Here is a 144,179-nt window from a genome sequence, read left to right on the forward strand (position 1 = left end):
GTCTGTTGTGATATTTCCTTGTTCATTCCGAATTTTAGTGATTTGGGTTTTCTCTCATCTTCTCTTTGTTAGTGTGGCTAAAGGTTTATCAATTTTGTTTATTTTTTCGAAGAACCAACTATTTATTTTGTCAATTTTTTGTATTGTTTCTTTTGTTTCAATTTCGTTGATTTCAGCTCTGAGTTTAACTATTTCCTGTCTTCTACTACTTTTGGTGTTGGTCTGTTCTTCTTTTTCTAGGGCTTTGAGCTGTAGTGTTAGGGCGTTTATTTTTTGAGTTTCACTTCTTTTATTAAATGCGCTCCATGAAATAAATCTTCCTCTAAGTACTGCTTTCATAGTGTCCCAGAGATTTTGATATGATGTTTCTTTGTTCTCATTTACCTCTAAGAATTTTTTAATTTCCTTCCTAATATCTTTTGTTATCCATTCATCATATAATAGCATATTGTTTAATCTCCAGGTGTTGGAGTAGTTTCTGTTTTTTACTCTTTCATTTATTTCTAAGTTCAATCCATTATGATCTGATAGAATACAAGGTAGTGTCTCTATCTTCTTGTATTTGCTGACATTAGCTTTGTGGCATAATATATGGTCTATTTTAGAGTAGGATCCATGTGCTGCTGAGAAGAAAGTGTATTTGCTCTTGGTTGGATGGTATATTCTATGAATGTCTGCTAAGTCTAAATTATTGATTGTGTTATTGAGATCTATGTTTTCTTTGTTCAATTTTTGTTTGGAAGATCTGTCCAGTGGTGAGAGAGGCGTGTTAAAATCACCTAGTATTATTGTGTTATGGTCTATTTGGTTTCTAAAATTGAGAAGGATTTGTTTAACATACATGGATGAGCCACTGTTTGGGGCATAGATGTTTATGATTGTTATATCTTGCTGATTTATGCTTCCCTTAAGCAGTATGAAATGTCCTTCCTTATCCCTTCTGACTAACATTGGCTTGAAGTTCACATTATCTGAAATGAGGATGGATACTCCAGCTTTTTTGCTGAGTCCATGTGCATGGTATGTTTTTCCCCATCCTTTCACCTTTAGTCTATGGGTATCTCTTTCTATGAGGTGAGTCTCTTGCAGGCAACATATTGTTGGATCTTTCTTTTTAATCCAATCCGCCAGTCTATGTCTTTTGATTGATGAATTCAGGCCATTAACATTCAGGGTTATTATTGAGATATGATTTGTATTCCCGGTCATTTGGTTCATATTTAAAATTTTATTTATTTATTTATTTATTTTTTGACACAACTTGGTTCCTCCTTTATTTGACAATTCCTTTAGGATAATTCCTCCCTTTGCTGATTTGCTTCTTTGTTTTTTATTTCTTCCTCATGAAGTATTTTGCCGAGAATGTTCTGTAATGCTGGCTTTCTTTTTGTAAATTCTTTTAGCTTTTGTTTATCATGGCAAGATTTTATTTCATCGTCAAGTTTGAAGGTAAGCTTTGCTGGGTATAAAATTCTTGGTTGGCATCCACTTTCTTTCAGAGCTTGAAAAATGTTGTTCCAGGCTCTTCTAGCTTTTAGGGTCTGGATTAAAAAATCTGCTGATATCCGTATTGGTTTCTCCCTGAATGTAATTTGGTTCTTTTCTCTCACAGCCTTTAAAATTCTGTCTTTATTTTGTATGTTAGGTATTTTCATAATAATGTGCCTTGGTGTGGGTCTGTTGTAATTTTGTGTATTTGGAGTCCTATAAGCCTCCGAACTTGATTTTCTATTTCATTCTTCAGACTTGGGAAATTTTCTGATATTATTTCATTGAATAGATTGTTCATTCCTTTGGTTTGTTTCTCTAAGCCTTCCTCAATCCCAATAATTCTTTAATTTGGCCTTTTCATGATATCCCATAGTTCTTGCAGATTCTGTTCATGATTTCTTACCATCTTCTCTGTTTGTTCAACTTTGTTTTCGAGGTTAAATATTTTGTCTTCAATATCTGAAGTTCTGTCTTCCAGGTGTTCTATCCTATTGGTTATACTTTCTATGGAGTTCTTAATTTGATTTATTGTTTCCTTCATTTCAAGGATTTCTGTTTGGTTTTTTTTCAATATCTCTAACTCTTTATTGAAATGATCTTTTGCTTCCTGAATTTGTTCTGTTAACTGTCGATTGGTGCGATCATTCAATGCCTGCATTTGCTCTTTCATCTCATCATTCAATGCCTGCATTTGCTCTTTCATCTCATCATTTGCTTCCCTAATCATTTTAATTATGTACATTCTGAACTCCCTTTCTGTCATTTCTTCTGCCATGCTGTCGTTGGATTCTATTGATGTAACATCTAGATTTGTTTGGGGCATTTTCTTCCCTTGTTTTCTCATATTGTTCAGGAATCAGTGGGTCATTAAGATATTGCAGATTTCCTCTATCGACTTATAATGTCCCTGAAGATTGCTAGTATATCCCCTCTTATCCTTCAGTAGCCTGAAGTCTTGGAGGAAGTTGAAAATGCGGAACTCCACGCAGAAGCTGCTTCTCTAGGGTGGTGAACCTCAGGTGGCGTATATTCCCTGCTAGTGGTCAGAGGTGTCTCCACTTGTTGACCAATGGTCATCCAACGGGGAACTAGGCTGCGGGCTGAGGCAAGTCCTGTTTGTGCCTGTGTCTCTGGTTTTACCGTCCCTGTGGGAAAACCTCTCCCGGTAGGGAAGACTCACTCGGTGGGGACGTCTCGCTGGTCAGTTGCCCTCCTAGAGGTTCCCCTCAATCTACAACTACTGCCTGGGCTGGGCTATCTTCCTCTGCAACGTTCCCAGGGGCCCGGACCTACCTCCTGGGCCTGGGAGCCTCACCCTCCGCAGGCGAGTCTCCTTAGGCTGCCTCTCCCATAGAATCTGCCCGCAGCCCTGGAAACTTCGCTCCGCCCCTAGGCGTGTCTCTGTGCGGCTCTTCCAGTAAGAAGCCACCTAGCTCCTGGGACCCTGCTCTGCACCTAATCGCCTGGCTATGCGGCCCCTCCTCTGAGCCGCCACCTGGAGCCCTGTACAATAGCTCCGATACCCAGAGACCCGCCACACACCTCCTCCACCGTACAGCGGCTCAGTTTCCGATGCAGTCACTAGGAGTCCAAGCAACTCACTTCACGTCTCCTCCTCCCGCCAACCTCCCGCAGCCCCAGGCAGTCACTCCAAGCCCAAGCAACCCGCCCTGTTCCTCCTCCTCCTCCTCGGGGTAGCCCCCCGGGTGTTCAGGGGCGGTGGCTCCAAGACCAAGTGACCCACCACGCTCCTCCTCCAGGCAGGCCACCGGTGTTCAGGAGCGGTCGCTTTGAGAGCAATCAACTCACCACTCGCCTCCTCCTCTAGCAACCACCTGTGGCTCTGATGCAGTCACTCCTAGACCAAGCGACCCGCCGCACTTCTCCTCTTCCTCCGGGCAACCTCCCGGTGTTCAGAAGCGATTACTCTGAGTCTAAACAGCTCACCACGCAGCTCCCCCTCAGGCAGCCACCCGGAGCCCCAGTGGTTGCTTCGAGTCCAAGCGCTGTGCTGAGCCGCCTCCTCTATGATGATCCCAGTTGTCTGTGTTTACCGCTCCAGCGGGGGGAGGGGCGTCTCGCCGAGCAACTCCACTTCACAAATTCCCTGCATTCCGGGGCTACTGCCCCATCCAGGACGCCTCCCCAATGGGAGAGACTCACCCGGCGGCTTTGAGTTGGTCCCAAGTCTCTCACTATCTCCTCTTTTGAATCCTGCGTCCTGGAGCAACATGAAATGCAGCCGCCCCCTAGTCCGCCATCTTGAAACTCCGGAAGATTTTGATGATGTAGTAAAGACAGGCTTTTACCTGAGGAATATATATATGTATGTGATATATATACATATCACAGTGAATTTCACCTTTATGTATATTTCCAATGCATTAATTAAAAAAATAAACAGAAAAAAGATCAGTAAATTGAAGAAAGGGAACAGGGAGAGAAAAGAGGGAAGGGAGAGGGAAGTACTGGGGACTGAATTGGAGCAAATTATATTCCATACTTGTATAATTATGTTAAAATGAAGCCTGATGTTATGTGTACATATAATGAACTAATGTAAAAGAAAATATTTTAGGAGCATTTTTGGTTGTGAACCTCTTTTTTTTTTCAAAATAAAATTTTGCTTTTAAAATCAATATGCTACAATAGGCAGAATTAATATTGTCAAAATGGCCATATTACCAAAAGTGCTATACAGATTTAAAGCAATTCCTATTAAAATTCCAATGATGTTATTCATGGAAATGGAAAAGGGAGTTGTGAAATTCATTTGGAAAAATTACAGACCCAGAAGAGCCAAAGCAATCCTTAGAAAGTGAAACAGGAGACACCACAATACCAGACTTTAAATTTTTCTACAGAATAATACTAACAAAAACAGCATGGTATTGACATCAAACAGACATGAAGATCAACAGTAAAGAATAGAAGGCACAGAGACAAACCCACATAAATACAGTTATCTCATAGTACACAAAGGCAACATAAACACGCACCGGAGAAAGATAGCCTCTTCAATAAATGGTAGTAAAATTAAGTTAGACCCCTACCTATCACCCTCAATAAAACTCAGGTCCAAGTGGATCAAGGACCTATTCATTAGACCAGAGACACTGTGCCTAAAACAGGAAAAAGTAGGCCCAAATCTTCACCATGTTGGCTTAGGAACAGAATTCCTCAACAAGACTCCTAAAACACATGACATTAATCAATAGATGTGATGGTATCAAACTAAAAAACTTCTTCACAGCAAAGGAAACAATCAAGAATGTGAAGAGAAAGCCTACAGAATGGAAGAAAATCTTTGCCACCTACACCTCAGATACAGCATTACTCTTCCAAGGCATAAAAAGTACTCAGAAAATGTAACATAAAAAAAAAAAAAAACAACCCAATCAATACGGATCAAAGGAATTGAACAGACACTTTAAAGAAGAAGAAATAAGAATGACTAACAAATATATGAAAAAATGTTCAGCATCTCTAGCAATTAGAGAAATGCAAATTAAAACTACACTGAGATTCCATCTTACTCCAGTCAGAATGGCAATTATCAAGAATACAAGCAACAATAAATATTGGCAAGGATGTAGGGGATAAGGTACACTCATGGTGGGACTGAAAATTGGTGCGACCACCATGGAAAGCAGTATGGTGATTCCTCAGAAAACTTGGAATAGAATCACATTTGACCCAGTTTTTCCACTCTTTGGAATAGACTCAAAGGACTTAAAATCAGCATACTATAGTAATGCAGTCACTTCAATGTTTATAGCAGCTTAATTCATAATACCTAAGCTATGGAACCAACTGGGTGCCCTTCAGCAGATGAATGGATGGTATATATACACAATGGAGTATTACTCAGCCATAAAGAAGAATGAAAATATAGCATTTTCTGGTAAATGGATGGAACTGGAGACTATCATGCTAAGTGAATTAAGCCAATCCCCAAAAAACAAATGCCGACTCTTCTCTTGGATAGGAGGATGCTAACAGATAAGTGAAGAGGGATGTGAGTAGGAAAGACAGTAGAATGAATTGGACAAAACTTTCCTATGTTCATACATGATTACATGACCAGTGTAACTCCATCTCATGTACAACCATAAGAATGGGAAGTTAGGCTCAACATATGTATAATATATAAGAATACACTCCACTGTCATGTATATCTAAAAAGAACAAATAAAAAAATTCTTTCATGACAAAAAAATCAACATGCTAAATGGGAAGCACTAAGTGTATTCAAATATTGCCTATTTTACCTTCTCTCTAGTCTTCCTCCTCTTGGTGTTTCCCAAAAAGCTCCTCAGATCCTTCAGGGCTAGAATTCAATTTGGATCTTCACCCCAGGTACATAGTTAAAAATGCAATTGATCACAACTACATTCCCTTACAAATTTACTGATACAAATCTTTACCAAGTTGAATTTCCTTGTAAACATGTCCCCAAATATGGGTCTCTCAGTAAAATTTTTGACGTAGGAAAGAGAAACTTGAAAGCAATTGAAACATCATTCAATAGTCACAAATGAAAGTGGGCAGGACATATAGACCCCAGTTCTAATGAGATAACAGTGCCAAACAGTGATGAAGAGGACCTGGATTCAATCCCCAGCACCAAATTCATAAAGAACAGAAAAAGAAAGTCAAAAAGGTTTTCTGATGAAATTAAAAAATAGACATCTTTGCAAATTGTAATATTTTAAACTTGGAACACACAGAAACAGTGGAAGATTTTACATCATATGATGGAAGATTAATTTTACTATAATTTCTAAAGATGCTGGTATGATATTTACGTGTGCTAATGGATGAGAAGCACTAGCCTTCAAAGAGCCAGCAGAACAGCATTAAAAGTCAGTTATCTTCTGTCTTGCTTTTGTGTTTTTGTGGCTTCTCAGTGCTTTGCAGATGCCATTTGTCCATTCTACCTGTGTCCATCTGAACTTGACCTAAAATAAGGAACGAAGCCCAGGAATGACATTGTGCAGCATACTGGTGGGTTTCACACTTTTTGAATAATCTTTTCATCGGTGCTACAACTTCACTGCACTTCTCTTGTGGCAGTCACCTGACATTCTTTTTATATTTCCTTTTTCTACCCAGTTATTACATAACCTCTATGACTTACCTTTTGAACACTGAGAATCGTTCATACTCTTCCCTGAGAGAAGGAATATTTGAACCTTTTTAATAGTGGCCATCATATACACCTAACAAACCAAACAGAATACACATCTTATTGTTTCGCAGCCTAGTTGCTATAGGGACATACTATTTAAGGAACAAAGGAGGAATCCCAGCTTGTGTGGTGTCGGCTCCCTTCCTGCAATGGTCTTCTTTGGTGGGAAATAGAAAATAGCTTCGAGAGGAATGGCAGCTTGAGGCTTGAGCAGGGACTTTAACTCAGAGCAGAAATAGTAGCTGCTAAAAAAAAAAAAAAAAAAAAAAAAAAAAAAAAAAAAAAAGGTTTTGTGGTGTTTTTCATCATAGTGTGCATATTTAAAACAATTTTTTTCAGAAATGGAAAAATTCTGGTGTCTTCCCTCCAATTGACAATGATGAGTCCTTAAAAAATGAGCTAGTTTTATATAATTGCTTTGGATTTTCTTTTTTTTCAATGTACAACCTTACTTTAATTTAGTCTGATTCCATTACATTTTTGATATTTTGCATTGGTCCTGAAAATTGAATAAGACTTGTATTTTTTTTTAAGACTTGTATTTCTATGTATAGAACTGCCTGCATAGATCTATTTCAACCTTCATAAAATGGTCAAATTAAGTGTTTGAACTTGCAAAACTGATAATTTTCAAACTTTTGAACTTAGAATGAAATGTAACTTTAATACAAATAGAAAGTCTCACTATGTACAAGAGAAGGCCAAGTTTTCAATTCTCATATTATCAGAAATATCATAAAGAAAGTCAGATTTATAACACACTTCTCTTCCTATGTGCATTTAAAGTAAGTACAATAAAATACCAACACAGCTTTCATGTGTTAAAATGAGAAAGTGCAAGCAAGAGTGACTTTTAAAGTATCTGATAAAACAATCTCTATGAAGCCCAAGATTAGGCTAAAAATTACCAGAAATAGTTCATTGCATCTTTCTAAGTTCTCAACAAAAAAATTTCATCAGTTTAAAAAGCAATGTCAAATTCACTGAAAAACTAAGTTGGGTTCTTTCATTAAATCTGAGAACTCTGCAACGTCAAATATTTGCTGGTTTTGCAAGAGAAAATTGCCAGCTTCACTTTTACTTACTTACTTTCAAACTGTGACAAAACATTTCATATCTATGACTTAAAATTGGAGCAAGGGATACAGTCCCTCAGCACATTTCCCCACCAAGTACAGAGAAATTTGCCATCAGAATATTAGTTTTGTGTAGTAAGAAGGGGAAAATAGATACAGTGTCCCAGTCTGTCAACAGGGACATAAAGGCTCTGAATGGGTCACCATCTTCAATTCTGGATAAATCTTATATTTAAGAATTTTCTAATGCTTTTGAAATGGTGACCTTTTCTGCTATCATCCTAAGAAGTAAGTATAAGCATGCAGGTAAATTCACAGGCACAAAAGATCCATGTTAAAAACAGTGAAGGGAGCTGTGATGCAGCCGTGACAATTTGAATGGCCCTGGCACATTCAAAATAGGATCTTAATTATTCACCCAAATCCTGAAGCAAACTCTTGCTAGTCTTGTTACACTGCTAAACTCTAAATTGGATTTTTTTCCCATGATTTTAGCTATGAAAATAAAATTAAAGCATTTCTCCTTTTTAAATTCACACAGAATAATTCGCTTTATTTACAGAGCATTTTTTTTTCCCCCAGTCTCCAATGGTGCCTAGATAGCATCATTAGGCATCATTAAAAGAAATCTATGCAGAATCCTAAGAATGACAGATGTTGATGCTCCTCAAGAAGAGGCAAGTTTGACTCTCGACAGCTCTCTCTAGGTTTCAGTTACTGAGAAGCTATTCTGTGGCAGCCTCTACATTCCACAAGTTTTAAGACAAGGCCGCTATAACTGCATTCCTATAGACGCCCGTAGTACATAGGTCTTCCATTTGTGTGTGTGTGTGTGTGTGTGTGTGTGTGTGTGTGTGTATTCTGGAATAGAAACTGGTGCTCTAACACACGTGTTCCCAAAATCGAGCTGTTTGAACATGTCAGGATTTTGTTTGTACTGATTTACTACTACTGCATCTTGTGGATCATCCGGTTTTGCGGCTGCCAATAATGCTTGCAATGACAATAATACCGAGCATAGAATCATTGCTTCTGCTCATTGATCTTTCAGGATAGCCAAACAAATAGCCCCTGTGAGGGAACTAATATTAGGATGCCATATTATTAGTGATAAATTGGACCTTACGGGGATTGAATGGATATGTTTCTGGTATTTTTATCTCTAGTTGATATCTTCCTCCTTCAAATGGTGCATCTGAAGGTCCTGCTATTTCCTCTTAATTCCATAAAATTCTCATCTAAAAGATCTACTTTAATTTGATTTTTGCTCCTCCGTCTCCTCTGCCTCAGTGAACTGTGATCACTGCCAGGCCCAGGCCACCGTTCCCTCCGCAGTCTCCTCACTGGGTGATTCAGGCCCCAGCACAGGAACTCTGCCACAGTCACCCAGGCCGCTGCGCTCTCCTCCATGTGGAATCACCTCCACACCTGGCCACAAAAATCTGCTTTGGAATTTTTTTAAGTGTTAGCCAAACTAGATCTTATTTACAATATCAAGATCCATTTAATTTAAACTTCCATATACTTCTTAAAATTTTGGATTGACTCCTGATACTTATAAAGTGATTTTCTAGTTTCAACAGAGTATAGCATTATCTTCTTCTATGTCAATTATATTGTCAGAGTATTTATTGATTGCCGCTACGAATTCTACATACTACCATATTTAAACTGAAGTGATACATGAAAATAAAAGTATCAAAAGCTAGACTTTTCAGGCTACCTTCTTTCTATTGGAGAACTCCTTTAAATGTAAAAGCATAAGATATATATTTCTAACTACTGAATGGAACCCAGTGAGGTGGGTATATATTTTATATCAATAATTTTATCATTTTTAATGCAATGATATGGCCATATATATACCATAGTTTCTTTATCCATTCATCTATTGAAGGGCATCTAGGTTTGTTCCACAATCAAGCTATTGTGTTTCCTCAGACTCACATTACTCCTTTGCAATGATGTATCATATTTATATTGCAATTTTGCATTCTCCAGGGAAAATGATCACATAACTTCAGAGTGAAATATTCCATTTTGAGAGGTAAGGGTCAGAGTGACCACAGGAAGAAATCGTACTGAACTCTAGGAAGCCACCTGAGATGAGAGTGTCCTTTCAGCTATGGCTTGTGCACAGCCTCTCCTTGGTTCTTCTGCTCAAGTAGAAAGGGGTCCACATGTAATATTACCTACAAGCAATTATTTTAAACAAATGCAATTGCTGTTCATTTTATGTTATAATAAACTTTTTCCACTTGTGTACCTACTCCAGTGATAGTGTTTCCAAATAAAATATTTTACTTATTTTTTATCATTTTATTTATTTTTTGTTGAGAATCTCTGAAAAAAATAGGTGCTTTGTAGTTCTATACATTTTAAAGTTGATTTTAATGTGATCTAAAAAATACATATTTGTAAAGAACTGATCATCTTAGTGGATTTTAACCAGGAACAAATTTACAAAACCAACTTATGTTCCATCAGTACAAATCTAGAATATTTGATAAACTTGTAAAGAAAACTTTCATAAAGTTTTCCAAATTCATTCTTAGCTTAAAAGTCCTTGAAAAAATCTAATTTTACAAATAATTCCAAAAGACTAAATGAGAAAATTTTGTCATTTAAATAACAGAATTTAAACTTGAATGAATAGCATGAAAAACATTCAGTGATAATAAAAATTTGGTTATTTCAAAATACAAAGTATCACTAAATGAGATATAAATTTATTTTTGTCTATATTAAATACTTTTTCTTACAAAGTAATGTTTTATTTGAAAAATTTATAAGAACATAAATTTTGATTAAAGTCATAACAATTTGCAAGCTATGTAATGTTTGAAATTGCCACATTATTCATTCCTGGATGCTTTATTGAACACAAATCAACCCCATAAGACTTTCAAAGGTGTTAAAGAACATATAAGGACAAAATACACATGCCAACTATTCTTAAGTAATATACAATGTAAAATAAATAATTATGGCACAATGCACAAAGGTAGACAAGCAAAAATCATTTAAGTTCATAGGAGAAAAAAAAAAACTTTAATTCAGACTTTAATTTTGATTAAATCTTTAAACATCGAGTAGACCATAAAAGATGGATAGATTTTTTTGGCAAATAAATAGAAACAAAAGAAGGTTTGGAAGCATGAATTGTGTGTGAGGATTTATGAATATTTCAAGGATTTAACGTGGAATATTTGAAGTCTAGGATGAGAACTTGAAATTAAACTGCAGAAACCATTAAATACTAGTCTGAGAATTGTGACTATTTTGTTTCAGTAGGTAGTAGATTTAATTGTATTGGAAAAAAGTTTGAATTACAATATTTGCCTCTGCTCAAACAATATACATACACTGTGATATTTAGAATAAGAAGTAGATAAACAAAAATAACTAAAATTTTAAAAAGTGAATTTACTTTCATTTAGATATCTGAGGTCACTTATTTATTTTATCATTTCAGGGCTCTATTCAAATTTTATTTTATCAAAGAGGACTACCTTGACCACTCTATAAATTTAATAGTGTCCAGTTATCTCATACTGCTTAACCAATTATTTGCTTTATTTTTATTCATTTTAGTTACTAATAACATAATATTTCTGCATTGTAAAATTGGGTTCTTTTGTGCATGTTTATTGAGAAATCCACGAGGATAGTATCTTTTTATCATTCTTGTGCAGTCAAGGCTGATGAAGAGTACAGTAAGCAGGAGTTTGATGAATATCTATGCATGTGTGAAATGGGATCATACTGCTCTTACTTTATTTTCTTGTCTATCACATATTTAGATTTTTACAACCATGTTATTCTAGGGGCTGCTAATTCAGCGATGAAGGTTAAAGTCTAAAGTTCTAACTGCTTAGAAATCCATCTATTTTTATCATTATATAATTCTCTAAAGCAGAACTTAAAATAGTTATAAAGTATTCCTTTGAATAAATGCAATGCAATTTATCTACTAAACATCTTCTTTTATATGTTGTGGTGTCTTTAAACTGCAGGCATTTATAAACAACATTGTGATGAATGAATTTGCAGCTAATACTATGTCTTTGTTGTAATCATTTCCTCAGGATATATTCTGAAGTCAACATGAAAAATGTTATTGATCAAATACAGAGATCCTAAGGGCAACCTTGCCAGTTCAAATGAGACTTTAAGATACATTGTGTTTGAAGAAAAGACAGGAAACATTTTAAATCAGCAATTTTTTTCCCTTTTGCTTTTTCTTTCTTGGTCAAAGATGATCACTACCTGAGTTCTACTCTCTATCACTCATAGTCCACTATTATTTATTCATGGGTCCTGCATAGGATTGTTGCTACACACCATTCACATTTTTTATTAATATTCACTGCTCTTTAGAGTCTCATAATCAATCTTTGGGCTTATTTTAGCTCATCACCATATGTGTGGACATAAAAATAATAACACAAACCTTAGGATGAAAGTACATTAATCCTTATTTCTTATGAGAGCCATTCAATATCATTCTTGCAAATTTGTCCACAAGTAGCAAATATCTGAAAATAATAGTGATGTTTTTTCCTGTATATATATTGCATAGTGTATTCTTTTCTTATTGAATTTAAAGTCTATGCCTCATCATTAAGAGCCTTTAGAATTACAATTAGTTATTTGTTACAACTGTCCTAAGGATTAGAATTATTGAGTGTTAACTTGTTTCCAGAGAATCAGCATAATCTACATGATGGGAAAGACTGAAAACAGGAAGGGAAAATACTAGCAATGCATTTGGTAATAGTTTCCTAAGTAGCAAGGTAATTTACTAGTAATTATTTATTCATATTCCTGCATTTCAACCTCTCCAATATGAACTATAAACATAATAGGCTTTGGGACTCCTCCATTTGGGTTTGTGATGTTGAAAGAGGGTCTAGGAAATGTAGCTTTCCATCACAATTCACTTAGTACTAGGGAAATGACAGATGGCTAGATTTTGTTCAGCATAGCGACTGGCACTCATGGTGCTTCCTTACCTACATCCATGCCAGAAGTGACATCACAATATACTCCTAGTGAACACAGACTTAAAATCAGTCACTCTTCATAACTCTTACATGTTTACCAGAATTGATACATGGCCTGAAACAGTATTCACTTTTCCTCTGGTTAAAAGTTGTTTGATGACCTTGAGATACATGAGTGTCAGATTGTTTCATTTTCTTTTATCAACAGATTCTACGCAAGATGAATGATATGTGTTGAGATCTGATCAAGTAATTGAGAGGAAGGAATTTCATACCAGTTAAAATACTATGAAATTATGATAGACTCTTCACGGCTGAGGGAAATCTTTTCATAGCTAGGATAATGTTATGGAGGAAAATGTAACCCTTTGGAATTGACGTGGACCTCTTATGTCATCTAGTCTAATCTTTATTCTCCATATGAAGGATCAGAGATTTAGAGAGTTTCAATGACTCTCTCAGTGGTCTGCAGCTGATGAGTGCAGAGGCAAGATGACCATTGTGGTGCTTCTTCTACTACATCGCATGACTCATGATGGTACCAAGCAATGGTCAACAAGTCTGGCTTGTATTATATTTTAATTGCACTCTCAGGATGTGACAAAAATTTATACTGAAGACCCGGATTCAACCTAATTTCAAAACAAATTGAATATACCTAGAAATATGGGTTCTGTTCTGAACTCCAAAAGTAAATGATGGGAATGTGATAAGTGCTGGGATTTTAACACTGAGTTCTCAGAGAGAAATGGCAGCCTATTCTAAAATCTGCTTCACATCTGAAGTGGCTAAAGTTGAGTTGAGTAGTTATTAGCTTAATTCATGTTTATTTTCAAGGCATTCATTTTCCTCATTTGTTTTTCTTTTCACACAGTCCCTAATTGTAGTGCTAACCCTTTTATAGTTTTGTGCATTTGACACATCTTAGAAAATTTCCTAGAATTCAATAAGTGTTTGTGAAGCTTTATAATGATTTAAAAACTATGTGTCAGTGTGTAATTAACACTAGTCAAATATGTCTTAGTCTAAGGAATTTCAATTTAAGAGGAGAACAGAATGTAAGAAGTGAGGGGAAAAGGGCATTTTTACATTACAACATGTACTTTCCTGCCTCAAAATGTGTCCCCACACTGCAATGAACTATTTCATCTCTAAGTGCTGACACGCTTAGTAGAAAAATAAATTGTAAATATCTAAAATTATTAAAAGACAAAGCATAAGAAAAATCAACCAAAGTATAAAAGATAGGTGACCATTCCATTTTTTTTTCTTTAGAACTGTGTACAAAGTGTAAAATTTTAATCAGGATTGAAAACTAACATAATGTTAAATTCTAAATTCAGAACTTTTAAAATACACACTAGGTCTATTTCCACCATTTCCATTGCTGTCATTGGACTTTTCGCCTTTCTTGACGCAGTAATGTTTTAACTGATTTTGCTTTTTCCAAGGTCATTTCATGCCCTCTTAATCCACTATTTTCTTGGCATTGAAATTTATTTTTGACTGTCACTTAAAACTAAAATTCAGAACTATGGACATCTCACAAGATCCAATACCAAGCAGCCTCTATTTACTTCTTTCATTTGTTTTTTTTTTTTTTTTACTCCCTCAAAACACATATCCTGAATGGAAATCATCTTGTGTAACTGATATTAACTGTTAATTGTGTATCTCTCCTTGCTAGAAATAAACTCCGTAATGCAGCTATCTTGTGTGTCTTATTTTCACCTGTCCTTGGCATCTATAGCAGTGCTTAGCACATATATATATATTTGACACATAAGTATTTAAAGACTATGTAAGGGATATTCATCATTTCCCCATAGTTGGATTTTATACATTTGCTCTGTGAAACAAATCTATATAGAACTGATAAAGCATTTAGTTTTACAAATGGTATTGAAAAAATTGTTTTAATATCTAATGACACCAGGCATGGTGGCATATTCCTATAATCCTAGCAGCTGGGGAGGCTGAGGCAGGAGGATCTCAAGTTCAAAGCCAGTCTTAGTAACTCAGCAAGGTCTTAAGTTACTCAGTGAGACCCTGTCTCTGAAATAAACCATAAGAAAGGGCTACAGATTTGGCTGAGTGGTTAAGTATCCCTGGGTTCAATCCCCAGTACCAAAAAAGAAAAAAAAATATGGATATACATCACATGCTATTAATACTTTTTCAAAATTGTTAATGTTAGATGAGGAAAGTATAAGCATGTAAATAGTGTCAGGTCACTCCTGGTCCCTTTTTTAGTTTCAACATGTACACATTATATATACAAATTATGTTTTGGAATTTGCATTCACAAGGTACTTAGGTGGTAGAGAAAAGACAGGTCACCCAGTTGACTAGGTTGAAAAGGGAAAACCAAATTTAAAATTTTGAAATTTCTCCCATTATTCTAGCAGGAATTTTTCTTTTAGGATTTTTTCTGTTTTATTTTAATTTTCTTTTAGTTATAGATGGACACAATACCTTTCCTTTACTTATTGATTTTCATATGGTGCTGAGGATCTAACTCAGTGCCTCACATGTGTAAGGCAAGCACTCTACTACTGAGCTACAACCCTAGCCCCAAGGATTTTTTCTGGTTTATACTTTTTTTGTTTGTCAGAGATATTATGTGAGTTAGTATGCATGGTTAGGAGCAATTTGATTCAAGTTCTTCAAGAAATGGATAGTCACACCATTAGGTAATCAGAAATCATATAATGCCATGTTTGCACAAACTAAAACATTACTTCTCAAAAGAAAATTATCCTAGCTTTCAATGTTTCTTTTGTATTCCGTATTAAAGATGCATAGTTTTATTTTGGTCTAAGATTACTAAATTGTTAGAACAAGGCCTTCTCCCACACAGACAACATTACATAATAAATTTCCCACTCTTTTACCTACTTTTTCTAAGCACTGACGGAGAGTATTCTTTAGCAGTGGTACAACTGATTGGTACATTAAAACTTCTAATGCTATCGTAGTTCTGCATTATTAATTCAACTAAGTACCATTTTAGGAGCATTATGTATTATTTTAAAATAGAAATAAAATACCTTATTGATAAAAATTTATTAATTGAATCCAAGAAATGGACATACCATTTAGCATGATGCAAATGCTATGAACATGAACATGATCTTTTTTCTTTTTTCAGTGCTGGGGGTTGAACTCAGGGGCACTCAAACACTGAGCCATATCCCCAGTCCTATTTTGTATTTTTATTTAGAGAATGGGATCTCACTGAGTTGCTCAGCACCTCATCATTGCTGAGGCTGACTTCGAACTCAGTCCTCCTGCCTCAGTCTTCCCAGCCCCTGGGATTACAGGCATGCACCATTGCACCCAGCTGATCTTTTTTATTTTTTTAAACTTTTGTTTAATTTATCTATTTTTTTAATGTGGTGCTGAGGATCGAACCCAGGGCCTCACACATTCTAGATATATGCTCTACCACTGAGCTATGACAATGGCCCCAAGAATATGATCTTTTGCAAAGAAAACCCTATTATTGTTTTAAGGTTGAAAACAATTTTTTGAATCTTTATTTCTAGAGAAATCAAGATATTTTAGATTATCCAAATACTTGTCTGGGTGTTTTGGGAAAAGAGAATTTGAGGAGTGCTTTTTGTTTATTTTATTATTTATGTTATTAGTTCAGTCTTAAATTGTCTAAGTAAGAATTTTTTTTAATTTTCTGTCATAGGTCAGTAAATCGTAAAAATGTCTTGGGGTGTTGCTGAGTGCAAGAAACTGTTCAAAAAAGATGGTTATGACATAATCAACTTTATCTCATGATAAATTAGAGGTTGTATTTAAACATGAAGTAAAAAGGTTTTATTGTCCAAATTTAAATTACAGGATGCTATGACAGTAGATAACTGTGGGTACTCATAATGGGGATGCGTTAGATGAACCAGAAAACCTCTAAGAATTTGAAATTTAAGTTGAAGTTGGCATAAAGATAGAAGTCACCTTGCCTACATCTAGGTAAAGATTTCTATGCAAGGAACCAAAAGTTGAGTTCCTGTGATGGGAAAACTTGGTGTAGAATCAAGAAACTAATTGACAGCCAGGGGAGCTAGAACATACTGTGTAGAGTTGAAAGACTTTTGGATGAAATCATGTAGATTAGCAAAACCCTGAAAGATTTATCACAGAGTTTTAATGTGGCATTTATCAATAAGCCAACATTTTTTTAATGTCATGAGGAGACGATTTCAATCTGATCCCATCTGTATTTTATCTTCTAGAAAGTTCATTTTATAAGATGTGCTATCATTTTACTTAAAATAATTATTTTTCATCCAAACTGTCAGGAAATAAGAAATTGTTTTAACATTTCTTTTTCTATTATCTATGGGTTGTATTTATTTATTTTTGTTGTTATGATGTGTTTGTAAAGATAAAAGCTACTTTGATAATTTGGCTACTAACAAAATCAGAAGTTTATTTTTTTCCCCAGATCATACTAATACACAGGAAGTACAGTTTAAATGGGGGTAATTAAGTACATTTTTCTCTACTGAGTAGGATATATTTGCAACACTGAATTTTATTATGAATATTATACGTAGGAAGTACATTGACAATGTTGGTTTTATACAAGGTGGTGCTTAGACAAGTTAAAAATCAAGCTGTCCTTACTTGTGAAGAATTGTTAAGGGAAGTGGTAAGGGATGAGCTTGTCATAGGAGCACGTAATAGGAATATGGACCACGATGAGAGGCTGAAATTCATGTTAATAGTTGAAAACACATGGTAAAACTAGAACTCCACGACATTGAAAATGGACTATCTCAGCACAGTGAGACCTTGTATTAAAGGGGATATTCAATAAGGGATTTCATGTTTACCTGGGATGATATGGAATTCTTTAACTAGAGAGATCATCAAGTTAACGTTCCTTTCAAATCCAGTGGTGTATTATTTTGTGAAGATCGGATTAAAATTACTATTTCTTAAAGAATCACCCAAAATCTTATTAAACGTCATTTCAATATTTACACCTATGAACATAACAAATAATATTAGTTTATAACCAGAAGAATATAACACATTAGGAGGCATGTCAAATATTAGAAGAAAAACTTAATATAAAAATCTTAAAAAAGATAATATAGTAAATGATAAAATTCAAACACATCTTTAAAACATGAAGGATAATACTTTGGTTAAATTTAATCTGTAATTCCTCCCTTCTTCCATTCCTCCTCCTTACCACTCTATCCCTATCCTCTATTCCACTGATCTCTCTTCTGTTTTCATGGAATTTCCTGTCTTTTGTTTCTTCCTTATTTTGTTCTACCTTTTGCATATGAGAGAAACATTTGACACTGAACTTTTTGAGTCTGGCTTATTTCACTTAGCTTGATGTTTTTGAGCTTCAGTTGGTAAATGTTTCCAATTACCAATAAATGCCATGTTTTTCTTCTTTATGGTTGAGTAAAACTCTATTGTATATGCATGCCACTGATTCTTGATCCAGTCATCTGTTGATTGACACCTGGTCTGGTTCTATAAATGATGTCATATTCCTATTTCTTAAATAAAACTCATTTAGATGTGGTAGGTATACTGTGTATTTTATTGTTTCAATACACTGATTGATTTAATTTGCTAATATTTGGTTCAGAGTTTTGCATCCATGCTTATAATCATTCTTAATATCTTTATCAGGTTTTGGTGCTGACATCATGTTACTTCGTAAAACATGGAGTGAAATGTTCCTTCTTTTCTGTGAAATCAGGAAAAAATTTACTTATTTTTTAAAGATCTATCTTTTGAGTTTAGATAGGATGCTTAACAGATACAGTGACCTAAGGGACTTAAAGAATGCACATTGCTGAGTGTTTTGCATACAGTCAGATATACCATATTTGAGCTGTGTGTAGGGGAAGATTTTAGTCCTCTAGGGTATAATCTTGGTATTGTTTCTACGAAAGAGTACAGGAACTTGATGGCAATGTCAGTAGATGTCCACTACAAATGCCTAGAAAAAGATATTTTTTCAAATGTTGGATTAAAAATTGAAGGATTTTTAATTCAAGTAATTAAAAAATACATAAAATTTTCTAGCAATATAAAAATATATATTTTGCTTGCATTTTTAGTGTTTATTTCAGTATGTGATTTCCTTCACTTTCCACTTAATTATATATATATATATATATATATATAGTTATTTTAATTCACATAGCTACTAATGATAAAATTTCCTTTACTATAGGAGATTTGGTATGAATTCTTAGAGTCTAGATTCTTTCCCTATCAATTTTAGTAGTTTCAGAATGTTCAGTAACTGTAACCTACCATTTTGAAATATGTGACAGACAGAATAGTGGCCCTCCAAAGTATATTTACACACCAATACCTGGAACCTGTCAGCATGTTGCTTTACATGCAGAAGCATTTTTGCACACATGATCAAGAGTATAGAGATCGCAACAGGAAAATTACTGTGGGTTATTCATGTGGTTCCAATATAATTGCATACATTCTTAAAACTAGGAAACATTCCTGGTTAGGTAAGTGGGATGAGAAGGGAAATGAAAGCATAGAGATTCAAAATGTGACAGTAATTTGATATATCTGGCCTTGAGTCTGGAGGAAGAAGGCCATGAGTCAATAAATGGAGCATCTCTAGATCCTGGGAAAGGCCCTTAGTCAACAACTAGCAAGAAAATGATTGCCTTGGTCTTACAAACTCAGAAAGCTGACTTTTGTGATTCTGTGATTCCCTTTAATCTATGACTCTTTTCCTGGAACATGTAGTAGCAGACAAAGCCTACAAACATATTAGTTTTAGCCTGGTGGTCTTGTGTTGGACTTCAGGACTTTGGAGCTACTGATTTGTAAGCTGTTATATTTGTTTGTCACATCATTAAGTATGTGCTAGTTTTTAAAATGACAGCAATAGAAAACTAATACAGGGAATTTTAATTTTTTTTTTTTTTTTTTTTTTTTTTTTTTTTTTTTTGTATTCCAGGACTGTGAGAACCTTGTGCATGAATGAAATGAGAATTTGGTACATCAGGTACATTTTTAAAAACTGTTACTATTCATTTATCTTCTAGAGTTTACTGATGATGTATTTGAATGAATGACTTCTTGGTTGTGTATTTAAAGGAGCTGAGGATTCATTCATTTCATAGGCTCTGAAAAAGGGAAATTTTTCCAATTTTTATTATGTAAGGTGTATTTTAAACTCATTCTTGGTGACTAAGTTGATGCTAGACTGTAGCATACATTCAATATCCAACAACAAAGGTGATAGGGTGGTGGGGAAGGTTCTGGGAAAAACATTGCTGCACAAATAATGTGATTTACAAGGAAAAAGAAAGAGAAAAAAAAGTTTCAAATTGAGTACTTTTCATTCTGTAACACTAAAACTGAAAAAGGAAGTTAACGGTTAATCAACATAAATTTAGTGTCTATCATTTGAAATCTGACTAGGCAGTTATTTTAATGACTGTCATTATCACAACATCTCTGTCAATATGAGATCTGTAACAGGCAATACAACTCTCTCTTAAAGTGATGCTTCAAAGAGTGAATACTTATATAGATTTAAACTTGAGATGAAATCCATTTAAATGGTGACTCACAACATTTAATAATCTGTTACTTTTGTATTTAACATGTACTAAAAAAGCACCATTCTTACAAAAGATCATTTTTATTTCTGGCTCTGTATATTTGACTTCTTGTCAGGCTCTCTGATATCCATGCCTCTCTCTGGTGTGTAACTCTTTACAGTTCCTACACTTAGCAAACTAAATGGTTCCTTAGTGGTCAGAAAGAGTTAACACAGCTTCCTATGCATCTAATTTTATCCACGAGAGTGACTTGGGTACTGATGATGAGCTAACTCAATATATATTATGGAGAATCAGTCATCTTGTGAAAGTAGCGGTTAAACACACTTTAATTGAGATTCTTGTTACGAGTGGGAAGTTTTAAAAGTGCTGATGAATTAAGAATTCCATTTAGAGTCAGAGTTAATGTTTGGCTATAGGGCTAATGTCTAGGGTATATTTAAAGCACAAGCGAGTGAATGTAGACATAAGTAGGAATAATTCATGCATCTGATGGATGGTTGAACTAGATGACTTTAAGGTCCTTTTTAACTTTGATAGTGCATGATTCTGTGCATTTTAGAAATCTAGCACTGGAACAAATATATATGAGCAGTTATACTATAAAAGTATAAAGAAGGAAATATAAAAGTAATTGGAGTGTACGTGGGGAAAGATGGACAGTTAAAATAAGAGCCATGCTTTGAATCAATGATTTAAAATAACTTAGAAATATTCAGTCTAATATCTTTGACTAGTGGTTTCAAGATTTAAGATGGGGAGTTGTTTTGCAGGCAATTTTAGTATCTCCTGAGATGATTGCACTATTATTACCTGTTGAGACAATGCATAATGACAAAAGTCATGTTTTTAAATTATTTTCTGTAAGTACTCATGTTCATAATTCATTGTTTATTCAGTCAGCAGACTAAGTGTACCTATGGTTTTGGAGAAATACCCCTGGACTCCCACAGGAGTCCAGTAACACCAATTAGGGACCATTTCTTTAAAGTGTCATTTCTTAAGAATAGAGATTGGTTCCTCAGTTGAAATTTAGTGAGTCTGAAGTTCCTAGGCACCTGAAAAATCATGAATATTGTTAGAAAACACACACCCAACTTAAGAAAGTCACTAATATGGTATTTTCCTACAGCCATTTGCCAGGAATAATATGTAGAATTACATAATAAGTGTTGCAAGATCTTAATTAAAAATCACAAAACCTTAATACTTATTTTCAAGGTTCTTTTACAATTACCAAAAAATAAAACAGGACTGTTAGATAATTCACTTAAAGATAAACTGATTTTAACTGCAGTTTGTCTGATCCTCTTTCTGTTCCTGTTGCTAAATGTTGAAAATGCACATTTGTATATGCATGCATATATATATGTACATTTTTATATGTGTGCATATAAGCATGACCAAAATCTACATGTAAATATGTTGGAAAATTCTGCCTTTTTTTCCAACAGAAAAAAGTTTAAATTTACAAGTTTCCATATCCTTTCAGTGATATGAGACTTTGGACTTTTCTCATTGATGCTATCACTTGGAGTAGCAAATAGTGAAACATTTTCTTCTTTCTAGTGATTCATATAATCCTTGTTCTACTGGAGATTGTTTTACACATCGTAACATATTAAAGTATTACAATGACTTTTAAAATTAGTTTTATCTTTTACATATGAAGATCCACAGACGTAAAAAGGTTAAATGGTACCACATAGTCTTATAGGTAATAAGTAGCAGAATCATAATTTGAGCTTAGTAGTCTAATCTAAAGTCTTTTTTTTTTCATTCATTGCTTTAAACTATTGTATGGAATGCTTGATTAAATACTAAAAATATGCAGAAGGGTATACCTGGAAACCAATGGAAAGACCTGGTTTCCAACAAACCCAATTTAACATCATCAGGCTGTACAATCAACAGCAACAGAAGTATCTAGCATTAAACTAGACTTTTACAATATTGATCAAAGTGAAAATTCTGGGTTGTGTATCAAGATCTCATGAGAATGTATTCTTCAATAATAAATTTGGTGAAATAAAAGATATATACACATATATGTGTATATTTGTGAAGAATAAAATCTATATTGAAGTGTAAGTTTCTATATGTTCATTTGTTCCCTTCCCCTCACCCTGGATAACTTCACATGCACATGTGTCTTTTAGGAACTATTATTTGTATACCTAGAGATTTGAGTAATGGTGCAATGAGTGGAGATAAGGAATTAAGCAACCTGAGAAAAGAGTAAACACCTGGAAGCAGAGGACTGATTAGCAGAAAGTACACAGATGGCCACTGGGGTTGGAAAAAGGGGAATGTGAGGAGAGAACACCAGTCTAACAGAGGCTAGATTTTTGACACCCAGGAGAGGGAGACAAAAAGAAATGAGGCCTGAGCACCCGCTTTGAGAAATAATTTTGAGGCAAAAAAAGAAGATTCACAGGTGTTTATCAATGATTTGGGAGATAAATGTATCTGTGTGTGTGTGTGTGTGTGTGTGTGTATACACAAGTTGACTATCATTTTCTTTTTATGGGCTTATAAACTTTTATGACATTTGACAGTGTTTGAGTTCACCTTAAACCTAAACCTAGAGGTTTTGTTTTATTCAGGTTAAAATATAATGGATATGGCAGGAGAAGATGTGTAAGGCCTTTTACTAATTTGCTCTGCATCAGCATCCACCGATTCCTTGGTGCCTTTGCTTCTCTACTGAGCAGCAGAATTGCCATCACTATCTATCTTGGTATACATGGAGATGAATAAATACTCTTAAATGGCATTCTAACTTTCATAGTATATTGCTCTCTGATTAGATTACCCTTTCATATCCCCATTCAGCATAATAATGCAACTTTGTGCTGATCCTTACACGAGATGCTAACCTGATTTCAGCTACAGAACAGACACTTCTATGTCTCCTTTGATAAGGAAGATGTAATATCTTGTGTATAGAGAACAAATTGACCTTGTGAGTACTATATTTAATTAAGTGAAGACCATAATTAAATGCCAGTTTGCACTAAAAAATGGTCTGCCACCTTCTGAAATTCATCTACGAGCAAGTGAGACAGCCAATGCAGAGGTGTTTATGGGCTGGACATTAGGTCATTGGAAGTGTTCTGCTGGCAATTATTGCCTTTATTATGAAGGGCATTAAGTTTTCTTTATGCTGGATGTGCATATTACCTAATATCATAAAAGTATGCTGAGCATTGAATTAAAAGTTACTTTGGGTTCAAGTGACCTATAACAACTAAATGGTTGATGTTAGAAAGGATTGTTTAATAAAACCAACACACACTACAATTTGGGACATGCACAATTGTCATTAGCAATAAATCCTATTGATGAAAACAGTGAATATTTATAATCTAACTATTTCTCTTAAGAAACATTTGCGAAAGTAGCTAGTTTTGTCCTCTAAGATACTTACTAGCAGAGAATAAAGATGAATAATTTACATCCATTTGTTTAGGAACTCTGCTACTTCTTCCTATAGAGTGTACATCTTTATGGTCAATTTCGAGAATAACTAGTCATCAATTTAAAGGGCATTGTGTTGTTTTTGCTTTGTTTGGTAAATTTGGTCACCAGTCACATACAGTATCTTTCCAGTCACATCAATAAAAGATGTTAGAAGGAAAACAGTTAGTACTTAGTTTCTGGAGTTAGCAACAAATGTCCACCTGTGGCCTATTGGTATGAGAGCTCTGCATCACATTCCTATGTAAACATATAACTATCTTGAACATGAGCAAGAAAGTTCCACTTTGTGTGCCATGTCCACTCAGATGACATCTGCTGTTAACAGAGAAAGAGAAGCAAAGCCAAATGCATAGAAGTATAACTGTGAATCATGGGAATGGCAAAAGGATGTTCAAAATTCTTTGACCTTTTCTACCACTTGATTTTCTAACATTTCTTTTACCCATCACATTGTAGTTGAAATAATGGAAATATCATTTGGCCTATGTTATTAGTCAGATTAAACTAAAACTGTTTCAGTTATCAAATAAGCCCTGAAATAATAGTGGATAATGTCATCTAAGTTTATTTGTCTAAGGGAACTCCTTCAAGTGATGTTTAAATATTTGTCCCACATTTTTGCAATGTAATCATACCTTCAAGTGTCATTGTCATGGTTTGAGTAAGCTGGAGAGTAGTAGAACAAAAGTTTCTCAGTAGCTCAGGCATGAAGTGACACTTGGGATTTTTGCTTATGGCTTTATTCACTGGAACTAACCATACTACCCTTAGTAATTGTAAGACTGGTGATTTTTTTCCTTCTGGATATCCAGGAAGGAGAGGAGAAAACAATAACGATAAGAGTTGTAATTGCTACAACATCAGGAAAGACATCATACTTAATTATGACCAGAACCCAATAAAATTGCATATGATCTTTTGCTTGTTGTTAATGCTTATTGGTCTTTTGAGTCTACAGATGTAAGTTCTGTAGAATTGGGACATCTTGGTTTCTCATTAACTTTTATAGTTATTGGAAATTTAATTCAACAACTCAATCTCTAAAATTGCTTTGTTAGATATAGGAAATATAAATTGAATATTTTAGGCAGAAAATTTACATGACAGATAATTTCAAATTAGTACATGTGTAAGGGGAAAGACAAATATCTATCAACATTAATCACTGACATTTGATGAGCATCCACTGGGTGCTTGTTATTTTGAGAAATGTTGATATTTGGTGATAGGGAATTTAGAAAAGCTTCTAGAAAGAAAAATACATTTGGGGGCCAGTGTTATTAACTTGGGTACATGAAACCTTGTAGAATACAGAAGGGCTTTGGTGGAGTGCATGAAAACCTTAAAACATATGCAAAATTTCATGAGTGCATATATATGTGCATTTTTCTGCATTCTAAATAGAGTCAGTGTTTAAGAAAAATTGTGAGTTTCTCATTAAGAGCTTGCCTTTATTTCACATTCAGGGATATAGGAGCAATACAGAGAGAACAGAATATCAAGTAAGAAATTAAGATGTCTTGCAAATATCTGAAATTTCTAGTCTTTATGCCTAGTGGTCTATTTTTTAAAACTCATAATTGTTTTCAGATTAAAATGTACTCCAGACACATTGACTTGAAGCCTAAGCCTTCATTATTATTATTAATTGGGACCCTACGTTCCAAATCAGGCTCCCCTCAGGGCTTTTTAAAATCCAATAACAGTCAGTGAATGGATTAAAACTATCCACTCCATGTTTCCCCCCTCAGTTACTGACTTATATCCTCAGTGTCAATGTAGCAGTATTAGAGTTGTACATAAATCTAATCCAATAAAGGAAAATATACTCAGATATTTTGGGTTGTTTTAAGAATATAATAATAATAACAAAATATTTTTTATTTTATTCCTTTAATACGAACAGTTCCATTGTTTGATAGTAATTTAGAAACAAATCATATGGAAAAACTAGTAATTCTTCCTTGCAGCACCAAGAAGACAATATTTATAAATTTATAATAGTAAATTAGACTTTTAAAAATTAGTTATATTTGGTAATGTGGATTGAACCTAGGGTAAATTAACTTCTGTGTTTTTTAAGAATGCAGAAACTAAGATCAAAAAGTAGTATAACTAGTACATAGAAATGAGGAAATATAAAGCATTTTTGCTTCCAATTGTTTTGTTTTGTTTTATAAGAACCTTTACTTCAATTCTTATAATTTCACATTGCAGTCTAGGATTATTTTCCTTGACCAATCCCTACAAAGCATGGAAAAACTCAATTTTTAGAGTTTCATTTTCATTTTGTTCCTGAAATGCTACTGTGTTTTCAATCTTTTCCTTTGTATAATAAATATGGTAAAATTGGCTTTTGATTCAAATTTTCTGACATATAAATTCTTGTCAGATGTAAAGAAGCAAAGACAGTTCATTAGGGAATCTGATGAAGGAAAAACTTTTGCAAACAAATAATATTGAATTAAATTTAGAGGAGAAGAAGAGAGCAAACGAAAGTCTGCATATAATTTAATTCATTTTATTTTCATATATGTATATATGTGTGCATGTATATATACATATATACGATTTACGATGTGTAATATATACATAGATATATTACTTTTATGATTTTATTTTGAAAATTCAAAAAACAAGACCCTTATCTAATTTAAAGATAACAAAATTGAGATATATGCCTTCGTCTAGATGGGCAGTCATTAGATTTCACATATATTACCTGTGTCAATAGCCAGAGCATTTTTTTCTTCTGAGAAAACAATGTCTAGTTTTATAATTAGAAAATGAGAACTGATAAAATTATCTTTAAAGTCTGGATTTCCCCCCCATATATCCTAGGATAATTATTAACCTTAACATATATAATAATTCACCTTCAGAATCAAACTGAAGTTCTTCTAACTTACCTCTTTCCATTCCAACAGCCACAATGCTTCACCATTCTCAACTCCACCAAGAAGCTTCCAAGGCTTTTATAAAGAAAAAGCACCACACTTATTTCCATGTTATTTATTAAAAATATATATTATTTAAGACTGTTGGTTGATTCATTTACTTATTAATAGTATTATTTATGAGATTATATAAGATTGAGCATTTATAGTTACACATACACACATACACATACTTACATAGGTGTATAATACATATGTATAATATAAAAATAGTATTTGGGTAAAAGTCTTTAGGTTTTTGAATAAATATTAATATTCCTTTTGTATGGGAAGAAAAGAGTACAAAAATTCATCCTATCTGGGCACAGTGGTACAGGCAAATAATCCTAACGGCTTGAGAGGCTGAGACAAGAGGATTGGGAGTTCAAAGCCAGATTCAGAAAAAGCAAGGTGCCGAGCAATTCAGTGAGACCCTGTCTCTAAATAAAATACAAAATAGGGCTGGGATGTGACTCAGTATTTGAGTGCCCCTGAGTTCAATCCCTAGTTACCCACTCCCCAAATCCATCCTAACTTTTGAACATATTTCCCTTATTCTGTTATAAATTTCTTGCAGAGAAGGAACAGATTTTGTTCCTTATGGAATTCTAGATACAGCTCAGCACATAGTAGTTACTTAGTCATTAATTGTTTTAAATATAATTTGACACAACAAAGACTACAGAAAAATAACAAATCTCCTATTACACAAGCTATGGTTACTGGCCATTCCCACAGGTGAATACTACTCTAAGTAGCATCCTCTATGTCTCATGGATTAAATTATGATTTAAGTTTATGGTCCTTTTAGATATGAGTACCCTTCAGGCATCTCAAGATTAGCATGCTTAATATTGACCTTCTCAATTACGTCCCCAAATGTATGTCAGAATCATTGCTTAATTCACAACTTAAGCAATATTTGGATTCTTCCCATTGTCCCACTTCTCATACCCAAATTCTAATGACTCAGCTTACCAATATCTTCTAAATCCATTTACTTCTTTTCATTGTTCATTCTTCTACCTGGTCTATTAACATTTCTTACCTAGCTTGCTTCTATAGATTATTCAATCTTGAAATATCTGCAATTGCTTTTTCAGCATACAACCTGGGTTCCCACTGTTGATCCCCAGAGTAGGACCAATGGTGATCACAGATGATGTGCTGTTGAACCCTTATTCAAAATTCTGCTGACTGAATAGATGTTTTAAGGGACATTGTTAATTTCCCTCCAGTTATATTCAATGGCCATGGAGCAATATGAGAGTCATTTTCCTGATTGTTAATGACATAGGGATGATCAAGTTTATTCGTTTTCTGTTATGGTGAGCACTATTTGTGACTGAATCTTGCCCAGAAATTAAATGAAAGACTACTGACTTTGTTAAAACACAGATTAAAAGGAAACCTTTTTAAATAGTAATTTTCCTTTAATATGTTTCTCTGAATTCCTTGTCTCCATTTCTAGCACAATCTCTTAAGGTCAAGACAAATACAAAACAAAAATTGAATTTCTGAGATAGCAAAGGATTTTAAAGTACTTGAAGTTACATAAATCTATGAATTAATAAAATGGTTTGAACCAGTAAAGATGACAATTCTGAAAACAAAAGAGCAATAGTACTCAGTTGTTACTGAAATAGAAACAAAAATTAACTCAGTAATAATGACTTAAGATACAGTATTCCACCCTTATCACTATGGTACGAATAAGAGCAAAGAGAAAACAGGGTCAAGGTAATATGGAAATCTTAGAAGAAGCAATAGTCGAATCAAAATGAATATAACAATTTAAAAAATAAATCCTTATGCTGGATATTTCCAATCAGAATGTTTCCATTGATGTCATTCTGAATAATTGAAAAATGAAGTCCTACACATCCATGACAGAAAGAGCCTGATCTGCTATGGATTTGAGATTGCATACTTAGAAATAAAGAGCAAATTGAAGCAGAAACTTCTCAGAGATAAGCAATATGTCAGCATTCTACAGTCTAGTTGAGAAGAAGAAAAAAAAATGAAAAAGAAATACAATGTTATAAAATAGCTTGGATAAGATCCAATTTTGTTGTTGATTTCTTCCAGGGAGAGCAAACTTGATCCTGCTAAATTGTTGCCTCCTTTGCCTTTAGCAGTCTTATCATTTCTAACCATTTGAAACACACACACACACACACACACACACACACACACACACTCACACACACTACAACCTAATGCGACTGCAAAACAAACTGTCAGTCTTTCACTTAAAGATTTTTGCTGATATCATGAGAGTAGGAATTAAGTTTTTGAAAACTAATTTTTAAATTCACATTTCCATAGGTCTTATACATCATGTTTTCTTTTTTTACATAATAAAAATTTTTATTTACTCTTGAATAGTGTCTGAATAAATGATCAAGTGGAAAAAGTAGTCAAAATAATTTTAGAAGATCTATATGAAACAAATAAGGCCAAAGGAAAAGAAAATATCTCAATATATAGCCTGATCTATGATAGAAAACATAATTTTGCTGATATGGACAATTCCTGAAGCTCTAACTGAATTTAACATGTATTTAAAAAGAATTTTTAAAAAAAATTTTAAAAATGTCTATCAATACTGGTTCTGGTAGAGAGTGTTTTCCTGAGATTTTTTTCCATTTTGTATAGTTTTGCAATTTTATTTTATATTGCTATTTAGGATATAATTTTATTACTTTTAATTAGCTGCAAGATCTGTAGATATGAATATCTTTTCTTGACTGATATTAAGAAATACTTTGTTTTGTCATTATTCTTGGATTTTAGTGGGAGATTGCATCATACCCATAGGTGGGTCTAGATATTCAATTTTTTTGTGATATCAGATCAATCAAATCCAACCAGGAAAATGGTTTATTCCTCAATCTACTTAGCTATTTTTAATTTTCAGTAATATTTTGCATATATCGATGTAGATGGCTTGTTTCTCTTTCATTACATTATCTGTAAGGTTTTGGTATTATTAATGCTTTAAATGGCATTGTTTTAACATTTTATTTTCTCACTTTGGTTACAATAACGTATACTGTTAACTTTTATATAAATTTACTTATTGATTATAATAATTTATCTGATTTTTTAAGACTTTCAACATACATGATTGTTTGCTCATGAATAAAGGGGCTTATTTTATTTCCACATTTTGTGGAATACCATTCTACTGCCTCTAGTTTGACCTAGTGTTTGTTAAGAAATCAGTCATTAGTCTTAATGAGGTTCCTCAATAGTTAAGTACTGTTTTTATTTTTCTTGAATTTATTGTTTGTATGAACCCTGCTTGCTTTTTCTACTGCCTACTGAATATACTGATCTTTCAATATCTAGACAGTTTTTGCCATTATTAAGCATTTCTCTGTTTTTCATTTTAAAATTGTATTAAGCATTTCTTTGTTATCAGTATGTCATTCTATAATGTCATCAGTGTAAGGGAAAAAATGCAGCTCAACTTGGGACCCCTGGTGGTAGCCACCGCTGCGTGATCCTGCTGAACTGCCGCTAGCTGGCTTGTCTGAGTTGCGGCTCGCCAATAGCTCCTAAAAAAAATGCTCCGCAGACACGAGGTCTCACGAAAGAAACTTTATGCGTAGGACACGTCCACTCAGGACGAAAAGAAGGGGAAAAAGAGAAAGATGGCGTGTGGCTTCTCCCAGATATTGGAATCTCGCGGACTGGAAGGAACCAATAGTGGAGAATTCTCGCAAGCTGACTGATGAACCAATAGCATGTTAGGACATGACATGGGAAGCAGGAAAATGGCCACAGCATAAACTGGAAATTCCTGTAGGAAGAGGCAGGCAGAGTGCAGATTGAGAGTGGTTGGGAGGCAGGCAAAATGGCTATACCTGGTGGGAGGGGGGGCAGCTTTATACATTACAATCAGGAAATGTTCAATGGTTTCACCATGTTCTACACTAGCCTCATGATCTTTCCTGTGTTTTCTCTTTGTGGTTAGGTTTCATTATTTTACTTTTACTCACCGTTGACTTTTTTTAAACTATTGAATTATCTTCAGCCAATGTAAACTATAAGATGTTATATAGCTAATCTGAATTCTTAAGTTTAATTATATTTTTCAGTTTCAGAATTTACTTGATTTTACAAAGTTTTGATAACTTAGAACATAAAATATTGATACTTATATTTTTTGAAAATTTGCATCTATCTTCTTTCTCTTTTTGACTATATGGTTTGATGATTTTTTTGGTATTTCAGATAAATTATGAAGAATATGGGACATTTCTTATGAAAATGAAATTAAAGAAATACTATAAATTCTGGGTGTTATCGTAATAGAGAGGGAACTCACATTTTCTCGTGTCTAGCGGTTAAAATGGCTACTGTTCACAGAAGTCAAGGGTTGAGCCAATTTATAAGTTGTTTAAATCTTAAGGACAGCTGCTGCTTTTGGTTCACCCATAATCCAAAGCCCAGGACTCCTCTTCAACCAGCTGAAATCTTCTTGTTCCCCACTGCTCCCTCCACCCTAGACACTTGGACAGAGGATAGCTCTGCTTAGTCTCCTGTCCCCTAGAACTCTGAACTCAAAAGGTGCCTCACTAAGAATCTTGAATCAGGCTCACTTTTATGTACCTCTTTCCTGTTTTTTGGATTCTCAAAACCTTCTCTGAAATGGCTACAGTTTATCTGTGTTGTGTACTTTCCCAGGAGGTGAGATGGTCAGCAAGAAGGTAGTTCAGTGCTAGAGAAATATAAAGTGCAGAATTAGGTCTCAAAATTCATGATATAACCGAAAAGTTTTGATTTTAAAAAACTGATTATCTTTGCCCTAAAAAGAAAAAATGATATTTCAACAAGTGGCAAGACAAAAGAGGATATAAAAACATTTCTTATGAAAGAAAAATGCAGAGTATAAAGAAGTTATTAATCACAATGTCAGTTATATAATAGAACAAAATGAGTGGCAGGTCTGTAACTAGTTTAAAATCTACTAGCTAGATGGGTCCCTCTTATTCCATTCTAATCAAGTTTTGTTCATTTTAAATCTACTGAATATCTACTACGTGAAATGATATGCTTCATTAGACAATGTTAGCTTAAAATTTATTCAATATTCATAAGAGCATAGGTATACTTGATTAAGGACAATTTATCAATGCAGTATATAGTTCCATTCATAGGTAGATTCCATTATTATAAAAATATAACAAAGATACCAAAACTTTCAGCAGGCTATTTTCATTAGCTTTATTTCATTCTATGTTTCCTTTGTCTTTTAATATACATGTCTATGTGTATATCTGTGGTTGTGATTATATTTGTATATATATATATATAATATTTATGTATATTTATGTCAATCATAGAAGTATAATATTATATTTATAGTTCATCTTATATAAAATTTCACTTTTACTATATGATCTTTATATGAAGAAGTATATACTTCATTTAACTATGAAGTATAATATTGTCATTATTCCACAATTTCCTAAATCATTCTGCATTTTTTATATGAATTATTTTGGTATTATTCTATTATGGATAATATTTAAAAGAAGCTCTTATTCTGCATAATTTTTATCTCTGATTTTATTTTTTAACAAAATGGATAATTTCCATCATACAAGCTTCCATGAGAAGAATGCTTAATGACTGAAGATCTTGTCCATTTTTATTTGGAATTTTACATGTAAAATATAAATTATTGTTATTAAAATTGAGTGTATTAGTTTTTCTATGATCAGGTGGCACCAGATGTTAGGGTTTATTTAGTGCATTTTAATTCTTATAATGGTTTAATGGCATTTCTTAGATAATTATTACAGTTTAAAAGATATATTGGAAAGTTAGATACTTGTTAGGCTTTCAGAAATATCTCCTGAGATTAGCTACCAAATCAAAGACCACTGAAATCTGTTATGAATACTGGGGATTAGAATGGCCAACATGTGTGTTGGTTTGGTGATCCCTGTGTTAGAAACTTCACTCTTTAGACTGCACAATATTAAGTAAGTCCCCCGCAAAAAATCCAAAAAACAAATAAAAACAAAAACAAAAACAAAAAAACCTTATTCTTAGTTTTATACAATCTCATTTTTCTTGATTACTTTGAATATGTTTCTGTATAAATATATTTTAAATTGACTATAAGGAATATAAAATCTCAGAAACTTTAAGAGAATATATTGGTTATCTAATTAGTAAATTTAAAGTAGTGAAGGATTGCTGAGAAAAACTGTTGAAATACTTTTAATGGCTCCCTTTATATTGCATTAATCACATTTATCCTGTATATAAGAGCAAACTATTCATATTTGGAGTGACATTTTAATTTTTAATATTTCCTTCAATATGTGATTTTAATAGTAATTCAGTCTTTACTTATTATTTTAAGCTTATTTTAATTTTAATAAGTAATAGATTTGTGAGTTTCTAGAAGCTCAAACTATAAAAATTGCATAAAGTAAAAAGCCTCTCTTTCATCCTGATTCTTATCTCTAGTTCTCAGCATCCCTCAATCATTGATTTTTCTGCATAATTTCTAAAGTTTTGTGGCAAATGACTTTATCTATCACTTTTACTGAAATGTAGAAGTATCATTTAATGAAAAGTATCACATCTCTTTTTCTCTTTAATATAAAAGGGATTTGTTGAAAAGATTAAACAATTATTTTTTCAAAATCTTATATTGAAGACAATTTAAAAAGCAAGAATCAAGTTTTTTTTTAATTTTGACTTTAAATTAAAGTAAAAATACATGCAGTTATCAAAATTCAACTCAGTGCTGCTTAGATAATGGATGTATTATCTTGCCTAATAGTAAGAGTCTTGACATAGTAAAGTCCAATGGTATTTAATTCAAGATACGGTAACACCCTCAGACTCCTAGATTCTTTTCATCTTTGTGGTATATAATCTCTGTAAACCAGTTTCTCTCCAAATAAGTGTTACTCATATTGGCAAGAAGCTAAACTGTCCCAGATTTAAATCTACAGATAATAATGGCAAGACAAGGAGACCCTTTTGTATTTTCTTCTTTGTGTCTGAGAAGTCTTTTAATGATTCATTTTCCTCCATAGTACACTTACCATTACACATCATTGGTAAGAATATTTCATATGTCCAATAACAAACCACTCACACTGAAGGGATTACATTCATTAACTTTAATCTATATTGTTTTCTTTGGGGGAGTTGGGGAGGTACGAGAGTTGAACTCAGGTGCACTCGACCACTGAGTCACACCTCCAGTCCTATTTTGTATTTTATTTAGAGACAGGGTCTCACCGAATTGCTTAATACCTCACTTTTGCTGAGGCTGGCATTGAACTTGAGGTCCTCTTGCCTCAGCCTCCCAAACTGCTGGGATTACACACAAGCACTACCGCGTTCAGCAAATCAAATATACTTTTACCACAGAATTTTGTTGTAGAAGAACAAATACTAAAAAACTTGAGGTCTTTCCTAGCAAAAAAATGAGTACAGAATGGAAACTAATAGTGTTTGCTGCAAATTCTGTGATCCCTCACAGAATTATACAGAAAAACAAGACAAAACATGACCATGCACATAAAGGGAGAGAAACTTCCATTAATGAGGGAGAATAATACAGGTAGTAAATATTTAAATAAAAGAGCCTGGAAAAGTGTAGGGAAAAAGTAAATATGTAGAGTTGGATATGCTTTTATTAACAGCCCATCAGATATATGTATTTGTCTGCTTGGGCTGTGTAACAAAATACCACAGACTGAGTGCTTAATCAACAGAAATTGATTTCCTCACAGTTCAGGATGCAGCAATTCCAAGATAGAGTCGCTGGCCAGTTCTTGGTGAGGGCTGCTTTTCTGACTTGTCTTCTGACTGCATTCTCATGTGGCTTTTTCTTTGTGCCTGGATGTGACTGTAGGGTGAGAGAAATAGAGAGAGAGAGAGGCAAGTTTTGAAGAAGCTTTGGTATTCTTCTTATAAGGATACTAATACTATCAGATAAGCTCCTCACACTTATAGCATCTTTTAATTTTACCTCACTGCAGGCCCTATATCCAAATGTAGTCACACTAAGGGGTAGGACTTCAACATATGAAGTGTTTGGGGAAACATGATTCATAGAGACATACTCCTATAATAGGTAAACTTAAATTTAGTAAATAATTTATTACATGTGAAATGTGATATGGAGAAAAACAATAATTTTGAGACATCTATTCAAAACTTAGAGGAAACAAAAATCTTCAGTGTTAAATTAATGACTAAAAAGTGCCTTTGCGAACCTCTCAGTAGCATGCTAATTACCATACATCTTTGGTAATGATGGTGTGGTGCTTCCGGCCATAGTAAATGATTTAGATAGTGAGTAACATTTCGATTTACCCTCTGACTGTTTTTATCACCTAAACATAAACAGGGCATGCTGCCCCAGAGCAGTGTTACTTGTTTTTGATTCTGTAGGCTTTTGAAGCTGTAATTCTTGGACATAAGGTCAAGAAAATGAGAGATCCCCTGAGCATTTCTAGATCATTGCCTTTTTCTTCAGGAACAGGACTTTAATTTGTGATCAGTTCAGTTCATATTGTATGACCCCTTTGAAATGTAACTCATGAAACCCTCTGCCTTTGTAGAGTGTTTGGTTACATTCATCTCTTAACCATTTTAGAGTTGAAACCATTCTGGCAAGGGTTGGGCCAATGACATGTGGGGTATAAAATCCCAGGATATGATCGATTTCTTGTGGATACAAGCATAGCTTCCAAATCACAAAGCACCAGGAAGGGCAGTTGGTAGATGAGATGGTATTGTTACAGGGCTATTTCTCACTAAAATTCCTAATAGAGATAATATAATTCATCTGGATTTATATTACATGAATTCTAAGGGGGAAATGATTAAAATTAGGCAGAGAATTAAAAAGAAACAATTAGAAATAATTGATGAAAAAATCATACCATTGAAGACATTACTTTTGTAACTGCACAACTAGAGGGTGGTCATGAGGTCTCTGTGAATCATAACACAAAGATTTTCCCATAGTAGAGGCATGCTTTACTTTTAAGAATACAGCCTGTTGAAAGGTTTCTAATTTTTATCTTTTGGAATTTGCACATGATTCTGTTTCTTGCTTTTTTTTTTTTTTTTTTTTTTTAACAGTAAGATAATCTCCACTTTATTTGTAGGTCTAAATTTCACAATCACAAGAGCAGTAACAACTGGCAAAGATTAAATGCTTTCACTCTGCAAGACAGAATCATGGTCCTTTGGATTTGAAATAATTTTTCTCTTAACATATCTGCAACACATAGGTAGACATTGTGAAAACCCTTTCTTTTAAGATGGAACAGAGGCTCCAAAATTTTGAGGGACTCACCTAAAATTGCACATTTATTAGGAAAAGCTAGGATTTCTTTTCATAAAACTGGGGTATTTCAACTAGAATCAGTTTCATCTATTTCAGTTTTCTTTTATTTTTCTTTTTTACAGATTGGAGATTTCAGTCTGTAATTTGATTCATTGTACACAAATGGGGTACATCATTTCATTGCTATGGTTGTGCACCATGTATATTCATACTACTCATGTAATCATACAGGTACATAGGGTAATGATGTCTGTCTCATTCCACCATTTTTCATACCCCCCTCCCTCTCATTTCCCTCTACATAATCTAAAATTCCTTCATTCTTCTCTCACTCCCACCCTCCACCCCCATTATATATCAACATCCACTCATCAGGAAAAACATTCAACCTTTGGTTTTTGGATTGGATTATTTCACTTAGCATGACATTCTCCAATTCCATCCATTTATCTGCAAATGCCATAATATTATTCTTCTTTATGGCTGAATAGTATTCCATTGTGCATATATACCACAGTTTCTTTATCCATTCATCTGTTGAAGGGCATCTAGGCTGATTCCACAATCTAGCTATTGTGAATTGAGCTGCTATAAACATTGATGTGGCTGTGTTACTGTAGTATGCTAATTTTAAGTCCTTTGGGTATAAACCTGGGAGTGGGGTACCTGGGTTAAAAGGTGGGTCCATTCCAAGTTTTCTGAGGAATCACCACACTGCTTTCCAGAGTGGCTGCACCAACTTGCAACTCCACCGGTAATGTAAAAGTATGTCTTTTCCCACACATCCACACTTACATCTATTATTGTTTGCATTCTTGATAATAGCCATTCTAATTGGAGTAAAATGGAACCTTAGGGTTTTTAAATTTGCATTTCTCTAATTACTAGAGAGGTTGAACACTTTTTCATATATTTATTAATTGCCTGTATGTCTTCTTCTGTAAAGTGTCTGTCCAGTTCCTTGGCCCATTTATTGATTGGATTCTTTGTATTTTTGGTGTAAAGTTTTGTGAGTTCTTTATAAATTTTGGAGATAAGTGCTCTATCTGAAGTGCCTGTGGAAAAGATTTTCTCCCACTCTGTAGGCTCTCTTTTCACACTATTAATTGTATCCTTTGCTGAGAAAAAGCTTTTCAGTTTGAGTCCATCCCATTTATTGATTCTTGATTTGATTTCTTGTGCTTTGGGAGTCTTGTTAAGGAAGTCTGATCCTAAGTCAATGTGATCAAGATTTGGGTCTACTTTGTCTTCTATTTGGTGCAGAGTATCTGGTCTAATTCCTAAGTCCTTGGTCCATTTTGAGTTAAGTTTTGAGCAGGATGATAGATAGAGGTTTAATTTCATTTTACTGCATATGCATTTCCAGTTTTGCCAGCACCATTTGTTGAAGAGGCTGTCTTTTCTCCATTATATGTTTTTGGCTCCTTAGTCTAGTATGAGGTAACTGTATTTATGTGAGTTCATCTCTCTGTCTTCTATTCTGTACCAATAGTCTACCTGTCTATTTTTGTGTCAATATCATTCCATTTTTGTTACTATTGCTCTGTAGTATACTGGAAAAACTCTGAGGTTTTAATTCTTGAAATTTTCTGTCTGTTTTTCTGTGTCATCCTTAACTCTTTCACATTAGATGAATTTCTCAATATGAAGGGGAAAATGATATATGTACAGTATAAATTCTAATATATTATAGGCTTTACATGAAAATCAGCCTTAGTCACAAGTAGGACATGAATGGAGCCATAATATATCAACAAAAGTGTTACTTAGAATTCAGGAAAAATCAATTGTTTTTTGAGTAATATTATGGTCTTCATAAATAAAACTAAAACACTGATAGAAACTAGGAAAATAGGATATTACTTGAAAATTCATGGACTGTATTTGGGTTGCTTCTTCATAAACTGAAATAACAGAAAATCAACCCACATCTTATACAATAAATATCTTCTCATATGCATTCTTTTAAATTTCAGAAGCTATGTATTTCTGCAAAGGCCTCACTGTAGAAATTTTAATTTTCATATTATGGTTTAAAATATAACCAATTTTAATTTCAAGGAAAATAATAATAAAGTTTTTTTTATAGACTGCATTTTGATTCATTGTACACAAATGGGGTACATCATTTCATTTCCATGGTCGTGCACAATGTAGATTCTTGCCATTTGTGCAATCAGTAATAAAGGTATTTAAAATATATAGTATATAAGTATGATGGATCATTTCTTGGTTGTTTGAGCCCACACAGTTATTATCTAATAACTTTTCACTGTTGCAGCATCCATCAAGGATCCTCTATTACATTGCTTTGTCATGTTTCCTTAGGCTCCTGTTGGCTGCTGCAGTGCTTTTACTCTTTGGTTTTTGATGACATTGACAGTTCTGGATACTGGTCTAGTATTTTGTAAGATATCTCCACTAGAATTGTCTGACATTTTTCTCATAATTATACTGGGGTGATGAGTTTTTGGTAGGAATACTATGACAAGGTAAAGGGCCGTGTTTCTCACATCTTATCTATATGCACACTGTGAACATGATTTATTACTATTGATATTGACTTTGACCATCTGGCTGAAATAATATTTGTCAGGCTTCTCCAGTGTGAAGTGACTTTTTTTTTTTTTCTTTCTCAATTTCCGTAATGTATTCTTTGGAAAAACTCACTATTGTAGCTTACACTTTAGTACTGAATATTTATGTTCCCTTTCTTGAGGATGAAATATGTACCTATATTATTTGGAATTTTTTTGCAAGAGATATTTGTCTCTTCTCTATTGGTTAATTTGCTTATGGTACTAAGAATTTGAATCAGGTGCACTCTATTACTGAACTAAACCCTATCCCTTTTTAATTTTTTAATTTTGCAATAGGATCTCTAGGCTGACCTTCTCTGGGCTGATTGTGATCATCCCACTTTGGCCTTCCATCCTGCTTCAGTTGGAATTATAGGCGTGTGCCACTGGCTCAGGCTCAATCATGCACTCAATTTATACCACTGTGAACTCATAGATATTTATTTTATATTTTGGATTAAAATCCAATATCATTTTATTTAGTTTCTTATTTAAATACATCCAGATTTAGCCGTTGGGAGTTCACTCAGTTGCCTTCTTTGTTTCTTTAATATAACTTTGTTTTTCTCTGCCTGTCCTTTCTGTCACTACTAGAAAGTTGAGGCTTATCCTGTGTTTTGCCTACTTCAGTACTAAATTTAGTTATTTCTCTGGGAATCCCTAATATTATCAAAGAACAGTAATAGAAATAAAGATCCCTGGTCTGTCTGCTTTGCTAGTGGAGCATTGTTACTTATAGGTCTCTGAAACTGGCCAAAGAAGTTAATATGCTGGGCTGGGGCTGTAGCTGTTTCAGAGTGCTTGCCTCGCATGTGTGAGGCACTGGGTCTGATCTTCAGCACTGCATAAATATAAAGAAATGAAATAAAAGCATTCTATTATCTACAACTACAAAAAACTTTTTTAAAGAAGTTAATATGCTGATGAGTGTTTATGAAATACATATAACAATTACCATGTGCAAACGTATGTATTAGTATTAAACTAATCATGAGTTTATATAAGTGCTCAACTCTAATCCTGCTACCACAAGTTTTATTCTAGTGTCTTCCCTTTGTCTTACATTCTCACTCTAGTCATGAAATTAACTATTCAATTCCAGTATTTTTAGTTTAGCACTATCAGAATTTCTCTCCATATCACCATGGGACATGACTATGCACTAAAATACAATGATTATGCACAGTTCCTTTTGCCTTTTTCTTACAGATTCCACTCATTTCCAAATTGCTTTGGTAAGCTGCACTTCCTCCTACCCCTTTTACTAAGTTCGTTCCATACGTGTGTAATGTAGTTAGAGTTCCTAGTCACTCTCTGCATTCCTTCCTGGGAATCTGCCACCTACTAAATGAGCTTTTTCTTAATTTGCATACATTAAGCTTTACTCTGTGCTGTAAATGTTTATGGGTTTGAAGAATGTATAATGGCATTATCCACTATTACTATATCATACAGAGTAGTTTCACTCTCCTAAAAGTCTTCTGTGCTTTTCCTATTCAACTCTACTCCTATCTCAAATCATCAGTTACCTAATTATACCTTCTTAGTTTTGTCTATTCCAGAATATCATATAACTGGAATTATACCATATGAAGCCTTTGCAGACAAACTTCTTTTACTTACCAATATTTCTTTGAGATTTATCAATGTTTTAATTTTATAATAATAGCTCATTTCTGTTTTGTTTAATGATATTCCATTGTATGAATATCTCAGAGATTGTCTATCTATTCACTTACTGAAGAACATCTTGGGTAATTCCTTATTTTGGTAATTATGAATTGTTTTGTGTGAATATATGAATTTTCAAGTTAGTTGCATAAATACCTATTAGTGGAATTGTTATATTCTATGGCAAGACTTTATACTTGTAAGACAATTGCTAACTCTTTTTCCAAAGTGTCCATTATCTTTTTATTCTAACCAGTACCAAATGAAAACTCTGTCACTCCATATCCTTGCCGGTAATTGGTATTGTTAGACTTCAGCTGCTCTAATAATGCATAGTGGAATCTGATTGTTATTTCAAAAATTTTTTTCTAAAGACTAATGATCTTAAACATCTTTTCAAGTGATTGTTTGGCATCTTCATATTCTCTTTTTGAGTTTTAAGTCACGTTTGAATAACTTAGAGACAGATGCTTTATAGATATTTGTATCACAAATATTTTCCTTCAGCTGCTATTTGTCTTTTCCTTCTCTTTAGTGTTTTTGTTTTTTTTTAACAAAAAATTTTTTAAAAAAAATTTTGATGCAGTTAAACTTATCACTCTGCTTCTTTCTTGACTTGTGCTTTACTGTTGTATCTACAAACTCATTGTCCAAAATCACTTAGATTTTCTTCTGTATTCTATAAGTTTTGTAGTTCTACATTGCATACTTAAATCCATGATCAACTTTAAGTCAGTTTTCACAAAAGGTGTAAGGTCTGTGACTAAATTCAATTTTTCAAGCATCATTTTCTCCAAAAGATTATGCTAGAATCCCTGCCTAGCAACTGCCCTGGGGCAGGGCTCCCCTTGGTTCCTGATTGCCCCTTTCACTGCAGCCTCTGCCTCGGCAGCATGACCCTCCTGAAGAGAGGAAATAGTGGCAGGTGCACAGTCTGTATGTGAAGCTTTCACTTGCTTTCTCTTGAATGAGAAACCAGCCTCCATCAGGACTGCAGCTGTCTGAGCCCTGTGTGACACCCAGAGAATGAACAAATACAAACACATTGTGTCTTGTGTCCTGCCAACTCTAAGAAAATAAAGTAGAACATTTCAGAGATAAAACAAAACACAACAAACAAATGAACAAACAAAAGCCAAACCACACACACACATGCACACAAACAAAAATAAAAGATTATCCTTTGCTTCCTTTTAGAAGTTTAGTTTAATATATCCAAATGCTTGGGCTCTTCATTATATTCCACTGAAACTTCGAGTCCATTCTTTTGCTAATCTATAATGTTTTCACTATTGTAGGTTTAAATTTTTTTTAAATCACACAGTGTCAGTATCATTCTTCCAACATTGTTCATATTTACTATTGTGATCAATTTGTTTACATCTAAAAGAGTTAGATGCATTTGATTGAGATTGCATGAAATCTATGATTTACCTTGTGCAGAACTGGCATTTAGCAATCTTATGTCATTTCAAGTCTAAGGACAAAGATATTCATGTGTTTATTTAATCATCTATTTCTTTAATCAAATTTTCAGAATAAAGAGCCTGTATATATTTCATTAGCTTTATATTCAAGTGTTAATTTTTTGGATGAATGCCATTGTAAGTGGTATTGTGATTTACATTTCAAAATCTTTATTGACATATAGGAAAACTGTTGGATTGTGTATGTTAAACTTTGTGTCCTTCAAACTTATGTAAACATTTATTACTTCCAGGAGATTAAAAAATTTCTTTGGGATTTTCTTTTCTTTTTAAAATTAAGTTTATTTTTAGGTAACACTGAAAAACACAAAAAATTCACATATTAATGGGATAACGAGATGTTTCAATACATGTACACACTGTGTAATGGATAAATCAGTCTAGTAGATGTTTATATCAATCATCTATAAGTTACAAAGAGTTATTTCTTGCTTCTAAATCAATGCACATTTCCTATTCTTTTCTTGTCTTATGCAGTATTGAATATTTGTAGTATACTAGGTTGAATACCAGTAGTGAAAGGGGACATTCCTGCCTTGCTTCCGATTTTATGGGGAAATCATCTACATACTTACCATTATGTGAGTATGTTAGAAACATAATATAATATTGTTTGTTAGCTGAAGATTCTTCAATCAATAAATTCTTTGCTATTGTTCATCCATTGAGTGCTCCTCCATTACTATTTTCTGGTAATTATTTTATCATGAATAACATTGTATTTTGTACAGTATTTTTGAATAATTTGATATGATCACTTCTAATTTTTTAGTTAGTTGTTTTAATAGATTGCTTAATTGTATTTTGAGTTTTAAACATGTTCATGTTTGGCATATTTAGAATAAATGTTGCTTTATCATGGTGTATACTCACTTTACTCTTTATTGAATTTGGTTTCTAATATTTTGTTGATTATTTTTGTATCTATGTTCATGGGAAAATTTGTTCTGTAGCTTTACTTTAATTTATATACCTGGTTTTATTATTAGAGTAATGCTGGCCTCATAGATGTAAAGTATTTTCTCAGTTTCTCATTTCTGGAAGAAATTATATTTTAGTGTCGAGTACTCTTTTAAGATTTTTCTTTTTACTTCCAATACTGATCTTGTGAGATGTTTTGGAAACCAAAATAGTCTTAAAATAATTTCTAACTTGTACATAAAAGACTAATTTTTAGGGGAGAAATAGACCTCTGAGGAAATGAGTATTCCTTGGTGCATCTTTCTGGCTCTTTGCATAAATGTGATAAAACCATTTGGTCACTTACTGTTTTGGTCACACTTGATTAAGTACACAGTTCTTTGATAATAATCTTTGAATGTATTTTTGTTTTCAAAAGGCATTTCAAAAATTTATTTTTTGAAAATATATTTCAAAAAATGTTTCAAAATAACATTAGAGAAAGCAAAAATATTCAGAATATTTTTTGCTTTATTATAAAATGAATATCCTTTCATAATAATTATACCTACAAGATAATGTACTATTTTCATTGGCAAAAATATATTTAAGACTTAAAATTTTAGGGAATTCTTTTTTACCCCCTCTGTATTATAGTCATTTATTCATTTGGGTAGCTAGTGTCCATGGTAATCATGAATATACTTTGAAAAAGTAAAATCAGTGGCACACACTTGTGATCCCAGTGGCTCAGGAAGCTGAAGCAGGAATATCGTGAGTTCAAAGCCAACCTCAGCGAAAGTGAGGCCTTAAGTAACTCAGCGAGACACTGTCTCTAAATAAAATACAAAATAGGGCATGGGGCTCAGTGGCCAAGCGCCTCTAAATTCAATCCCTGGTACTGCACCAAAAAAAAAAAAAAAAAAAAAGCAAAATCAACAGACACAGGGAATAGACAAAAACATAAAACAAAGAGTGATGCCTATACTGCTTTGCCTTAAAAGTCAAAAATATGTCAAACTAGATAATAGACATTCATTGCCAAATGATGCAGATGAATTGGGGAAATTGAGACAATATAGAATTTTGAAGTTAGGAAATTTTATTAATGTCATTGAGCAGTGTATTTTCAAGTGAATGCTGAAAAAGAGAATGGGATGTTAAAAAACAAAAAGCAAGAAACAGTGTTTGTTACAGAATTATATCTACAGAGTAGACAACAGTTTTGAGAAACCTGGAAATGATGTCTTAAATATTTAATAAGGTTTAAGGAAAGATTAACATAAAACTTGGCAATGCTTCTAGGTTGGAAAAAAAATGAACAAGAGAAGTGTGTTTGCTGTAATAATAAAAGGAGCAACTTCCTAGAGGAATTTGAGAGGTATAATATAAAAAACTGGAATGCAAACTGATTATAAAATTAAGTTTCAACTCATGTTTCCAAGATGAAATGAAGAGAAAAGAGAGCATGGATTAATGTTAACAAGAATTCAGAGATGAGAAGAAATATTGACCACATAGGTAATTACCTCAATTTAAAAAGAGTGTTTCCTTGTTGAGACCAAGAAAATTGGGGATGAGTTGAAAAACTTCAGGAAATATTTAGAGGGTTTTTTATTTTTATTTTTTTAAATCCAAAGGCAGTTTGAATCTTTCCAAGAGATTTTCTTTGAGATTAGAGAGTTGAAATTCAGAATAGATTAAAAATAGTATAATTGGATGACAAGATCAATGGTCAGAGAAAAAAAACAAATGATGAACATATTCATGATTTTGGCTTGATATGGCCAATAGAATGACAATGTAATGGGTTAGACTAGACTATAAACAAAAGTAAGTTTGCATCACTGACTAGATACAGGTCACACAGTGAAGCAAGGGGGAGTTTAAAGGATCTAGACAAATGGAGAATGCTTAACTGAGAAGAGTTCATGAAAATTGCTTGAATTAGGTAAAGACTAAATGAGTTACTATGTAAAGGAGCAAGTAGAAATGCAAGTAGAAGCTTTCATGAAAAACTCAATTTGAAATCTTAATTTCTGGACCATGTGTCAATGGTGGTAGTCTTTGCAATTAATTATGGCAAATCCCTAAATTTTGATTGCTTAACAGAAAGTTTATTTCATGCTCATATCACAACCCTTTAATGGCAGGTGTCTCCTTTTGGTTGTTGTTCTCCATGCAGTGCTGCATGAATCAGACTCCTCTTATGTTCTGATGCTGTATTCTTCAACTTTCATGCATTCATCATGCTGGAGAGAGAACACAGGGCCACATGATAGTTTGATTACCAGAGCTGGGAGTAGTATCATCACTTCTGCTAATATCCCAGTGGCCAGATCTCATTAAAATTGCCCCAATTAACCTGCATGAGAAGCTAGGAAATATAGTCTTCTCTGTGCATGAAAAAGAAATAGGTTTAATGAACACATAACTAGACTTTTTCATTCAAGAAAACATTCACAGGACAACTATTGGTGGTAACTTAATTGGAATGACAGCTTAAATCATTATTAGGAAGCAAACTTAACAACAAAGAGATTAGGAAATAAAATAAATTGCTCTGGACTTCGCAGAAAAAACCTCTAAGGGCTATAGAAAATGACATTCTGGAAAGGGAAATTCACCTAAATTTCTACTTGAATTTAATTAAAGTTGAATAGATCATTGGAGTGAGATCTAGAGAAGAATGTCTTTCCTATACTAGTCAAAAAGTCATGACTCTCAGTGTAACTGATTTTGAGCAAATACATCTTTATAATGAGGTACTTAAGTTTTCTTAGCATTATAATCTTATAGTAGTGTTATTTTCCATCTTTCTGGATACTACTCATATCCATATACATATATACATATGCTATTTTATTTAAATGTTGCCCTCCAAATGCCTAGAATATATTAAGCAAGAACAAAGTAGTCTTTGAGGATAAAAGCAATGAGATCCTTGCCTTCAAAAGTTTAAAAATTAGTGTGGTATCAATGTACAAGTATAAAACGTAATGTATTATGGTAAGTCCTTAAATGGAGGTATGAAAAAATTCAGTGGCTATATTAGAGAAGAGACACTTGAAATAAGAGATGGCAATGTGTGGCAGCTAGAAAATGAACTTCAGAATTAGGTACATCAAGGCACCATTCTTACCTGTTACTTGCTTGCCTGTGTGGTGTTGGGAAATGTACTTAGCATTTCTGGAACTTCATCTCTTAAGTGGAGGAAAAAAAATGATCACACCAGTGAAATTGTGAATCTTTAATTAAACCATGTATTTCACAAACACATTGCTTGGATTTAAGCAGTTTTGTGGATACCCAGGGATAAATGTTGTATAATGTGTCTCATACAAAGATTTAGAGACCAGAAAACAAATCTAGGCTTCACAGACAGACTGGAGAAGGATTCTTTCTTAGTGGTCTTTAGAATAATGGGTTATAGGTAAAGGATTCTAAAGGAGAGGTGGGAAAGGGCTGATAAGAGATCTTTCGGGTAACCCATGTTATAAAGGGTGAGTACAGGAAGATAAACCCATGTAGATTCAGAAATTAGGAGAAACACAACTAAATGCTAATTCTTGAGGGGAAGAATTAGGGAAAACTAACTGTTACTGGTGACAAATGTAAATTTCTGAAATCTACTAAAGATTCTACTGAGTTGCTCTGCCTAAGGCTTAGGAAAATTGTTTTAAAAATCCAATAAATATAGTTTATACTGGAAAGATTAGTGAGAGTAGGTACTATCTTGTAATGAATTTAAAGTATGTGGTAGATGAGGAAAGGGACATAGTAAAATTTATATGATCTTTTTAGGATTTGTCAGTGGAAGATATAAGTCAAGTAGAAATTAAAGAATGAGAAGTTACTGAAAATGTTGGTCTTGAAGAGGTAAAGATGGGAGGAAAAAATGGGAAAATCTTTTGCCTCTATGAATGACCAGCTGTGACATCTTGAGCAAGTTACTTCTTCTGTTTGTATCAGTGTCTTCATCTTATGATATAGGTAATACTTGTGCCTACTTCCTGGAGAGCTTGGTAAAATTAAATAAAATAATTTATAAAAGGTTAGGTATCATGCTTGCACCTATTTTTTGCACACATAAAAACCAAGAAAAATTTGGGGTTCTTTATATATCTTCAATTTCTGTGGTCTAAATTAGAGTACAAATTCTCATAATTCAACATTTATTCATTCTCTCAAATGTACACTAACTAGAAAGAAAGCACACTTAAAAATAAGTAAATCTGTGTTTGTATCCTTCTTTTAACAGAAAGGCTATTCTTGGTAATACAGTAAAGCTCTTGAGAACAACAAATCCAACACATCTCAGACAGCATTCCCAGGAGAAAATCCCTATGAGCAATAGCTCCAGCTCTTAAACTTAGAGGAAGAGGTTTTCTTATACTGGGGGAAAAACATGTTATTTCTGTGTGCTCCAAATATACTTTGTTGGGAGAAGAGTCAGTTTTCAACAGTTAGAATCTCAGATTTCAGTTGATTTCCAGAAATGTAAATGTTTTCACACGTACATTCACATTGTCCTATTTGATAATCAAATCTGTAAATAAACTTCTAAGCAGAAACTCAGTAAGTTTGTCAATTCTATTTAAGGCCAAGCATGTGAGAGTAGTTACCTCTGTGAGTGCATCCAGGTAACAGGATCTAACTCTGAGCGAACAACCTGGAACACTGTTCTTGGAGATTACTCAACTTGGGCTAGCAGGAGTGTTTCAAAGTTGTTTATGTTTTTTGCTGCTGTATCATAGGTTTATGTCTTTCTAGTAGGGATAGAATTATAAATGCTATACTGCTTAATATATAGGGGTGGCGACAAACCTGTGATTCTCACCAATGATCATTCCAGATAAGCACATGTGCTACTTTATACTTGGGTTTGATCTTTAATTAGGTGAACAGCCATGTTTACTCTCTCATAAGTAATATTTAATGATTTCCTGTGTAAATAAAATATTCGTTTTTACCAAATGCCTCTGTGACATGGTGTTTGCTTAAACTCTTGGATGATTTTACAGTGATAGTTTACTTGCATGATTACATGAACTCACTATGATGTAACAGTATAGTATTTTAAAATATAATTACACAATTGTAAAATAATTACTTGTGACTTAAATTCACCAATACAAAAAACAAGCCAAAATCTTTTCTCACAGTGACCTATTACTGTAACATATTAAGCATGTAAATGATTCTAAAATGTTTTATGATCTGTACCATTTAAGTATGTATATATTTTAAAGAAAGAACTGTTTCAACTCACTTTTCTAAATTTTCCATATTAGAACATATTATGACTAAGATGTAATAAAATGATGACAATTTTTAATGACAAAAGACAGAATGGATTCAGTTTTGTCTATAGTATTTGGATGCTGTTTATTTTTTCATCCAGTTGGGATATCTTATACACATGAGATTCCAGTATTTTAAATAACAAACAGGAACTTCATTCTTTTCTAGACCCAAGCGGGCTCACATCAGTTATTTGCTAAGAGTTTCAATAGAAACAATTTCATACTGACTCAGAAATATTGAATGGGAGCAGGGAGCTCTGTATGTGTGTTTAGAGAAAAAAAATCTAATATTTTAGCCATTTTCAAGTGTCTACTTCAGTGGCATTGAGTACCTTCACATATTTATGTCAGTTTAGTTTTTAGAACTAAATATTGAGTCTTACAAATGTTAGCATTCAAAATTACTTTTTACTTCTCAAAGCATATATGCTATTTAGAAAGGCAGATCTGACTAAATTAGCTATACTTTAGAGATAAAAGTCTTAATATTTTAAAAAACTAAAGATGGATAGAGATATTTCTTGTGGGATCCTAGGCTCAATGCCACATACACAAGTTGATGAAGAAATATTATTTTGGTTATTTGCCTGTTCACAGTTTTGTTTTACTGCTAATTTTTTTAACTTGGGAAAAGCAAATGTTGCTATTTACTTGTTATAATTCTTCCTCTACTTTTAGAATAATATTCCAATAATAAGCCTTTAAAATGGATATAAAACTAATATTTCTATATTATCAAACTGAGGTCAAATACAGTAATAACCTCCTTTATTGCATACATGAAAACTTGTTTTCCCAAGTTGAGCTGCTTCTGTCAAAAGTGGCATACTTCAAATGGTTTCAAGATTAAATATTAAATGCCACAAATAAAAAATTGTCTAACTAGTGAATATTTATATTCAAGATATTTAATAATACACATTATTAATTTGGAAAACTAATCCATATGCTCACTAAAGATTGAAAAAGATGCTAATGCTAACCATTTAAAAGGTAACATTCAACACAGTGCCATATAATTTGTTTTAAAACAGTGTATCTATAATTATCACCTTTCTAAAGGAATAGCTTGCACAGCAGACATATTTTATAGTTACAATTCAATTTTCCTGAGAGAATTTAAATCTCATCATACCATGAATTTAATTGGTTTTACTTCTATAGACATAGCAAACTCATCAAAATAGTTTTGTTTTATACTGTCAAGCATATGTTGACCACCATCAAAGAAATAGGGATAAATATGTAAATATCTATAATTATATAATAGCATGTATATATTAATAAGCACATATATACATATGTTTATGCACATATATTTTCTTATATATATATTTTATATATATATATATATATATTTTCTTATATCTGCATGATGGGAAATTTTATTATTTCTCAATTGACTCAGATAGTCCTAGAATTCTTTTATACAACTGCTCATTGTAGGTTGAATAAAATGCTCATTTGCTCATTGGTTCCTCTGAGGTTTTGGTACATATATTTTTCAGTCTAGTAAGGACATTTTTAATTTCCCACAGTGTAAGTAATCTTCAGTAAAATGACTGTAACTTTAGGTAAAACATATTAAAACTGGCAACCATTTCAAACATATTACACACAGAATGGATTTCTAGTCTTCTCAATACTGCTTCCTGAACTCATGTGCATATGGTGCTTCCTTAGAGATTTTTGTGGAAAGATTGAATCTGATCCATATCTAGGCTGACATCTCCATTATACCAATTAGGAAGGTGTCAGTAATTACAGTTCATTCACCAGATGACTGGCACTGTTGGTATTTATGGATTTTCTTTCTTTCTTGGTTCATCATTTACACTTTTTTTTTAGTAGAGTTCATGCCTCAAATGCAGAGTATTCTATTTTAACTCAAGGCCAACAGAAAACAGTATGATCTGAAAGGATAGAGAAACTTAGAAGAGATTAACAAATATTATTATTATTATTATTATTATTAGTTAGTATACTACCCATAGTGAAGTCAGAAATAGCTGAAATTGGTCTCCAGTCTTTTCCCTTTTACCAACTGGCCACTATTTTTGAGTCTCGGTTCCTTATTTCCAGACACGTACGGACATTGGATTGTAGGTAACATTTACACGCCCTGAGAGAGATTTATTTTCCTTCGGTTTCCTCACTCCATACAAAAAAGTATTATATAATTATATTGTACTCTACCTTATCAGCTAATGTGAATTCTCTCATGTGGATGTATTAATTTGAAATAATAAATTTTACCACAGTGTGGTGATCTTATCAAGTATTTTTCTCTGGCAAAGAGGTATTTCATCTATACCTTATCAGAAATTGGGTCTAATGATTTCATTCTTCATGTCACATCTCAATCTCTTTCTATTTTTAGTGTTATTGCCTTCAGATCTATAATCTCTGGTTGATTGTAGTAGACTTGTAACTTGTCTTGCTGTTTTTGGTATCTGTTTTCTAAGCTTTCAAGAATCCTTCAGTCAATTTAGACATTCTAATTGCTGCTTGAAACTTGTCAGTCCACCTTTGCAACATTTATTTGGCAGTTATTTTTAGGAAATGTGACTGACTCCATAGGCAGCAGAATGATTTCCAGAAAAGTTACTAAAAATACTCGCTCATATTCTGTAAAATACACTCAATTTAAATGTGTAATACAGTGAGTTTTGACGAATATATTTATGCCTATGAAACCACATTACAAACAAGACAGAGAACACTTTCATCAACCTAAAATGTTCTCTTGTGTGCTTTATAGTTAATCACCCACTAACATCCTTGGCTTTAGGCAAATCTTAGTGAATCAACTTTTTTAAAACTTATTTTTATAAGTGTGGTTGAACTGAGTAAGAAAATATGGGGAGTTTTCACTGGCCAAAAAGAAGAAAATCAGAAGGATAATCAAGTATTGGACCTAGTGTTGTCCTGATATGTTGGAGGTGCTTAGAGCCTCAATTCTACTGAAACATTTGCAAAATAGAGCGTAGCTAGATCATAAAGCAAGCCCCAAGGAATTCTGAACAGTAAAAACCATACAGAATGCATCTTCTGTACAAAGGTCATAAGTTGAAGATAAACTAAAATATTTCTGTGATGCTTTTCTTTCTAAGGATCAAAGAAGCTATTACAGCAAAACTTTAAAAAAATCATACATAGAATTATTTTTAAAGTCTTTATAATTACAAAAAAACATAAAGCACAAAAAAAGTATAATTACCACTCTGCAGTAGATCACTAAAGCTTGCTAAAAAGTTGATGTTAAAATTTTTCACCATGAAGAAATAATAATTAGGCAAGCTGGTAGATTTGCCAGTTAACTGGATTTAATTACTCCACAATGTACATCATGCTACAGGCATAAATACATACAATTATTATTTTCCAATTAAATAATCTTAAAAATATAGAGGAAAAGAAACAAAAATGAATAAAGTATTATATCAAAAAAAACCCAAGATTTTTGATTTTCAACATCCAGTGGATTTCACAACTTTACATTAATAAATAGAATGGGTTTTAAAAACCATATTTAAATGAATGGGATATAGCTGCAGATTTTAGGAAGAGAAAACTATAGTTCCGAATACTTAATATTTATGAGGAAGAAAGCCTGTAAATGTGAACTAGGTTTCTCAACAAAGAAATTAGAAAAAGTGAAGATATTATATTGGGCACAATCTGACTCAGGAAGTTGGATGACCTTGAGTGGGTCAAGACTGTCATTCCTGAAGGGAAATCTGGGGGTCATCATGGTGTCCACCCCAGTTCCAGGACTACCCTGAAACCATTCATAATAACTTCTAATCCCAGTGGAGACTGTTGATGTTAAAATCAACCATAAGCTGCTTCACTTTAAAAGGCCAGTGATCTCTGATTGTTCCTATTTAACTGAAATAGAAAGAAGAACATCACAGGAAGTGTGGAAGCAGGGAGGAAGTAGTTATGGGAGGGAAAATGTAGGAAAAAAATAAGTTCAATTTGAGGGTGACCCAAATTCAACATAGTTTTATGTTTTCTATTTTTTAAAAAATTTACCTCGATCAAGGAATCCTTAAGGAGGCAACTTTGAAATTTGAGTGTATTTTCCAGTCTTCTTCAAACTAATCAAAAGCGAAAAGCATTAAGTATTTATGAATTTGCTCCTTTTATTGTCCATGAACACCTTAAAATATGACTAAAAAGTTTGAGTCCCAAGGTATGTAGTTTGGTATTTCTATTAGCAAAGTGGGTCCTAAATGAAAAATATTTTATAGCATGCACATTTTATTCCATAGCTCACTTGTGAGAATTTGATACTCCTTAAATTTTATCCTGCTTAATTTAGTTAGAGTAGATTCTGTCCATACCAGTATTAAAAAAGATAAAGTATTCCATTAAGAAGGAATTGGATATGTCAACTTAAGAGCTATGTACAATTTGTCTTTTGGGCACATGGTCCATATCTTGAAACAAAATATATCTCTGAGAAATAATCCATAGTTTGTACGATTCACCCATTTAAAGTGCACAATTTAGTAATTTTTAACATGCTTGCAGAGTTACTTAATTGTAACCACAATATAATTTTTGAACATTTTTGTCATTCTATAAATAAGCAAAACACTCACTCTGAGTTTTTCTTCTCCGTTTTTCTTTTTCTTCTCAGCCATAGAAAACTACTAATCCACTTTCTGTTTCAATAGGTGCTGTGATTTGCATATGGTTAGAGTGTGTAGCCCAAGGGTTCATGTGTTGGGGGTTGTAGGGATATCTTGAGGTGTAGGATCTTTAAAAGATGCATCCCATAGAAAATCACAAGACTGGATTTTCCTGTACTCTGGCCTCCTGCTTTACTCTGTGATTTCTTTCTTTCTTTCATGTGTATTTCTGTCACATGGCATCTTTAGTGAGGCCCTCACCAGAAGCTGAATTGATGGGGCTACTCAAAATTGAACTTTCAGCTTCCCAATCTCTAAGCTAAATAAACCTATTTTCTTTAATACCCAGCTTTAGTTATTTTGTTACAGTAACAAATTCAACTAGTACAATAGATTCATCTATTCTGACCATTTTATATAGAAGGTATAAAACAATATAGGGCCATTTTGTCACTTCCTTCTTTTACTCAACATAGTATTTTTCAGGTTTATTCATGTTATAGCATGTATCAGTACTTTGTTCATTTTTTCTTTTGATTTATTTTTCCCTTTTAAATGCATTATATTCAAGTTCATTGCCCAGTACCAACTAAAGGACAGGAGTATAAGATCTTGTTGAAGATTATGAAATGCATTCAAAATATTGTACAACCTTCTAATCATTCAATAGCTCTTTCATGTTATGAAAACAAAACTCTATCCCTGTTAAACAACAGCTCTATTTCTGCTTCCTACTAGCCAATAACTATTACCATTCTATTTCCTGTTGGATTTTGACTGCTGTAGTGGAATCATAATGTATTTGTATTTTTGCAATTGATTTATTTCATTTTGCATAATGTTCTCCAGAACCATTATATACTGTTGAAATTTCCATCCTTTTTTGGACTGAATAATATTCCATTACATGACTATAACATTTCTTATTTATCTCTGCAACAATGGATGAACATTTGGTTCACCCCACACTTTGGTTATTATGAATAATGCTGCCATGAATATTTATGTATAAGTGTTTGTGTGAATGTGTGCTTTCATTGCTTTGGGTGTATATCTAATATGACATGGTAAATTTATGTTTAATATCTTGAAGAACTACCAAACTATTTCCCAAAATATCTGCATAAATTTTACATTGCTGCCAGCAATGTATGAGAGTTCCAATTTCTTCCCAACATCACCAATGCATGCTTTTTTTTATTATAATCATTATAGTTGATGAGAAGTGATCTGTCATTACAGTTTTGAATTGAAAATCTCTAATGACTAAGAATGTTGAGCATCATTCATATGCTTATGGGTATTTTGTATATTTTCTTTGAACAAAAGTGTATTCAGAGTTGACTCATTTCTAATTACACTGTTTTTGTTTTGAATTGTAAGAATTCTTTGTAAATATTGGACACAAGTCCCTTATCATATATGTGGTTTGTGAATGTTTATTGTATTTTTGCTTTCTTGATAGTGTCATCTGAATCAAAAATATTTTAAATTTTGAAATGTCAAATTTACATATTTTTTTTCTCTTGTTCATTATGCTTTTCATACCATGTCTAAGAAAGAATTGACAAAATTAAGGTCACAAAGATTTAATTGTATAGCGTCTTCTACAAGTTGTTTTATGTTTAGCTTTTCTATATAGGTTTACATGCCATTTTGAGTTAATATTTGTGATATTAAGAGACAGGATTCTGATTTCATTCTTTTGCATAGCTATATAAATTCTCATGGATTGAAAAGTTGTTCTTTTACCCATTGGACTGTCTTATGACTCACACTAAAAGTCATTTGACAACAAATGTTTGTTTATTTCTGCACTCCCAGTTACATTCCTTTAATTTATAAAGCTGTCCTTCAGTCAGTACTGCACTATTTTTATTACGGTAATTTGCAGTAAAATTTACATGCAAGATATATTTTTAAGGGTCTGGGAGTATAGCTCAGTTGGTAGAGTGCTTGCTTTGCATGCACAAGGCCCTGGGTTCAATTCCCGGCACTACAAGAAAAAAAATTTTTTTTTTTTTTACTTGCAAATTTCAAAATTTTCTGATTTGTTTTTTGGTTTTAACACTTTGATTATATTCTCTCTCTGTGAATTCCTTGCATTTATCCTACTTGGAGTGCCTTAAAGTTCTGGAATGAACAAACTAATATTTTTCAACAAATTTGGATAGTTTTCTGGCATTAATTCTTCTACTATATTTCTTTTCTTTTGCTACTTCTGGAATGTTGTTATGATAAATAGTGTCCTCATTTCTCTGAGGCTGTTTTATTTTTCTTTACTTTTGTCTTTGGTCTCAAATTGTGGGTCTCTCTAAACCCTTCTCATAGTAAAGTAAAAGTTTTCCTCTCTCAGGCCATATCTGAGTAGAAGCATTTCCAGTGACTTTTTCATCTGATTATCCTTCTTTCAACTCAAAGAAGTTTATATTTGGTCCTTTTAAAATAATTTCTACCTCTTTATTGTTATTCACAACTACCATCATCCTTTTCTTTACTTAGTTTCCCTTATTTTTGAATATTTAGATTTATAGTTGTAATAGCTGCTCTGAAGTCTTTGCTATATTCTTCATCTTGATCCCATCCAAATTAATGTCTATAGACGTCTTCTCCTCCTTCTTCTTTTTCTTCTTTCTTCTTCTCCTTCTCCTACTCCTCTTTCCTTCTCTTCTTCATCTGTGGCATATTTTCTTGTTATATTTCATAATCAGTTTTGGCTGCTGTAATATAACACTATGAACTGGGAGCTTTAAACAACAAACAGTCCTAGAGGCTGGGAAGTCTAAAGATAAAGTGCCTGCAGATCCTAGTTGGGGAAGGTCCTCTTTTCATATATCCTTAGATGGCTGAGAGCAGAAGAATAAAGGTCAGCTCTTCCTATGAGGGCAGAAAACTCATTTATGAGGGTTCCATCATCATGAAATAACTACCCTTCCAAGACCTCATCTACTTTGATCACATTGATGACTAGGAGTTCAACCTATGAATTTTGGGAAGATAAAGTCATTCACTCAGTTCATAAAGGTGTCATAATTTTTTTTTTTTGAAACTGGATAATGTAGATAATATATTGTAGCAACTATGGGTACTGATCCCCTCCAGGGTTTGTTGTTAGGTTGTTTACTTGTTCGTTTATTGTTTTGGATAGAGTACCTCAATGAAATTTATTTGCTTTGCAGTGTGCAGCTTCTCATGTCATTCCTTACATGATACAACCAGGACTTGCACCATCTCTGGTCACCCAGGTGATGACTTAGGATTTTGTCAGGCCCTTAGTTTGACAGTTTTTTCCTAATTAATTTTCCCACTGGGAAATCTCTATTGATCTAACTCTAGATTCCTAGCTGGTTATTATTATTATTATTATTGCTGCTGTTGTTGTTATTATTTACTACAATTTATGGTACTAGTTATAAAACAGTTCAAATCTAGTTAATGTCAAACCCTCCTGCAATACTGAAATTTTAGGGTTAGTCTGACTTCATATTTTAGGAAGTTCTATTTTCCTGTCTTTCTACCTGGTTCTATTAAACCTGCAGCTAATCTCCCTCTTTTCTTTTAGTGATTGATCACAATCAACATTTCCATTGTTTTTGACAACACACTTAGAAAGGAGCTTCTATACTATGTTTCAAATAAAGCTAATCCCCACAGGGAAAACTGGGACTTCTCTAGTCTTATGTTCTTATTCTTACTTTGTTTCAAATGATTAGATATTGTACCAGAGTTGGGTGAGGAGGCAGGGACTCACTTGCAGAGGGAAATCCCTGCTGTAAAAGTTGGGTGATGGATGGAAATTGTACTACCTGGCTTTCTCAGATTTTTTCTGAAGTGTGGAATTTGTAACATATGAGGGATCTGAGTGGGGTCATCACGGTCCAGTATTTGTCTGTCATGACTGTACAGAGATTTTTGACCTACTATTGTGGCAAGCAGGCATAAATTCCCCATTTTCTCAACTGAAACAACCTGGAATAGAGATTTTTGCAGCAGGGAGGGGAGGGAAAGGTCAAATGACACAAAGAATGCGGAAATTCTGCCCCTCCAGGATAATACTGTAGCCCTAGTCTCGAATATGTAGGGAAATAACATCTACGTTTTTAGTCACACCCACCTGGAATAGGGTTTTAGTAACCCTAGGCTGAGACAGATAAAGGACAGGGTCACAAGAGTTTATTGTTCTTATTAATATTTAGTAGATTTTCTTGGACAATGTTGCTCTACTTGCAATATGCCTTTAGAGCAATTTCCAGAATTTGTAAATGTTTTCTGTGGTTGTTTGCTTACCTTTTTCACCCAATAAATGGATATTTCACTGGAAAATGTTCTCACATAACTGTTTCCTATTCCCATGTCTCTAAGATACCTCTGAAATGAAGTTTTCCTTCATCAAAAATTCCCCAAAGTGACTACCAATAAATTTCTGAGGATTTTATCATTTCATTGTGATTTATACTTTTTACATTTTCCTGCTAAGAAATAAAGTAAAAACTAGAATTATAATCATTCATACAGGAGGCAGTTTCTGTCCCAGAGGAAATACATCCATAGATTGATATAAACTTATGCAAGTCTGGTAATAGTTGAGCAGACATGTTGTTTGAATTCCCTGAATCTCAGGACCCCAATCTGATGGTGGATGCTTTCCAAATGGAGAACTGACAGATATACAATCTCTGGTAATAGATGTGTTGAATAGATCTTTGACAATCCTAGATTCCATGGACAAAATAAGATGATGATGAGGGAAACATTCCAACTGTTTGAGAAATAACCTAAACAAGAGTGTGACCTATAGGGACACTATGCTATTATAACTTGTCACTTGTTATTACTTGTAACTGGATTGAAAGACAAACTTAGCTGAACTGCTTGTCCTTTGCCCTATGAACTTTGACTTAAAGACTACCATCAGAAAGAGATGAAGACAGTCAGAGAGACAGACACACAGGGTCATTGGCAAAAGGCAAATTTGACTAAAAATATGATTTTTATAAATCATATGATTTTAGGAATCCTTTTATCAAAGGACTCTAGGAATGTGAATGTATATTCTTAGCATATACAATAAACTCCTTATTTGATTATTCAATAAACAGAAGCAGTAGTTTGTCCTTAATATGGAACCCAGGTGGACCTGGCCTAAGGAGAGCAAGAGGGACCCCAGAGGAGGACACTGCTTCCGAGGGGTGGTCAGGTAGTTTCTGCTGTCTTAGTGGAGTCTCCAGAATTTTTGAAGATCCTCAAGTCACACCAAGAACACCAAAAAACCCTGTTAATCAAATAATATTAGGTTTATTAAACTTGCTGCCACCAGGGAAAACTTGAACTAGGCAGAAATTTATTTGTGTCTTTAAAGAGTAAAGGTAGAGTATGCTATTTAGAGCTTTAGGATCTTGATTCGTTGGTTTTTAGGTGAATTTCATAAGATAAACAACTTTGAATTAAGCAGAATTTATGATATTATAAGTTTGGATTGGGGGGAACAGTGAGGGAATACTCTTAAAATGAGTCTTGATCTCCTTCTTCTTTTTGACATGGAGGATGATTTGATTGGGTTGTAGTCATATTCTCTGGGAGGAAATATTTCCTAGGGCCAACTGCTAGTTTATTTTTGTTTGGTCTCAGAGTTATTTAACTAGGGATGGGAAAATATGTCTGGTTTCATTTTTTACAAGGGACAGGTAATTATATTGGCTTCATTTCTCACCCTCTACATTCTATTTTGGAGAGGAAATGCAAAGGAAATAATATGAGAAAAAAACAATTCCCAAAACAAATCAGCTACATATCGAACACTTAGAACCTAGTTACATTTGGTGTTTGAACTTTCTATATGTAATAAATAAATTCAAATTGGTATTGATAAAACAAGGCTTAAACTTTTAACCTTTTCCAATGAAGTTATACATTCCTATTGAAGTTAGATAATGATATAAGGTCATATTTCTCCTATAGTTTATCTGAATTGTAGTTCTTTCTTTAAAATTATTCCAAATATTTTTCTAGTGTTTTCTTAGATGATTTGATTTAACTACATGATAGTTTGTCCTCATCTGCTTTAATTATTTTCTATTATTTTTGTTAATGGCCTACAAATAAAAGGTACATAGAACCAATTTGAACCTAATTCATTTCTGCTAATTTCTAGGATTTTCATTGTAATGACTGAATATACATTGTTCAATTCTGAATGAAAAGATGTGTTATAACATATATGTCTGTTTTTATTTTTATCACATTTGATACCATCACCCTATCCCCAAATTTGCTTAATTTGCTTATTGCCCTTATTTTTCTGCTCTTTCAAAATTGAGATTCTTAATCTGTGGCAGTGTCTGAAGCTTATTCACAGCTCTACTGAATCCATTCCTACAAATGACACAGAAGCACTTACACCCACTGCTGACCTCTTCAGATGACCCACCAATTGGGTCTAATTTTGAGGTCTTCTGTGAGGTGTTATTTCTCACGTGCCTTTCCTTACTCTCCTGAGTCCAACTCTTTTAGTGTTAGTCTTCCTGAATGAATCCCTCATCTTATTAAATGATCCTCAGATCGCTTCCTGACAATGACTTGGAGGAGGAAAAATTTCTGGAAGCTTTTATGTCAAAAAGTTTCCTTTTTGTTTTACTTGACAGTTTTCTGGTGAAAAAAATGAGTAATTGAAATTCTTTCCCCTCAGAATATTTTCCTCTAGGCAGACAGATGCCAGAGACCACGCCCCTCCCCTGACTTGCCGCAGCCTCGCAGGGGCTCCCCAGCTTCTTCCTAAGCTGGTAAAGGCATTTGAATTATTCCTGATGGTGTGGCCACCATCATTGGAAGGGCAGCTCCCTTCCTGAGACACCTACAGGAGACTGGAGACCCTTTGACGGGTACCTCTATATACTCACATCCTACACCCTTCCCCTTCCTCTGCTCTCCACTAGAAATACTGTAAATAATAATCAAACTCATCCTGTTTATTGCAATAATGTCTTTATAGGGGTTATCTGGTTCAGGGCTGCATTTTCTCTGCATTGGGTGCTACTAATATTGATCTTCCCTTCAAAGGAGAGATACTGGAAAACTGCAGGGTTGTAATAAGCCTGCAGAGGGGAAACTTCAGTACCTCTGATCTTCACTGCTAGAGGGGAATATACAGAGACAATATGAAAAAACAGGGGAAGAAAGTGTCCCTAACAAATCAGGATGCTATTTTGATAGAATCCAATGACAGCATGGCAGAAGAAATGACAGAAAAAGAGTTTAGAATATACATAACTAAAATGATCCAGGAAGCAAAAAAAGATAAGAGAGCAAATGCAGGCAATGCATGATTACTCCAATTAACAGTTGAAAGAGCAAATGCAGGAAGCAAAAGAACACTTCAATAAAGAGAGATTATGAAAAAAAATACTTGAAATGAAAGAAACAATAAACCAAATCAAAAACTCAATAGAAAGCATCACCAGCAGAATAGATCTCATGGAAGACAGAATCTCAGACAATGAAGACAAAATATTTAATCTTGAAAATAAAGTTGAGCAAACTGAAAAGATGTTAAGAAATCATGAACGGAACCTCCAAGAATTATGGAATATCATGAAAAGACCAAATTTAAGAATTATTGGGATTAAGGAAGGCACAGAGATACAAACCAAAGAAATAAACAACCTGTTCAATGAAATAATATCAGAATATTTTCTTCTAATAACCAGTTTTATGTTCATCTGATTCATGTTGCTTTTTATTTTCTTTCTCTCTAAAAATTTTTGAATTTTGCTTTATCTTTAGTGTTCCTAAATTTAATGACAATGTATTTTCATGCATTTAATTCTTTGGAATGAAGGGCAGTTTAAAGAAGTGTGTTTCTTTCAATGAAGGATGTAAATGTAAATGTTTTGTAACCAAGATTTCTGCATTCAAAATTGTTTGGTATTCTAAATTGATTTTTCTAGGTATAATATATTTTCTACTTTTCTGTTAATCTACATTTTCCAGCATTTTCTCCATTTTGGTTTCTAATCTTTCTATTGCTATCTTAAATTTTCATTTACAATTTTAATTTCCAAGAGGTATTTTTCCTCTCTGATAATTCTTATTTCATGCTAATTCTTGTATTTATTTTATTATTATAATATCTTTTATAATTTACCTGAGGCCAACTTTGAATTATTGGATCACATCTATTATCCTAAAATCAGATTGTATATTTTGCTTTGTTGGATATTTCTATTTCCTGCTGCAGGTTTTTTTTTTTTTTCTCAAGTTTTGAGTAATCCTTGTTTTCTCTCTCATATAGAAGCATAACAGAAAATAAATCCTTGGGAGCTTGAGGGGGAGAACTTTAGGCCAGTTAAACTATAAGTTCTATTTTAAGGATTACTCAAAGATTAGTTAGTATCCTTTTCTGACATTAAAATATTTAGGACTTTCATTTAGGACACTAGAACCCTTATTACATTCTAGTATAGGTTACTTCTCTCCACACTCAACAGCAGGCTGCATATACTATCTGAATTTTTCTTTTTTGTTTCATTTACTTGTGATTATCCAAGTCTTATGGGGTGACCACTTTCAACGAAATGGCAGGGAAGGTGTGTGGGGCAGTTTGTTTTTTCAGTACAATCTTTGCATTAACCCCTCTCCCTTTCCTCTTTCCTGCCCTCAGTACATATACATCATTGAGTTCATCTTATCTTTAGGTTCAAATTAAGCAAAATTAGTGATCCCACTTCTCTGTCCCCTTTTTGTGAGGTATATGAATCAAAACTATTTCCCTGGTCTTTCATGTTTGAAAAATTTTTTGCAATCTTTTGCCCACTGATAGTATGATGAAATTTTCCTTGTGCTTTGTCATTATCCATTTTTTTTTCCTAGTGCTGGGGACTGAACCCAGGGCCTCTCACATGCTTAGTACAGCCACATCCATACTCTTCAAAATTTAAAGTATTCTGCTAGGCTTTTAACAGGATAGGGAATAAACTTGGAAGTTCAGTTTGATGTCCTAATATTATGCTCTAACAATAATGTGTGTATCCCTCTATTTTATTATGTTCAAAAGCATGTTTCCTCAATTTTACAATCTATGGTTAGAATGCATATACTGCATTGCTGAGAGGGAAGTGAGATAGATGGCCATAAGGTGCTTTTGGAGGTATGTATTAGTATCACATTTCTGGAAAGAAATTTGACTATGTGGATCAAGATACTTAAAGATTTAATATCTGATAATTGTAACAATCCATGCTAAGGAACTATGTGGAAACCTGTGTAATAATTCTGAACAGTGCTTTTATAGCATTTGGAATCAATTAAACTTTGAAATAGATAAAGTGTTAAAAGATTAAGAAATGATTGTAAAACTTTAGGTAGCAGTCTTGCAAATTAATTACAGGAAATGAATAAAAATCAGACATTTAAATGATGAATTAGTCAGGATCTTTAGAGAGACAGAACAAACAGGAGATAGATGATAGGTAGGTAGGGAGATAGATAGGTAGAAGATAGATGGAGAGATATAAGAGGATATTTATGTGGGCAATTGACTTCCTGGATTATTAAGGCTAAGAAGCCCTATGAAAGACCATCTGCAATCCAGAGATCCAGGGATTGCTAGTAATGTGGTTTATTCTAAATATGCAGACCACTGAAGCAAGAAAACTGATGGTGTAATTCTCAGTCTGTTGGGAGGCCTGAGAACCTAGGCCACTGGTGCAAGCCCTGGAGTCCTAGGGTTGCCAGAGAATTTGGAGTTCTTTTTAACTTGGAGTTAGCTGTTGTTTTTTTTTTTGTTTTTGTTTTTGTTTTGTACTAGGGATTTAATCCAGGGCTGCTTTACCACTGTGTCATAAGTTCCAGTCCTTTTTACTTTATGTTATTTTTAAATTTTGAGACAGGGTATCACTAAGCTGCTTAGGGCTTATTTAAGTTGCTTTTTAGGGCCTCAAACTTGAGATCCTCCAACCTCAGCCTCCTGAGTCACTGGTATTACAGGCATGTGCCACTGTGCCTCACAGAAACCTGGAGTTCTGATGTCCAAGGACAGCAAGAACAAACTATGCCAGCTCAAGGAGAAACAAAACAAAAAACAACATTTTTGTTTTTGTCCTATTTGGGCTTTCAGTCAATTGGGTGGTAACTGGTGCTTCCCTACTCAGCTCATCAACTCACAGACGAGTCTTCTCTGGAAACGCTCTTACAGACCACCCAGAAATAATGTTTTACCAATTTTCAAGGTATCCTAATCTAATGAAGTTGGAACCTAAAATTAATCATCAGTTTAACAATATATTTTAAATGAGAAAGCAGGAAAAGACACTGTACATTCAACATAACATTTTGTACCAATGAGTCAAATCACATAGAGTTTATTTATTCAAAATTGACATCTATATATAATTAGGATATATAATCTAAACATTATGTAATTCTGTAAGTTAAAATAGATTACCTAAAGTCTAAATTAAAGTAGATACAATGACTACATAAAAGGAATGCAAACTGTCTGTCATGAGGTGACAGGATTAAAGTTTAGTTTTACTGTTTCTTATACTATAAAGAAATGTGTTTGTTATCTATAAAAACTGTTAGTCATGTTTTAAAGTTTGTATTGTGAGGAAATTGTAAATATCAAAATATCTTAGCTACTAAGTACTTATATGAAATGAATGAAATAAATATAAGGAAAAAAAGACATTATTTGTTATGGTATTCATTTAACATGCATGAAAGGTATCCCTTTTCTTTCAGGATATTTACGCGGGTAGAACAGCGTGTGCAGAACAAGTGCACTGCTGCAAGACAGAATTTGGTGTCACAGATTCACAAATAGCTGGCTTCCTGCTGTACCTCATCCCATTGAGGCGATTAGTTGGCTTCATTTTTATTTGGCTTATTTTCTGCTGCTGTAGGCATTTTTCATCTTCTGCATAGAAAACACCTTTTCTCTGTAAAAGTTCAGTGCCATTTAGAAAGATATTGGCTGAGAAGGGAGGTTGGAAAAGCAAGATAAGAGCCTTTTAAATTAATACATTAACAGGCAGGTCTGAACTAAGTCATCTTCTGATACATATGCTAAGTGAAAAAAGTTTAGTTGGCTGAATTTTTCTATTCATTGGTTGTAGAGAAGCTACACTCATTTTCAACTGGTCTACATTTTTGTGGTCCCACTTTTTATTTGGTTGGGAGGCACCTGCAAATACACCATATTTTCTTTATTGATGTATATCTTTAAAACATGGTCAAGATATTTTCGCATCTTCAAAATTTTAGTTTGTAATGATTTTTTGGTCAACTTTCTAGTCCCACTGAGTAGTACTGTGTTGTGACACTGCTCATGTGGATGTAAAGTCACTTCTAGAGAATAAATTTAGGCAGTAATATAATAAGATAATTATGTACTTTTTATAAAAAATAATTACTTTGTGATATGATCATTTCTATTTTTGTGATAAGATCATTTATATGGACCTCAAAATTATTTACTATTAGATACAACTGAATTAATTTGTGCTAATGCATATATCCATTAATTTTTAATTTAAATTACACCAGGTTTTTCTCTATAGAGCCTGGATACTAAGGTAAGGCTTCTGAGTTACTATCAAGTTTTACAAAAATCCCTTCTCTTAAAAAATGCCTTAAAAATATCACACTCTTCTGAATTTAAGCTGATAGGATTCAGATGAACACAAAGAGAAGCATCCTTGTTTGGTTATAATAAGAAGATTACCTCACAGGAAATACACATGATTCAGAGCACAAGGGCTTAAGGTGAGGATTTTCTTTTTTAAATTGGACTTGTTTCCTTTTGAAAGTCTCAATTTCCAGTCATATATGTTTGGAAACTTAAAGAAACAACTTTAGCTGTGATGTGAAAAGAGAAAAGGCATAGGGTGGTGTTTTAGTGAGCTTTTTTGCTGCTGTGACTTAAAGATCTAGTCAAAGCAATTACAGGGGAGGAAACATTTATTTGAGGGCTCATGGCTTCAGAGGTCTCAATCCATAGAGAGCAGGCTCTATTCCTGGGGGTTCAAGGTGAGGCAGAACATCATGGCAGAGGGAAATGGCAGAGGGAAGCAATTCATGTCATGATCAGAGAGAGAGAGAGAAAGGAGTGGCCAGATACAAAGAGATACCCCCAAACCACACCCCAATTCCCATCTCCTCCAGGCACAACCTACCACCTTCAGTTACCACTCAATTAATCCCGATCAGGGAATTAATTGACTGGATCAATACCCTTTTAACCCAATCATTTCTCTTCTGAACCTTTGTGTGCTGTCTCACATGTGAGCTTTTGGGGGACACCACATTTAAACCATAACAGATGGGTTTCATATGCCATGGACAACTTCATCCCTTTCCTTAACTAGCAGCCGATAGCCATAAGATACGCTGAGCAAGATACATTATTGGTCAAGTGTATCGGGGAAACTACTGCTTCAGAAAATACACTTATATTTGCAGTATTTACTCTCTATCTACATCTTCCTATCCCGTATCTAGTTATCAAAGAAGATACTAAACTTAGTAGTCATTATGCATAAAAGAAAAAGCAAGAAGTAAAATTATTACTTTAAGGAAGCAACATTAGGGGTAATTTTAAACTTAAACATTGTAGTAATATATTTTGAAGACAGTAAATTGTCTAGCTGATGATATTATCAAATACAACTTGACAAAGAATTGTTTGAAATAACTAATTATGGGGATTTCTATCCTGGAAAAATTTCATAGTAACTAGATACGTTAATCATGCTCATTCCTGAATTCGAGTTGAAAATAGCTTTCCCATGAGGGAAAAATTTGAATGTCTGAGTAACACTATTAAATAAAGCATCCTTTCCCTGCCAGCTGCAAGAGGTGTTTCTTTTCATTATTTTTTGCTGCACTATCTATAGTCTATCCCCAAGAGAAAAAGGTCTATCTTCTAGAGAAAAAAAAAAAAAGTTACTTTTCACTCTTTTTACTAATATCTATCCCCTTTTTATTTCTTCTTGGGTTTACCAATAACTATATTCTACTGCTAAAAGTCGATGGTCTAAATAATAAACTATGATTATTTGTGAGATGAATTATATTTCCCATTATTTCTTAAATTATTTTTTAAATTTTATAACCCCATTATTGAAGTTATAAAACAAAGTTACCAAAAAAATTTAAGTACAGTTAATATTTATTATAAGCGAGGACAATTTTTATTCAGAAATTATTAAAATAATTCCAAGTCAGCAAGGTAAATACCACCAGAATCAAGAAAGATCAGGATCTGAGAAGTACTAGTTAATATTCTTTACGTACATTCTGACCTCAGTTTTCTGACTTCCAATGTGAACAAAGTAATTGGTTTCTTCCCTCTCATCTATTTTCTCATCTGCCAAGATATTTAAGCTAAAGTTTAAATCAACTTTTAGTGATAGGTATTTATAAGACATGTATAACTGTATTTGAAGCATATTTTTAAAAAATTCTCTGTCTATATGTATTTAAATTTGAAGTTTTATATTTCTTTAATTTATTTTTTATTTTGCATGTGTGATTTGTGTGTGTGTATGTGTGTGTGTGTGTGTGTGTGTGTGTGTTTGTGTGATGTAGGGGATCACCCAGGGCTTCACACAAGCTAGGCAAGGACTCTACTACTGAGCTACATTCTCAGGACTATATTTGTTTTATGTGGTTCTTTTCTATATTAATTGAAGTCCATGAGACTAGATAAGTTTCAGGTTATTTTTATTTTAAGAAGGAATTTTGAGAAAATTTCAAACATTGATAATACTTCATAATCAATTACATTAATATTCCTGCAGCAAAATATACAAATACACAAAGTGGAATAAATCAAGATGAACCTTAGGTTTACATGAGTTGCAATGAGGTTTTGTAGTCAAATCAGTTATAAACTTTAACTTTTGATCTTTCATGGATTTTTTTATTCATTTAAAGATCGAATTTTTTGTTTTAGTCAAGGGACATTAGGAACACATTTGCAGAATGGTCAGAAGGAAGAGTAAAAGGTAGGTAAGGAAAGAATCGGGAAATGGGTTTCAGAGTAGAGAGAAGAAGGTGAAAAACACGTAGGAGTGGGAGAGTTCTGGGCAAAGTGAGGGATGAGAAGAAGTTCTTACACAAGAGCTCATGGAAAAATCTATCACTTGTTTTAAGTAAGCAAGGCAAAAATATAATTGCTGTGAATGTTGAGGATGTTTGAAATTTTTCAATTCCTTTGTGTACTCTTCCTCCTTTTATCAGTTACAAAATAAAGTGTGATTTTAATGTAAGTGCTACTATTTATGTTTTGGGTCCAGTTGTTTTCCTTTCAAAATAAAATAATCTTCCATATGCCCTACTCTCTGAGACCAAAACAAAATAAAATAATACAGATATGTGTAGTAAATAAATGTATGCGGAGAAGGAAGAAAAATTTTAAAAATGATATATAGAGGAAATTAGAACAAGAAAGAAAGCGACCAGTTCTTTTCTACACAACTTCATCAAGCAATTCTACCTCTTATTTCAAACAAATATGCACCTGGATTACAATCAGGTTTTGGTATTGTTTATTATATCATACCAAGATATTTAATTTTAATATAAACTTCATCACATAGCTAGAAACCTCAAAAGAAAATTATAAGATGTACTCCAAAGTGAAGAATTATATTCTTATTTTAAATAGTTGTATAATAGCTAAGTGGAAGGAATTAAACAAAATTATATATTGCTCTTTTATTAAAATTTCCTACAAATGGGACAAAGGTATCTGAGTTTCAATTGCATCCAATGTTATGATATGAAAACTGTAACAGAGCAACAATAGCTTGCAAAATCCTTCAGGAGAAACTTCACACTGACCTGGGTAAGACTGCTAATTTAATTTTATCGTTTCAAGTGAAAGTGACTTGAAACCAAGGGAGACTAATCTGAACAGTAAGCCTAATTGCAAATGCCTCAGTACATTATGCAGATAATAACGGCTCCCATGTGGATAATAGAAGTTAGCAAGAGTACTAAAAATTACACTTTCTTTTGCCATAGTGAAAATCAACCGATATTGCATCTTATCTCCTGATCCACATACTAAAATGGAAATTGCTTTCCAGTTTTTATGAATTTTACAGACAGGATATTATGTGAAACTTTTTTTGCTCTTATGCATTTATTCTTATTAAAGTTGAAAGTACATCCAGAAGCAATATTTGAAAATTACAAAAAGAGGGAAAATTCTAGTCATGTATTTATCTATGATTTCATATGTCTTTATCATCAGCATTCATTATGAAATCTAAAGGAAATTGAGATTTCTTTTTCAAATGAGTCCATATTAAATAAAAGATATTTTGCTGTCGATATGATCATGAAATTGGATGTATCTAAAAATGAGCATAAACTATGAAAGCATACACACAAACTTTATACTATCAAGTTAAATAGCATAAATGTCATTAAGAATAAGGGTTGAGATGTTTAATATTTTACTGTAAATTTAAATCATTTTAGTAAATTGCACTCAAAATAAAATGAAAGTTTCATACCTTTAATGTAAAGATTAGGAAGCATGTCAGACACAGAGAGACTGTACAACTACACCTTGTGGCAGACTGAGGTACACCACCAGAGTACAGCCCTTCCCTTACTGGTGGAGTAGCAAGAGGACACCTGACAGGGTCAGAAGACAAACTTTTTTTCTGCTGGCAAGCTAGGAACACTTGGATTTACAAGGGTGATATGAATAATTTAATCTACTATATTTGTCCTTGTCAAAGTAATGCACTCAGTAATACACTACACTGATATGTGGCTCACACAGGCACATGGAGGTTCAGGGATTTAGGAAAGTACACTTCCTAACGAACATCAAACTGCTTCCTTCCAAAGCACAGTTAAAGTCCAGGTCATGTCAACTGTGCTTAAGTATTTTGTTCTATAGCTTGGTATACATGGAGCAGTTTGTTTTTGTTGTTGTTATCAAGAAAGTTAATGCAACATAAAATACTTTACATTTGGTAAGAAGAGTGGAATACTCTCATCTGTTCTATAATTCAACTGGTTTCCAAAAAGTGTATTAAAATAATCTGGGAAATCCTTTTCAATTCCAAATGACATCCACCAAATTGATTCATTTAACTCTATTCTGGGAATCCATTTTTCCCATCTACTAGCAGGTATCAAAGATTCAAAAGATAGAGATGTAACAAAGTACTTGACAGGAAACTTTTTCAGTCACCATATTTGGGCTTTATTCAAGGGATCTATTAAATTAATTTAATTTATTCTATCTTATATTTATTTCAGTAGTGGCATGCTAATCTCAGTGGAAGATACATCAGTAAATTCACATTAATCTAGATAGACTTTTTTTGTTCATTTTCTAAAAGCCATTTTCAGGCAACCAAATTCTTGAAGCATTGTTATACTGCAATCATAATATGTTATCTGCGTAAATAATGTGGGCTGTTTTACCATAATTACATTTTAGCATTACACGATGAAAAATATTTTTGACTAATGTACTGTTTAGCCAGATAAATTAAGTGACAACATATTTTATTTAATGTAGATCCATTTGATATAGAAAAGTCTCAATTTTTTTTAGATATTATAAAGAATTAGCAAGACCTGGAAAGCAATTTTTATTTTAGCATGTGGATCAGGAGATAAGACATGGTATTGGTTTGCTTTCACTATAGCAAAAAAAAATATAATGTTAAAATGTGTAATATGTAAAAAGGCTTTAATATATTATAATGACATATTAAAGGTTTAATTTATATTTATATATAAAAGATTTAGTTTTTCATTCTTAATATGCAAGAGATATTTTACCTTGTATTAAGAATGGTGTGGAAAACTCAAACTGTCTCCATTCCAGTACAGTTACAGTATAGAAAGGGAAATAGGTTATTACACAATTTTGTACATGAAGATAAATTTACAGCTTGTAACTACCTTGCGAGTGACAAACTGCTAGGAAAGCATGTTGTACAGTATTTGGCATAGACCAGGATGAGAGATGATTCCTTAGATGAACAGTTGGGGAAAAGTAATTGTATGAAAATGTTTAAATGAACCTCAGTCAACAACTGTAATGAGGGAATCATTTTTCTGTAACTATAACCTGTTAGAAACACCAGAATGGTCTTTCTTCAAGCAGTGTGATCAGCAAAGACCTCCACATGTAGACCTTTTTGTCTACATCAGTTTTTGCTTGAATAAATTAAAAAAACCTTATGTGCATAATAAAAATCAATCATATTATTGATACTCACTCCCCACCATCCTGCTTTTCTATAAACTTTCACACATTCTTTTATTCTCATTGGGCAAGTAAATATTTAATGAGCTTCCTCAGTATAACTGCATACTCACTATGTTGCAAATCTTAATATTAACAATTATGAGTTATTTTTTCTTGTTTACTGAAGAAGAAATATTTGCATATGTTCTACAATCATTTACAAAAACATATCTTAAGAAAGTAACTTTCAAAAAGCTGTTTGGAATAAAAAATACAATTTTGTTGTTGAAAAGTAGACATTTAAAGCACGACTCATTTTTTTTTTTTTTTTGTCAGATTTGACTTTTGGTATGACTTTGGGATAATCTCAATGTGTTGGTTTCTTCATCAATAAAGGAGGAATAAAAATAATTACCTAGCTATAGGAGTCTTGTGAGGATTATGGAATTAGTACATTTAGATCTTTCAAAAGTCTAAGATGAAAGGTCCTAGATGAGTGCAAAATATTAGTCAGGATAAATGCTGTAGTTAGTCTCACTTTCAGGTTAATAAATGCCATTTAGATCAAAGGTTTATTTTCCACATTTCTTTAAAAATATTAAGGAAATTATTTATATTCAATATACTGCAGACAATAATTTTTTTAAGTGTCATGAACTGTTACTAGGCAGTTTAGAAGTAGCCTTTGGCGTTTTCCAGTTTCTTATTTTGTGGCATTATCTACTGAAGTTATACTGTGACTTTCAAAATTAAAAGCAGCACTTCTGGATCAAAAGCAAGAAAAAGTACCTAGCAAGATTGAAACAATTAAAGCAATGAGAAATTAGACTTAGGAATACAGATCAAAGAGAGCAAAATAGAAAATGGCATCACTGGGAATATTATAGTGACCAATTTTAAAGTTGATGCATCTCTATTATAATTTATTTTAAGTACCATGAACTAAATGAAAGTTCTTTAATTTTCATTCATTTTTAATGAACATATCAAGGAGAAGCATCATGCTGAGCAAAATTTGATTTTGCTTATAAAACATTGTGTCTAACACCAGTTTGTACTCTATTCGATTTTTAATAACAGAGCAAGAAATCAAATTATGTAATCAAATGTTTGATTATAGAACACATGACCTTACAGTGTCTACTTCTTATAGTAATTTTAAACCTGTAGCATTTTACATACTTTGATATAGTGCTCCTGTAAATACTATTTAGGATTGATAGCAGGAATATAATATTTTATGGCCTAAAGAATTTCAGATATGGTATTTATATTTTCATTGACTTTGGAAATACTTAAATTCAGTGGTTGATATAACAAGAGAAAAACGTTCACAATTATCCTGTGCTCCCCATTACCATAAATGAATGTAGTCAAGTGACCTGTTGTGCAATTTTGCCACCAGACCAAAAGTTCAAGTCTTAGCTATTTAACATCTGTATCAGAGTTGTTGAATCATCATTAGCTTTATTGAACTCTAAATCATAACATTTTCATACTAATATTTTTCTTACTTTAGGTACCATGAAGATCAAAAATATGCAGAATCTGATAATGTCTTTGAGGTTCGTAGAAAATGGTTGTAGGAAATGGAAAAAGTACCTTGAATTAATTTGCCAAACTTTTGCAAAACTGTGACTAGGAAGTAATCATAATCATTTTGGTTTATGTAAGTACCTAAGATTATTCTTTATTTCATAACAAATATAAACAATATTAAAGACTGCTTTTGTTTGTTTTGATTAACAAGGTACAAGCTTTTTGAAACAGGGAATAGGTATGTTTGGCCAGCAGCAATTTAGTGATATATTAGATAGTTGAAAGATCATCTAGTTCAATTACTAAAATACATTTGTTTTTTTTTTCTTTCTTTCTTTCTTTTTTCCTTTTTTTTTTTTTTAAATAGAGGGGATTGAACTCAGGGCCACTTGACCTTTGTGTCACATCCCCAGACCTGTTTTGCATTTTATTTCGAGGCAGGGTCTCACTGAGTTGCTTAGCGTCTCACTTTTGTTTAGGCTGGCTTTGAACTCTGGATCCTCCTGCCTCAGCCTCCTGTGCTGCTGGTATTACAGACTTGTGTCATAGCCCCCAGGTAAAATTACACTTCAAAGTAAAAGCTTCCAGGTTTCCATGATTGTGGGGTCACAGGAGAGGTTGAGCTTCATCCTCTTCATCATCATTCAAACAGATCATCAGTTCTGATTTTAATTTATATGTGTGTATACACACGTATATATATATATATATATTTATATATATATATAATTTTAATAAAACATTTTTATTGGAACAAAATGACTATATCTTATTAAAATCATTTTAAATCCCTTACTTACTTACATTGCAATTGAGGGATGATCAATCTCTTCTCACCAGAGAACCAGAGAGCAGAAGTGGTTTTTATGTAATGAAGTTAGTGTTTTGAACTTTGCAATCATGACATCACTTTTTTGTCCAAACCGCAAGGCCTTACTGACAGGTGTCCTCCTTTTGCCCTCTTTGCAACAGCTGCACTCATCTCCTGTGTTTCCTTTAACAATCCAGAAGTGCTCCTGCCTTAAGAACTTTGCCCTGGGTATTCTCCATGACTGAAATGTTCTTTCTCAAGATAACTTCACATCTCTCTCCCACAACTTTACAGTTTTTTAAAATATCACATTTTCAATGAGGTCTTCAACTTTATCCTACTCTAAAGTTCTATGTGGATTCAAAGGATGTATTCACACATGACTGTGCACACTTGATGTCTGTATTATAAAAAGAATGCAGCATTGCTCAGAGACCAAGACATATAAAGTGTGTGTGTGTGTGTGTGTGTGTGTGTGTGTGTGTGAACAATAGAGCTCAGTTATCTGGGTTTCTGCCAAAGCATGGGCCAGTGACCTAGAAGGACACTTCATTCTAAGTCTTAAATCTACTAGACATTATTTCTTCTCTTCTCAAGACTATGTTCTTTGCAGTATGACCTTTGAACTGTCCGTGTGATAGCTGGCAGAAATTAGATGTTTCCACCTTTTGATTCTGCCATGACCTTCACTTTGGGAAATAGCATGTTCGAAGTGTTAGGTTTCTATTCTAAACATCAGTCTGAAGACAGCACACATATTTATACTTGTGGTTTTGGTGCTTGGTCACCACCAAGGAAACAAGTCCCAGCCAGAAAGATGAAAAAACATGTGCATTAGAGTTAAATATTTTTAGCTGAGGTTATTCTAGACTAGAAACCACAGATTTATAAGGGAATCTGACTGAGACTTTCCAAGCCTACCCATATCACTGGAATTACCCTGGAAACCCAAAGGCTCATGAAGATAATAAGTGGCTATTGCTTTGATTCACTGAATTTTGGGACAGTTTATTATACAACAGGAGTTAATCAGTCTTCTGGAAAATAAGGATTGAGTCAAAGCTTATTTTTATTATTGTGTATAAGAGCAAGGTAGGTTAAGCAGGAAAGACAAAGAAAGGAACACAGAATGATCCTACTGAGTGGTCAATGGCCTCACAAGAGTTATCTCTTTTCCTTGGTTTATCCAGGCCACTTCTAGAAGTTGTTCATGAAATCATTGCTTCTTTGAACCAACTGTTAGGGGAAGGAAAAGGAAATGATTTATGCAGTATGTTTGTTATCTCTTGTTTCTCACTCTTTAATATTTACTTCATGGGACGGGAACTCCCAAACACTTCTGGCCTGAAGTGACAGTTTTTCCAGGCAATCACTGGTGAAACTAGAGCCTTATTTGGTCAGTTTTGCTGGACCAGTGCCCTGGTGCTTCTGAGGCTCTTTCTGTATTGGATGTGATGAACCACGGGAGGTTTTTCTCTCATTCCTGGGAGATACTATGAACTCCAGTGGTATGGAAAAATTGAGAGGACTGTGGGACTGAGCAGGTCTTCATGATTATAGGACTGGTTTGATTTAGGCAAACAATTCTGAGGCTACCGCAGGCAGGAAGTGGGGCAAAGGAACAAAGCTCAGGGTTAGGTGTGTTCTACAGGACTCTAGGTCTAGGAAGTGTCAACACTAGTGACAGTGTACATCCCTGGACACGTGGCTAAATTCCACACTCCTTCCACAATGATTCAGCATACTCTTTTCCTGATATTTTCATTCTTTAGTCCTTTCTCGTTTAACATATTATATATTTTTAAATTTATATGGCATATTATATGTTTTTCTTCACTAGAATCTTAACTTCATGTGTAAAGAAAATTTTGTACAAGTTATTCATTAATATTTCTCCAGAATCTAGAACAGTGCTTTGTATATGGTGGATTTTTAATTAACATCTGATTTTTGGAAGAAAAGAAGCAATTATAAGTCAACTCGTGATTAGCCCATAGTTCAATGATATTTAACTATTTGTATGCCTGTTTATCCAACAACTATTTTAAAAATTAAGCTATCTTTTTAGGTCAAGTATGCAGTAGCAGTCACATTTGCATTACTAAATTGGATTGATAAGATTTACTTTAGAAGAAAACATCTGTCCTCTTTTCATTAATATATGTGGATCTAATTGGAGAGAAAACTTAAATGACTATTTTTAGACACATGAAAATTTGGGCATCGCCATCTAACAAGATTACTTTTTTGATTATTATGCAATCAGTTACTCACTTAGCTCACAAATTTAGGCAAAAATCTTGATTAAAATTACCACTGTTATTTTAAAATAATGTAATTCTGCTTCTTACCCTGAACCAAACACCCACTCTGCCACCCACATCCGGGGGACTTTCTTGATTAAAACATTGAGTTATCTAATCACTTCTGTGCCCTATAAATGTATAGCATATGTTGAAAATAGCAGCATGAGACTCTTTAAGACAGAATTTCTACTTATTATTCTTACTTAAAACTTTAACCCATGTTACCCCATTGTCTTTATTCAGTCTTCACGAATGCCCAATGAAATGCAGTATTTGTGCTCTTTATGTAATACTCATTTCCATTTTAGAAATATACTTATTGTACTAGTAACAGAGAATGCTTATTTTCTCCTTAGGATAACTGGTCATCTCCATTGTGACTTCTTCTCTTGCTTTTAATTTTATCCAATTATAATTGATCAAAATAGTAGGACTGAAGCATATTTCCTTCCATCCATTTTTTATTAGCTTAAATCCTAAAACATCTTGTGTGGATTCAAAGAAGAATAAAGGAAACAAAGGAAAACAAGATGCTAATTTTACCCATAAAGAGCAAGATGTTGTGCACACACAACATCTATGATAAATTGCAAAAATAAAGCAGCAATGCCCAGAGACAAGTAGAGATGTGTAAAGTGTGTGTGCACATGTATGTGTGTATGAGAGAGAAAGCAAAGGGTACTTCATTCTAAGTCTTAAACTACACTAGTCTCTTAACCATGGCCACTGTAGTGTCTCTTCTCACTACTTTTGCTTCTTTCGGCTGCCTGGAAAAGTAACTCTTCATGACCTTCCTTTCTCTCAACCTCTCTTCATGTCTTTCCAACCTCTCTCTCTCTCTCTCTCTCTCTCTCTCTCTGTCTCCTGCTACCATTTCTCTCACCCCGCCTCCCCACACACATACACACAAACACACACACACTTCTGGCCATTTCCTAGATTATTTCATATGACTTTTGGTTATAAAATTGATTCTTCTGAAAGATTTGCCTTAGAACCAGAAGTGAAACTAGTCTTCAATTATTATTTTCTCTTAGAAAATAATAATTTTGATTTACAACAATATGGTTTATAATTACATATTAATTGTCTATTGTCTGAATCACTCAGTAGAGCCTAAAGTCCATTAGTATATAACCCAGCATATAATGCATAGTGAAGATTTACTAAGAATTTACTGTGTGACAATGACTGAAAACTGGTCTTCAGGAACCTGGCTCACCTGGCTGCATGCTGCATCTTTGATTGCAGAGACCATGATCTAAAAAACAGACAATGGGAAATATTGCCTTGGCATGTTATAAGATGATAGCAGTTGGCACTCTTGGCAGAAATATCAGCTTTTTGAAAATGTGAGACCAGCAGCAGTAGCGAGTGCTTGATCATAGATCTGAAACATATTTAACTGCATTTGTTTTTTGCTCTAAATGGAAATTGCTCTGAAAGTCTTTCTTCCACCTTCAAGCTTAGAAGAATTTTAACAAAACTCAAGCTTTATTAAACATTGAAAAGTGATCATCCTTATTGAGGTACAGTTACCACAAAGAGCTTTTCTCATTCAAGAACAAATAATAGAGAAAAAAAAAAAAACTTTCATTATGGGACCAATGAAATACCATGAAATAAATATTCATGAAATCTTTTTCATTAATGCATGGAAGGTGAAGTAAGGTTTTGAAAAGCATAAAACATTTTTGAAAACACTATTGTCCTTGGGGCCTGGTGTCTTGGTACCCTAGAGATAATGGCATGACCTAGGATCTGGTTTGAAGGCAGCTTTAAAGGCAATCTGCTGATTGAATTACAGGTACTATGCAAAATTCCCCATGCTTAAGGATTTAGCCACCTTCTATATAGTTATCTGTCTATCCACGGATCATTTTCTGTTTTCTATTGATTATTACATTTTTAATTCTGCCATAAACAGGCTACATACCTTTAAATGGTAACATATTTCCCTTCTACAGCAACTATTTGAAACTAAGAAGAAAATCCTGATTCATGGACCAGTAGGATCAACGGCATCGAGGCCCAATAGCTTGTGTGAGGTAATGCATCTACTGTGCAGCGAAGCTGAACTTGGAACCACGTCTACGTGCAAGAGTCCATGTTCATCACAGAAGCACATCTTCAAACTAGACCTGCTTAGGTTGTGAGATAGCAACAACTGCCTATTTCTACAATACGAGGTCTAAACGATGAGATGTGGAAAGGAAGATACTGATTGGGAAGCAGGAGACAAAGTGGAATGTCAGATGATATCAGGTAAATATTTCTCAACAGAGAGAGTCATTTTAGAAGTTAATGCCTCTGATACAGTGGGGATGTGGGAAAACTTTCAAATGTATTATAATAAGCCTTGATACTTAATTTCGCAGTCCTTTCTATATTAACTGGGTATAGCTATCACAATGATATATCATTGATTAATGTTTCTTGATCCTGAGCTATTCAATATTCCCTTCTGTTTGGGTGGTTTGATGAGAATCTCAATGGCACTGCCAGTTAACTGATCAAAGGATGGGCAAACAATTCAGGGATCATCTTTTCTTAAACATTTAGTTTTGGCTATTTAGGCAATAACATTAATTTGGACATATTTGATTTTTAATGTAGAGATGTATTTTTATTATTTTACCACATGAGTTTTTTTTTTTTTTTTTTTTGGTAAATTTGTCTTATTTAATAGTGAAGCTGATTGTGGGTTTTTGATCCACTGGCATTTTTTTATTGCTGTTGTTTGTTTTGTTTTATTTTTCTCAGTGTTCTTTTTCAATGTCCTTTCCTGGATATTTGCCTGATAAATAAAAGCCACTTGTCACAGGGAAAATTGGTTAGGAACATGATTAGCTCTAAATATAATTGTTGGCTTTGCTGTAATTTATAATTGAAATGTATCTATCTTTATGATAGGTTAGATGCTTTATTGATTTTATCAAAATATGTGGACATGGCTGTACAGAGAAAATACATTTCCAGGATTCTCATTCTGTCTCCATCTCTCTCCTCTGTGTATGACCTCCTTCCTGTTCATCTCTCTACACTTCTTTCTCTCTTTCAACATTGTTATGTAAGAGTCTACAATTTAAGAAACATTTGTATCTCATATTGAAAGCAAAGGGAATTTAAAATTTATCTGGGTTTGAATTAGAATTGTCACACTATATTTTAAAATATATTTAATACTTTTCTAAAATTTTATTTTTTATCAGTTATGTAAAATATAAACAATTGTACATATTAATGGGGTACCATGTAATGTTTTGAAGAAGGTATTCACTTCATAAATTTTAAATCAGGTTAAACCTATTTATCTCCTCAAGCATTTATCATATTTTTTGTGAAAACTTTTAATGATCTTTTCTTCTAGCTTTTAAAAATATATGCTATATAATTATTATCTGTAATCACCCTGCTGTGCAATAGCACACCAGAATTTCTTGCTCCTATGTAACTATAACTCATTACCCAATAAACCATGTGAAAATTTTAATCCTCCTTAGCTTTCTGGAAACGTGGTATGAATAGTGTTTGCAGTACCTATATTTTGTCACCATTTGTACACTATTTGAAATAAAAGAAGATAGTTAATCAATTGGAAAAAATATTTTTTATTGAAATAATGGTGGTTTTCATGAAAGTCCCCATGTTAATATATTTATTTTCAAAGTAAATTCTATGATAATAATCATATCTTTTCATTTATTTAATATTATGACTTTATAATGATTATCCTAAAGTAAAAAGTGATGAGGTATTAGGATATTTTATGAGTTCCTTTTGGGGGGCAGCACAGTTGTAGGTACAGAAACATTTGAAAGCTTAATTGAAATAAATAACCCTTTCTGAATACTTACAGACTTATGTGAAGACCTAATACATGTTAGAAAGGGTCCTAGTTCTACCAGTTTTCCTCAAAGGTGTGGATTATTCTTAGCTATTTCCTTAAATTATTAAAATCATCTTCTCAAATTCCATGAAAATCTTTTTGGATTTTGATTGGAAATACGCCTAGTCCATGGATAATTGAAAAGATATTTTTAGTACATATTTTCAATTATGACAAAATTCCTAGCTCATTTTTTGAATTATATGGATATTCTTTGATTTATCTGCAAAATGATATAATATCCTTGTAGAAACCTTACTTTTTCAATATTTGATTTATAGCTATTTTATATTTTAAGTGTAAGACAGGATATGATATCTTTAAACTTTTTCCTTTTGGATACTGATGTAGAAAAATTACAACTGTGGTGTATATGAACTTCATATCCCTTTTAAAAAAATGAAAAAAAATTGTTGATTATTTTGATTGTCTATGTAAATTACCACATCATTTACAAAAATAAAAAATGTGTTACCTCCTTTTCTGTGTTAATTCTTCTAAATTATTTTTCTGTTCTTACAATATTGAAAAGATGCTATAATATTAAATAAGCAGAGTTGGCATTTTCTTCTAATTACTGATTTAAAAGGAAATATTTGCAAAGTTTCCACATTTAGTATACAGCTTTTCCATTTGTTTGGTTTTATGGTACTTATTTGTAAGGCTAAGAAATTTTTATTCTTATTGAGTCAAAACTTTTTTACATGTACATAATTACTTGCTAATGATCTTTATCAAATACTTTGAAAAGATCATAGAATTTCCACTTTATATTTACATTTTAGAAATAATTTATGACATTTCATAAGACTTTATTTTATACTTTAGGATTACATTTATGGTATTTTATAGACAATCAGAGTATCATGGATGTTTATTTTACTTCAAACAAATAAATATAATATAAATAACAACACCTGGTCATGATGACTTGTGCCTCCTGTGATCCCAGTTCTCAGGAGTCAGAGGCAGGAGAATTGTAATTAAGCCTAACACACAGTCAATTTAGTGAGAAATTATCATTAAAAAAAAAAAAGAAGAGGAAAAAGAAAAAGAAAAAGGAAACCTTGGAATGTAGTTCATTGTTAGAGCACTGCTGAGTTTAGTTTCCAGTATCAGTCAATCAATAAATAAGTAAATAGTAAATAAAAATAAAATAAGCAGCAGTAAATCAAAGTGGGCAATGTGTTAAACAAGGATTGTCTCATAAAATAAGGATAATGATTAACTCAGTTATGTGCATATGTAATGTATAGACAAAGTAAAATTAACTCTAAGGTATGATTTAATGTCTTCCTAAAGTTGTCACATGGCATAATTTTATGAAAGGGTGATTAGGGACTGTATATATGGATTCTGTGAAAGCACAATCCTATGTCCTGATGCAAGTGGTTTGGGTTCATTCCACATTCTGGGAGGGCACCTTTCAAGACAGAACAACAGGGATGGGATTGTAGCTCAGTGGTAGAGCACTTGCCTAGCATGTGTGAGGCATTGAGTTCAATCCTGAGCACCACATAATAAATAAATAAATAAAATACAGGTATTATGTACACCTATAACTAAAAAAAAAAAGTTTAAAAAATAGAAAACCTTGAAGACTGACAAATTCCTAGAGACATATGACCTACCCAAACTGAACCAGGAGGACATACATGATTTAAACAGATCAAATACAAGTAATGAAACAGAAAACACCATCAAAAGCCTACCAATCAAGAAAAGCCCAGGACCAGATGAATTGTCAGTCAATTTCTACAACATCTTCAAAGAAGAATTAACACCAACACTCCTTAAAGTATTCAAAGAGAAAAGGAGGAAACCCTTCTAAACCCATTCTATGAGGCTAATATCAAATAATATGTAATATATAATATATATAATATATAATAATATAATACCAGATAAAGACACATCAAAGAAAGAAAACATTGCACTAATAACTTTGATGAACATAGATGCAAAAATTCTCAATAAAATTCTGGCAAATCCCATTGGAAAACATATTAAAAAGATAGTGCACCATGATCAAGTATGGTTCATCCCAGGGATACAAAGTTGGTTCAACATATGGAAATCAGAAAACATAATTTGGCACATCAACAGGAATCATATGATTGAATCAATAGATGCAGAGAAAGCATGTGACAAAATACAGAACCTCTTCATGTTCAAAAGTTAGAAAAACGAGATACTAGGAACATACCTCAACATTGTAAAAGTTATATATGCTAAACCCAAGGCCAACATCATTCTAAATGGAGAAAAATTGAAAGCATTCCCTCTAAAAACTGGAACAAGACAAGGATGCCCTCTTTCACCACTTCTATTCAACAATGTCTTTGAAATTCTAGCCAGAGCAATTAAATAGGAGAAAGAAATTAAAGTGATACGAATAAGAAAAAAAAAGAACTAAAACTTTCACTGATGGCTGATGACATGATTCTATATTTAGAAGAGCAAAAAATTTCCACCAGAAAACTTCTAAAATTCATAAATGATTTCAGCAAAGAAGCTGGTCATAAAATCAATACCCATAAATCAAATCAGTGACAAATCTACTGAAAGAGAAATTAGGAAAACTATTCCATTCAGAATAGCTTCAAAAAAATAAAATACTTGGGTATCAGTCTAACAAAAGCAATGACAGACCTCTACAATGAAAACCACAGAATACTAAAGAAAGAAATTAAAGAAGACCTTAGAAAATGTAAAGATTTCCCGTGCTCCTGGATAGGCAGTATTAATATTGTCAAAATGGTCACACTACCAAAGGTGCTATACAGTTAATGTAATTCTAATTAACATCCCAATGACATTCTTCATAGAACTAGAAAAAACAATCATGAAATTCATTTGGAAAAGTTAAAAACTCAGGATCACCAAAGCAATACTTAGAAAAAAGAGTGAAACAGGTGGCATCACAATACCAGACCTTAAACTATACTACAGAACCATAGAAACAGAAAAATTATGGTATTGGCAACAAAACAGACATGCCAACCAATGGTACAAAATAGAAGACACAGAGTCAAATCCACATAAATACGGTTATCTCATACTAGACGAAGGCACCAAGAAAACATTTACTGGAGAAAGTCTCTTCAACAAATGTTGCTGGGAAAATTAGAAATCCACATGCAACAAAATGAAATTAAACCACTATCTTTCACCCCACCCAAAACTCAACTCAAAGTGCATCCAAGACTTAGGCACTAGAACAGAGACCCTGCACCAAATAGAAGAAACAGTAGGCCCAAATCTTCCCTGTCAGTTTAGGATCTAACTTCCTTAACAAGTACCAAAGTGCAAGAAATAAAATGAAGAATCAATAAGTGGGATGGAATCAAACTAAAAAGCTTCTTCTCAGCAAAAGAAGCAATCAATAATGCAAAGAGATAGCCTACAGAATGGGAGAGATTCTTTACCACATGCACCTGAGATTCAGCATTAATCTCCAGGATATATAAAGAACTCAAAAAACTTAACACCAAAAAAACAAATAACCCAATCAATAAATGGGTTAAGGAACTGAACAGATAGTTCACACAAGAAGAAATACAATTGATCAATAAATATGTGAAAAAATATTTAGCATCTCTAGCAATTAAAGAAATGCAAATCAAAACTACTCTAAGATTTCATCTCACCCCAGTCGGTATGGCAATTATCAAGAATACAAACAATAATAATTGTTGGCTAGCATGTAGGGAAAAAGGTACACTTATACATTGCTGGTGGGACTGCAAAGTGGTGCAACCGTTATGAAGAACAATATGGAAATTCCTCAGAAAACTTGGAATGGAGCCACCATTTGACCCAGCTATACCACTTCTTGGTTTATACCCAAATGACTTAAAATCAGCATACTACAGTGATGCAACCACATCAATGTTCATAGCAGCTCAATTCCCAATAGATAAACTATGGAACCAACCTAAGTGCCCTTCAAAAGATGAATGAATAAAAAATATGATATGTATATGTGTGTGCATGTATCTGTATGAAGAAATATTAGTCATTCTCAAAGAATGAAATTATGGCATTTCCTGATAAAGGGATGGAACTGGAGAATACCAGGCTAAGTGAAATAAGCCAATCAAAAGCTTTTTAAAAATCAAAAGCCCAATGTTTTCTGTGATGTGCAGATGATAATTCACAATGGGGGTGTCTAGGGAAGAATAGAGCTATTTTAGGTAGAGATGAGTGAAGGGAGGGGAGGGGATATGGAGATAGGAAGGATAGAATGAATCAGACATTATTACCCTATATATATATACAACTATATGACTGGTAGAATTCTACATCATGTATAACCAGAAGAATGAGAAATTACACTCCATTATATATGATACATCCAAAAATATATCAAATATATATTCTACTGTCATGTATAACTAATTAAATAAAATTAAAATTTTTAATTTAAAAAAAGACACAACAACAGGGGCATAACTGCATGACACTGTTTTATATATTTTTTTCTCCTTTCTAGTTTGCTTGTTTTGACCTCTGGTTCTCAAAGTCATCCCTACTTAGAAGTATCAACAATGCCTAGAAACATGTTAGAAAAGCAAATTCCTTCACCCTTCCCACTACCACCAGGGTTAGACATACAGGGATTGAGTCGAGCAGTCTGTGTTATACCAAGCCTTTCAGGCGATTCTGACAATGAAACTTGAAAACCAAAGTCTTGGACAATGATTCCTACCCCAGTTTTCTCTGCCTTTAATGTGTCATCTTATTAATGAATCAAGCTCAGGTAAAACATTTAAATTTAATGAAATAAAATGAAGTACAATGAGAATCTTCTGTAGGCTTCTCTGAGTTCAAAGCTGATCACCCTCCAAGCTTTTCCTATTTTGAGGCCAGAGTGATCTTCTAAGCTGTTAAGCTATTATATGCTTCAGTTCCTAACAATTGCCCTTAGCACAGCATCTCAACTTCTATCATAGTGGACAACTTCATCCACAATTTTGCAATGTCCTTTTGCAGCCATCCTTTCTTTACCATTAGGTTCATTTTCAAACATCATAACCTCTTTTCAGTTACCTGCACTTGTGCTTGACACATCCTGAAAACTTTCTATTTTTTCCTTATTCCATTCCCCTGGACTATTTCAACTACTTTTAACTACTGGCCACTCTCCTTGATTCTGTAAAATTCCTTCTCTCTTGAAATTTTTTGATATTCTGAAATGAAGAAATTCCCCCTTGCTATTCAGTCCCACCAATCCCTCATTTTCAACATTCATATTTAAAAATAATTCATTCTTAAATTGTCTGTCTCAATATCTGAAGGTAAGCTATGTCTGCTTGAATCCACAGCATTGATCCCTTGGGCATCTCATCATTAGAATGAATATTCAGTTGTATTCCTAGGATTGTTAGGCAAATTATGTAAAATTGATATAAGACAGTGCCAATATTAGTGTCTATGATGTGTTGAATGTTGAACAAATGAAATATAACTCTACCCAACTACTCTAAATTGTAAATTTCATACATAGTACACTTTTAAATATAATGGAAAACATGCATAACTTCTTTAGTTATGGTTAAATATTTGTAAATTAGGAAGACAGCTATCCAAAAAGTTTCATGTACAGTAAAAGATGTCTTTTAAATGTACACATATTGGATTTTTCACGTTATCCCTATATACGATATATAGGGTAAATGACAGAAGGGCTTTAAGTAAATCCCATTAGGAACCTTAAAAAAATCTGTGCTGGCAGACTGCCAAGAATGAAGCATAATGCATTGAAACCCAGTCAAAATAATGCTTCATTTGACACTGTAATCACATATTCTTGGATAATGAGGCTAGGTACTTTTCTTGATGATTTGCTGGTCTTGGAAGCACTCTGAAATTTTGTCCTGAAGATCTTAGAAGTTGCATTTCTCATAATTAGCAGGTGCTAAATGGCTGGATTTAATCTTTGGAAAATCAAGGCAAACTTGAGGGATAAACATGGGAATGCACTATACTTGATGAATTAGTCTTAAACTAAGCAAGGCAACTATGGAATCTGTGAGATTCAACACATATATACCACGTATGCATACATAAATGCACAAACATATACAATATGCATATGTAAATTTTATACATATAGACATTTATACACATACATTTATAATAAATGTATAATCAAGGAGGTTATACTAAAATAATATTGTTTCTTATAAAATGTCTAACAATGTTTGTGAACACTGAATAACAAGATATTTAATTTTCCTTATTTACATGAGATTCTTGAATAGCACAATGCCTTTTACTCTGCTGATCCCAGAACTTCATCCTTTAAAATGTGTCATGATATGATAAATCATTTGGTGTTGAATCAATTGGATTTTGTTGTGCTTTTCCCCCAAGCCGGTATAAAGTGGCTGATGAAATCTGACATGACAAATTACAAAAGATGAGTCACCCATGGTTGAAAAAATATCGGTGTTCATTTGTTTACTTTAAACAACAGAATTTGTAAAAATGAACAAAATGAAGCATTCACTCTAAAGTATATTAAGTTGAAGGTATATGGGGAAGGGAAAATTAATGGCACTCATAGTAGAATAGCTAGTAAAAGGATTTGACTAAACGAAGATATTAAATTGAAATTTGAATATTTGGTATTTGGTAAATATATATTTTCTTTTTTTTATTTTTTTATTATTTATTTATTTTTTTATTATTGTACACAAATGGGATACATGTTGTTTCTCTATTCGTACATGGCGTAAAGGCATACCATTTGTGTAATCATAAATTTACATAGGGTAATGTTTGATTCATTCTGTTATTTTTTTCCCTTCCCCCATCCCTCCCACCCCTCTTTTCCCTCTATACAGTCCTTCCTTCCTCCATTCTTGCCCCCCTCCCTAAACCTAACTCTAACCCTAACACTAACTCTTCCCACCACCCATTATGTGTCCTCATCCACTTATTAGCGATATCATTCTTCCTTTGTTTTTTTGAGATTGGCTTATCTCACTTAGCATGATATTCTCCAGTTCCATCCATTTGCCTGCAAATATATATTTTCTATAAACCACTCTAAGACTGGTATGCAAATCATGGTAAGTGCCTCACGTATGGAGTTAATAATATAGTCACATTTTTACTCCATGCCAAACATGCACAAACTCAAAAGTTAAAGGTATTCTTCTGGGACCAGAATTCACTAAGAGAGAGATTTGAAAATGTGTATCTATATTTCCAGAAGGATTTTTTTTTATATGGTGAAGACCTTTTTCTTTTTCATTATGTGTTATGTCTTAAAAACTGTTGAGCAGAAAGTGTTTCAAGGGGAAACCTCCCAGCCTTATGATTTTGTGCTTTATTCTGTAAGGAAAGATTAGTCCTACATGGGGGGGTACCGTGATACCACTTAGCCTAGCTTCTTAGAATTCTTCACCCAACTGTGGATTTCTTTCAAAATGTTGATTTTACTTTAAATGGCCTGTATTCTACTTAGAAGATTAGCTATTGTCTCCCTGCACCCCACAGGATCTATTCATGGATGGTTGAAAAATAAAAGGTATATATATACATATATAAAAAAAAATAAAAGGTATATATATACATATATAAAGGTATATATATATATATGTATTTCAAGAGTACAATGTGATGTTTTGAAATTCACATCCCAGACAAAGGTGAAGGGGTCTCTAAAACTTACCTTTAAAATCTACTGAAATATGCAATTTCTTCTAGTTTTAACTTTATCCTCAAGCTCTTATTTGCCATAGAAATTGTTGCCACACTATCCTTCAAACGAGTTATCAAAGTTAAGAATCTATGTCTATAGAGAAAAATCAGTGCTTGGGCTCTACCTCCTCTTTCCAGGGAATTAATACCTCAAATTTCCTTTTAACTAAATTTAAAGGGTTATTGAAGCACTTTTGTGATGCTGCAAAATTACTATAATATGTCAATTATTTTGAAATATATAGAGAATGCTAATATTTATTTGTAATCATTTCATAAATATTTCTTTGCTTGTTAAAAATGTGTGAACTTTCTAATACATGACTATGTCCTGAAAAGTGAAATAGTTTTATGATACAGAAATTTTATATGTAAAAGTGTTGATTAAAATTACATTTATTGCATAGCTCTTATTTTTTTAAAGGCAGTATTCACTTTGCTAGGGTATGATATGCACATTCACCACAAATTAATTAAATAACATCAGTCTCCCAACAACATGGTTCAATTTACAGATACATAGTATATTCACTGTGAAAATTGCATACAGTACAAACTATTATATCTCAGTTCACAAATCATTATGCAAGTAGCAGATGAACATCATGATTGATGACTAATCATGTCTTTCAGTGTTTGTTGGAGATTGGTCTTTACACACATGTCATTTTGTTCATTCGCTGATTCATATCATGCAGTTGTTACCCCCTTGTGAATCAGTGATAAACCCACATGTTGTTTCACACAAAGAGATAAAAGGGAAAATTGGTCAACAAAGATCCTTATTTTAAGTGAAATAATCCAGGCACAGAAAGATAAGCACTGAATCATCTCATTCATATGTGAAATCTAAAAAACAAAACAAAACCAAAAACTGATCTCAAAATCTTGAAAGTAGAATAGTGATTTCTAGAGGCTGGAGGGAAAAGTTGGGGACTGAGGGATATGGAAAGATTGATCAAGGGGCTCTGCACTGATTTACAATTAGGAGTAAGAAGTTCTGGTGTGCTGTTGCACAGTAAGGTAACTACAGATAACAATAATACACAACTCATTCACATTATCTAAAAGGAAGCATTTTGAAAGTCTGTCATAAAGAAATGATAAATGCAGAAGTAGATATGTTTAAATTGATTTAAACACTATATAATGTGCATAAGTATCAAATGTTCAAACACTTCGTAGCTACTATATGTATCAAATGTTTCCAATGGGCCAATCCCATGATAGCCCATTAATATGGGCAAGTTTTTAATGTTTTTGTGCATCAGTTAAATAGATTTAAAGCAATAAATAAGATTAAAGCATAGCAATGAGATGAAAAGTGATAACCCTGGAAGTAAAATTTAAAGCAACGTAAGTGGAATTACAGAAACAATAGCAAACCAAGGGTTTGTTGACTCTGCAAGCTGTTTGAAAACCTCTAATACACTGCCACAGGAAGTTACTGAAGGCAGTTTAGAAAAATGAAGGAAAAAATTGTATGTGACAAAAAGGATAATATCTCAGAGAAACTGCGAAAAAATGTCACATTAAAGGAACACTTGGAGACATTTCTTGCAATTGAAAGGGCAAAGGGAAAAAGTTTGAATTGATCTAAATTTAGAAAGAACTAAAGCACTTTGCCAAGACAGGAAAAATTCAGTCTCTCTCTGTATCCTAAGTTATGGGACAAGAATGTAAACTCTGTCCAGATTACTCTAAATAAGCTATTTACAAAGAAACCAAACATTTTAATTCTCATATTTCTAAAACTTTAAAATGCATTAAATAAGTATTCATGTGTCTCTTTCTCCCACTTCCATACATGGTTACAATTGACAGTAAGATATTTTTAAAAGTTTTTACCAAAAATTTTAAAAGTCACAGAACAATTGCTGAGATTGCTCTAAATGAGTTTAAATGTCCTGTAATTATTATGGTCCTACATTACTATACAGAGTGAGGACTGACTACATTCTAGTGTTTCAGCAATTTTAAATAGATTGATTATATATTATATCAGGTGACAGAAATTGGTGGGAAGAAGTTGGAAGTCCATTTTATAAAAATGTTTGGGGTAACTTACAGAGCTGGAAATGCACAGTTTCTATATACCTTATATTTTTGTGCTGGTAGTAACTTACCTTGAAAGAAGATATCTTAGCTGTCATTCTTTAGTGTACATTTTTTGTCTCTAAAACTCTTAACAGTGGTGCCTAAACTTCTTAATTTATTAACCTTTAAAGCAGTTTACAATCACTCAAAGAACATCCATTTGATTAATATACAATCCTTCCTGAATCTATCCTTTATTTCTATCATTTGCCTGCAAATGTAGGATTCAAGGGTGGTCTGTACATGGAAACTAAAGAAGATAGCATTTATTTATTTAAGATTTTGCCATTTAAAAAATACCTTATACATATAATCTCTATATAGAGTAGGTGTAGTATGCTGATTTTAAGTCCTTTGGGTAGAGGCCAGCTGGGTCAAATGGTGGTTCCATTCCATAGATGGAGCTGGAGAATAGCATGTTAAGCAAAGTAAGCCAATCCCAAAAACCCACATACCATATACAGGGGATTTACAGAACTCCAAGCAGACCTAATCAAATGAGAATCTCTCCAAAACATATTATAATCAAAATGCCTAACACAGTTTGGTGTGGTGGCACATGCCTGTAATCCCAATGGCTTCGGAAGCTCATACAGGAGGATCACAAGTTCAAAGCCAGCCTCAGTCAGCAAACGTAAGGGACTAAACAACTCAATGAGATCCTGTTTCTAAATAAAATACAAAATAGGGCTGGGGATGTGGCTCAGTGGTCACAAGTGACCCCAATTTCAATCCCTGGTAGCCCCCCAAAATAAAATGCCTAAGGGAAAATAAAGAAAGATCATTAAAAATGGCAGGAGAGAAATATCAGATCACATTTAGAGGGAAACCAATCAGACTCATTTCTGATTTCTCAATTCATACCCTAAAATCAAGGAGGACCTTGAATGAGAAACTCCAAGCTCTAAAAGAAAACATCATGGAGATTGAACAATATTCTATTAATAATGGAAAAATAAGAAATTAGAATAGAAATTTAAAAATTCTTAGACACTAGCAAGGACAGATATACAATATATCAAAATGTCTGGGACAGTATGAAAGAAAATCTAAGAAGATTTATAGCACTGAGTGTCCATATTAAAAAAAAAATGGATCCCAAATAAATAAACTTATGCTCCACCTAAAGGCATTATAAAATTAAGAATAAATATTTCAAAACTGGTGGAAGACAGGAAATAATTAAGATCAGAGCAAAAATGAATGGAGTTGAGGATAAAAACAATACACAAGATCAATGCAACAAAGTGCTGGTCCTTTGAAAAAATAAATAAGATTGATGAATTCTTAGACAACCTAACAAAAAGAAAGAGAAAAATCAAATCAATAAAAATAAAGATGAACACTTTTTCATATATCTGTTGATTGCTTGCAGATCTTCTTCTATGAAGTATCTGCTCATTTCCTTAGCCTGTTTGTTCCTTGGGTTATTTGTATTCTTGGTGTAAAGTTTTTGAGTTCTTTATAGATTTTGGAGATTAGTACTCTCTCTGAAATACGTGTGGCAAAGATTTTCTCCCACTCTGTAGGCTCTCTCTTCACATTGCTGATAGTTTCCCTTGCTGAGAAAAAGCTCTTTAGATGAATTTATCCCAATTATTGATTCATGCTTTTATTTCTTGTGCTTTGGGAGTCCTGTTAAGGAAATCTGATCCTAAGCCAACATGATGAAGATTTGGACCTACTTTTTCTTCTGTAAGGTGCAGGGTCTCTGGTTTGATTCCAGGGCCTTGATCCATTTTGAGTCGAGTTTTGTGCAGGGTGAGAGATAGGGGTTTAGTTTCATTTTGCTGCCTATGGATTTCCAGTTTTCCCAGCACCATTTATTGAACAGGCTATCTTTTCTCCATTGAGAAATGCAATTCAAAACTACTCTAATGTTTCATCTCACTCCAATTAGAATGGCGATTATCAAGAATACAAGCAACAATAGGTGTTGGCGAGGATGTGGGGAAAAAGGTACCCTCATACATTGCTGGTGGTGTTGCAAATTAGTGCAGACACTCTGGAGAGCAGTATGGAGATTCCTTAGAAAACTTGAAATGGAACCACCATTTGACCCATCTATCCCCTCCTTGGCCAAAGGAATTAAAATCAGCATACTACAGTGATGTAGCCACATCAATGTTCATAGCTGCTCAATTCACACTACCTAGATAGTGGAACCAACCTAGATGTCCTTCAATTGATGAATGGATACAGAAACTGTGGTATAAATATACAATGGAATATTACTCGGCCATAAAGAAGAATAAAATTATGGCATTTGCAGGCAAATGGATGAAATTGGAGAATATCATGCTAAGTGAGATAAGTCAATCCCAAAAATCCAAAGGACAAATAATCTCTCTGATAAGCAAATGATGATACATAATGGGGGGTGGGAAGGAGGCAAGAATGGAGGAAGGATGGATTGTCTAGAGGATAAAGAGGGGTGGGAGGGGTGCGGGAAAATAACAGAATGAGACAAACATCATTACCCTATATACATATATTATTACAAAAATTGTGTGACTCTACTTCATGTACAACCAGAGAAACAAGTTGTACTACATTTGTTTACAATGAATCAAAATAAATAGAATATAAAAAAAGATGAAATGGGATATATCATCACAGATCCTTCTGAAATTCAGAGAATCATCAGAACCTATTTAGAAAATTTATACTCCAATAAACTGCAAACTCTAGAAGACATTGACAAATTTCTAGACTTGCCCAAATTGAATCAGAAAGATATAGAAAACCTAAACAAAACAATATCAAGTAATTAAATTTAAACAGCAATTAAGTCTTCCAAGAAAACCCACAAACCAACCAACAAGCAAACTAAAAACAAAACCCAGAACCCATCAATTCTAAGAAAAGTTCTAACAGACCTTTAGAAGAGAACTAATACCAGTATTTCTAAAACTATTCCATGAAATTGAAAAAGAGGGGACACTCCCAAATACTTTCTATTAAGCCATTATAAACTCCATACCAAAAGCAGACAAAGATGCATTAAGAAAAGAAAACTATAGACCAATATCCCTGATAAGCATAGATACAAAAGGTCTTAAGAAAATATTTGAAAATCACCTTCAAAAACACCTCAAAAAGATAATACACCATGACCAAGTGGCTTTTATTCAGGGATGCAGGACTGATTCAGTACATGCAAATTTATAAATGAAATTCACCACTTAAACAAAATTAAATACAAAAATCACATTATTATTTCATTAGATGCAAAGAAGGCTTTTGACAGAATCCAAAACCCATTTATGTTAAAAATGTTGGGGAAGCTAGAAATCAAAGGAATTTACCTCAAAATCATAAAGGCCATTTATGATAAATCCAAAGACAGCATCATACTGAATAGAGAAAAACTGAAAGTATTTCCTCTAAAATTAGTAACAAGACAAGGCTGTATACTTTTACCACTCCTATCTAATGTAGTCCGTAAAACATTAACCAGAGCAATCAGACAAGAAAAGGAAATCAAAGAGATACAGAGAGGAAAAGATGAGGTGTGTGAAGAGAGAAACTACAAAATGGGAGAAAATATTGGTTAGCTATATCTCCAACAGGTGATTAATACCCAGACTAAATAGAGAACTCGTAAATCACAAAAACAAAATGAAACAAATCAATCAATCAATAAATGCAAAAAAGAACTAAACAGAAATTTTCAAAAGCAGAAACACAAATGGCCAACAAATATATGAAACAAAGTTCAACATTTCCAGCAATCAGAAAAATGCAAATCAAAAGTACACCAAGATGCCATCTCACTCCAGTCATACATGGCAGTGATCAAGAATATGGAAAATGATAAGTGCTGGTAAGGATGTGGAGAAAAAGGTACACTTGTACATTGTTTTTGGGACTGCAGACTAGTAGAGACATCCTGGAAAGCAGTATGGAGATTCCTCAAAAACTAGGAATGAAACCATCATATGACCCAGATATTCCACTCCTGGGTATTTTCCTAAAAGAACTAAGATCAGCCATACTACAGCAACTTAGCCACATGAATGTTTATAGGAGCACAATTCACAATAGCTGAATTATGGAATCGACTCAGATGCCTGTCAATAGATAAATGGATTAAGAAATTGTGGTATCTGTACACCATGCAGTTCTACTCAGCCATAAAGAAGTAAGAAATCCTGGCCTTTGCTGGTAAATGGATAGATCTGGGGAGTATCAAGTTAGGTGAAATAAGCCAGACTCAGAAAGTCAAGGGCCGAGTGTTTTCTCTCATATTTAGAAGTTACAGTAACATAAAGAAAAGGAGAAGGGAAGGATAGAATATAAAGGTACAGGGAAGATCAGTAGTGTAGAGGATTGGGAGGTGGAGTGGAGGAATGGGACCAAAGGTGGCAATGCTGACGGAATTCTTGAAAGATTGTGTTATGTGTGTATATAAATATACCACAGGGAATTTCATTTTTATCTGTAAGTAAAAAGAACCAATCAATGTAAATAAACAATTGAGCAAAAGGAAGTCTAGGAGAGACGAGGAAGGGGGATGGGCGAGGGGAGGGGAAACAGGAAGGAAGAGGGAGAGATCATGAATGAAACTGAATTCCAAGCATGTGTGAATTTATTAGGATGAAACCAACTCCTATTGTATACCTACAAACTCTAATAAAAGATAAAAAAAATAAAACAAACGCCCTCCCAACAATATCATCGACACTGTTTCCATAATCAACAGATTGTGCTAGTGCTTGCCATATTTCTCCATGAAAAGTTATTCTATTTCTCCCCCTAAATGTTGCATTCTTTAGATGGTGGTATCTATGTGCAGCCCAGACTTAAGGACTGGGCAGTTATGTTCAACCTCCTTGAGGTTCAAATAGTGGAAGAAATTTTTTGAAAATCTGCATGAAGAAGAAATGTTTTTCTCTTTAAATTTTAAAGAAATCATACATGCATTTATTTTTATTCACTAGGATCAACTGAACTTTATTTTATACTTTGTTATAATCAAATTTTGCTTGATTTTTATTTGTTGCTCAATTTGTTTCCTATCCATAGTTATAGCTCTTATGATTGGTTTTTGTGTCACTGTGTTCTGCTGTTTTTTGGGTACTTCCTTACGATCTTGCTACAGGATGCTCAAAGGCTAATTTTATATATTTCAAGACTTCCAGCCCTAGAATTAACTCTTTCTAAAAATTGGCATGGCTACTTTTACTGGAGAATGATATTTGAAATAAAGATATGGTGACAGGTATGCTCACTGTTAGTAGAGTGTTTTTGCTTCCAGATGCAGGTGACAGAGGAAGGAAAAATGTGTGCATAATAATCCACATACATCCATGAACTTATAAGTGTTCATCTTTGCAGGTACACATATGTGTATCCACCTATATGTACATTAATCCAAATGAATTCAAACTAATGCATAATCTATTACTGCATATTTCATTCCCGCCTTCTCCCACTAGTTGTCTTTGAGTTCTCCCGTGACAATGAGAAACTGAATTGAATCCCTTGATAATTTACTTTATTAATTTTCAATCAGTGTCCATCTATAATAATTTCTAAATTATTAGCTTGTACTCCCATGAAAGATAACTTTATCAACTGGAATACAGTGCACATCAGACAGAGAACTTATTTCCTAAGTAGTAACTTTTCATACATTTTTAATATAATTGGTTTTTTTTTTTTTTTTTTTTTTTGGTTACAATTTGAGTTCTATACTGGAACTCTTTAAACTCCTAAATATTTTTTTCTTTTCTAATTCTCATACATTAAGGTTTATTTTTGTCATTTGAATTTCTGTAGTTTTTGACAAATGTGTAGTCACATATAGCTTCCTTTAAAATATCACAGAAAACAATTTCATCATCTTAAACATCCTGTGCTTCTTATATCAAGTCCTCCCCAGCAGTCACTAAGAATAGATGTAGTTTCTCAAATTTCCTAGAAACTACTATATGTCTATTCTCTCGATGTGTAATTTTCCCACAAAGTGATATAGTAACCTTTTCAGAAAGGTTTTACTTAGAAAAATATGTATTCATGTCTTTGCTCAGTGTAATAGCTGATTTATGATCATAGCTGTATAGTACCCCACTGTATGAGTGTGACACAGTTCATCGGTTCATTTATCTGTTGAAGGACTTCTTCATTGTTTCCAGTTTAAGGAGATTATTAATAAAATCTGTATAAACATTCATATGATGTTTTCCATATGAATTTTATTTTCTAATTTAAACTTGTTTTAATTAGTTATACATGGCAATAGAATGTACTTTTATGCATCATATATAATGGAGTATAATTTCTCATTTTTCTGGCTATACATGATGTAGAATCCCACTGGTTGTAGAGTTATATATGTATATGGGTTAATAATGTCTGATTCATTCTACTCTCCTTCCTATCCCCATACCCGCTACCCTCCATTCACTAATCTCTACCTAATCTAAAGTGACTCTATTCTTCCCTAGCCCCACAACTGGCATTGTGAATTAGCATCCACATATCACAGAAAACATTCAGCTTTTGGTTTTGGGGGATTGACTTATTTCAATTAGCATGACGTTCTCTAGCTCCATCCATTTATTGGCAAATACCGTCATTTCATTCTTCTTCAAGGCTAAGTAACATTCCATCATATATATGATGGAATATATATATTTATTACAAAATAAAATATAAATATATATTATTATATATTATATATAATACTATATTGTTTTATATATATTTATTATATATATGATGGAATGTTACTCACATATTTTTTATCCATTCACCTGTTGAAGGGCATCTAGGTAGGTTCCATAGTTCAGTTGTTGTGAATTCAACTGCTATAAACATTATGTGGCTGCATCACTGTAGTATGCTGACTTTAAGTTCTTTGGGTATAAACTGAGAAGTGGGATGGCTGTGTGAAATAGTGGTACCATTCCAAGTTATCTGAGGAATCTTCATATTGCTTTCCAGAGTGATTGCACCAATCTGCAGTCCCATCAGCATGTATAAGGGTACCTTTTCCCCCACATCCTCTCCAACGCTTATTATTGCTTGTATTCTGGATAATTGCCATTCTGACTGGGGTGTGATGAAATCTTAGTTTTGATTTGCATTTCTCTAATTTCAGGAGATGATGAACATTTTTTCATATATTTATTTATTGTATTTCTTCTGTGAATTATCTGTTCAGTTACTTTGTGCATTTATTGATTGGTTTATTTTTTTTTTGGTGTTTTTTGAGTTCTTTATATATTCTGGAGATTAATGCTCTATCTAAGATGCATGTGGTAAAGATTTCTCCCATTCTGTAATCTTTCTCTTTTAATTTTAAAATAAATTGAGTAAGTAGGACTAGGATTACTGGATTATATAGTAAACTATGTTTAACCTTTGAAGAATCTGCAAACCAGCTGTGAATAAGTTTCAGGTGCTTGGCATCTTCTCTAGCAAATGCTACTGTCATCTATTTTTGCTTTTTATTTTGATTGATTATAATAGAAGTGTATTAGTATCACAAAATTGTTTTGATTTGGGGTTTTCTAATGCCAAATAACTCTGCATCTTTTCATATGCATTTTTTCATTGTGTATCTTGTTGGGTAAGGTATCTATTAAAATATTTGGCATGTGGTATTATTGCATTTTTTAATTGTTGAGTCTCAAGAATTCTTTGTGTATTTTGCATACACATCCTTTATTGGATGGTTTGAAAATGCATTTCCCATTTAGAGCTACTACAGTGGGCCCCTGAGTCTCTCTGACATACTCTTGTCAGTTTTTCTATAGCATATCTTTTTATTTTTTCCTCCAGTCCTCTTAAAAATATTCATTTATAAATTAACACTCAATTTTAGAGACTGTAAGGGCAAGAAGTAATTCATGACCTCTTTTTGAAGCTCATGATATAAAAATATTCTTAACTTACTTCATTTTAGTCATTCTAGTCCCATTAATATTTTGTAATAATTACTGAAATGGTTGTTTTCATCTTTAGGGTTTTCAAATCCTTTTATTTATCTGAAATTTACAAATGAGGATAATGTTCAGTAATTTATAAGATTAAATCAGTAAAGATGTATTAATATTTGTAATTAAATATGTTGCAAATAGCATACTATATAATACCACTGATATAGGACTTAGGATTTCTAAATATTAATACCCTGATCTTGTATTAATAACCTGTGCTACCTGAGATAATCTATTTTCACATCTAAATGTCAGTTTCTTCTCCTTCAACTTTACTACATTTTCCCATTTCGAGGTCTCCTATCTAAATATATTTCTTAGAGATCAACTGCAGTTTCTGCTGTGTTGCTGCCCATGTTTCTGATATGAAAGAGATTTTATGGTGGGATAGAAAAGGAAGAGGTAGATGTGGCATTTGTAAAGACATTATTGTAGTTCTTAATCATACTAAATAAAATAAGCCAATACTCCCCAAACCAAAGGTCAAATGTTCTGATATGTGGATGCTAATCTACAAGAAGTGAGGGGAGGGATGGGAAGATTAGAAGAAGTTCATTGGATTAGAAAAAGGGGAATGAATGGAAGGGTGGAAAATGGGAATAGAAAAGACAGTAGAAAGAATGAAGCATAACTTTCCTATCCTTGTATATGAATATATGACCAATGCAACTCCATATCATGTAGAACCCCAAGAATGGGATCCTAACCAGAATAAGTTCCACTCCATGTATATATGATATGTCAAAATACACTCTACTGTCATGTCTATTAAAATGTATAAATGCATTCTATTGTCATGTACAACTAATCAGAACAAATAAAAACATTAAAAAGAAAAGAGCATATTAATATCACAGATATTTTTACTAATTATTTTTATTTGAATGCTAAATTGAAAGGTAAGGTAAGCATAATTTCAGGTATTTTTACACAAGTAAAAAATCTCACAAGAGATTACTGAATAATGTTATTTCCCTAGTGTTCATTTCATGTAACTAACTTGGGTTCCTATTTAGCCTGCTCTCTTATGATATTTATACGTGTATATTTATTTATTTATATGACTTATTGAGTGATATTTATTCTGAGTATCAAGGGAGCCATCTACTTCTTTGTTGCCCTTATAACTTTGTAAGGAATATTACCAGTGAGTAGTTCTTGAAGTTTTATTTCTAGATTTATGTTTTCAATTAGTTCTCACAATGCCCTTTGTAATTAACATTTTGTCATCTTAACAATAAGAAAATGAGTCATATGAAGTACAGATGATTTTAAAAAGAACAAGCCTATTTTCTGTTTCACTTATCTTTTTATTACTCTCTCCATGATGACATTAACATCGGGATATCAACACTATCGCCAGCTGGGTAATCAGATGGTGTAGGCGATGCCGATTGGTTGAGAACAAAACAACAAAAATATTGTGGTAGACAACATTTGATAAGTACCTAGATTATTCTTTCCCCTCTAAAAATGCACTGCTTTTTCAATACTCCAGAATCCCTCTCTTTGTACTTTCCTTCTCATTCTTCTAATTAAGGAATGGATAAACAACAAAAATAAAGCCAGAAATCTACATACGTGTTTATAATATCCAAATCATCCAATGTTGTAACTAATTCAAACATTTTAATGGCATTTTGGTGAACCAGATAATCATGATCTGCTGTCTACATGCAGCATGTGACGTGTGCATTAGAGGGACAACAGGGGGACTCACATCAACCACCACATACATGCTGGCAGATGCTGTTCCTGCAGTATTGACTGTGCTGTCTGGGTGTGCACTTCATTGTGTTCATATTTCAACTCATATTTAGTCACTTACTTTATAGTGTCTGTATTTTATTCCATCTGACTAATAAATTCTAAAACTAATACATAATATAGGCTTCTCAAACTCCCTGACTTGTACTAAGAAAAAAAATCATTGTAAAATGTCACCTTCAGAGAACTGAAATAAATGACATGGAGTAATCAAATCATTTACTTACTTTTCCAAACTTGCCAAAAAAAAAAAAATAAATAAAGAAAAGAAAATAAATAAATGAAGAGAAAAGCAATGAAGTGATAGTCTTCCTGAGAAATATTTTTTTTCCAAAACTTCATTAAAAATGAAAACTCAGCTGCCTGATATATCATGCTGAATATTTCATCATTAGACATACTTTCTTCCAGAGCCCTTGGTCTTATCAATTTTAATATGGGAGTCCACATTCATCTTTTAACTACTGAGGCAAAATATCTCATTTTATTGGTGGACATTGGTAGCCAGGGATGTAAAATTAGCCAAAGCCACATAGAGATATTTGTATTAATGTACCAGTAGTTATAGTAATTATATATGAGCCATTCTAAGTTTAATATGCCACAGAAATATTTAAAGAACTTTTGTCTACTTTTAAAAATAAGTTCATTGGTAATGCCAAAGAAAATTTTATAAATTCTCAGGTTATTTCTCTACTTTTGATTACAAAAATGAGAATTTGATTATTTGGAAAGAGAAATGTATGAGAAGATATAGCAAATATGCCTTTTAGGAATTCTTTGAAATCATTTGTAGCTGAAGATACAGTAAATATGATTGTTTGAAATCAGTGCCATGTGGGTCACAATTAGGGTTTCTATGGTACAGCATAGTTCTTTCTCTGACTTACGGCTCATCTGGATTCCTAATTTCCATTCTCATTATCTGCTTGATCTTGTACCTTCTGGTGTTAAATGACCTCTGTAATTTTGCTAGTCTGCTTATTCTGAATTCAATTGAAAAAGTAGTTTCTATTGAATGATTTCTTCCATTTTCATTTATAAATCTAACTGGTTTCTGATTTTGAATTATTATAGTATGAAGTATCATCCTATTCAATTTGGTACTGAGGTTTGGAGATATTGAAGGCTTTTTAAAATTACATTTTTAAAAATAAAAGCCTTTTGATCATTTCTTTTCCTTTGGAAGCAATTTTTCCCCAGTTTCACCATTCACATAATCAACAACTGCATATATCCATCAGGAGGTATGTTTGTGAATTTAACACAGTGATCTTCAATATTCTGAATCATATGTATTGCTAATTGACAAATAAGCATATTTATTTTTGTTTGTGCTTAGCATACTATTGAAACTTTTACAAGTGATCTAATTCATTTAAATTACAGGGTAAAATATTAACCTCAAAGCATATTTATATAACTTCTATCTTTGGAAACCTCAGATTCTTTTTATTCATTATAAATTCTAACAATTTATGGCACTAAATGCCTCTGTATAACACTATTTCAATATATTTTAAAAATTCTTCCACTTGTATATCTATTAGAATTAAGTCACTGACAATTTTATGTCTTTACATATAACTACATATATAGTTATATTTTCAGGTGAGAAATATGTAATAAATTATATATCAAAACAAAACATTAATGTAAATACATTGTATTCTTTTACTTTATGTGGAGACTACAAAGTTATATTTCGAACAATTGTTACTGGGTTTTTTTTGGCAATGTTTCATATTTTGTTTGCCATATTATCCAGTTGTTACTGGAGTAACAACTACTTTCTACTCCTGCTAAAACTGAAAGAAGTTATCTTGCTATGTCTTTTTGTTCAGAACTAACTAACCTTCCCATGTTAAACTACTGGATAGTGGATACTTTTATTTTTTGTTCAAATTGGTTAATTTACTTTCTCATAAGACAATCTATGTTGCTATGTTGGGAACGCATGCCTGATTTGACAGTACTAGCTGTAATGGTAGGCTGTGAAGAGTGGGTGTAGTAGATAACAGTGAAGATCCCGTACCTGATGCAGTTAATCCTCGGACAGACAAAATGTAAGAATTCTTGCAAAGGCAATAACCAAGTTTGGGCAGGAAACAAATCAAAGGAATTATTTCATCAAATTAAAAGGAGTTTAATGAGTGGGTTACTCGTTGAGTTTAAACTGAGACGCAAATTCTCAGGAAGTTCAGTGAGTGCACTGATATGTGTAGAGGTAAAGGATGACAGAGATTTATGGAGAATATTTTCTGTCAACTGGTTCCTTGGAGAGGGATGGAGAGAGTTCAATCTGTTGACACCTGCTCCATATCAGGTCCAAAGGAAAGGTCTGATTTCTACCAAGTGAAGCTAACCATGGCTAAAGAAGTTGACTGTATGAAAGGATCTGTGAGAAATGGGACACAGTAATTGGGCCAGGTGACAGATATTAAAAGTCGATGTGTTTTACATTTTCTTTAGAAGTGGACTGAGCAATGATGCAAAAGCTGTCTTCAGTGCTCAAGTGTTTTTCATTTCAAAGGACATCCTAGGAAGGAAAGAACTACCTTTAGCCTATGAAGCACCTCTGTAAAATAGAGCCCCACTTTCAAAAGACACTTTAATTCCCAGTTTCATAAAATTGTAATATTATATTGGTTTTGTAAAAAAGGAGAAAATTCACTACAATCTGCTAGAAAATTGCTGTAGAAGATATGCAATCTTAAGTCCAAGATGTGAAGGTGTCTGTCTCCAGGCATCTGTGGTGCACATTCACACAACTGGTGGCGGCACTGGTGAGAAAGTCATTTTCCAGAGGATGGTAGCCACTAGGTTGGAGCAGCTGACAAGTAAACTTGTAAGCATGAATAAAAAGACCAGAGCGGAAAACATGAGTGTATTCTCCTGTGCATGGATCTGACCCTTGTTGAGTTACAAAATGTGCTAAGGCAAATTTCAAAGGGAATCAAAGGAAGCTCTCCATTGAAATATTAAATATTAATATTACAATATTATCTGATTATAGTCCTTACTGTGCAAATTAGGGAGAACTTAAGTCATCTTTATGGTAATGCACCATTCACAAATCTTTTAGGATGGTGTTATTTGGAGAAATAAATATATAAAGTAAATGATGTTTATTTTCAATCATTCAACTCCTTCAAACATTTTATGACATATTATTTTGAGGATAAATTATTTATACTTTGGCTAATTGACGAATTGCAGGCAATTATGAAAAAAATGACATTTTTTGGAAAACTTTATCCCTTGCTTTCTACAGAATCATTTTTTTCTTTTCTTTTTTTCTCTTTCTTTCTTTTCTTTTTTTTTTTTCACTTCCTGTAGCTATCCAAAACTTTTTTTATTGAGACTATTCTAAATTTGTAGAGGCAACAGTTTTTTTTAAATAAATTATTTCATTTATGGTCAGGGTTACAGATGTAGTTGGGGAAATTTTAGACAATGTTCAGTGGTCTTTACCTGCCAAACTCCCATGATTTAAGCAGAAAGTTCTATCCTCTTTCTTCCCAGGGCCTATACAAATACATTTTTTAAAGAATTTTTTGACCTTCATTTTATTCATTTATTTTTATGTGGTACTGAGGATTGAACCCAGTGCCTCATGCATCCTATGCAAGTGCTCTACCACTGAGCTACAACCCCAGTCCTACAAATATATTTTCTAAACATGTAATCTAAATATGAATAAGTTCAAATTTCTTCATTTGTCTTGACCTGCTTCTTTCTTATGCAGGTTATTCTGTTACTAGAGTTACTATTAACCACAGAAAGACATTAATGAGGAACTGCTATGGCAATCAAGGATTTTACAGCAGTCTTATAAAATCCATTAGGGTTGCATTTTGGATTGAGGTTATTCCTGTTCATTATTTTCTTCTTGCCTCCATAGGACAAAATCTAAGAAATTTACCATCCAAAGAAATACAATAGGTTTTATCATACTTGACTCAGTTGGGAGCTGTCTTGATTTTTCTGACCCTGACCAGCTGCAGAAGCTTAGGATTGTTGCCTTTTTCTAATACCAGATGTTTTGCAGATGCAGCAGTCATACATTCAAGGGGCTCTGCAAGTCATGACTGGCTCCACGGAAACTCACCTCACAGCTATAATGCATCACAGATTCACAACGGTCAAAGAACTCACAGAGAACCATCTCTTGAAAGCAGAATGAGGCTTTCTGGGGATTCTAACTCTGTGTGTCATTTGCTGTATTCTTATATTAATGATTATTGTCACTTATACAGCAAAATTTATGATGTTTCTAAGATGCTTTATATAGTCTATTCAACTGATTTACTGTTTCAATTTGGAATTTCCAGAGTTCAATAAATAACCCTTGCTTGTCACACAGCTTATTTTTAAGGGGAATGATCATATTTCTTAATTACTCTAAGATCTGGTTTCTTCCATTTCTTTTCCATTGACCATATGTTTGTTCTTTTTTATATTTTTTAGTCACCTATTATTAAACTTTTTCACAGTAGAATCCTTATAGTTCTTAAAATTTTCTTACACCTTCCATAGCATCTAGCACAGTTTAAATCCCATCATAGAAACTCAGGGCAAGTAGACTTTCTCTCTCTCTTTATTTCTTCTTTCTTTCCCATAAGTTGAATATATTTTCCATAGATTGAACATAATTTAAGTATGAACATAATTTTAAATAACTGGCCAAAATGACCACACTACCTACTGATTCTGATTCTGAGTAGGGTATGAAAGAGAAGAATAGCTTAGAGGTGGAAAGAAGGGAAATACATAAGGAGGAGAATGTACATATACACACACACACACACACACACACACATATATATATATATACATATATATAGATAACCTTTAACTGCTGCTAAAAGAAATGCTAATTTATTCCCATGATTCTCAAAGTCTGGCCTTAGTTTAGTAGCATCAAAATCACTTGAGAACTCGTTAAATATGTAAGATCTGTTCTCTACTTCAGACTAGCAATTTGGATATTCCCTTCCTTCCTTGCTTCTGTTTCTTTCATTTGGATTCTCCCTGTTTAGCCTAGGTTGGCCCTGAAGTCCTGGACTTAAATGATCCTACTTGCTCAGTCTTTCAAGTAGTCAATTTGTTTCTAATAATCTTCTTTGATGAATCTGAGACATGCTAATATGAGGGAACCACTAAAGTTCAAAAACCTTTATCTATAGGTAAGGAAGAAGGGACAAAGAAGTTCTTGGTTGAGCCAATGCTGAACATCTAGTTCCCTAGAGTTTTTTAGATTCTCTGGACCTCTTCAACTATACTGCTAGAGAATTAGTTTTGAATTTTCCTGTGGTTTTGCTAGGCAATTGTTCCTCCTCCCTTCTTACAGTGTTTAATTAGACAGCTAGAAATAATGAAACGTGTGATAAACACATAAAGTAGTTAAGAATCCAAAATGACTGAATGATTTCTGAATATTAATCTCTCAATCTCTTGTACTTCATTTGTTGATTTGTTTTTAAAGTCTAAAACTTCTTATATTTATAGGTAATGTAAAATTATAGCATAGCTACTAAAGCACATTTTCTTTCATTAAGATAATTTGATTTCTTTTTGATATCACATTATATTTTCACAAATTTTATTTCTCTACTCTAAAATAATAACAACATAAAAATAGATACTCCCTTTATGCATATCTTTCCATGATATAGACTTTTCCGGTTTTGTTTATATAGGTCGCCTACTGGTTATCTTTATATTTACTTGGTAGGAAAGTACCTATGTGACTATTCTAGAAATGAACACTAGAAAAATTGAATCCCTAAAGATTCTATCCTTAGAAATAGGAATTTATTTATTTACTTTATTTTTATCTTATTTTTTTTTATTTTTACAGACTGCATTTTGATTCATTGTACACAAATGGTGTAAAACTTTTCATTTCTATGGTTGTATGTGATGTAGATTCAGATCATTTGTGTGATCATACATGTACATAGGGTAATGATATTTTGATGCTGAAAATAGCACAGTAATCTACCAGCTATACATGGCTATATGTTTATCTTTCTTTCTTCCTTGTTTTATACTTGTCAGGAGAAAAAAAAAAGTATTCAATTGGTTAAATAAGATTTCCAAGAGGAGTACACTTACAATGACTGACAACTACCTGAGGATTATTTACAATCAACAGGTGGGTGTGATATTTTCTGGCCTCTAATCTGAATTATCTCTTGGCATCATTCTTTGTCATTGCTGCACATGGACTTGGTCACAAAGTACTACATACAAGTAAGAGCACAATTTGAGAAGTGTGGTAGGCAGAGTAGTGTCCTCCACAGAGAGGAGACCTGAAACCTATGACTATGTTAAATTGCATGGCAAAGAGGAATTAAAGTCTGTAGATGGAAATAAAGTTACCAGTGAACTGACATTAAAATTGGGAGATTATGTGGATTATGTGGTAGGCCCCATGTAATTACCAGCGTTCTTACAAGTGAAAGAGGAAGACAGAATAGAAGAGTCAAGGAAAGGTGTGAATATGGACAAAAGGCCAGAGAAATGCAGCATTGTAGGCAGGGAATGTGGGCAGTTTTAGAAGCTGAAACAAGCAAGGGGAAAGATTGTCCTTAACAACCCAGAGAGTAGAAAGCCCTGCCAATATCCTAATGTCAGCCCAGGGAGACCCCTGTGGGACTTCTAACCTATGGAACTGTAGGGATTACACTTGTGTTGTTTTTAAGTCATTAAAGCTATGGCTATTTGTTACAGTAGAAATAATTCAAGAGGTAATACACATCCAAATTTGAATTTCAGTCCATCCTTAGTAGCTTTGCCCTTGAACCACTTTCTTAAACCCTGAGCATCATTCATAATAAAAGAAAAAAAACTGTTTGTAAAATGCTTGTTGTTGTCCCTAGAATATCAGATATTTGGTAGAAAAAGATAGTTTTGTTTGATGTGTGATTAAAAAGCAAACAATTTCTGAAAAAAAAAAAATTAGGTCCTGTAATGGAATCTTGAGTGTGTCTCAGCAGAAGACTACATTCACACACACATCTCTGTGAAAAATGATTATATATAAATAGTTCTGTGCAAAGTGATTATATAAATGGATCACTGAAAGTAGTTCATCATAAAGACATGTCATTAAATTAATTTTATTGAGAACCAATATCTTCCTGAGCAAAGAAAGGACTTTAGAATTTATCCATTCTTGTTAACTAACCTGATTTAGTTCAGGAATTCTAGCTGCTGTCACAATAAAACATCATTTTTCATTGACTTAAAATTAAATCAAAAGAAACAACAAACCCTCAGGTAACACAGCAATGCACATATTTAGATTCCTCTGAATCTAGCTGGCACTTGGGGAAAGAGAGGGTGAGAAAGGTACTTCTACTTCCTGTTTTGCCCTACATAATACACTTCTCATTTGTGATCACATTTTTATTAGACAACAATTTGTAAAGCCAAATATAAGAGAGACTGAAGAATGTGGTCCTCAGCTGAGGAGCAATGTCCATCTGCACCTCTAAACTCTGGAAGGAGAAGTGTTCCTTCTTAGTGAACAGTTAAACCCACTCTACCTCCTTACTGTGTAGAAACAAAGACCTAAGATAGGACTTTGAATACAACTAGTAGGAACTTAATTCTGTAGACACTGTTTAAAATTTCTTACCAGCAAAAAGCATAGGTGATATCTCTATCAGGAAATATACTGCTGCATTATAATCTTAGCATGTTAAAATTGCTATAATAAAAAGAAATAGAAATAAATTCATTTTGTTTATGCTTGCCACCATATAATTTGCAAAATATGTTCATAAATTTAAATATGCATTAGTATAAGTAACATAGAGAATCTTTACCCAAACTTTATTTGAAAAGAAGTATTTAAAGTCAGTAAACAAGATTCTTTTTTTAAAATAATTTTTAGTTGTTGATGGACCTTTGTCTTATTTATGTATTTATATGCACTGCTGAGAATTGCACCCAGTGCCTCACACATGCTAGACAAGTGCTCTACCACTGAGCCACAACCCCACCTCCCCCCCAAAATAAATAAGAGATAGATTTTTATTCAATAATAATAACATAGCCTATGAGGTTTACCCAAAGCATAATTATTGTGGGTCATTAAGAGACTAAAATATGACAATTTTTCAGAAAAAAAGAATCATTTCATGGATATTTGATGCAATGTGTTGTATATTAATCATTAAACTTATGTTGGTTTGGTTATGCCATAATAAAAATGAAGGTCCAATTTAAAGTGCTTTCAATTTATTTGTCAAGTTTTAAATAAAATTTATTGTTATCTTAGTATGACATCTGTTCTGGTTTGGATAGAGGGATCCCCCAGAAGTTCCTGTTAATGCAGGAATTAGTTAGAGTTATAAAGATTGGATTATGTGAGTTGTAACCTAATCGGTCCATACTAGTTTGGTGGTAACTGCAGGAAGGTGGAGGCATGATTGGAGGAGATAAGTCACTAGGGGGTGGGCCCTGGGGGTTGTTCTTCCTATGGACTTGACTAGACCTTTCCTTTCTCTGTCTGTCTGTCCCTCTGCTCTCCTTCCTGACTCTGCCATGAGCAGAGCAGCTTTCCTCAACTGAGTCCTTCTCTCATAATTTGCTGCTTCACCTCAGGTCCATAGCAATGAAATCCACTGTCTATGCACTGAGACCTCTGAAACTATCAGCCCCCAATAAACTTTTCCTTCTCTAACTTGTTATTCCTGGGTAATTTGGTCACAGTGATGCAAAATTTGACTGAAACAGCATCTATTTATGAATGACCCTTTCAGCTTACTTTGAGAAGGTGGATAAATACCTTAAGGAACTACAGGTGCTATGTATTCTTCTATTTTTATCAAAACTTTGTTTATATTTTGTATGAAGTGATGAGTGACATAATATTACATAGTCAACAAAACAAAATCAGAGCAAGATAACACTATACATAGAAAAGTTGTAACATGGAAAATTTTCAAGATTATTCACATGTACAAGATTCTTCAATGATGTGGTTATACATTTTATATAAATTTGAAAAATTAACCAATTGTGTTACATATGACTGATGTTCCTTTCCACTTGGAATGTCCTGTTATTATACTTACTCTCCTGAACATAAATATCCATGTTTACTTTGTTTCAGTGCCTTCTATTTTTAAGATTCTGAAAAAATGTGTTTTTTTCAATAATAAAGCCTTTTTTAAAAGATCTTAAAGCCTTCAAGGATTAAACCAGAGAAATTTCTGGGAACTAGGATTTTTCTTTTAGTTCAATGGGACAACTTTAATTATATCTGTTTAGATAAACTGCACATTGTAAGTATCGATAGAACTTTAGGTACTGCAATATCTATTTTAATAATGCTTGCATGTTCCTGTTGAGTTTTTAGATGTATTCTCACATGGAAACAGACTTAGAGAGTTTTCTATATAACAGATGATTTGAAGTATTGTAAGGGTTATAACAGAGAAAAATGATTTACATTATTTAACTTGAATTATTATTCTGCAGAATATTTTTTTCTGTTTTCATCTAGAACTTGGGGCTCAGTCAGGTTTATTTGGAAGAAGAAATGAGGAATAGTAGGTGCTGTATATTCCTGAGCATTAGGAGGTTTTCATTCTGTATTTTTCTTTGACTGGTACAGGGGTTGATATTGAACTTTATATGAGAGAAATCCCTTTGAACACATGCACACTCATCCAAAGAGATGATTGCTGGGAGTTTGTCCAGCAATCACTTGTTGGTTGGATTTTTCTCGCAGGTAGTGCTGCTTTCTATAGAGTTGATGCCTTCATGCCCCCTTTTTAATCTGACAAGGGGAATCTATACATCATTTATTCTAAGATCTCAACTCTGAGGTCTTCATCTCTGGATAGAGCAAAATGAAATTGGAATAAAACTGATACAAAGTAACTCAAAAGGCATATTACTCTAACATTTTATCTCACTTATAAAATATTCATAATATCAAAATATATTTATTTGTAACTGTCCTTTTATAGAATCTAGTTTCTTTTGAATAAGATTATCAATAGTAAGAAATATTTTTCTCTATGAAACAGAAATATTCTTGATAGCTTGGATATGAATAAAAAAATAGTCTCATGCCATTTTATTATCTTTTCAATTTTTATTTTAATTAAGAGAAATTTCGTAGAGTGAAATGCACAGACATTAAGTACGAATTCAATTTTTTAAACAAATACAATCAAAATACCATTAAAATGTCAACACTTTTCTCAACCTGCACATTTCTCCTATTCCCCTTCAAGTTAGCTCACATTTTCTTGAGTAGGCAAAGATTGATTTCTACCACCATAGATTAGCTTTGCCTGTTGATGAAGTTCATAAAATGGAATGATATAATATATCCTATATGTGTCTAAATTCTTCGTCAATGTAACCCTCCACAAAACACATCCATGTTGTTACATGTGTCAGTAATTCATTTCTTTAGATTGTTGAAAAGACTTCTGCAGCATAACTTTACCTCCATTATTTTTAACCATCATACAACTATTTTTAACCATCATCCATCAATGCGTATATAAATTGTTTCAAGGTTTCAGCATTAAAAACAGGCAGAAATAAATATTCTGTATGTTTTTGGTGTAATTCTATGTATATGTACAACTCCTAGAAAACTTAAAATCACATGCTATAAGAAAAATTGCTGATAAAAAATCCATGTAGAGATTGCAAAACTGGAATTTCCAATTAATAGATTTGGTTTATATTAATTTTATGAGCAAACGACAATTTTTCAAAGTAGTGTTTCATTATATACACCTACTTGTAAAGTATGAGTTCAGTTCAGCCCTTACCAACATTTGCAGTTGCAGTCTTTAAATTTTAATTACTCAAGTTGCTATTAAATGATAGCCATTGGTATTTTCTTTAATATTTTCCCTAAGATATATTCTTGAGCACCTCTTAATGCATTTATTGGTCATTTCTGTATTTTTTGTCTAAGTTGTCTTTTCTAGTCTGTTTCTATTTTTTCCCCCAGTACTGTGAATTGAATTTAAGGTTGGTTTACCACTGAGTTAAGTCCCCCATCCAATTTTCCTCTCTTTTCTTTTTTTTTTTCTTTTTAATATCAAGCCACAGTCTCACAAAATTTCCCTGAGTGATCTTGAACTTGTGATCCTCCTATCTCAGCACCCTAATTTGTTGGGATTATGAGAAAACACCACCACCCTGGCTTTATTTTTTAAATAGATTGTTTTCCTTGGTTGTAAGATTTTGGTATGTATTCTAAAGAATATTCCTTTCTCACCTACAAGTACTACAAAAGATTTTCCAGTCTATTACTGGTATTTAAAATTTTTTTATTTGTTCTAATCTACTGTACATGACAGTAGAATGCATTTATACATTTTGATAGATCATACATTTGTTTTAACAAAATTTTCATCAATGAGTAGAATTCTTAAGTCTGAAGAAGTCCAATTTATTGCTTTATTTTTAAATTTTATCATTAGGGTTCTGTATTCTAAGAAACATTTGCTTGTTTCAAAGTCTTGAAAACATAGCTTCAACTGTTTTCACTTTTACTCTTGCCATATGATCCATCCCAAGTTACATTTTGAACATACTGTGAGAAAAGGGTTGAGTTCAAATTTTCCATTTATTTATTCAAATAATATGTCATTGATCTGTGAATTACTTCTGAACTCTAGTCTGTTGAATTTACATAACTACACACTTTCTTGATTATGATTTTGGTAGTGAATCTGTTAACCAGTTGATTTAAATTCTCTAATTTTGTTCTTTATTTTTTCAAACTTGTTTTGGCTATTCTAGTTTCTCAGCATGTAGTGGTCAGTTACTAATTTATTGACTTTTAATTAAACATTCAAGTCTATTCTGTTATGGTACTGGAGAGGGGATTCTGCAAACCTTACTTCTCTGCCAACTGTGTTTTGTTGAGCTATGCTAACGAGGTGTACTAGAGGGAGAACACAAGGAAAAAGGGGCTACACATTCCCAATTATTGATATTTCTGAAAGACTTGTGCAAACATGAGGTTTCTGCATGTCAAAGGAATTAATTAGCAGAGGCAGTGCAGAGACAACATAGTAAATGGGAGAATGTATTTGTGAACTATGTAGCTATGGTTTAATATCCATAATTTATAATGAACAATTCAAAAGCAAAATCCATCATCATCATCATCCAATGAAAAAAATTGGTTTAAACACCTGAAAAGACATTCTTTTTATTTTTAATTTTTTAAATTTTATTTGTTCTAATTGTTGTACATGACAGAATGCATTTATACATTTTGAAAGATCGTATATAAGCAGAGTGTAATCTCTCATTTTTCTGATTATGTACATTGCAAGATCACATTGGTTCACGCAATCATACATGTACTTGATGTAATAATGTCTGTTTCACTCTACTATCATTCCTTCTCCCATACCCTCTTCCCCTCCCTTCACTCCCCTCTACCTAATATAAAGTAACTCCATTACTCCCTATTGCCTCCTTATTGTGAATTGACTTCCCCATATCAGAGAAAACATTTGACCTTTTTTTGGGGGGGGTTGGTTTATTTCACTTAGCATGATATTCTCTAACTCTATCCATTTACTAATGAATGACACAATTTCATTCTCCTTTAAAGCTGAGTAATATTCCATCAATATATATATATATACCACATTTTCTTTATCCATTCATCTGTTGAAGGGTATCTAGGTTGGTTCCATATTTTTGCTATTGTGAGTTGAGCTGCTATAAACATTGATGTGGCTGTGTCACTGTGGTATGTTCATTTTAAGTCCTTTGGATATAAAACAAGGAGTGGGATAGCTGAGTCAAATGGTGGTTCCATTCCAAGTTTTCTAAGGAATCTCCATACTGCTTTCCACAGTGGCTGCACCAATTTGCAATCCAACCAGCAAAGTATGAGTGTACATTTTTCCCCACATCCTTGCGAACATTTATTGTTGCTTGTATTCTTGATAATTTCCATTCTGATTGGAGTGAGATGAAATCCTGGTTTTTATTTGCATTTCTCTAATTGCTAGAGATGTATTTCTTCTTCTGTAAAGTGTCAGTTCAGTTCCTTAGCCCAATTATTGATTGGGTTTTTTTTTTTTTTTTTTTTTTTTTTTAGTGTTAAGATTTTTGAGTTCTTTCTATATCCTGGAGATTAACACTTTATCTGAGGTGCATGTGGTAAAGATTTTCTTCCAATTTATAGGCTCTCCCTTCACATTATTGATTGTTTCTTCTGCTGAAACTTTTTAGTTTGAGTCCATCCCATTAACTGATTCTTGATGTGACTTCTTGTACTTTAGGGATCTTGTTGTGGAAGTCAGGTGCTAGGCCAACATGGTGAAGATTTGGGCCTACTTTTTCTTCTATTAGGTGCAGGTTCTCTGATCTAGTGCCTAACTCTTTGATCCACAGAGAGTCGAGTTTCATGCAGGGTGAGAGATAAGGGTTTAATCTAATTTCGTTACATGTGCCTTTCCATTTTACCCAGCACCATTTGTTGAATAAGCTCTTTTCTCCAGTGAATGTTTATGGCACCTTTGTCTAGTATGGGATACCTGTATTTATGTGGGTTTGTCTTTGGGTCTTCCAAAATGAAAATATATAATTAGAATGGCTACTATCAAAATGATAAAAATTTACAAATGTTGATAAAGATGCAAAGAAAAGTGAACCTTGATATAATACTGGTAAATGTAAATCAGACCAGCCATGTGGAAAACAGTATGAAGCTTCCTAAAAAATTAAAAATAGACCTAGTATATGATCCAGAATCTCTCTACAGGGTATATATTCAAAGGAAATGAAATCAGAATATTGAAAAGACATCTGCACTCCCATATTCACTGAAAAACTGCTCATAATAGCCAAGAATTTGAAGTAACCTAAGTGTTCATAAACTGATGAATGAATAAGAAAATGTGGTACATATACACATGAAACACTATTCAGTTATAAAAAGTGGCATCCTGTCATTTGTGACAAAATAAATGGACCTGAAGATCATTACGCTAAATAAAATAATAGAATGCAGACAGAGCTCAAGTCAGCAGCTAATTTGGACACATGGACTCATCACTGTGTAGGAAAGGTCTCAGATGAAGGTCAATAGAAAAGCCCTGTTGAATCCACAGTCTAAGGGGTGTCTTTCTCTAAAGTTAATTTTACTTGTAATTTATAATATATTCAAAATATTTGTTGTAGTTTTGTATTTCATGCCTGACTCTACAATATGTTAAGTAACTCAACAGCTGGCAAAAAAAATAGTTTTTATTTGCTTATTGTTCAGATAAGGACTCTAATGCTTAGATTTGTTATAATTAGTATACAGAAGTTGTATACAAATAGATTGAGACAATATATTTCTATTGTCTAAAATCGATAATGGAACAAACAGTATCCAACAAACTTTTGTAATTTGATATGAAAACTACAAATAATTCCATAGACATTGATAAGGAATATAAACAATTCAGAGTAGAAGAAAACTAGAAGAGCAACAGAAGGAATAAAATCTCAATCACTTCCATATTCTGGTCCATGGAAATTGTAACAAAAGGAAATTATCACTAATGTTTTATTGACTTACTAGATCATTGACATGCAGATGTATAAATAATACATCCTAGATATAGCTGAGTTCACTTCATAATTCTTTGAAAGACACTAGGAAATAGATCATTAAGTCATCCAATAGGATTTTAGGCTAATAGTTCTCAGAGCTGCATGGATATTAAAGAGAGCAAAATATGAAACAGGTCCTGAAAGCATTTGAAGACTTATTGAGAAAACAGATTAGGAACAGCCTGATAAAGGAGAATACCTATTGGACCAAGAAAACAATGTGCAATTCCAATTGTATCTCAAACACAGTTAAGAGAAGTAAAAGATCTAGTACCAGAAAAAAAAAATCAGAATCCAAGAAAGCAGGAGTAGGTGAATTGAGAAGGAGATGAGGGATTCAAATTTGAACAGTTGATAGTATACAAAGATATTAACATATTTGAGAATTTTGTAGTAAGAACTTCATTCCATGCTTAAAGAGAATGGAGGGCAATCTATAAGTATAAATTTGCATCAAAATTGTGGGTACATTTTAGCTAATTATCAGCCTTTGTGTGTTCAGATTTTTTTAAATCTTTTGAATTCCTCCAATATTTTATTGTCTCTTCTTATATTCAGGACAAAAACTTAATTGGCAGTTGGGAGTTTCATAGTTGTATCAATGCAGCAGCTGGTGATACACCTGGGGAGTAAAATAAAAGTGTATATAGAAGAACACACATGCATGACTCTGCTGAAGAAAGATATGTACCTGCAATATGCAAATCCTAAACAGCAAGATTTCTCTACCTTCTATTTCTTTGCTTTTTCTGATTATGCATTCATCATTTCACATGCAGATATACACGATTTCTAAGCAAGTATAAATGGATTAACCAGACGAATAATTTCCCTTCTGGGACATGCTACTTCTGAGTCAATTGATTATACACCATCTATGAGCAGAGTTCTAGAAAATCATTTTGTAGGAAGATTTGACTCAAGAGTTAATTATTTCAGCACCAGGAGGTATTTGGCCACAACTCTGTTGTTCTATAATAAAATGAATAACATTGTCAATTTTTGATTCCACATATTGGTATTCTATGAATTTATCTCAATGTTAAAATACAAACATCAAGATTCAGGAGGAAACTTTGTCTATATGAAGATTGACAAGAACATTTTTTACTTAATGGTTGTTGCTTCAGAGCTTTACTAGATTAGGGTGGCTACCCAGCTACCACACCTCTGTATTTGCTCTTCCAGTTAAACAGCATGTTTCAGAGATGCCTACAGAGATTAAATGAGGGTCAGATATTATTAGAATTGATTTTAATGAATTATTAATATAACAAAGGAAAGTCTACCATGAAAAATACCCTTTTGCATTGTGTGATTACATACAAAGATTCATGTATGAAAAATAATTTCAGAAAAAAATGAGCTTGATATTTATTAGTTTGCAAATACTGATTATGCTCTATGTATCTATCAAGGTTTTGCTTACCAAGACTGTGTTGAAGACACATATTCGTAGCATATTGCTTTCATGTGTTACTAGGTTTAAGACTGAGGTAAAATTCTTGATATCAGTCACTACTTGAAATACCATTTGAAAGCACAAGAAAGAGAATACAAAAAAGAAAAAGAAAATGGAGACAGAGCTCAAAGGACTAGCAATGCTTTACTCAGCACTGGGGGGTCACATCTTCAGGGGGAAAATGGCAGCAGGCCACCATGAGGGGCTGGGATTTATAGGGCCTTAGCAGAGTCAGTCGTGGGAGGAGTTATTTACTTTTGGTGGGCTCTTTTAGTGGGCAGGGCCAGGTCATGGAGAATTTGGGTGGCAGGCTCATTTACAGTGGGGCAGGAAGGCAGGTAGGGGAAGAGTAAGGGACATTCCTTGGGGCCTATTGTCCATGTGTCTCACCAGTAGTAGCATTTAACTTAAATGAACAAAATTATCTTAATTTGCTAATGTTTCCAATTGACCAAAAAGGATAATCTGCTTCTCACTTACGTTTTGTTTAAAATATTTTTATTCATACACTAAGAAAATTATTTTGTTTCATTCTACTTCATAAAGTATTTTAAAGGTCAAATAATTGTGTGTTAAAACATATTATTACTTTCTCTCCTATAATAATGTTCTTTGGTTAGAAAAATCAGTTCATATTTATTGCATTCATTCCAGTCTCTCTGATTAGATCTTCACTGAAATACTTTCAGTAGCCTCAGGCTAGAACACTAAAAGGAAACAATGCCTCTGCTTATTTCTGTTTCCATTGTATAACTAGAAAAAGACCTTGTGCAATTCTTATTTCCTGTACTCATGGGGAAAAAGCCTATCAGGAACTTTTGTTGCCCAGGGATCAGTAGGCCAGCATGAATTATGTTGACAATAAGATAAAACTGACCTGGGTCTACTCAAGAATATTTCTTGCTTCCTTTTAAGTGCACAAAGATTGTAAGATATGCATTCTAAAATTTTCTCTACAACTTCCCAGGGTTTTAGTTCCTATTTTCTGAACAGAAAGGACAATTTGGCCTAAACCTGTAAGTTTAGTCCTTTTGCAGATAGTAGAAGCAACCCAAATTAGGGAAAACAAGAAATTTAATACATTTTAGTGCAAAATTGTGGACATAAATATGAATCAATTTCTACTGGTCATCTGTCCCCTTTTGTTGCAGGAGTCATAACTGGCTTCTTCTCACATTTTGTCTGGAATATTTTCTAGGTAAGTGATGGGGAAATTTGTTACTTCTAAGTGCAAAACATCATTTTTCCTTTTTCTGGTAGACACAGCCATATTTATCTTTGGAGAAATATTTTTCCCAGTTTCATTTGGACCCAATCTTACGCATTTATCCCTTATATTCAACCCTTCAGAATATCCTCTTAGCCTAATACTTAAACTATATCCAGAATCTTCCCCTTCTTACTATGTGCACAGCTACCATCATCTCTCACTAAATTATTGCAAGTGCCTCCTAAGTGGTCACCCGGCTCGGCATGCTTAGCTCTTTATAATCTCTTCTCAACATAGCAGTCAACATGATTCTACTAAAAGTTAGCTACCCTACATTACTTCTCTTTGGAACTCACCATGCTTTATCCAACTACCAATCCAAACTCCAGTCCCTGTGGGACCTGCACCCTCTGGTACTCTTTTCTCGAGCTCATCTACTACTCAGTCTCCTTGCTCTCATTCTACTATAGCCACAAAGGGTGGCTGCGCATTCTGTTCCTTTTGCCTGAAGAATTCTGCATTCAGATATTTTCTTGAATAGTTTGCTGTTTTATCCAAATCATTTGTCAGTGCTCTGTATATAGTGAAAAATCATTAAATATTTGTGAAGTATCCTCTCTAAGGAAATCGATTGTAGGGTATAGTAGAGGAGTTCTTAAAAAGAGTTAAAGTTGATCGTTTTTGATAGAAATGTTTTCTCACTCAAAAAGTCTCAAGCACAAGTCCCAATCCTTTCTGAGGTGCTAGCAGATTTTCTGACTGCCACTTCTGAGCCTTCAATATCACCTCCTCTCTATCTTCTAGTTACTTAACCCTTATGTGAACAAATCCAGTACTAGAATTTCCTTTCACCTTCCAATACTGACTGTTTCTTGGTTATTCTCTGATATTCTTTTTTTTTTTAATTTTTACAGACTGCATTTTGATTCATTGTACACAAATGGGGTACAACTTTTCATTTCTGTGGTTGCACACAATGCATATTCACACCATTCATAGAATCATATATATATATATACCTAGGGTAATACTTTCTGTTTCTGCTGTGATCTTTTTTTTTTTTTTACCTTTAATTTGTATGGCCATTTATTTTTTTTTTCAATATTTTTTATTGTAAACAAATGGGATACATGTTGTTTCTCTTTTTGTACATGGAGTAAAAGCGTACCATTTGTGTAATCATAAATTTACATAGGGTAATGTTGTTTGATTCATTCTGTTATTTTTTCCCTTCCCCCCACCCTGACCACCCCTCTTTTCCTTCTATACAGTCCTTCCTCCATTCTTGCCCCCCTCCCTAACCCTAACTCTAACCCTAACACTAACCACTTCCACCCCCCATTATGTGTCATCATCCACTTATCAGCGAGATCATTCGTCCTTTGTTTTTTTGAGATTGGCTTATCTCACTTAGCATGATATTCTCCAATTTCATCCATTTGCCTTGAAATGCCATAATTTTATCATTCTTTATGGCTGAGTAATATTCCATTGTATATATATACCACAGTTTCTTTATCCATTCATCAACTGAAGGGCATCTGCTCTGATCTTTAAGGACTAGAGCATAGCAAATAGCAGAGAGAAACGCACGATATAAAGATACTGTTCTTACTAGGACAAATATTTTCAGGTCAGTTGCCTCATATTCCTGATATGCTTCCTACAAGGAGGAAAAATATGAAAAATATCAGACTTGATTAGAGAGTGTTCCAGTGTGTCCTATTATAAACACATACAGAGTTTTCAACTATACATTTTTCAACTGATATCAATTCTAACATAATTATAATGTAAAGTAGTTATATGGTGACTGTTTTCTTTTTTCCTTCTCAAAAGCCCACATTCAAAATGTGAGTGAGCTTGCTGTCTGTCTCATTCTCTCTCTCTCTCTCTCTCTCTCTCTCTCTCTCTCTCTCCCAGTTCACCACTTTGGATAGGCCAAATGTTTGTAAAAATAACTGTAAAAATTCTACTCAGTGAAAATTGACTATAAATGATTGCAAATGATCTTTATGATCTTCCAACTGAATAAAAAAATGAATATATTAATTGTTATGGTTTAGATATGAAGTGTTCCCCCAAAAGCTAATTTGTTAGACAATGCAAGAAAGTTTAGAGGTGAGGTTACTTAATTATTAGAGTCTTAACCTCATCAGTACATTAGTCTCCTGAGAGGGATTAACTGGGTGGTGACTGTTGGCAGGTAGGGTGTAGCTGGAGGAGGTGAGTCATTGAGGATGTGTTTTGGGGATATATATTTTTGTCCCGGCACAGTGGATCTCTCTCTCTCTCTCTCTCTCTCTCTCTCTCTCTACCTGGTGCCACATCCACAGCTGCTTTCCTCACTATACACTTCCACTGTGATATTCTGCCTCACCTCAGGCCCTGAGAAATGGAGTCTGCCATTTATGGATTGAGACCTCTGATAAATTACATGGGCCCCTAATAAACTTTCCTCCTCTAAAATTGTTCTTGTCAGATCTTTTGGTCACAGCAGTGAAAAAGCTGACTAAAACATTAATCAATTCATTAATTTAAAATATCTACTAAAAAACTACTGTACACTTACAAGTACTGTAATAAATGGTGAGTGGTCTACGAAATGACCAGTGCCACCATGTTGCTTCATTTGCCCATTTGGGATAAGCATTCTGGCAATTCTATTACAACAATCTTCATAAGAGAGTTCATACCATTAATATTTTACTGCCAAATTAAATAATGTCTTATATAATTCATTATTAGAAATAAATAATAATTTCCCTAATTTTATTAGAAATAAATAAACTGATGGCATCCTGTTTCAATCTCTGTCTTTAATATGATAAATGAGGTCAGACCAGTGGCACATATCTGAAATCCCAGAGGCTCTGGAGGCTGAGGTAGGAGGACAGTTAGTTCAAAGCCAGCCTCAGCAAGTTTAGCAGGGCCCTAACCAATTCAGTAAGACCCTGTCTCAAAATAAAATACAAAACAGGACTGGGGATATTGCTCAGTGGTTAAGCACCTTGGGTTCAATTCCCTGTGTGTGTGTGTATATATATATATATGGAGAGAGAGAGAGAGAGAGAGAGAGAGAGAGAAAGCTAGATATATATATATATATATATATAGATAAATGATATATATATATGATAAATGAGTTATTTATGAACTGTATCCTTTTTTCCCAATATATCTATATTTATCTAAGAAATATATGGAAGTTAAGCATACATGTGCTACTAAAAACGAAGTTTATCTTTAGAAGGATAATGAAACTGGAATATATTTTTTTAAAAGGTTTGGTTAATTTTAAATGCAAAATATAGTTGTATCAATTTGTTTAGCAAATATCTATTTACATTTATGAGAAAGGATGCTATGTATAAATGAAGTAATAATATCTAAAATATTAATGATGCAGTATTTTACTTTCATACTAAATAGTTATTGCTGGAAAGAAATCTTAAATAAGTACATTATTCTACACAGATATTAACAATTATAATACTCAGTTACTAAAATATAACATCAACAGTGCTGCCTTAGTTACTGTTACTTTAATTCAGTGTAGTAATTGGCTTTTCCAAAATTAACATGTTAATATATGTTGATCATCAGTAAAAATAGTTTGCTCTTTGAAGTATATTATTGCAAAATTATTTTTACCCAAGTTGGGTGTTCACATTTCTAACTAAATTCACTCCAGGGTCAGCATGTGCTTTTCTAATGTAAACAATTCCAAATCCTCATAATGAAAGCATTAATAGTGTACAAACCTGAATAGTTTGAACTACACTTTTTGTAAAACCACACATAAGTGTCATCATGGCTATCTGCCATTTAAAAATAATTTACTTTCAAGAGATTGGAAATTGTGTATATTGATCTAAAAATTCTTTCACTTCAGAGAAAATAACCATATTTAACTTTTATAACTAATTTCAAATATTTTCTTCAGAAACAGGTTTTCCAGGTGGTTTTAAATGTCAAAAATTTTAAACTGCGTTTTCACAGGAAAAAATTATGATCATCAGTTGGTCAAATAGTAAGTAAAGAGAAAATTAATTTTTATGTTTCAAAGAATCTGGATTCATGTCTAATTGAGACTGTGTTTTCATGTTTCCATTCCTGAATAATAATAATATTACATTGATTTAGAATCTTCCCTGAAATACTCCTAGTTCTTTAATCGTCACCATTTTCAGTATATAATTTTATAGTGAGGTTAACTATACCTTTATTTTTGAGGTAAGCCCAGCAGCCAATAGCCTTTGTGACTATTTTTATTATTATCTATCAATTTTCATAGGTATTATTAGCCCCTGTAATTTCCAATAAAGTATTTAAACTCACATGATGTGTGTATTTGTGTCTGTGGAAATTTACAGAACATCAAAAAACCAAAACTGAAAGCCAAGATTGCAATGTTGGCTGCTTCATTTGCCACTGTGTTGTGTATAGAACTTGTTTCATTTGGCTTCCAATATATTTATTGCATAGAAAGTCATATAAATGAGACTATATTGATTCTTTAATCTTTAGGAATGCCCAACAGAATCATTTTGTTTTATCTTCTATTTGAATGTTCCGGGGAATGTTTTGTTGTAAATGCTTTATTTTTAATTTAGGTAACTCTTCAACTAGTAATTAGCAATATTTGACATCTTCAGCAATATTCTTTCTCAATATTCTGCAAAGTAAACATTTAGTTTTTTTTTCTTTCAATTTGAAATCTTTTTTGAAAGTTATATTTTTTAAAATTTGTATGGCTTACTTTGATTTATTTTTGTAATGCACTTATATTTTTATGTTTCTCAATTTAGTACCATGCATATCCTTCTTTATTTTCTATTTGTAATTCTAACCCAATTAGCATATATTTACATTATCATAAACATCACTGAATGTTGACTAATGTGTGATTGCAAATCTAAGAAAGTGTACACAAAGGATGTGTTCAACATATACCAGATAAATCAATAATATCACAGAAAGTTAAAATTTTATATATACCAATAATTTTGTTCCTCTTATTTTGCATCAGTACACATAAAAACTTAGAAAAGTTTGTCTGAAACTGAATAATTGCATGATCAAGATTCTCAGAGCACAGGACATCTATCCCCATTCACAGTTGGAAGGCCTCTGTGGAAGCACATATCACAAAACTACTCTTGACAGTTTAGACAGTGTGGACTTGCTCCAGCTGGCACTGGAAAAGCATTCCAAAGGCAGCACATGAGAGGGCTTACAAGGACCCAAGTGCCCATCATCTGCCAGGCATCCCCTCTCATTCCTGATTTGGGTTCATTTCACTTTATCTCTGGACACAGGCATCACATGCCCCATGACATCTGACAGAAACTACTACAACAGATTGCAAAAATAAAACTGGAATTTGATAACTGAACATTCAAATCATGCTTATATTTCTTTGGAAAAGCTGTCATTTTGTTAGAATGCCTATTTAGGAGGTCCCAGATGTGCTGGCTGATATTCAAAAGGGAGTTGCCATTCAATTTTGACAAACAAATGAGTAAGCGATATTTCATTTGCTATTCCCCAAATCAAGTGGCTGTGCCTCACCAATCTGCTTTGAGAATCAATCTTGGTGCTGTCTATATATTAATATATAGACATATATATTATATATATTACATATATATAATATATTACATATATATAATATTACATATTATATATTACACATATAAATATATGTCTTCATATATTTTCCATTCCTAATTCTAGCCCTGTGATGTATGGGCAACCTTGTCTAAAGCATCCTTCTGAGGCAAAATTATTTATCTTATCACTATATTATAGCTCATAACTTATACATATGTATACATAAAATTACATTGTCAACATTTATCTCCTTTTGTTTGTGTTTTCTTTTAATTTTACCTATACTATAGATTTAGGGAAAGTCTCTTGCAAATGTTTTATATTGCCATGGTAATGAACAGTTTTTACTGTAAAAGCAGAATGTATAGAACCACAGAAATCTTAAGAAAATCACTTTGGCTTCTTTTTCTTTTTGTATCATACTGTATTGTGAATTGTTTTCTATAAAATAGTGTAAAACAGACTTGTTCTGTAAGATTTATTTCTATAAAGAACACTTCTTGGACAGGATTCCTTTCTATACTCTATCATTACATATTCTAAACTTTCTTGCTTATTTGCTGTCTTATTTATTTAATATAGATGGGCATTTTGAAAAGCATGTTGGTGACTTTCCTAGTATATAAATATAACTAGTGTCTATTTTCCTTTAATGTAGTCAAAGCCTTTCAGATAGTCATCTATTGGTATGTACTACTTTACATTAAATAAGCGATATTTCAATTCTCCGTCTGATATTTGGTCTTTTTAAAAGCCACCTAAATTCCCTTTTATTGTGATGCTTGGGGTTAAATCATGCTAGCAGGAAACACACTTCATTGTCTCCACATGCCTGCTCTATTATAAGTCCAAGTGGCATTATTGTGTCTTAATGAGCTTCATTTATCTTATTAATTGACCAGCAATTCTGAGGACCACATGATGTGCAGATAAGTATCACACTGTGGGTGTGGTGGGGCATGCCTGTAATAACAGAGACTCAAGAGGCTGAGGCAGAAGGATCTGAAGTTTGAGGTCAGCCTCAGCAAATTAGTGAGGCCCTAAACAACTTAGTGAGATACATATATATATATATGCATACATATATACGTGTGTGTGTATATATATCTGAAACAGATTTCCTTACCTGTGACATTCTTGCAAAGTACACAAATAAAAGAACCCATGAAAAAATTGACAAAGGATCAATCATGGAAGATTAATCAAAGAGAAATGGAAGAGAAATGGAAATAAATTATAGGAGTTGCAAGAGAACAGGTTCCTGTGGGGAGAATTTGGAAATGGAAGTAGAGATGGAATATCAAGAGAGGATAGATAATAGAGAAAATGAACATTGAAGCAGGTATTGGTATTTGGGGGAGCTAGAGGATAAGAAGGATGATGCTTAGGGGAAGAAAGTTGTTAAACTATGCCAAAAGACATAGAAAGGAAAACAAATGGAATTCCTAGGAAAAAAAGTGAAGAGACTATTTTGTCTTATAGTGGTTTGTGTATATAGTAGGAAGCAAAACCAGCAATAAGGCTTCTTGCCTGACATAAGCTGAGAAGCTTTCTGCCAAATCCTTTCACCATGATGTTTCTGCTGTGGAGCTGGCTAAGCAAGACTGAATACTCTGAAAACCATGAGTCAAAGTAAGTCTTTCCTCCTCTAAGTTGTTGTCAGTTATTTTGGTCACAGTGACCAGAAGCTGACAAACACACAGGTGGCACATAGGAGCCTACAATAGAGTGTTAGCTATAAAAACAGCAAGGAAGACAAGGCTGAAAGAGAAGTTATGAAGAAATCAAAGCCAGAATAAGTAAGAGGAGCCTGAATCATTTTTTCAGGGAAATTGTGAGTTCAGTTTTAAGATGCCAAGTTTGAGATGAAAATGGGACATCTCAGTGTGGCTGATGGTTATTTTGGATAAAGAAACAGAATCCAGGGAAACTAAAAACAAGAGGCAGATTTTAGAGTTGACTTTTGAGGTTTCTATGAAAATTTGGAAGCAAAGCTCAGTTAACAATTACCTATTAAGTTCCCTATAATGCTAAATTCCTTTATAATGTTTTTATTGAAAAAATCTACCCTTCCTGATAGAAGGGTAGCTCTAGCTGCCTGGAAAATACATGCATGCTGTAGTTTTCAAATTCATCACTATGACTATAACATCAGCTCCAAGTATGTGCTATTGACAGTAGAATATCAGAAAGATTTTTATGAATTCACATTTGTGATAATAACATATTCCTATGTGACAGGGACAAGTTTTCCTTTTCAGAGCACTTATCCCAATATCATCTATGATTCACATACCTTGTGTTCATTCATTGGTTCTTAAGGAGTAATTACCATATGTTCTTCATTGTTTACTCATGATACATGAAAAAGATTAATATTTCACCTTCTCTTTCATCTCTTGCTAAATATCCTGTTTTTATGTACTTACTTGGTCCTTACTATTTATAATAAAAGCACTATTGAATTAATAAAGAATATGACCAACCATGGTGGTGCACACTTAAGAGGCTACAGCAGGAGGATTACAAATTCAAAGTTAGCCTCAGCAAGGACTTATGCAACTTAGCAAGACCTTGTCTCAAAATCAATCAATCAATAAATAAATAAATAAATATGACTGGGGATGTGGCTCAGTGGTTAAGCACCCTGGATTCAATCCCTAGTACCCAAAACCAACAGTAACAACAACAACAACAAAAACAACAACAACAAAGACAGACCAAAAAAACCTGCAAAAATAATACAGAATATGATAGATAATAATAATACAGAATAATACAGAATAAGGTAGATCTCATTTAGACTTAAAATTTCTGAAATCCAAAGTACTAAAAGGAACTGATTGTTTTCTATTCCTTTGTCTTACAACTTACAACATTTACTATTAATATTAGATACTGATGATACTGGATATATTCCAGAATTGTGCAAAAACTGTATTTTGCTCAAGGAAACTAAATAAAATTTAAACTCTTTTATATCCTATTGTGTAAAAATGTGTGTGGCAGGAGTTCCTTATTTGACTATCATCTTAAAATTGATAATCCCATTTCTAATCTTAAGTATCATAGAACAATAGGATCCATGCCAAACTGTTAGAGTGAAGGATTAAATACTCATGCAAATCCTTTATCACTTTTACCAGAGAGAGAATCTGTTCATTTTCCCCTTGAAAGCAGACTGGCCTTGTAACCAGACCTGACAGATAGGGAGTGTCAAGGTAACCTTGTAAAACTGCTGAGGTTATATGCTACAAGGCCTGGAGTTTCCACCTTTGGCACTTGATAATCTACGTACTATAGGCTAGACACCATGGAAGATGCCTGACTTCTGTGAGACCACCATGTAGTACGTAAGTGAATCATCCACAGGATCCAGCACTTAGGAAGTGAAGTTAAAAACAGAAAGAATGACAACTTCTCTGACTACTTGGTATTCTGAATATCAGCTAAAAAGTGAGTAGGAGTTTATTTTTAGGTAAAAATGAATTTTTGAGTAACTATTTCTCAACTTATATATCAGCACAGGTTTGTATTTCATAGTAAAACTTGTTCTGCCAATTTATGATGGTTCTTTTAGTATTTAGAAAATGGCATTTCATTTTTTTATTAATTTTAAAAATATTTTGTTTTAATTAGTTATACTGACAGTAGAATGCACTTTGATACATCATATATAATGGCATATAATTTTTCATTCTTCTGGTTATACATGATGTAGGATCCCAATAGTCATATAGTTACTTATGTACATAAGGTAATAATGCCTGATTCATTCTACTATCTTTTCAATCCTCATACCCCCTCCACTTCCTTCACTTACCTCTACCTGATCTAAAATAACTCTGTTTCTCCCTAGTCACCCCCATTGTGAATTAGCATCCACATGTAACAGAAAACATTTGGCCTTTAAGCCAAAACATTTGGGATTGGCTTATTTCACTTGACATGATATTCTCCAGCTCTATCCATTTATCAGCAAATGCCATAATTTCTTCTTTAAGGTGGAATAATATTCCATCATATATATATATCACATTATATTATATATATCATATATATATATCACATTATTTTTTATCCATTCATCTGTTGAAGGGTTGGTTCACCTAGATTATTGGTTCCATTGTTTTAGTTATTGTGAAATGATCTCCTATAAACATTGATGTGGTTGTGTCACTATAGTATGCTAATTTTAAGTCCTTGGATATCAACTGAGAAGTAGGATATCTGGGTCAAATGGTGAATTCATTCCAAATTTTCTGAGGAATCTCCATACGGCTTTCCAGAATGGCTGCACAAATTTGCATTCCTACCAGGAATGTATGAGTGTATGTTTTCCCCACATCCTTGCCAACATTTATTGTTTGTATTCTTGATATTTGCCATTCTGATTGGGTGGGATGAAATCTTAGAGTAGTTTTCATTTAGATTTCTCTAATTGTTAGACATGATGAACATTTTTTCATATGTTTGTTGATTGAATGTATTTCTTCTTCTATTAGTGTCTGTTCAGTTCCTTTGTACATGTATTGATTGGGTTATTTGTTTTCTTGGTGTTAAGGTTTTTGAGTTCTTTAGATATCCTGAAGATTAATGCTCTACCTGAGGTTCATGTGGTAAAGATTTTCTCCCATTCTGTAGGTTCTCTCTTCACATTATTGATTGTTGCCTTTTCTGAGAAGAAATTTTCTTTTTTATTATAGCAATTTTTTATTTGTTCTAATTAGGTATACATGACAATAGAATGCATTTTGATACAATGTACACAAATGGAGCGTAACTTCTCATTCCTCTGGCTGTACATGGTGCTGAGTCACACCAGTAGTGCAATCCTACACGTATATAGGGTAATAGTATCTGTCTCATTCTACAATCCTTCCCATCCCCACCATCCCAGCTGACCCCTTACTCACTTCTGCATAATCCAAAATTCCTTCAGTTTTCCCTACCCTCTGTCAATCTATGGATCAGCATCTGATTATCAGAGAAAACATTTGGACTTTGGGTTTTTGGGATTGGCTTATTTCACTTAGTATGATATTCTGTAGTTGAGAAGAAGTATTTTTAATTTGAATTCATTCCATTTATTCATCCTTGATTTTACTTCTTGTGCTTTTGGATTCTTGTTCAGGAAGGCAGATCCTGAGTTGACATGGTGAAGATTTGGACCTACTTCATCTTATATTAAGCTCAGTTCTCTGGTCTATTGCCTAAGTGTTTGATCCACTTTGAGTTGAGTTTCATGCAGTGTGAGAGATGAAGGTTAAATATAATTTTGTTACATGTGGCTCTCTGTTTTTCCCAGCACCATTTATTGAATAGAGTTTCTTTTTCTCCAGTGAATGTTTCTGGCTAGTTTCTTTGCCTAGTAGGAGATAACCAGTTATCTGGGTTGCCTCTTTGTGCTATTGATCTACATGTCTGTTTTGGTGCCAATACTATGCCGTTTTTGTTATTATGGCTCTCATAGTAAAGGTTTGTAACTACTTTTTTTAGATTGATACCCAAGTATTTTATTTCTTTTGAGCTATTGTGAATGGGACAGTTTTCCTAATTTCTCTTTCAGTATTCATCACTGCCGTATAGAATTGCATTTTGATTTATGAGTGTTGATTTAATATCCTGCTACATTGCCAAATCCATTCATGAGTTTTAGACATTTTCTGGTGGAATTTTTTGGTTCTGCTAAATGTAGAATGATGTTATTGGCAAATAGTGATAGTTTGTATCCCTTTAATTTCTTTCCTGTCTAATTGCTCTGGCAAGAGTTTCAAGGATGATGTTGAATAGAAGTGGTTAAATAGGGCATCCTTGTGATCTCGTTTTTAGAGAGAATGCTTTCAATTTTTGCCATTTAGAATGATATTGGCCTTGGGTTTAACAGATATAGCTTTTACAATGTTGCTATATGTTCCTACTGTCCCTAGTTTTTCTAGTGTTTTGAACATGAAAGGGGGCTTTTCTTGATTGGTAGGCTTTTGATAGTGTTTTCCATTTCATTACTTGAATTGATATTTTTAAATAGTGCATGTCCTGATTCATTTTGGATACATCATACGTCTCTAGAAATTTGCCGATGTCTTCAATATTTTATATTTTATTGGAGTATAAATTTTCAAAATAGTTTCTAACTATTTGCTGTATTTCAGTTTCATTTGTTATGGTATCCCTTTTTCATCATGTATTTTAGTAATATGAGTTTTCTCTCATTTTCTCTTCATTAGTTTGTGTATGTGTTTATCAATTTTATTGACTTTCTCAAAGAAACAACTTTTTGTTTTGTTAATATTTTCAACTGTTTCTTTTGTTTTAATTTAATTGATTTCAGCTCTAATTTTAATTATTTCCTATCTTGTACTGTTTTTGATGTTGATTTGTTTTTCTTTTTCTAGGGCTTTAAGATGTGACTTTTTATTTATTTTTTATTTGTGATTTTTTATTCTTTTATTCTTTTTATTCTTTCAGACTTTTTATTCTTTTAATGAATGAGTTCAATGCAATGAACTTTCCTCATAGCACTGCCTTCATGGTGTCACAGAGATTTTGATATGTTGTATCACTATTCTCATTTATCTCTAATTATTTTTTGTTTCATCTCTGATTTCATCTTCTTTCCATTTATTATTAAATAGTGTATTATTTAGTCTCCAGGTAATTCAGTAGCTTCTATTTTTCGTTCTATTACTAATCTAATTTTATTCCATTATGATCTGATAGAATGCAGGGTATTATCTCCATTTTTCCATTTTTTTGTATTTACTAACAGTTGTCTTGTGGCATAAGATATGATCTATTTATAGAAGGGTCCATGTGCCTCTGAGAGGAACGTGTATTCACTCATTGATGGATGAAATGTTCTATATATGTCTATTGAGTCTAAATTATTGATTGTATTATTTAGATCTAGAATTTCTTTGTTTAGTTTTTGTTTAGAAGATCTATCGAGTAGTGAAAGTGGTGTATTACTGGGTTGTGGTATCTTTGATTCTTCAATTTAAGAAGGGTTTGTTGAATGTATGCAGATGCTCCATTTTTGGGGTCATAAATATTTATGATTGTTATATCTTGTTAATATATAATTCACATAAGCAGCATGAAATGTCCTTTTTTGTACCTTCTGATTAACTTTGGCTTGAAGACCACTTTATCTGATATGAGGATAGAAACCCCTGCTTGTTTACAGGATCTATGTGAGTGCTATTTTTTCCCCCTTCCTTTCACCTTCAGACTGTGGATTATTTTGTCTATGAGGTGAGTCTCTTAGAGACAGCATAGTTTTAGGTCTGTTTTTTAAATCCAACCTGCCAATCTATGTCTTTTATTGGGGGGCGGCGGTGTGGGGGAATGAACCCAGGGGTACTCAGCCACTGAATCACATGCCTAGCCCTATTTTGAATTTTATTTAGACACAGGGTCTCACTGAGTTGCTTAGCATCTCACTTTTGCTGAGGACTGGTTTTGAACTCTCAATCATCCTTCCTCAGCCTCCTGAGTCACTGAGATTACAGGCATGCACCAGGGCACCAGGTCAGTCTATGTCTTCTGATTGATGAGTTTAGACTATTAACATTCAAGGTTATTATTGAGATATGATTTGTAATCCTGGTCATTTTGATTTATTTCTAGTTTTTAATTTGACTTCATTTCTCCTTTGATTAACTATTCCTTTAGTGTTATTCCTCTCTTTGCAAATTTTCACTTTTTTTTCCCCTAACTTCATCCTCATGGAATATTTTGTTGTGAATGTCCTTGTAGTGCAGGCTTTCTACTTGTGAATTATTTTAACTTTTTTTTTTAATTATTGAAGGTTTTTATTTCATCTTCAAATCCAAAACTTAATTTTGCTGGATATAAAATTCTTGGTTGACATCCATTTTCTTTCAGAGATTGAAATATGGTTTTCCATGACCTCCTAACTTTGAGGGTCTGGGTTAAGAAATCAGTTGATATCCAAATGAGTTTCTCCCTATATGTAACTTGAATTTTTTTTCTTATGGCCTTTAAGAATTTCCCCTTATTCTGTGTTTTAGTCATTCTCATTATAATGTGTCTTGGTATGGGTACACTGCAATTTCGTACATTTAGGGTCCTCTAATCCTTTTGTATTTGACTTTCCATTTCAACCTTTAGGTTTGGGAAATTTTCTGATATGATATCATTAAAAAGATTGTGCATTCCTTTGGTTTTTATTTCCACTCCTTCATCTATCTCAATAACATGGTCTTTTCATGTTATCCCATAATTCTTGGATGTTCTGTTCATGCTTTATCATCTTCTCTGTATGTTCAACTCTATTTTCAAGATTGTACATTTTGTTTTTATTGCATGAGTTTCTGATTTTCATGAGGTCTAGTCTGTTGGTGATGCTTTCTATTGAATTTATAATCTGGTTTATTGATTCCTTCATTTGAGAATTTCTGCTTACTTTTCTTTCACAATCACTCTTTTTTGAAGTAATCTTTCACTTCCTGAGTTTTTTCTTTATTTTCACTCTTTATACTATCTTTTGCTTCAAAGATCAGTTTATCCATGTACATTCTAAATCTCCTTCTAGATCCTATCAAGATTTCCACAGTTTTTCTCATAACAAATAGAAACAACACATTCAATTATTGTTTACACTATACACAGCAAATTTTCTAAAAGGGTTTCTAATTCCAAATGTTGGATAAAGAGAGAACAGAAGTGGTATAGGACATAATGTTCATGAGAGAGAAGAGTAGCCAAAAGCAAAAATCTATAGTAAGAGTGGAAGAGGAATTGACAGAGACTGTTAGTGGGAGCAAAGTTAGAGAATCAAGGAAAAATATATACAATAAAAAATTAAAAATATAAAAATACACAACCAAACTGCAAAATATCATCCATACACCACAGTCCTCAATGAACTGATGCATAAAAATACTGCATCCCCAAAATAGTACAAATGATAGAGAAGAGAAAAAAAATTATTTAAAAACAATAACAACAACAACAACAACAACAACAACAACACAACTCAATGGAAAAGTGAACAACTGGTTGCTTCAGAGTTCAGAGTGTTTTCAGTCCTGCCTCTGATTCTTCATGGGATTACCAGGCCCAAAGCAGCCCACGCAGACCCAGTCACTATCCTGCTGATCTAGGTTTCAGATACCCCAGACTTGACCACAGTGCAGTCCCAAAATCTTAACACTGTTCCAGTTTGCAGAGAGGTGACCAGGGATGTGCTCACGTAGAGGAACCACCCTGAGAAGAGCTATAGGATGGTGGTCACCAGCACTCCCAGCAGGAAGACTACAGGTGCAGCCAACCCTGCAGGCACTCTGACAGTAGACCTCCAGGTCCCCGCCCAGTGTCCCCAGAGATGAATGTGTCCCAGTATGGTGGTGACAAACTGGTTAGCAACCTGATCCCCCAGGTGCTGGCAGGCATCCAAGTTGGAGCAGCAGTGGGTGGCAGGTCACTGGCAGCGGCAGCACCTGTGGTAGCAGTGCCTGGAAGAGAAGACCTCCAGGGGTGTGTCTGTGGTAGCAGTGTAGGTAGCAGTCATGCCTGGAAGGAAGAGTTCTGGGTGGCAGTAGCAGCGGCATTGGGGTCAATGGCGCAGGAGATAGCGACATTGGGGGCATTGGTTCTCATATTGGGAATGGAAACTAAGTGAATGAAAAATTACATGGTGGAAGAGAAGTCAAGCGTATCACCAAACATTGCTGTCCATATGTTTTGCACTCTGTTCTGTATGAGTACCTCACATGTTCTGCCTGTAGAAATGTCCTACAATAAAAACCTTCATAAAAACTTAAATCACAACAATAGTCCAAATGTATCTCTGTTGAAACTTTGCTTTCAATTCTTATATTTACTTTTCATTTCCTCCTATGATACAAATACCAGGGTCATCATTCTAGATCATTCTATGAGTGCCTTTGTTATTTCAATTTTAAACATGTATATGCTATTCTTTTTTGCAAATGCTATTACTCTGAGGATGTTTTCATTTTGAAGGTTACCAACTTAAAGAGTAATGTCTAATATTTTAAAAATTAAAACTAACAAGTGCTATGATTAAAACACAAATAAAAATGACTAGATAATACCTAGAGTTCATTACTTCAGAGCTGCATTCCAAATAACTTAAAAAGAAAACTCTTCAGTGAAAGAATTGAAATTTAGGGAAAAAAATAGATCATGAGAGACATTTGTTAATGGGGTAGTAGCTTTGATGTTCCTGTCCTAGAATTCCATTTTTAAGTTGTCATATATACCCTGTAGTTAATTTGTTTTTGTCAGTTTGCAATATTAAGAATCCTTGAGTTTAATATGTTTTGAAACACTACTCTGTAACCTCGAATGATAAAATTTGCAAAACCTAATATGCAAAGAAGTTTCATTTCTGACCAAGGCTATGCTGGTACAAGTGACATTAATTCTATGTCAACATTTTGCTAAAAATTAAAACTGACAGGTTTTAAACTGACAGGCACAAATAAAAATGTTTTTAAAAATGGGGGGTCTTATTTTGAAGATTTAAAAAATTAGTGAATGAAAATACAGTCAGGCCTCAGATATCAATTAGAACACGAAATAGAAATATATCAGGGACTCAAGATAGTCTCATTTATGTTTCTCAATCTTTATCTGTAATTTTCTTTTTAGTTTATTAACCTGCTGTTTTTTCTTTATAATTTTGTTCAAGTCTTAGGCAAATTGTGGTACAGTCCCTTTCTGATCATATAAGCACAAATCAAATTCGAGCTCTTAGAAATCATTCACTTAAATCAGTTGCAAATCTTGGGGAATGAACTTGGATTGTCTTGGATCAGATCACCAGGTTTTAATTGTGGCCTTTGTGATTGAATCATTTTACTGACACTTCATTCAAAGTCAATTCCTATGTTTTGGGGGAACAGATGTAAATTTAATAGAAAAAATGGTATTGTTGGCTTGGGCTGCAGTCAACTCAAAGGGGGTTTCCTTTTGTTCACTATTAGTAGAAACCTGAAAACCATTTTGATTTGTGCAGTATATGGATATCCTTTTGCCTATCATTCTAAGAATATTTCTGATGCCTTCTTCCTTTATTATTAAGGTTTCATTTGGAGAGAAGTGACCTATTTGATTTCTAGCTGAGAAAGCATGTAATTAAATAACACCCTTGGGCTCATTCTATTTTCTTGCTTTATCATGAAATGAGAAGGAAAGGTCTCCTGAAGGAGAATTAAAGAAATGCAGATATATAGAAAAAGATAGCTTAGTTTTTCCTCTCAGGATAATTCATTTCCTACAAAGTAAATAATTGTAATGTACTATAGGACTTTGGGAAAATACTATCTAAGCAATATGAATGCCATAATGTCTTTAGTGAAGTCTAATTCAAACAAAAAGTAGAATTATTAGGTTATTTTCCATTGTTGACCCTTCATTGTTGTTATTAATATCATATTTATTATCATAATCACTACTTCTAAAAGAGTAATACTATTTAGCTAGAAATAAACTAGATTCTTGAAATTATCTAAACAAATAAGAATTTTAAGAGTCTTTTTACATTAACATGGATATAGTGGGATTACAAGAGAAAATATGTTAAAAATGAAAGTGAAAGATTTAAAATAAAGTAAAAATTCAAATATTAAGATTTTTAATATATCATACTATACTGTTATAATTTATAACTTAAGTTCTGATTTATAACTTAAATTCAGTTAAGTAAGTAGAATATATTACTTCTAATTTTGAAATGTAAGGCACTTTAAATTTGCTTTGTAAACCAATGGTGTCATAAAATTAGTTATTAGGATATTACTATAGCTACAAACATAAATTATTAAGAAACAGTACAATAGTGTATGATTTAATTGTTATTTATTGCACATTTAATATTGTAAGTCAATGACATCAAAAAACTGAAAATATACAACATATGTGAATTACTATGAAGTATTAAAATAGAAAATACATTCATTATATAAATTTAGGAGGGAAAAGCTAGCAAACAAATGCTAAAGAACTTAAAAGTTCTGTTCCAAAGTACAGACTCACATTGTAATTGACAAGATGCCCTTAAAATATTGAAAAACTTCTGAATGTTTAGATGGTCATATTTGACTTTTATCAATTGATACCAAGTTGAAAGTGGTGGAAAAATTTAGGGAAGCTATGATTTACTGATGAAATAAAGATTGTTTTAGGCTAATTGATACAGAGTTTGTAGTTTGGCTTACTTGAGAGGTTGATGCAGATTATGGATCAGTTTTATTTGTATAAACGGTCTCAGCATTGTGCATTTGTGTATTTGGTCACTCATTACTTAGGCAAGATATAGATAGATAAATATATAGATAAATATAGATAGAGCTATCAATATAGTTGTTATAATAAATATCCAGAATAATAAATTTAACACTATAGGTAAGGCCAATTATTTATTGTTTAGATGGTTGGATCTTCAGATATGAACATCTGCTTTATAAGGATGGAAAGAAATTCACTGATAGAAGTATATTTAGTTGAATACATCAAAAATGAGCATATTTAGATCACACAGACTTGTAAGAAAAGGAAAACAAAATGTAGAGAAATTTCACAGAATCATGACATAGCTTGAATTCTTTTGACCAAAGAAATGAGGTAATTCAATAAGCGAATAGAAGTAAAATTACTTTAATAGCATAGCCAAAATTTAAGGAAATGCTGAACATGCTAATGCACCCCACTCATGGCCAAACTCCTCCCCTTATGACACAACATGATAAGTACATGAAGTAACTAGATATATAGATGGAACCACTTTTCATCTATCTCTCTGTAAAGGCACTAAAGAAGATTTTGGGACACTTTAAGCATAAAGACAAATTAGTGAAGACTTTAAAATAATGTTAGTTGAGAAAATGTCTTCATGTTAGTGAGTGATTCTGGATTTTGAATCCACTTTCTCTTCCACATACTCTGGTTCAATGAATATGATTATGACTATATTTACATGTTGTCTTTTGTTTTAATTACTGGCATTCATGCCTAAAAACAAATTGAAAGAATGCATTATAGGCAAGCTGGAGATACAGCTCAGTTGGTAGAGTACCTGGCTTGCAAGCACAAAGCCCTGGGTTCAATTCCCAGCACTACAAAAAAAAAAAAAAAAAAAAAAAAAAGCATTATATATCTTCGAATAATTAGGAAAGAATATATATTTTGGATGTACTCACCATAAAGAAATGATAAAATTTAAGGTTATGAATATATTAATTAACCTGAGTTCATTATTACTCAATGTAAACATGAATCAAAATATTACATCATACCTCATAAAAATGTACAAATATTATTTTTAAATCAAAGAATTAATAAGATGAATAAATTTTTAAAACATTGAAGAAGGTCATTTGCTTTATTTGCTATAGGAAGTGTACAGTGTTATAGAAAATTTAAGCAGACAATTATTTGGACTGCCCTCATCATCCTTACTATCATTCAGGTTTCACTGCGGAGATATTAGGGGTAATGAAGAATAATCAAAATTTACTTGCAAGTTTTTACTAAATATATATAACATTAAGTGCAGTTATGATCAAAAAGTTTATTAGTCAATATTATATAAGAATCAAGTGTCTTCCTTAAGGACAACTTACTACCACTATATGTAAGATATGATCCCTATATTCATTGAGTGTGTATTTATTATGGAAGAGTAGACATGTGCATGATAACTCTCAGAAAAGGTTGAGTGTAATAGTACCATAAAGGTACCATTAAGTCACATACTTTTTGGTGCAGATAGTATGTATTTTCACTTGAAATCAAAGATTGCATGGATTAACATGGCCATATGGTGTGTTTAAGATTGAACTGCAAGTTGAAGAACAGAAAAAAAAAAAAAAAGTATTGAAAAAAATAGTAAAGGAACAGGGAAAAGACATTTTTTTTTTTTTTTAACAAGGAAGTCAGTGATCAAAACAACAGAAGGTAGAAACTTCTTTGGAATTAGTACAGATTTTTCTGAGACAAAATGTGTGCAACTTTGTGTTAGCTTTCTGTCCCTGTGACAAAATATGTGAGAAAAATAGATTAAAGGAGAAAAGATTTTGACTCACAGTTTTAGTGGTCATTTGACTTCATTTTTTCTGGCCTGTCCTGATGCAGAACATCATGGCAGTGAGGGTGTGGCAGACCAAAGCTGCTCACATCATCATGGCCAGGAAGCAGAAAGAGCTAGGAGCTGGGAACAAGCTAGAACCTCCAGCTGAGTATAGTGATGCCTGCCTGTAATCACAGCTACTTGGGAGGCTGAGTCAGGAGGATTTCAAGTTAGAGCCACCCTGGGCAAATTAGCAAGACCTGGTCTCAGTGAAAATAACACAAAGGACTGGGGCTATAACTCAGTGGAAGATCATGCTGGGTTCAATCTCCAATGCCAGTAATTAAAACAAGGAAGACAATGTAAATATGCAGTCTTAAGAGAAAGGAGAAGGTGAAAGGAAGAGGAGCAAGGGGGAAAGGAGAGGAGGGGAGAAGAAGAGGAAGCGGGAGAGGAGAAGGAGGAGAAGAAGGAGATGTAGCCTTTAAGGACACATCCCCTGGCCTACATCCTCCAACTAGCCTCTTCCTCCTGAAGTTTTCACAACCAAGTTGGGGCTTAATGATCAACACATCAGCCTTTGGGGACATCCCAGGTTCAAACTATGACAACTTTAAAAGATAAAGACTGAAAAAGTAATTAAATATAATGTGGGAAGAAAAAATATAAGGTAAGACTGAAACATGAATGTCCTCAGAAAGACTCCTAATTATTCTGGAATTACTGAGGTGACATGGCTTTCTAAAACTTTCCTCTGTATGAATACACTGACATGATAATAATCCTCTATGTGCTTAATGTCTAATTTAAGGGTTGAAAACCTAGATAGACCCCAAAAGTCACAAAAGAGGTAGAGTAGCATTCATCTTTTAAGAAACACACTTTGCTGACTGTAATTCATGCTTCTGCTATAACAAAATTATTGGAATCTAATCTTTTCTCCAAATACTCTTATCCCTTTTCTACTTTAGATTTAAAATGATTAACAAATTTAATTTTATATAGAACAATTGGTTTAAATACTGCTTTAAATATACATTGTTTTACTATTTGAATGGAAAAATACAAAAAGATACAAATCCATGATGACCATAAGTTTCTAGGCCCCCAGGTACTGTCTTATTTCTAAAGGATGTAATATGAGGTATTTCCTGTGGTATAAAAGAATTTTGTTTATAAAGTTATTGCCATCAAGGTAAGCTTGTCTAGAATTATTTTGCTGGGTTTCAATCCTGAGTGAGTTGGTTTATTAACCACAATTATGGAAACAAAATATAATTACAAATAATGATTGTTTTGGAAATAGCAGCATCAGTTAATGGCCAATCACTGTTCAATTTTCATTTGTGTTACTCATTTTATGACAAAAGTTCAGGGGAAGAGAATGAAAAGCAATAATGCATTTTTCCATTTTTATATCTTAAATTAAAAGTAAAAACTGTAAGTCTTCTCAATGAGATTTTTGAAAATTTAATCATAGATGTCCAAAGGTACATTAAGGTAAGAAGAGCTATATATTTTTTCTGGAGTATACTGCAATGACAAGGACTTTTGAAATTTTGGCTTATAGGATTATCTGAATTATTCTGGACTAACATTTCATTTTACAACCCAAATTAATTGAGGAAAATAAGATTAATATTTTTATTAATGAGTGTCAGTTCTTTGCTTTTCCTGAGCTCTAAGTAGTTTAACTTCTTTCTGAAATCTCTGGCCAACTGATCTTTAATGTTTTTAAGCCATCCTGATAATTCTCCCTATGTCATACATTATCACTAACATTTCTTTTTTGAAATATTGGATTTTTGTTTATCTGGCTGGAAATCTTCATTTACCATTAGCTGAACTTTAAGGTGGGTATGGTACAGTTGAGGATGGCCACTGCTCAGAGGGAATGTTTTCAGTTTCAACAGAGACATCTTTCAAAACAGATATGGAAGAAATGAAATGGAGCATATTATGTTATGTGCAAATATGAATATGTCACAATGAATCCCACTGTAATATATAATGAACTAATGAAAATATAAAAGTAGAAATGACAGGGTCCACCTATTTGAGATTTTCCCCTCCTTTATTTCTACTCCCATTGAAACTTTCTATCTCTACCAGTTTTTCTTCTAAGGCTACCTGCTCTGAAGTATTTTTAACTTCTAAGATGAAAACAAAATTATTTGCTAAATGATCATTTTCTTCTCATATAAGAATATGGAGAAATGTGCCTTGCCCATATTTAAGAAATGATTCTCTTTTTGTTTTTGTGGTTATGTCTGCAAAACTATGCTTTGGAACTCAGTTACCTAGATATTGAAATCCATATTTTTCTACAAGGAAGGAATACACACAATGTTATTTTAAAGATATCTGTAATGGAAACCTGTGGGAGGGAGAATTATTTTATAATACACTATATCCCATTGTCAGCAGGAATCAAAAGAAGAATCTTCAGAAAAATAAGTAGCTTAGTTTCTTAGCAATTTTTCCCCATTCTCTCTCTATATGTATATATATTTCATTTTTATACAAACCCAAATATTGTGGCCAATATAGATATGTATGACAATTCTACAGTTCCCATATTATCCATCCTTCCGTGTTTGCTTATGGTAACAAATTTCTCTACAGTTGGGAATAGCAGCTTCTTTGTGTCTTTTTTTTTCACTCACAGAGGTGCAGACTCCTAAAGTCCATTTGTAAAGATAATGCCTTTCCTCAAGGGAATGGAGAATGGTTTATCTCAAAATGTGACAACACACTACTTCTTTAATCATTCTCTCTACATCATTTAAATCTCATCTTTGGCCACACTGTTTTCCCTGCTGTTTCCCAACACAGCAGGTATGCTTTCCAGAGATCCAACCTGCTTCTTCCATCTATCTCAGATGTTCTTTCCAAGGTATTTTCATTATTCATTATCTTGTCTACATTAGATTTTTATTGAAAGAACAACTTCTAAGAAAGGACTGTTCTACCATTCACTCTAAGTTAAGTCCACCTTGCAACCACATACTTTCTATTTCCTTTACATGTTTTTTGCTTCATATTTCATATTGTATTTAGTAATTTTTTCACTTGTATTTTCTGAGTCTTTCTTTCCCTACCATGACCAGAATATAAGATACATGAGTATGAACATTAGAGTTTGTTTTTAAAAAAATACTCTTTATAGATAATTATTTGAATAATCAGTAACTTATCTTAAGGAGTTGTTGGGGAAAACAGAGAAGACAGCATAGACAATCTCTGTGTATAACATCTAGTGTATAGTAGAATCTGTATTATGAAGGCAATTCCTTGAAACACCAATGATGAGATCCTGCTTTAGGACACAGAGGTGGGCATTTAATCATTTCAGAGAAGGAAGCACACTTATATCCCTGCTCACCTAAGAGACATTTGATGGGGAAGTGAATAGTGGAGTTGTTTAATTTTCTGCTTACATAAACAGAAGGTAATTTTGTTTTAACTTAAGAAGCTCTAAATTACCACTTAGATTTCATATTTTGATGGTGATTTTTGTAAAATAATTACTGCCTACATTTCCATTAAATTAAACATTGTGTTATGGAAGCACATGCCATTCCATTTTGACTTGGAAAGAGTAAATAACAATTTTAAAAAATTTGAGATTAATGTAACAAAAGCTTATACTGAATATGTTACAAAAAACTTATATTCAGTCTTCATTATATAACATAAGTGACTATGGTGAGAATTCTTAAACAGATTTTTTTTAAAAAAACTGTCAGTTTGCTGGGCAAAGTAGCTCATAACAGGCGTTATCCCAGTGACTCAGAGGCTGAGGCAGAAGGATCACAAGTTCAAGGCCAACCTCAGAAATTTAGTGAGGTCCTAAGCAGTTTAGCAAGAGCCTATTTCAAAATGAAAATAAATAAGTAAATGAAAGGGATTGGGGATGTAGCTCACTCGTTAAGCACCCATGGGTTCAATCCCCAGTTTAAAAAATAAACAGCTATTTAAAAGAAAATGTATGTAGGTGAAGTCTAATTAACAGTTCTTTCTATAAAGATCATTTGAAGTAGTTATTTACCATTTGTTATATGTTTTATGAAATGGAAAATTAAGTAAAACTTTGTTTACATTTAGAATGAATATTCCTCATCTTTACACTGGTAAATGGTGAAAAAAAAGAGAAATAGGATAAAGAAAAAGTAACAATTATTTGAATGCCACAAATTATCTTCTTAGCAAATTAAAATGTTTAACACACAGAAATTATATTTTTCTTCTTAAAATTTGCACTCAAAGTTTTTGTGGGGTAATGCCATGATAAGAATTAATTTAAAAACTCACAAACTCATACAAGGGTATTTAAAATATATATTATTTTCTTTTAAATACTTTGGGGTTAGAGGTATGTCCCAAAGGTAGAGTTCTTGCATACATACTCCAGATGCTGTGTGTGATCCCCAGAACTATGACAAAACACAACAAAACATCTTACTTAGGTATTCTTAGAAAATGCTAGGCCAGCTCCTCTAAGTACCTTCAGGTTGTAAATATGCTCAAATCCTTACAGCATCTAATCTGACTCTGGTATGCTCCAAATGCTTAGAAAATATATTTCTTATGATTTATTGAGTTGTTAAAAGAAATCTTTTGATATTATATTCATAATACAATTCTCATTATATTAGCTCTGTTTATATATATCTATACACACACTATATATATGCATGTAACTTACATATATATATAGCATGTATTCTTTATTCTCATTCTCTTTCACAAAAATATGAAGACAATTATTATTTGCATAATGAATATATATTTGCACATTGAAAAGTTTTAATTATTTGTTGTTTATTGAATTATCTGCTATCTTTGGGTAGACTAATTACTACCTAAAGAACAAGTTATGTACCTCTTTAAAAATATTTATAAGATTAAATAACTATGTATGAGGCTTATTTATTTTCCATTACTAGTGTTGTGAAATAGGTAATGAAAATACAATCAAACTTTCTTTTTCTATTAGAAAGGTATTTTGAGAAAAAAAACTTTTTGTAGGAAACATATCACAGCATATTCTAAATCTTGGAAACCCAGAAAAGAAACAAATATATGTTTCTATTATTATGGATTGGATTTGTAAAGAAAAGTCTTAAAGGCTTGAGAATTGAACAGTACCCTCTCCACATGTAGCTGACAAGAGCTGTGGGGGAATGTGTTCTTACGTCGAACATTTTTTTTTTTTTTAGTATGGCATTTTCTGCATTGCATTTCCACAATAACCAGGATAAAGATTGGCTACAATAACTTTTTCAAAAATTATCTTCTAAGCTGTGTTCAGTGGCATATTCCTATAATCCCAGCAGCTCTGGAGGATGAGGCAGGAGAATCGAGAATTCAAAGATAGCCTCAGCAACTTAGTGAGGCCCTAAGCAACTCAGTGAGACCCTGTCTCTAACAAAATATAAAAAAGTGGATGTGGCTCAGTGGTTAAATGTCCCTGGGTTCAATCCCTGGTTAAAAATAATAATTAATAAATAAATAAATTGCTGAATTGGCAGTCATTTTATTTTAGGACCTTGCAAGATGCCCATCTGTTATTTCCTTTGTTAATATGACTTAGTTAATTTGTCATTCCTGTGAATGTGAATTGCAGTTTTCTACTACTTTTAAGATTTTTGGTTTGACTTTTGACTAAGGGAGGACAATTGCCAAGTTTGAGGTTAGCCTCAATAAATTTAGTGAGGACCTGAACAATTCAGTGAGACAGTGTCTCAAAATAAAAAAATAAGAAGGGCTGGGGATGTGATTCAGCAGTAAAGCACCCTTGGGTCAATTCCTGTACCAAAATATAAAAACAAAAACAAAAAAATACCCAAACAAGCAAAAAACACCAAAACAAACAAACAAATGAAAAACAAAAACAGATTCTTTATGATACTAAGTATGGTTTTCTCCTGTCTCTCCTGTTGGGTTTGTATGACTTCTTAAATCCTTTTTAGATTCCCGTCTTTTCTTAATTTTTTCTCAGTTTCATAAACTTTTCATTCATTACTTCTTACAGACTTTTCAGATTATCTCTTCTGTCCTTCTGATTCATCTATTAGGTATTTTCATGTGTGGTCAATGTAGATCTTATTTTTTTAGGGTATTTTTAGACTTTTTGTCTGTTTGCTTCAAACTGCATTTTTTCTAAAAATTATTGATACATCATTCTTTTCAATACTTTCTCTTTAGTGGAACCTAATCTATTGTAAAGCCCACCTACTGAGTTCCTCAGTTTATCTATGATACTTTTCAATTTAAGAGTACCATTCATTATTTTTACCAATTTTAATTCATTGCTGAAACTTTACTTGTTTGCATTTATATGCTTGTCTTTGCTATTAACGACTAAATACAGTATTTGAATATTTGATTATACTGACATCTTTCAGTCTTTCTTTAGCTTTAGCATGTGTGTGTTTCTGTGTATGTGTGTGTGTGTGCGTGTGTGTGTGTATGTGTGTGTGTGTGTGTGTGTGTATGCGATTCTTTTGGTCTTCTCATATGGCTCTAATTTGTACCAAATACATATACATATGCACACAGAAACTAAAGAGTCTCTGAATATTGTAATCTTTCTGGCAGGAGGGTATATTTTACTTATGAAGGATTTAATAGAAGGGTCAGAATATATTAAGTAGTCTAGGGCTGAGGGCATTTTAAGGTGTGTTTTATGTTATTTTGATTGGTCATTTTCCAAATTTTTCTTCCATGATGCATCTCTTTCAGAGTCAGTACTAAATCTTTCTGTTCCTAGGAATGCTCCATCTTTGGTGGGCAATAGTCTCCTCTATAACCTTCCAAGATCCTGTTTTAGCTTCAGAGACTCTTAGTCACTCTTTTTTTGCTTAACTATCAGCTGTTTTTACTGCTAGGTTCAAAGAACAAAAAAAAAAAAAAAAAAAAAAGGAAAAAGGAAGAAAATTGGTGCCAAATGTAAGCTTCATTTGCACTCTGCTTTTTGGAGAATATTTCTAGGGAAAAATAACAACAACAAAATGAGGTTCAACCTACTTTGTTTCTTAGTGTAACCTGTAATTCACTGTCTTGTGATACTCTGGGATATTGATGTTAGTATGGTATTACTTATAAAGATAACCCATTGAGTTAAAGTAGCAGTGAGTAGGCTTTAGGGGTGCTGTCCATAGTTCTTACCATATTTATAACCTTGTCCAAACTACTCTAACATTTCTGAATCTCATTGTATATCCATCACTGAGATTGTTTTAAAGAGAGACATATAGTTTCTCTTAGAGTAATTACATAGTTAGAAATCCAAGTTATTCAGTAGAACAACACAGAATTTGTTGGATGTCATTATCTTTATACATAGCTTTCTCTAACTAGGTAGTCTGAAAGACATGTAAGAACTGAGAGAAATAACAATGGAACTAAAAAATTGACTACCTAAAAAAAGACAAAATAACTGCAATTTCTCTACATGATTGTTTTCCCAGCTTATCTTAAATTCTAAAATGTTTTTGATTCTATAAGTATCACTATACAGTGTTCTTCTTTTATAATGACATAGTGTTAAGTTGTTCCTTGTATTCAGTATGTTCAGAGTAAAATTTTTATTTGTTCATCCAACTGCTCATCCTGTCTTACTTAAGAAGAGAAGCAACCTTCTCTCTGTTATGCTCTACTGGACAGAGTTTGGCAAGTGTTTTTCAACAAGCTTCACCTTATTTCTAAAAGAATCAGGCATTCACTAGGCAGGCAAAAGCTAGCAAATCAACAGTAATGTTAATCAATAAAAGTAATCAGCCTTTGAAACAAAACCTGTCTCTTACAACATGTAACTACTAGCTCTTGGATGTCCTTTAAGACAGTTTAAAGAGTAACAGGGAGTTGCTGTGCTACACTGTTTCTCACTGTACTCAAAGAAACATTAGAATTTTAAATGAGACTAGTGTGGAAATGAATTCTTTGAGTCTGTGCTAAGTATGGAAAGAACATGGAAAGGAAGGAAAGCAGAAACAGAATCAGAGTGAAAAGTTACAAGCAGTATATTATAATCCCAAATATTACTTCACATATGAAATAAAATATTATTTTTGTGTTTCATCTATTATTTAAAGTTTTTGCCTACATACTAGCTCAGTGTTGCTGGTCTAATTTGTTGCCCAACAAACAACTGTTGATTCAATGACATGTCTGTTTTCTTTCACAACTTAATTTTTAAAATTGTTCTCTACTTTTATGCTTTGCTTACATGGAACTTTAAAATAATGAAAGAAAGTTTAACTGGAATGTATAATTTAATTTTTTTTTAAATTGTATTATTTGAATGAATATAAACACTTTAAACAACTTCTGAGCAAACTTTCCCATTTCTACTGAATAGAAAAGTGCCGAAATGATTTATAAACTTTAAAGTCCATAGAGTGATAATTATTTAATGTTTTCTTATAAATTTCTAGTTGTATTCAGTTTCTAATAATATTAACTAATACACAAAGATCTCTATTATATTATAATGACATGATAGTAACTGTTTAACAATACTTATTATTGATTACTACAGAACATGTATATATTTTCTATCTTATGGCCCATTATCCATATTGTGAGCCTGTAAGCAATGCACTTATATTTCAGGAAAAAAGCAGAACTTTAAATTATGGTATTTGGTGCAGTAGTACATACCTGTTATCACAGCCACTCAGATGGTTTAGGCAGGAGGATCACAAGTTCAAGACCATCCTGAGTAACTTAGTAAAGGCCTATCTCAAAATAGAAAATAAAAAAGTCTGAGAATATAGCATAGGGAGAGAGCACTTGCCCAGTGTGTGCAAGGACCTGAGTTCAATCCCCAGTAACCCTTCTCTACTAAAGAGACTTTAGGGTATATTTGGCAAAATTCTCACATTTGACAATTTGCTTCACCTAATTCCTCTATATTCCATGGGGAAATGCAAACTGTGTTTAATATTAAAGGACTAAGAAGACCAACACTAATTAGGCTGATGTAAAGTGTGAAGAACTTTTGCTTGGAGGATTCCTTTACCTTACTGGTTGCTTAAACAGCAGGCATAAAGAAATGCTGGGAGAAAAATAAACAGGAGAACTGATGTGTGTTTGGCTCGGGCATGACAGCCACAGTGGCATGGCTCTTCTGGGTTCTTATTACCAGCTGCATTATAGACTTAGTGCTTGAGTTTATCTGCTACACTGTATGATCTCCAGCCAGGAC

General features: G+C 33.1%; 1 pseudogene; it reads right to left on the reverse strand.

Moving 5' to 3' along the window:
• Nucleotides 1-8,468: 8,468 nt before the first annotated feature.
• LOC124974366 (ubiquitin-conjugating enzyme E2 K-like) lies at nucleotides 8,469-9,168 on the reverse strand (annotated as a pseudogene).
• Nucleotides 9,169-144,179: the final 135,011 nt, after the last annotated feature.

Source organism: Sciurus carolinensis, unplaced genomic scaffold (assembly GCF_902686445.1).
Source record: "Sciurus carolinensis unplaced genomic scaffold, mSciCar1.2, whole genome shotgun sequence".
Taxonomy (NCBI): domain Eukaryota; kingdom Metazoa; phylum Chordata; class Mammalia; order Rodentia; family Sciuridae; genus Sciurus; species Sciurus carolinensis.